This window comes from Gastrolobium bilobum, unplaced genomic scaffold, assembly GCF_033153095.1.
Source record: "Gastrolobium bilobum isolate Gb01-03AN ecotype WA unplaced genomic scaffold, APGP_CSIRO_Gbil_v1 utg5265, whole genome shotgun sequence".
NCBI lineage: Eukaryota > Viridiplantae > Streptophyta > Magnoliopsida > Fabales > Fabaceae > Gastrolobium > Gastrolobium bilobum.
This window is the reverse complement of record NW_026900063.1, coordinates 1-131,750: the sequence shown is the minus strand read 5'-3', so window position 1 is coordinate 131,750 and position 131,750 is coordinate 1. Positions and strand designations below refer to the sequence as shown.

The 131,750-nt window shown below is 36.6% G+C and overlaps 8 protein-coding genes and 1 pseudogene across 8 annotated transcripts; 3 read left to right on the top strand and 6 right to left on the bottom strand.

The window, feature by feature from the left end:
• Window positions 1–6,736: 6,736 nt before the first annotated feature.
• On the bottom strand, window positions 6,737–7,069 carry LOC133295174 (uncharacterized). Its single transcript, XM_061493970.1, has one exon. It carries the CDS (start codon window positions 7,067–7,069, stop codon window positions 6,737–6,739), a length of 333 nt encoding a protein of 110 aa, XP_061349954.1.
• Window positions 7,070–8,863: 1,794 nt separating this feature from the next.
• LOC133295173 (jasmonate ZIM domain-containing protein 1-like) lies at window positions 8,864–10,078 on the bottom strand (annotated as a pseudogene).
• A 2,371-nt stretch (window positions 10,079–12,449) lies between these two features.
• On the top strand, window positions 12,450–18,464 carry LOC133295168 (V-type proton ATPase subunit C-like). The gene is made up of 11 exons (XM_061493964.1): window positions 12,450–12,638; window positions 12,719–12,787; window positions 12,931–13,058; window positions 13,174–13,273; window positions 15,569–15,636; window positions 15,718–15,859; window positions 16,054–16,170; window positions 16,375–16,500; window positions 16,830–16,913; window positions 17,008–17,087; window positions 18,030–18,464. Exons 1-11 carry the CDS (start codon window positions 12,525–12,527, stop codon window positions 18,130–18,132), a joined length of 1,131 nt encoding a protein of 376 aa, XP_061349948.1. The 5' UTR covers window positions 12,450–12,524; the 3' UTR covers window positions 18,133–18,464.
• Window positions 18,465–39,024: 20,560 nt separating this feature from the next.
• On the bottom strand, window positions 39,025–42,543 carry LOC133295167 (mitochondrial phosphate carrier protein 3, mitochondrial-like). The gene is made up of 6 exons (XM_061493962.1): window positions 42,052–42,543; window positions 41,335–41,696; window positions 41,170–41,213; window positions 39,846–40,060; window positions 39,629–39,753; window positions 39,025–39,528 (listed from the first exon to the last, which is right to left on the bottom strand). Exons 1-6 carry the CDS (start codon window positions 42,364–42,366, stop codon window positions 39,459–39,461), a joined length of 1,131 nt encoding a protein of 376 aa, XP_061349946.1. The 5' UTR covers window positions 42,367–42,543; the 3' UTR covers window positions 39,025–39,458.
• Window positions 42,544–54,880: 12,337 nt separating this feature from the next.
• LOC133295175 (uncharacterized) lies at window positions 54,881–57,224 on the top strand. Its single transcript, XM_061493971.1, has 2 exons — window positions 54,881–55,256; window positions 56,084–57,224. The coding sequence occupies exons 1-2, from the start codon at window positions 55,181–55,183 to the stop codon at window positions 56,929–56,931; spliced, it is 924 nt and encodes a 307-aa protein (XP_061349955.1). The 5' UTR covers window positions 54,881–55,180; the 3' UTR covers window positions 56,932–57,224.
• A 193-nt stretch (window positions 57,225–57,417) lies between these two features.
• Window positions 57,418–59,546, bottom strand: LOC133295172 (pentatricopeptide repeat-containing protein At3g26782, mitochondrial). Its single transcript, XM_061493969.1, has 2 exons — window positions 58,572–59,546; window positions 57,418–58,461 (listed from the first exon to the last, which is right to left on the bottom strand). Exons 1-2 carry the CDS (start codon window positions 59,544–59,546, stop codon window positions 57,418–57,420), a joined length of 2,019 nt encoding a protein of 672 aa, XP_061349953.1.
• A 14,042-nt stretch (window positions 59,547–73,588) lies between these two features.
• Window positions 73,589–73,933, bottom strand: LOC133295171 (uncharacterized). The gene has a single exon (XM_061493968.1). The coding sequence runs from the start codon at window positions 73,931–73,933 to the stop codon at window positions 73,589–73,591; it is 345 nt and encodes a 114-aa protein (XP_061349952.1).
• A 7,617-nt stretch (window positions 73,934–81,550) lies between these two features.
• Window positions 81,551–82,246, top strand: LOC133295170 (uncharacterized). The gene has a single exon (XM_061493966.1). It carries the CDS (start codon window positions 81,551–81,553, stop codon window positions 82,244–82,246), a length of 696 nt encoding a protein of 231 aa, XP_061349950.1.
• Window positions 82,247–86,788: 4,542 nt separating this feature from the next.
• Window positions 86,789–111,663, bottom strand: LOC133295169 (nuclear cap-binding protein subunit 1). Its single transcript, XM_061493965.1, has 13 exons — window positions 111,518–111,663; window positions 110,057–110,123; window positions 101,910–102,109; window positions 100,301–100,371; window positions 99,673–99,757; window positions 97,911–97,979; window positions 97,654–97,772; window positions 90,227–90,365; window positions 89,446–89,943; window positions 88,853–89,152; window positions 87,566–87,744; window positions 87,336–87,447; window positions 86,789–87,190 (listed from the first exon to the last, which is right to left on the bottom strand). The coding sequence occupies exons 1-13, from the start codon at window positions 111,620–111,622 to the stop codon at window positions 87,080–87,082; spliced, it is 2,055 nt and encodes a 684-aa protein (XP_061349949.1). The 5' UTR covers window positions 111,623–111,663; the 3' UTR covers window positions 86,789–87,079.
• Between the last annotated feature and the right edge of the window lie 20,087 nt (window positions 111,664–131,750).

The window sequence follows — 131,750 nt, the reverse complement described above, 5'->3', positions numbered from 1 at the left end:
AGCAGAAGCAGAAGGCATTAAATCAGAATGAAAGAAATAAAGTTGCAAAAGAGGTGGAAATTTATGATCAACCCGAAGAACCTCAAATTGCTGGCACTGAGAGTACTGCTATAGCAAAACTACAGCAGGGTCAGACCATCAGCAAGACAATCATACCACCATCTCCTTTACGTCAAAGGCTACAAAAGCAACAAGATGACATGCAAAAAGAGCAAACCTTAAGTGATCTTGAGGCTAATGTGAAATTGATGCCTATGACTCTGCTAGAGAAAATGGGAATAAGGAGCATAAGGTCTGTAAAGATGACTCTACATTTTCCTAATCGCTCCAACAAAGCATCAATTGACATTGTTGAAAATATGAATGTCAAGATAGGCAAATTTGCACACCAAGTATATTTTGGGATGCTTGACCTAGAGGAGGACCCTACTATTTCTCAATTTCTTGAGGAATCATTCTTTGATACCCGAAAAGTTATGGTAGATATATGGAAAAGTGATTTAGTTTTAAAGATGGATGAAGATCAGGTGCATACCATTGAGTATACGAAAAATGGAATAACAAACCTCGATGATCCTCAATCATTAAAGGTTGAAGGCAAGCCCAAGGTCAAGTTTAAGGAATCTACATGCGAGAAGAGTTGGATCGAAGAATCAAAGTTGTTCTTCGCTCTTTGTTTCAAGCCACCTTGATCATCAATCCAAGTCAGGCTGAAGACTATAAAACAAGCGCTTTTGGGAGGCAGCCCAAAGTTCAATTAGAAAGTTTTTAAAATTTAATTTCAGTACTTTAATTTCTTGCAATTTTTAATTTTCGTATTTTCAATTATTAGGATTAGGATAAGTAAGTATTCATGTTTCTTTTTATTTTTATTTAAGATGTTTTGCAGGGAGAAAAGGGTACTGATGCCCAAAAGAGAAGAACTCAAGCCACAACAAAGGCTTGAGTTTGAAGTCCCCCAAACACTCAAGCCACAACAAAGGCTTGAGTTTGGAGTCCCCCAAACCTTAATCACTTTGAACCGAGGCAACCAAACTGAGTTTGGAGTGGCAACAATGGAGACACCAAGCACCCAAAGTGGAAAAATCAAGGCAAAGATGAAGAAATGAGAGAGGAGGTTGAGCAAAAAGATGAAAATATGAAAGATAATCCCTTAGAGCAAGAAGAAGACAAAGACCATGATTAGAACTTCCTTTGGTTCTGATTTAAAAATGAAGAAAAACCCATGTTGTCTTGTTCTTTTCTTTTTCTTCTCTTTTTGCTATATGTAATCGCTGCATCACTTAAGAAGTTAATGAAAAAGAAGAACATGTTTGCTAGTCAGTAGATTTTAAAGTCGGTAAATTTAAATTTCTGTTTGTGTGAATAAAGAAGTTAGGTATATGTTACAGCATGAAAATAAGAAAAAGAGTTGAAAAATAAAGAGTAACAAGAAGTTAGAAATTAATGTTGCATAAATAAGGTGAAACAAAGTGCATCTTTAGCTATGTTGTTATATTTTTTTTGCTGTAGCAGGACAACAATAGTTACGATGAGTGAGAGTAAATGTTTTTCAACTTGAACTTGCAAAGCAATGGAGGCGTGAATTGGAGGCTGATATGATCAAAGCAGAAAACAAATGGAGTGATTGAACATGAAGCATAAAGAATGAACTTGAAAGCAAGACAAGCCGAAAGAGTTTATTGCGGATGAGGACTTAGGATTCAAGGTTTGATGGATTTGAATCTTACCATATGAGTAAGTCTTGAAGGCTATAAGGGTGAAAGAAGCCGAGCTAAAGCAAGTGCAAAAGCACAAGTGAAAAGAAAGCCCCTCACAAAAGGCACAACACTCTCACGTGTACATTGTTGTTGGAATGCTACATCAGAACTGCTCATCTCAATAATAGTCATTGCTGCAATTATACTACTGAATTTATGCAGGCCAATTAATCATTTTCTTCTTTGTTAGTCGAGGACGAGCAACGTTTTACAAGTTTGGAGTGTGATAACTCTCCCAAATGAGAGTTAATTTAGTATTTTTATGATGAATTTGTTGCATAAAATCCATATAAGTTGACCTCTTTGCATGATAATTGAGCTAAATATTGTATATTTATGATTAAGTGCTTTGAGATGACTAAGTATGGAAAATAAGACAATATCCCTTGATTTTGTGTAAGAAAATATAACTTGTTGAATGTTTGTCTTTGCAGAAAAAATTGACGTAGGAATGCTGTAGCAGAGAAGCTGACGAAGTAATGATATAGCAAGCGCTACAGCATGACAGCGTGGACAAAGGAACAACCGAACTTTTGAAATTCAAAAGTTAGTTATTCTCGAACCATACACCAGCAAGCAAAGAAAGTTTATGAAGATTTAATCCAGAAATCACAAGGGTCAAAGACAAATTTCAAGACTGAATCTAATCTGAAAATCCCAAAGAACAAGGACAACAACCTTGGTTCGGTCAACAACATTGGCACAAGAAATCCAAGAAGATAAAGATCTTATCCAAATAAGTGCCAACAAATCCAAAAATCCCAAGGAACAAGGACAACAAACTCAGCTCCTATTTGGTCAACAACAACATTGGCACAAGGGTTCCAAGATGATCAAAATTTTATCCAACAAGTGCCAACAGCCCAAGAATTTAGGGATACGATAAGGCTGCAGCAACAAGATTCATGGATTTTCACTCCTAACCCTAAAGCCCAATTATCCAACCACTTTTCCTATTTAAAGAGGAGTTCGCCCACGGATTCAACAAGCGAGGGAGAGGTCAGAAAGGTAAGAAAGAAGGGATGGGAAGAATGTAGTACCCCTCCCACGTTTTAGATAGAGAAAGTAAGGTTCTTGGAGGAAGAAGAGCTGATGGAGCAGTGCTGGAGCAAAGCAGTGACGACGTTTTCCTACAGCATTCGTTTTATTCTTCTTTTCTGTTTTCCAATGAGTTCTTTCTTTCTTTTCTCTGTTTTATTTAATTCCATTATGAGCTAAATTGCTCCATATGTTAGGTGATAAAGTACCTATGTTGTAACATTGATATGTATGCCTAAACTTTGTTTATGTTAATGTTTAATTAGTTATTCAACGAGTTTGCTTAATCTTATTCATGTGTGCATGTCGAGAGATACATATGTGATATTGAGGAGGTTGGGGCCGAGAGTTTTCCGAATCCAGACCCTTGTTGAATTGTGTGGATTAATTAGGTTAATTTAACTTGATTAAGTTGTGGGTAGAGAGATCATTCACACCACATAGCCTAGACTTGAACTTGAATAATTCAGTGATTAGTTTGGCCATAGAGATGTGGGAATTAGTTATTGGGTATATATGTTAGGTTGGCCAAAAGCCCCAACATACTTTAGTGTTCGGTTACTAATTAAGCATTGATATAGCATCGTTAAAGCATCGTTTCAGTATTGTTGTATCAGGGAAATTGAATCTGACCTATATCTCATCCATCATCTTAATACCTATTAATTTAGTTTACTGTTTTCTTATTTTTAATTGTCTTTTATTTTATAAACCCCACCATAAAAATCAATCTTTTTATCATTTCTTTACTTAAATAATTATTGCTTTATAAATCATCTCCGTGGGAACGATACTTGGACTCACACATCCCTTTATTACTTGTGAGACGTGCACTTGCATATTTGTGTGATTGATTTAATTGATTGCAATTTGCACAACAGTAATGGTAAGCTTTTCTTTCAACACATTAAAAGATGTTAGACATTCATTATTAAAAATAAATTCTGCATCTTTTACTAATAGTTGAGATAACGGCTTTGCAATCTTGGAAAATCCTTAATAAATCTCCTGTAAAAACTGCATGTCTAAGAAAACTTTGCACACCATTAACGTTAACAGGAGGGAGAAGTTTTTCAATTAAAATCAATTTTGCTTTATCAACTTCAATCCCTTTTTCATAAATTTTATGGCCTAACACTATGCCATCTTTCATCATAAAATGGCATTTCTCCCTATTTAAAACCAAATTTATTTCTTGATAACGTTTCAAAGCTTTAGATAAATTAACTAAGCACGAATCAAAGCAAGAACCAAATACAGAGAAATCATCCATAAATACCTCTAAGCATTTTTCTACCATATCAAAAAAGATAGAAAGCATGCACCTTTTGAAAGTAACAGGTGCATTATAGAGGCTGAACAAAATTCTCCGGTAAGCAAAGACTCCAAATGGGCACGTGAAAGTTGTTTATTCCTAATCCTCTGGTGCCACAGGTATCTGATTATAGCCAGAGTATCCATCCAAGAAGTAGTATTAAGTATACCCGAACAATCTCTCTAACATATGATCAATGAAAGGAAGAGGAGAGTGATCCTTTCGTGTGACATCATTCATTCTTTTATAGTCCACACACATCCTCCATCCAGTTATAGTCCTGGTGTGAATTAGCTAATTGATTTCATTCTTTATTACTGGCACTCCACCTTTCTTGGGCACTGTCTGAATTGGACTTACTCAAACAGTATCAGAGATTGGGTAAATCATATCGGCATCAAGAAGTTTCACCACTTCTTTTCGGACTACTTCTTTCATAGTGGGGTTGAACCTTCTCTGAGGTTGTCTCACAGGTTTGATGTTATCTTCCATGAGGATATTGTGAGTACAAAAAGAGGGATTAATACCCTTCAAGTCAGAGATAGACCACCCTTTGGCTTTCTTATGATCCTTGAGTACCTTCATTAACTTTGTTTTTTCAGAGTTAGACAACTCTTTGATGATGATGACAGGGTAAGTTTCTCCATCCCCCAAGAATGCATACTTGAGAGTGGCAGGTAGTTCTTTTAGCTCTACTTTTGATGCTCTTACAATGATGTCTGACTCCTTTTTCTCTAACACCTCCAATGGAACTTCAGAATTTTCTTTTGGAGAGTTTTCATCTAAAACTTTCATATCCTCTTCCAGAGTCTGATCATCAGATATCTTCTGAATAAGAAACTCATCAAAAATATCCACCCGGAAGTAATCGCTTTTGTCTTTGGTATGCTTCATTGCATCAAATACATTGATGGTGACCTTTTCGTCATCCATCCTCAACTCTAACTTTCCTTGCTCAACATCTATCATGGCTCTGGTTGTGGCTAGGAAAGGTCTTCCCAAAAGAAGAGGCATGTCACCTTCTTCTTCCATATCAAGGACTATGAACTCAGCAGGGAATATGAACTTGTCAACTTTGACAACAACATCTTCAATGACTCATTTGGTCTTCTTAAAGATCTATCAACAAGCTGTAGAGAGACCACAGTGGGTTTTAATTTTGAAATTCCCAGAGACCATCACGGACAATGGCATGAGGTTGATGTTTGCTCCAAGATCACACAAGGCCCAGTCAACATTAATGTTTCCTATCGCAATCAGGATGTTAAAACTTCTTGGATCTCGAAGCTTTGGTGAAAACTTCTTCTGAATAATGGCACTACACTCCTCTGTGATAGCCATCGTCTCAAATTCCTGCAACTTACGCTTTCTAGACTACAAATCTTTCATGAATTTAGCATAGTTAGGCATGTTAGCTAAAGCTTCAGCAAAAAGAATATTAATTTGCAACTTTTAAATATATCTAAAAACTTGGCATACTGTTGCTTCTAAGCTTGTTGCTTGAGCTTCATGGGATATGGAGGTTTCTCAAAGCATGGGAAATCTCATTGCTTCTTTGGAGCTTCAGAAGATTGCTCCTTTGCTTCTTCATTGCCTTTTTGAAATGGCTTATCCTTATTTGTAGGAGTTTTCACTTCTTTTTCTTTCTCCTCTGCTTTATTGAGCTCATCATCAACCTTTTTGTAGACCACCTTTGGCTTCTATTGAGGGGAGATTACTTTTTCGCTCCTAGTAGTGATTACTTTGTAACGTTCTCGTGGATTTACCACAATATCACTAGGAAATTGACCTTGAGTCCTCTCAGCTAGTTGGAAGTTGCCTAATTTAACTCTCTAAATTTCTGAGTGAAGCATCTTGACTCTTGTGATGCGATCTTGTCTCATTGATGATTGCATCAGTGTTCTAAATATGATCATTTATGGCTTTGGTCAACTGCAGCAAGGCTTTTCCAACTCAGATGGTTGATTCTGTGGAATTGGTGGAGGTTGCAAATATTATGATGACTTGTAATCAAGACCTCCATGATTCTTCCACTTAGGATGGAATGTATTTCCCAGAGCATTGTTCTGATTCCTTGGAGGATTGTTCTGAGCTCTTTGATCATACCGGATTCCATTGACTTGAACTGGATCTGCTCCTATGAGTGCATTACACTCATTAGTTTCATGCTCCCTTTGCAATACTCACAAGCTTCTGGTTGAGCTTGAATTGCAGAAACTTGAAGCTTGTCAAGCTTGCTATTCAGGATAGCAATTTGCTGAGAGATGAGTTTATGCTCTGCTAACACAGCATCATTACCTTCCAGTTGAAGAAATCCTCTCCTAGGTTGTGTTGCAATGCTCTCATTTTCAAGTGCTGCCATGGATTCGAACAGCGCCAATTCTTGAGTTGGTGTTTTTTGTCTTATAAAACCTCCAGCTGCAGCATTGATAACCATCCTTGAGAAATGTGTAATCCCATTAAAGAATATATGGACTTTTTCCCCATGTTGTAACTCATACTGAGGATATCTTCTCAGTAGTTCGTTAAATCTCTTCCATGAAGCACAAAGAGTTTCTCCTTCAGGTTGCATAAAATTGGTGATCTCATTCACCAATTGATTGTATTTTGTCATTGAGAAGAACTAAGCTAAAAACTTGATAGCCAAGTCTTCCCAGGTACTGATGCTGTTTGCCGGCTGTTGTTCTAACCAGTTGAATGCTTCCCCTTTGAGAGAAAAAAGGAACAACTGCAATCGCAGTGCATCATCGGACACCTCATTCCATTTGACTGTGTCACAAATCATCAAGAACCTCTCCAGATGAGCATGTGGATTCTCCAAATCATCTTCTAAGAATTGGGATTGTTGGACTAAAGATACCAAAGCTGACTTGATCTGGAAGTTGTTAGCCTCAATTGTTGGCTTTGTTATACTTGAGTTTGGTCTCGTGAAGCTCGGCATGAGAAATGCGTCCATTAGAGCTTCTGGAGGAGGTTGTGGATTATTGCTAGCCTTCTCGACTGGTTCTGCTCTTGGCTGTGAACTGGAAGATTCTTATTGTTTCTTTTGTTTAGTAAGCTTCTTGTTCTTCTTTGCAGTTTTTTCATCTCGGGATCAAATAGCAGAGAAGCAAGATTTACTGTACCTCGCATAAAAAAAGGAAACTAGTAAAAAGAAAAATAACGTTCAATCTCAAAGATTGAAAGCTATAAATAATATTGGCTTAATTTAATCCCAACAACGGCGCCAAAAACTTGTTGCGATTTCGGAAAGTATATCGATCTTTTCAAGTAATAAAGTGTGAGTAGAGTATCGTCCCACAAAAATTAATGCACCAAATACTATTTTCATTATTCTCTTTAATTTGGAAAAATCAATTTATGTATAAAGAGTAATTTTGAAAAATAAAATAAAAATAATTATAAGTAATAATAAATTCATATTAAGAATAAAGATGGGTAAAGATGAATTAAGATTTTAATAACTAAACTGTACCTAAGAATTATTTCACCTCAAATCCTCCTAGAGTAGTTTAACTTAATTTCAATATTAATTTATCTCAGATATTTCAGATAATCCATCTTCTAAAAATAGTTGGTTAAATCCTAATGTCTTAGTGACTTTAACCCTTTACTCTAATTAGAATCCTAATGTCTTAGTGATTCCTCTTAGAATAAGCATTAGACACAATGAATTATGAAGTCTACAACTCAAGCAAGCCTATGTCTAGATCATACAAGAATTGATATTTTACCCCTGTCAGGATTAAAACTCCAATATGTCTATTGTGAGCCCTAACCCTCAAATCTATATAAGAGTGATCAATTCATATAAGAATATAGAATTTCACTCAAGGTAAAATACCAATAACTAAAATAATTTATTGAAGAAACTAAATTAAACCACAATTAGGATTCATGTCGAATCCATAACAAAAGCAAACTAGCAAGACATATCTAGTTTAAACAAAATAAAGAAGTAAATGAAACTAGAATTCATGAAGAAGAAGAAGAAAAAAGAAGAGAAAGAAAGTCTTTAATCTTCAATCTCTGAAATTTTGATCTCCAGCATTAATCTCCAAGAACGCTATCAATTTCTTGATCTCTCAAAGACTCTCCAGCCAAAGATAGCAAATAAAGGTTTATATTCCCTTTTTATAGCTTAATTTCAAATCTACCCAAATCTTCATCAAATCCTTGGTGTGAAATCCTCCTTAAAATGTAATTTGAAGTCCTTTAAAAAGGGTCACGTGCTTCTCGTGCTATTAGCGTCATTCTCGCGCTAACAGCGCGGAGAATATAGCAAGGGTATATGGACCTCGCACTACTAGTGCGGAACTCGTGCTTGTAGCGTGGCAACACTGTGTTTTGAGGATTTTCTAGCGCTACTAGCGCGGATTTCGCGCTTGTAGCGCGACATTTCTGTGTTGAAAAACTTTCTCGCGCTATTAGCACCCTTCTCGCGCTTGTAGCACGGAAACACTATCATTTGCTTTCTCTTGTGCTTATAAATGAGTTCTTTTCTAGTACTTTTACCTACAAAACACCATAAATTCAGTGAGAGGAGATCTGAGCATGGTTTATCAACTTTATAACAAATATAAGCCTTTTCCTTCAAAGTAGATTAAATCCTTGCTCTTTTTAACTTAGAAAACTATATATGCTAGAGGCATATCACTGCAAAAGGCGTACAATGATATAGTTAGGAGGAGCTTTTGGCTTGCAAAGAGCCTGTATACCCTAAATTCATGATGAACTAAACCGCTACAAGTTAATTAAGGTCAAAGTGTTCGGAACACTAATCTTCAGATTCACCTCCTGAACTGCTTCCCTCACGCTTGGGGTTGTTGTTGTTAATTTGGTAAGGTCCTCTAGCAATGACCCTGCAACAACAATTGAAGATTCAATTAATTAGCATTAACCAACCAAAAAGTTAACAACTAATTAAACAAAAAGAGTATATAAAAAATTGCTCTTTAATTAGCCCTTACCTTTCTTTTCTTTTCTCAAGGAATTTTAGAAGAGAAGCTCTCCTTGGATACCTTATATCTATTGTAACAAAAAGTTGTTGTAACCTTGAATTTGTGCATTAACTTATACTAATGTTTCTTATTTAGTTTCCTTAATTGTTCATATGTCAATTGGGGATAATTGAAACATTAAATACCTTAACCAACTTGGTTTCTTGGTCGAGGGGTTTCTGAGGCAATGTTTGTCTGAAGCACTTTGGATGAATTCAATTTTTTAGTAGAAATATGGAACATTTGGGGGACTTTCTTCGATGCTGGAATTGTCAGAGGCTAACTTGGAGGCTAATTCCGTGACATATGTTGTCTTCTCAGGTGGAAAGGCATCAAATACGAAGTCACAATTGCATGGTGAATATATAATAAAAGAAAAAAAGAAGCTGCAAAATCGAAAAACCAAAATAGGGTAACCCATATCTTCATCTTCCACCTAATTTACTCACAAACTGTTCTTCTTCTTTTTGACCCTAAATTCATTGATGATGTTGGTTTCGTGGGAGATTGTTTACTTTCACTGTTAGAAAGTTTCGATCTTTTCCTTTTCCACCATTATGTATTTTTCACATTTTCTCACTGATACCCCTGAAACATAAGCATAAAATGAGAAAAGATGTAGTATCTTTTTATGTGAGTGTTAAAAACAAAGTGGGGCCACCAATTTTTTTTCAAAAAGAAAAAGAAAAAAAAGGCATATATTTTTATATGAGTATTACGTGAGAGATGAATCTTATGCAATATGAGAGTATAATTTTTCAAAATTAAATACTGCAATCAATTACACAAATGATACAAATAAGTGACTTGTAGCAAACAATCTCATATCCTTGTGGGATTGAAATAGTGGAGCCATCTCTTGATTTTTGCAGTAACTCCTTGGTGTTGCAAAATAGCACTTCATCACCACAAACAAATGAAGTGAGAACACAACTTAATAGGCTTGGCCTTGCCAAATGCGTCATTGCTATTAAATTAGAAAACTATAAACACACAAATAATGGGTAAGACTATGTAGAAGAACAACTTGAGAAGATGAATAAGATAAACAGAAAAAAACAGAAGAAAAATGTGCACAGAAGGTGGATTACAAATGGAAAATATGCAGTAACACATATCGTCATATCCTATTTATACACAAACTAATGAGGTCTTTTGAACTTGTTGTGGAACTGACAAAGGCCCACATTCTACAAGGCCCAAAAGGGCTAACAACTAAGAAAGAATTAAGGAAATATTTTTTAATTATACTAATCCTATTACGACAGTAATGGATCAACAACTGGACCCTCAATATTTCTAAGAGGCCCAAAAAGGTTAACAGCTAAGATAGAATTAAGAAAATATTTTTTAATTATACTAATCCTACTACGACAACAATGGATCAACAACTGGACCCCCAATATTTCTAAGAGGCCCAAAAGTAGGTAATCCATATATAAAAAAAGGATTAAACCAACAAGGTACATAGACTTTAAACCCTAATTCTTTTAAATGTCACTGTGCACACACCCCATGCCTTGATTATGTCGTTATATTATAGTGCACAGTGTTTCGCTGATCTCTAAGATACCTCTCCTATAGGTACCTAAGAGAGGGCAAACAAATCCAATATTAAAATACCAATCTCTGATTGGACATCTCTGTCATTCAAACATAACAAAACTTATTTTTTGTATTAAAATAATCTTTGGTTCATTTGTAGACCTAAAAAATTAATTAATCCTAATTAGGGGTGTTAACGGACCTAGCCGAGCCGAGCCGAGCTTTGGTCTTAAAAGGCTAAACCTGTGTTTATATGTGTCAGCCTGACCAAGCCTGTTACCTGTTATGAATATAATTTCAGCCTGTGGCCTGTCTTATTTACAAAAAATAAAAGTCTGGTTTAGCCTGTTAGCCTGTTTAAAACAAAATAATACAACAAAAATTTATCCAAACAAAATATACAGTCAACAACACTAGTAATTCCATAAATATTCATAAATTTAATGTATATCCAAACAACATAATACAAAACAAAATCATTCAAAAAGTCTGTTTAATTAATAAAATGGGATGAAATGGATTGAGGAGAGAGAGAGACGGTTATCACAAGTAGTATAAAAAATATAAAATAAAAATATAAAATTAATATATTAGGCCAGCCTGAGAGGCTCTAAGGCCAAGCTTTTAAATTGGAGCCCAATGCCTTTTTATTAAACGAGCTTTTATACAAGTCCAAGCCTGGTTCCAACAATCAATTTTAGACATAAAAGCTCAGGCCTTCACGAGCCGAGCCAAAGGCCCCTGGCTCGTTTAGCACCCCTAATCCTAATAGACACAATAATAAATATTATTAATAAGCTTAACAATTTTCGATGCAGAAATTAATGGTATTATTAATAGGCTTAACCATTACCCATGCAAAAAGTAATAAGATATTAATACATTTGTTTGTCACTGAACAATGCTAAACTCTTTTTCCACCTATATCATATTTAAAATTCAAATTTTGAAAAATTAGTGGAATATTAATACAGATGTTTGCCATCAATTAATGGTGAACTTTTTTTTCCGCCTATATGAAGTTTAAATTTTGAATTTTTAAAAAGTTACTAAAAGATGAAACATTTTAAATGATTTTAAGTATGAACATAAAATAGATATTGAAGGAGAAAATGACACGTTAGCAAATATAGACATATAGACATAAATAGATAGATACAGATAACAAAAGAATATTTTGGAAGGGAATTTTTTTTCCAAAAATAAGTATTTTGAGATTTAAAAAAGAAATATCCACATAGAAAAGCCTTAGGGGGTGTTTGGTTGAAGGTTTTTGAGGAGAATGATAGGAAAATGTGAAGTGGGGAAATTGGGTGCACATGTTTGGTTGACAAGCTTTCAAATTTGCCTACCTAAATGAGTTTGCTAGGTATCCCATTTGCATGGCTATTTGGATCAAAATTGATGGACAAATATTCCCACTTTAGATGTGGTATTCCTCCCATTTGCATGGCTATTTGGGATTTTGTTGGTTGTTTTTTTTTTTTCCCATCTATATTTTACCTACAACCAAGCATAGACTTTATAAAAGTTACCTAATTTTCCCAGTTAAATTTTTTCCTACCAAACAACTTTTTTTTATATTTTCCTACCAAACTCACTTTCCTATCATTTCCTACCATTTTCCTATGAATATCATTTCCCAATCATTCATAAAAAATTTCCTCAACCAAACGCCCCCTTATAATGTACTCACGCTTTAAAGAAGAAAGAAATTGATTGGTAAAAAAATAAAAAACGATTTTTGATAATTGATGATTTGGTGTGGCAACATTGGCATTGAGCATTTGCTTAGCTTCCAATGTATTTTGGTGTGTGATCAGAACTGAGAAGTGAGAAGGAGTAACAAAAAGTAAGAAGAACACAATGGCGACTAGGTACTGCGTTGTGTCTCTTCCCGTTCAGAACTCTGCTTCTGCTCTTTGGAACCAATTGCAGGATCAAATCTCCAAGCATTCCTTCGACACTCCTCTTTACAGAGTCAGTAACTCTCTCTCTCTCTCTCTCTCTTCATTTCTTCTTCTTCTTCTTCTTCTTCTGATTTTCTTCTCAACTGGCAGTTCAACATCCCTAATCTCCGTGTCGGAACCCTAGATTCTCTCCTCTCTCTCAGCGATGACCTCGCCAAGGTGAATTCTCAATCCACTTTTCGTTTCTCGATTCTGATTTTAGGATGATCCGTGAAATCACGATTCTCTCTAATGCGAATCTCGCGTCTTGATTTATTTGCGGATATGTGTTATTGAAATGCGAAGCTGAAATATGTGTGCAGTCGAACAGTTTCATGGAAGGAGTGTCGCTCAAGATCAGGCGGCAGATTGAGGAACTGGAGAGAGTTTCCGGCGTAGAGAGCGGCGGGCTCACGGTGGACGGAGTGCCTGTTGATTCCTATTTGACCAGGTTTTTTTATTTTTTTTATTATTCAGTACTTGGAATCTGTGATCTCTGTGTATTCTTGCTTGAGTTGTGTTTTTTTTTTTTTTGGGCTGAAATTTAGTCTTTATGATGGATCCAGGTTTGTTTGGGACGAAGCCAAGTACCCGACTATGTCTCCTTTGAAGGAGATCGTGGATGGTATTCATGGTCAAGTGGCAAAGATTGAGGATGATCTCAAGGTTTTCATTTTCTTGCCACTCTTGTTGTTGCAGCTATCTGTTAGATTTAGAAGATGGACTATTGCAACACATAATAAGTTTTAACATTCACGGCCTCCTTATAGTGAGATAGCAGCTAGCAAGTTATGATGACTTTCTTGCTTACCATATGACTAACTGCTATTTGGGGATTCTATGCCTTTTCGTTTTTACGAAGGTTTTTGGTTAGTTAAGTGTCATGATTTCTAACCTCGTATATGTTAGTCAATAGTGTGTCTTCTGCGAGCTTGTAATTAAGTCATGTAGAGTTGATAACTCAGTTTGTGGAGCCATGTTCTTTTTATTGATTTATGAGTTTGGGAGGAGGGAAAGAGGGATGCTACATGCTTAACTTCTGAGTTGGTGTTGAAGGGGAACAAAATTGGTCCTTCTAAGCTGAATGGGTTCTCTTTTGAGGAAAAAGTGACCTATCTGAACCATTGATGAGAAATATTATGATAAAATATGTGTATTCATAACAAACAATGCATTTGTAAGAATCTACTCCCCTTATTTTCTCATCACTAGTTGAGATCCCCCACCTTTCCTTCTAAAGTGAACTTGTCACTTTAGAGAAGAGCCAAATCCAAGGGGAACATGCTATTGAATCAATTGACTCTTCAAGTTCTGTTGAGATAAATGTTAAAAAATTTCAACTTTGATCCACCTGCTTTAGGGCCCACATGACTTCGATTAAAAGTCATAGCTTGTGGGGTAACCTTTTCTACGATGCCACTATCAAATTGTCTACTGAGGTCAGTTTGGTACTAGTGTAACTCAAGATAGGGATGGGTTTCTAGTTGTATGCTTGTCTCCTAAGGCTGAGAAAAAGGAATAAGATCAGACCTGCCAATCCCACACTTGCGTTGGCAATTCATAATCATATAAACTACAGAAGATTCACCTTTCTCTCTCTGCTTTACCTTGCAAAGTTACAAATGGATAGATCTTGTTCTTGTGCTAGTGACATGGTCCTTGATGATCTCCATTAGAGTTATAGACCCTTTTCTATTTTGTGTGACTTCTAATCAGAGGACCTCAGTTTGTCCAAGATCATATAAAAGGCTCGCTGAGAAATTAATGCAGAAGAAGATAAGGGGGCCTGTTTGTTTTTGTGGTCCCCAATGACCCTGGGCCGCTTTATCCTATGGATTTTACTTTGGTAATGTTCTGGTCCTCGTGGTATTGGTTTCAGCTTGGTTTCTCACTTTTAAAAGAGTTCATTTTAGTTCCTTAAGACACATAACAATTTATAGTGATCCACCTTAATGAGAGACGCTGCTGATGTGATAATGATGTTGCATGCTGCTATCTTTAAGCAATATCATCACCCCCGGGAAATTGCAACTTAATAGTTAATAGGTAGACTATCTTGGAATGGTTATGTAAATTAAAACTATTACAAAGAGATGGGTCAAATTGAAATTAAAAAATAAAAATCAAAGTATAGAGTTAATACATTGTTTTTCACATTTTTCTTTCGGGTAATTTAATCTTTGTTTATCAGGATGTAGAGGTTGTCATTTTATTAGAAAAGCAATTACAAAATTTTAATAAAAGAACAGAGATTATAAGAATTAAGAATAAAAAATATTCCCTTACTAAATGAAATAAAAGTTAAAATCTAGCATATTAAATTGATCATGGTCAAATTTCACATTTTTAGTCATCTGCATGGCTCATAACTGTTGTCAATTAGTAGTATGAGTGCAACTATAATTGAGGCAGTTGATTGCTATATGTGAAAGTCCGGGTCATTCTTTGTGCCAGTGTAATGTTGAAGATGGAATCCATTCTGACCCTGAAACATTTTCTTTTGTGGTTTGCGGTGCCAGTTTATGGATCAGTATATCATTGTTTCTTAGCTGATTCTAATCAAAATATAGCATTATTGGGCTACATGAGTTCTGGTGATGGGTTCCATACACGCTTTGGCACTCAGCAACTGGGAAAGGGATAAGGAATGCTCACCACATACAACCTGGTTATTTCATGTCACTCTAAGCTTGTTGCAACTGAACATATAGCCTACAAACAAGCCAGTTTTGGCTTTTCACCTTATGATCCATATCTACAGGCTCCTGAGTTTTTTCAATACTTGATCAGGATGCATTTTGGATGATGTAGATTGAATTTATAGCTAAAATTGTTTTCCCTCTCCCCCAATAATAATTTTGTTCTATTATGAGGAATATAGTAAAGAAAAACATCTCTACTTATTTTGCATGGTGTAGATTGAATTTTCTGGTTTGCCCTTGAAACTGTCTTTCATGCCAGGTTCGTGTTTCTGAGTACAACAATACCCGCAGTCAGCTTAATGCTATCAACCGAAAGCAAACTGGAAGGTGTGGATGTTGTTTCACAACTGATAAAGTATTCAAATATATTGTATTCTATTTCTTAGCTGACCTGCTTGACTATGTCAGTTTAGCAGTCCGTGATCTTTCCAACTTGGTTAAACCTGAGGACATTATAACTTCAGAAAACTTAACTACCCTCCTTGCAATTGTTTCCAAGTATTCACAGAAGGATTGGCTCTCAAGCTATGAAACATTGACAAGCTATGTGGTAACTGATACCATATTCACTCACAAATTTGAATTTCTGTACTTCCTTGGTATTATTATAAATGGATCATAATTGAAAAATCCCTGTAATTAATCTAAAAATTCCATTAATGTTTTCACACCCTTGAATATTTCTGAGCAGGTTTTTATTTTTCCTTGTGTTATTCCATATTCTGATTAGGATAAATATTTTAGGTCCCCAGGTCTTCTAAGAAGTTGTATGAGGATAATGAATATGCTCTTTATACTGTTACACTCTTCAGTCGTGTTGCAGACAATTTTAGAACTAGTGCACGGGAAAAAGGATTCCAAGTAAGTATTTTTCTTAATTTGCATATATTGTCTTCAATCTGTTAATATTGGTAATATCCACATTCTTTCTAGGATTTTAATCCTGGAAATTTTTAGTTGTGCATGGAAGAATGAATGAGATGATAAACCTAATGCAAAGTGTTCTAGCATCAATTCATGAGTTGATGAGAGGTGTTTAATGGAATTTTATGTCATTGTATTCAGATTCGTGACTTTGAATACAGTCCAGAAACACACGAGAGTCGAAAGCAGGAGTTAGATAAATTGATGCAAGATCAGGAAAGTTTGAGGAGTTCTTTGTTGCAATGGTGCTATACCAGTTATGGAGAGGTATTATTCATTTATTTATTACTTCATTTAATTTGTAGAAACACTCTATAGGCCTAGATTATTACAAGGCAGAATTTCAGGTAGTGGTAGAAAGCAAGGAGATTATAGGAACAAGTATGTAAGTTAAATTGATGTGTCTGTTTCTGGACTAGCCTCTCAATCTGAGCATGGCATTATAGAACGGTCCTTAGTTTCTCTGTTCAACTTTAGTAGTGTTTATTGATCTGAAATATCTACTTTTCTGGCCTTATATCACTTATTATTGCCTTGTTATCCTAAAATCCTGTGGTTCTTTTAGCTCACCACTTTTACTTTATATTTTTCTGAAGGTTTTCAGCTCCTGGATGCACTTTTGTGCTGTCCGTTTATTTGCTGAGAGCATTCTGAGATATGGTCTGCCACCATCTTTCTTGGTATTACACTCTTCCAAAACTGAAGTTCAGTCTCACCCCCCTCCCCTCTTTTCAAATATTTATCACTGAGCATTGGATCTTGTGTTCATTCCAGGCATGCGTTTTAGCTCCATCTGTAAAAGCCGAGAAGAAAGTACGTTCTATTCTAGAAGGGTTGAGTGATAGCACAAACAGGCAAGAGCTTATTAATTTCTGTGCTGTCTGGTTTAAAATAGATGGCCTTAGTAATTTTACCCACTTCATCTGAGAATTTCATGCAACCTCTAGATATAATTCCTTAAAAGACTCAAACTCCAAACAGGTTTCACATTTTGACATTAAGGAAAATAGACTACATATGTGGTGTTTTTATTGAGGGATCATCACGATCCTTGACTAATTTAAACTCATTTGACATGTTGACACACTTTTAAGCTAGATGGAAGAGGAATGGAAGTAGATAAAAAAAAAGGCCGACCCAGTTCAAGACCCACTCCGTGAGTGTCTGGGGAAGGGAAATTTGAGTCAAGCCTCACCCCTGCTTTGCAGGGTGCCGAGTCGAACCCCTGACCTGGAACACCACGGTAAGTAAGCTTACCGCTGAGCCAGGCCGGCCCTTCAGGAATGGAAGTAGATAAAATAAAATAAAAAATTGTTTGTGCTTTGCGTAATATATACTTCTATACTAATTCAAAATGGAAAAACATGGTGCTGGTCTCTTTGCTGTCTCCAATATGCAGAACTTACTCTGAAACGTAAGAAGTTATAGTAAGCAGATAGTTACTTGAAACTTTGAAACTCCTATATTCTCTATCAAATCTCTAAATTACAGTTAAATAATTGATTGACATGCTAGAAAACCTTATCAGATTCCCTATAAATTCACGAAGAGAACAAGAATGACAGTTTTTCTTCATTTCGTGCATGTGTTTGTGTGTTGTCTGAGGGGCCGGGGAGGTGTGATTCTGGTGAGAAAGTCAATCTTATGTGAGAAATAAGAGGAGTGGATTTTGATCAACGTTGGTATAAATGGTTTAGATTAAAATATCAAGTAATGCGATTTTAAATTTGTCATATGATTTCATTAAAAGATCATGTGAAGTTCACTTGACATGACACTTCAATATTTGCGTGCAGTGCATACTGGAAGACCGAGGATGAAGTAGGTGGTGGGATGGCTGGCTTAGCAGGTGATGCTGATACCCACCCGTATGTTTCTTTCACTATCAATCTAGTTTGAGCACTCCCAAAAACTTTGGACAGCAATAATGCCAACGCCAGACAGGATTTGAAGACTTTGTACATTACGATCATATTTCATTCTTTGTTATTTATATATAATTGGAGCAATCAAAGTTTCAAGAGGGTCTTACGAATTTTATGGGCGTAGTCTGGTGCCAGTATTGGCCGTTAGCAACTTGTATGGTTTCATGTAAGTTTTCTTGTTTGCAATTATGATTATATGGGACTCGGAATAGTGATCCACTCTTGCTCATCATCCCTTTAGAGAATAATGCAATAATAGTCCTTTGGAGTATAATAATAAAACTTTGTTATTCGCAAGCCATACACTTTGTATCATTGTTGTACTCTACTATTGATCAATAGATTAAATAATGATCAATATTGTCAGTCGTTGGAAATAATAAAAAATTAATCAACATTGATTGGACTGGTTTGATTTTAAAAACATAATAAAAAATTAAACCAAACCAATCCAATCCAATCAAGTTGGGTTTGTTTGTTTTGATCTGCCGGGTTGAAAAAAAATTATTTTTTAAGGAGATGGTTATAGTGTCTACCTATATAATTTTTCTATCTTTATTATCTTTTTATTATCATTACATTAGATTTGAATCAACTGTTGAAAGAGAGAGAAATAAGAAGTGTAATTTTTTGACAAAAATAAGGGAGAGAGAAGCAAAAATCTAAGAAGTAGGAAGACTTTGGCGGGCGATTCATAATGGGTATCTGGAATATTTCTCTTGAGCGGTGAGCGCTGAATCGGTTATCTATAATAATGACTGTATGTTAATAAAATATGCGATTACCTTCTCTTTATCGTTATCGGTCAATTGGCTGTCCATCCATGTCATGCTATAAACCAATTAGATAATGGAAGGCTTTTTTTACATTTTTTAATAAAATTATTATATTTGAGAGCGTTGATTTAAATTTAATATAATAGTAATAAAAATATAATAAAGGTAGGAACAGTGGCGGACCTAGCTAATGCGCCAGGGACCGCAAGAGCTGTACTGACAGATAAACTGGTTCGAAGGAGGAGGTGTTGCAATAGGACTAAGTTGTAATCACATGCGTGCTGATCTAACTTGCGCAGCATCATTCTTCAAATCATGGGGACGGAGACTCAATGCCAGTACTTGCCCATTACACACCCTCCATTTTTTAGCACAACCACCATGCAAAAACGGGCCCTCTGAAGAACATGGCCACAGCCACTTTCAAGTTTTCCAATTTAGTCATGGATAAGTCAGTGCCTCTCTCCCATGTTCATGACTCGTGTTGCTCGCTTGAAGTGAAAGTAAAATGGCCTTGAAGATCGTAGCATGTGAGAAGAATTTTTTTTTTTTTTTCATATGCAGAATTACACATGCAATCAAGAATAATGTTTTATGGCATGTGATGTTACCTTTGTTTGTGAGTTCAAAACTCCAAGACGATCAGTGTTAGGTTTGAAGGGTTCAAACCCTCTACCGTTGATCCACACCACCCACTTCAAGATGCAAGAAAGCTTTCTTGAAAGCCACCAATTGACCACCACAGAGAGGCTTGCTATGCGCTCAATAGGTGAAGAAGGAAGCTAGGTATATATGTTTAGAAGAGTGAAGTCTCCAGCATGAAAACTTCACAAGAGTGGGAATGGTATAGAAGAATTGGCTAGGTTCTTTTGAAAATCCTTAAGGAGGAACTCACCAACTAGGCGCACAAGAGAGAGAGAATTACTGTATCAAATCAGAATTTTTACTTTACTCATAATGAAAAAGTGGCGCACAAGTGACTGAGACAAAGGTGGAGTTGTTGCAATTCAAAAATCCCAACAACCTCCCCTTCGAATCCTCATAAGACTAGGTCTTTATCTAGTCAAAATTCTGAACCAATGGTCATCATATGACCACCAATTCATGCGCCCCTATTCAGCCCAAAAAGGGTCCAGATACATTTGAGCTGTTGCATTCAAGTTTGAACCAACTAGCTCACTGATTCTCTCAACAACGAAATCTGATTGGAGCTTGTTGGTTTGACAAGATGACAATCATCTCCCACCAAAATGGCGCCCCAAATCAGCCCTTGGAGATCTCCATAGATCTTCTCTTATACAAGGGATTTGTTCCAACAAGATCTCATCTTATCCTTTTGTTATGAAACAACTTTTCATAGTCAATTCAAATTCGAATTCAAACATTTAAATTCAAACGTTCAAACATTTAACTTCTAAATTCAAATTCAAATTTCAATTTCAAATTCAAATTTCAAATTCAAATTTCAAAATTTAAAATTCAAAATTCAAATTTCAAAATTTAAAATTCAAATTCAAAATTCAAATTTCAAATTCAAATTTCAAAATTCAAATTCAAAATTCAAATTCAAAATTCAAATTTCAAAATTCAAATTCAAAATTCAAAATTTAAATATTTGATAATTAATTTAACTAATTAAATTAATTAGTAATGTCTTGGACCATCCAAGCCCATTAACAATACCATGCGCTCTCTCCCTCTTAGGTGGGCTTCCAAACTTCATCTTGGGCTAACAACCATTATTAGGCTCAATACCTTTAATGCTATATCATGATGACATTAAGGTGTTAGTGTGTGACCCATTAGGTCCAACATAGCCACTGACATAAATGGGCTCGGGCCCAACAAGCCCACAACCCATTTAATGACAACACAGAGCACTAGCAATGCTTTGTTGCCCCAGAGCTAGTTAGATTAATGACTTGATCATCCTATTACCCATATTTGGTTGCCGTATGTATTTCTTTTCGTCTCGGTTACCTTCCCATTAAACCTAGGGTAAGGAAATGTATCAACCCTTGCGGTTTAGGGTAAGCTTTATTCGAAATAGGGAATCTTCAATTTACTGACTCTAAAGACAGATCATCTCATGATCTCTTTTACTATGCATAGATTCCCGAGTCCCTGTAAATGTCATTCTGATTTCTCCGGTTTACAGATAACCTAATCTCTCACAGAGATTTGACGAATCCCTTCAGCTTATCTCCATGTTTCAGGCAGAGGAGGTATATAGTCAAAGCGTGCCTTCTAGAACACAGTCTAGATAATAACTTCTGGTCTAAGGAAAGACATACCCAAATATAAGAGACTACTCTAATGATACTCTCTGTGAGATTTCCTCATAGAGTCTCTTTGTGGTTCTGTTCAGTGCGAGCTATACCCTTATAGGTCCACCCACGACTTTAGCTAAGACATCTCCATTTCTGTTGCTCATGAGGTCTTTACCTTGCATCCGAATACAAGTAGAAAATTCGTGCTAGTCTTATCCGAGACTACTGATCCCCATTCTCAGTGTCTCTAGACTAGGAAAATAAAATTAGGAATAAACATCCGGTATCCTTAAATCCTCATGATCGTGATCTCATCACAGATACTTAATCGATACATATTTTATTTCAAGGGGTTTATCCACTTACTCATATAATATATTAACAATAATATTGAGACAAAACATGAAACAGGATAAAAAGTGCTTTTATTTATTTGTGACAATATAAAAGGTCCATATATGTCCTAATCTAATCAAAAGATTGTCTCTAGGACATCCATATACTAACAAGCTCCCACTTGGCCTAGAGCCAATCTGACTTAAATCGTATACCTAAAGTCTCACAATGACTATCATGTTTTCTCTGAGAAACAGCCTTTGTCAGAGAATCGGCTAGGTTATCATCTGTGGGAACATAATCCATCTTTACATCCATCCTATCAATGATTACTCTAATCAGGTGATATCTGCGGAACACGTGTTTAGATCTTTGATGAGACCTAAGTTCCTTTGACTGCGCAATGGCTCCAGTGCTTTCGTAAAGCTACTGTATGGGCTCATCTACGCTTGGAACCACCCTTAGTTCAGATATGAACTTCTTGATCCACACGGCCTCCTTAGCCGCTTCTGAAGCAGCTATGTATTCAGCTTCTGTCGTTGAATCTGCTGTTGTCTCCTGCTTGGAACTCTTCCAAGATACTGCCCCACCATTTAAGGTGAACACGAACACTGATTGTGACTTACAGTCATCTTTGTCACTCTGAAAGTTGGCATCAGTGAACCCTTTCACTGAAAGCTCATCAACCCCACCATAGACCAGAAACACATCCTTAGTTCTTCTTAAGTACTTATGGATGGTCTTGACTGCTGTCCAGTGACCCTCTCCAGGGTCAGACTGGTATCTGCTCGTAATGCTTAAAGCATATGAGACATCTGGTCTCGTACATATCATGGCATACATGATGGATCCAATAGCCAAAGCGTATGGAATTCCACTCATGCGCTCTTTCTCAGGCTGTGACTTAGGACACATAGCCTTAGAAAGATGTACCCCATGACTGAAGGGAAGAAAACCCCTTTTCGACCCTTCCATGCTAAACCTCTTTAGCATCTTGTCAACATACATGGATTGAGATAAACCCAGCAGCCTCTTGGATCTATCTCTATAGATCTTTATACCAAGTATAAAGACCGCTTCTCCCAAATCCTTCATGGTGAAGCTTTTTGAAAGCCACTCTTTCATTATTTGTAATGTGGGGATGTCATTTCCTATTAACAATATGTCATCTACATAAAGTACCAGGAAGAAGACATTACTCCCACTAACCTTCTTGTAAACACAAGGTTCATCCTAGTTCTTGATAAAACTGTTACTCTTAACGATTTCATCAAAACGAATATTCCAACTCCTTGATGCCTGCTACTATTGCAAGCATGATCCTAATAGATTTGGTCATGGCAACCGGTGAGAAAGTCTCATCATATTCAACTCCTTGTCTTTGACGATACCCTTTCGCCACCAACCTAGCTTTGTAGGTCTGAATGTTGCCATCTGCATCAGTCTTTCTTTTAAAGACTCATTTGTTACCGATAGGAACTATTCCTTGCGATTTAGGAACCAAGGTCCATACCTTGTTTTGATACATCGAATCCATTTCAGATTTCATGGCTTCAAGCCATCTAGAAGAGTCAACATCCTTGACTTCCTCTTCGTAGTTACTTGGTTCATCACCCTCGACGGTTTGCTAATTCTCAATCACAAACCCATACCTCTCAGGTGGATGGATGACCCTCGTACATCTACGGAGTTGTGTTTACTTCTCCATTGGAGAACGTCGCCTGCGGAGCAGACTCGGGTTCCTCAATATGTTCTTGTGGTTCTTGTACTTCTTCAAGATCAATCTTACTCACACTAACTCCTTGAGAGATCAGATCCTTCTCAAGGAACTCAGCATTCCTGGACACAAACACCTTGTGTTCATTCTTGGAGTAAAAGTAGTATCCCTTAGAACCTAGGGATACCCCACAAATAGACATTTAGTACTCTCAGCACTAAGCTTGTCTGATGCCAACGCTTTGACATAAGTCAGCGATCCCCATACCCTGAGGTAACTCAGGTTGGGTCTCTTACCGTTCCATATCTTATATGGTGTTGTCTGAACAGATTTAGACGGTACCCTATTTAGAAGGTATGCCTCTATGTCTTAGGCATATCCCCAAAACGATTTTGGAAGTTAAGTCTCACTCATCATAAACCTAACCATGTCTAACAAGGTCCTGTTTCTCCTTTCGGAGACACCATTTTGGTGTGGTGTGTAAAGTGCAGTAAACTGCGAGAGAATTCCATTTTCTCTTAGATAATCCTGAAACTCATGGCTCAGATTTTCACCACCATGATCTGATCGCAATGACTTAATCATCTTGTCACGCTGTTTCTCTACTTCATCAGTAAAGGTAATGAAATAGGAGTATCCTCCTCTAGCCTCAATAGAAATTAGGTCACATACATCAGAATGAATGAGTTCTAATAACTCACTAGCCCTATGAATCTCAAGCCCATTGGGCTTTTGACGAATCATTTTCCCAGCTAGACAAGATTCACATTGTCCACAGGATTCCAAATCCTTGGAATCTAGGTATCCATCTCTATGCATCCTAGACAATCTTGTTTTGTTTATGTGCCCTAGTCTATAGTGCCAAAGATAGGATTGATTATCTATCCTAGGTCGTTTCACATCTACATTGAGCACTTCAGTTCCCATTTCAAAAACATATAAGCCATTTATTAAAGAAGCAGTACCAAAAATAATATCATTCAAAATGATAGAAAATGTACCATCCCTAATAGTGAAAGCAAAACCATCTTGTTCTAAACAAGATAATGTTTCTAGAAATACTGGGAACATAAAGACAATTATTCAAATGCAATAAGAGTCCCGTAGGCTAATGAGGTCGGTATCTCCTCCAGCATTAGCAGCAACTATTGCTCCATCACCAACGCGGAGGTCCACCTCGTTCTTCTCCAATCTTCTAGGGCTCCCAAGCACCTGCAACACATTGCAGATTATAAGAACCACAACTGGTATCCAATACCCATGAAGTCGGATTAGCACAAGAATAATTTATCTCAATCATATGAATACCTGAGGTAGAAGCATCACCATGCTCCTTCACACTCTTCAGGTAGTCTGGATAATTCCTCTTCCAATGGCCATTCTTGCCATAATGGAAGCACACAACATCGCTTTTGTCCTTGGGTACACTCTTACCTTTCTCTTTGCCCTTTTTCTTATTGGATTTTCCTTTGGGCTTAAGGGAGTTGCCTTTTGCAGGCTCCTTGCCCATACCCTTGGCCCTTTTAGGCCCACCAATCAGAAGAGCTTGTGTCTCATCCTTCTTGATAGACATTTCAGCAGTTGTTAACATACTTAACAACTCTGGCAAGCTCACAAGCATCTCATGCATGTTGTAATTCATTATGAATTCACTGAAAGAAGAAGGAAGTGATGATAGAACTAAGTCATTAATTAATTCAGCATCCATTGTGAACCCTAGACCCTCTAGCTTCTCAATGAGCGCTATCATCCTCAGTACATGGCGGTTAAAACACATGCCTTCAGTCATCTTGCATAGGAACAATTCCTTAAAGGTCTCTTACCTCTCATGTCTGCCTTTAATATCATACAACTCCCTGAGATGCAGGACAATAGAGGGGGCATCCATATGCTCGTGCTGTTTACGCAGTTCAGACGACATGGATGCCAGCATGATGCAACAAGCCAACACATTATCATCCATGTGTTGCTTGTGGGCCTCAAAATCAAATTTTGTGAACCCATATTCCCCTTCCTTAGGCGCAATAGGTAAAGCAGTGTCAAGGACATAAGCAACCTTTTCGGCCCGCAGAACATTTCTGACGTTCCGATACCAGTCCATAAAATTAGGACCGGTCAGTTTGTTCGTATCGAGTATTGAGCACAGTGACAGTGGATTAGTCATACTAAAAACTGAAAATGTAAAGATAGATTAATTAATATATATTGTCGTGTAACAAATTTTAAAGACTTTAAATAATTTGCCCCTCTCACTATTTTATCTAAGTCAATGACCCTTATCATTTGACTTAGGGTTAATCTACATTTAGATTTTACCTTAGTGGGATTAAGAGTGCGATTATTTATTTTAACCCTCGTCTGAGACTGCAAGATTAATTTAAATAATGGGTTGATCCTTATCAACAGTATCTCATACTCTCTCTTAACATTAGGTTGACAACTCCTTGTCACTTAGTGGTGCGTCTCATGCAACCAACCTAGCATTATTACCCTAAGCACATAAGCCCGACTGAGCCTGCAACTTATACCTCAGTTAAGCATTAACCAGCACCCTAAGTGTCTAACACTTCTAATATTACTCTTACTCAACGACAGTGGGTCCCAACTGAGTTGTGGAGCACCACTATTTAGAGGAGGTTTGAGTAATATCGGTGGTGGGAGGTAATCATGCGCTTAATAATTTATTCCTTTTAAGGGTTCCTTTTATTTAGGGTTTACAAAGTCTCATCAAACGCATATGTATCATGCAAGTCGTAACCTATGTCAAACATCTATCGATTTACACTAGTCGCAATTGGACGTGCATAATAAGGCATACAAACGCGGTTTGTCCAATTCATGCATACTAGTCGTTCAAAACATAAAAGCATACATGCATATAAAAAAAATTTATTTGAGATGGTCATGGTGCTCGTGCATTTGTCCATCTTGCTTCTCAAGCATCGGCTCCTCGTCGTCTATACGCCACTAGCTTAATTCTCTAATTACATATAATTAAAGAAACTCCAAAACATCTTTGGAGGGACAAATCATAAAAATTCAAAATTTAAAATTCAAATTACAACTCTAATTAAAATAGAGCAAAATTACACATTAATTTAAAATTTGAAATTCAAATTTCGGGCACCATGACCATCCCCTTCTAAATCGCACCTGCAAATTTAAACAGTTTGCAAGCACATAATATCAAATATTATATAAATATTTCCTCACATATATTTTGATAATTTAAAAATTAAAATATCAAAACAAGAATCAAAATTCAAAAAATTTCTAATTTTCTCCCAATGGTCGAATTTTGCATCTTTATGCATAATTCAAATCTTTGTCAAATCTTTCTCAAAGATCACAAAAATTAAACCATTTATTCAACCATAACTCATATGGCCGAACCATACATCATCATATACAAAAATTTTATTAAATAAAATCATGGAGAAAATAATGCATTTGAATATTCACATCATGGCAGAATCATATTCCGTTTTCAAAAAAATGTTTCTTTTGAAAACTTTCACAAAGAATCAAAACAAACAAAACCATGAGGTCATGTAGATATATGAACACCATAATCATATTAAACATGTTCAAAAAAAAAATCCACATGCAAAGAATTAATCTTTAACAAAAAGACCTTTTGACCGTGAGAAAATTAATTTCACAAACAAAGTACCATCACCCGCCGATGGTAAAGCGACCGGGCTCTGATACCACTTGAAAGTAAAATGGCCTTGAAGGCCGTAGCATGTGAGAAGGAAAAATAAAATTTTTCATATGCGGAATTAGACATGCAATCAAGAATCATGCTTTATGGCATGTGATGTTACCTTTGTTTGTGAGTTCAAAACTCCAAGACGATCAGTGTTAGGTTTGAAGGGTTCAAACCCTCTAACGTTGATCAACACCACCCACGTCAAGATGCAAGAACGCTTTCTTGAAAGCCACTAATTGACCACCACAGAGAGGCTTGCTATGCGCTCAATAGGTGAAGAAGGAGGCTAGGTATATATGTTTAGAAGAGTGAAGTCTCCAGCATGAAAACTTCACAAGAGTGGGAATGGTATTGAAGAATTGGCTAGGTTCTTTTGAAAATCCTTAAGGAGGAACTCACCAACTAGGCGCACAAGAGAGGGAGAGAATTAGTGTATCAAATCAGAATTTTTACTTTACTTATAATGAATGAAAAAGTGGCGCACAAGTGAGTGAGACAAAGGTGGAGTTGTTGCAATTCAAAAATCCCAACAACCTCCCCTTTGAATCCTCATAAGACTAGGTCTTTATCTAGTCAAAATTCTGAACCAATGGTCATCATATGACCACCAATTCATGCGCCCCTATTCAGCCCAAAAAGGGTCCGGATACATTTGAGTTGTTGCATTCGAGATTGAACCAACTAGCTCACTGATTCTCTCAACAACGAAATCTGATTGGAGCTTGTTGGTTTGACAAGATGACAATCATCTCCCACCAAAATGGCGCCCCAAATCAGCCCTTGGAGATCTCCATAGATCTTCTCTTGATACAAGAGATTTGTTCCAACAAGATCTCATCTTATCCTTTTGTTATGAAACAACTTTTCATAGTCAATTCAAATTCGAATTCAAACATTTAAATTCAAACGTTCAAACATTTAAATTCTAATTTCAAATTCAAATTCAAATTTCAAATTCAAATTTCAAATTCAAATTTCAAAATTCAAATTCAAAATTCAAATTTCAAATTTCAAAATTCAAATTTCAAATTTCAAATTTCTAATTCCAAATTCAAAATTCGAATTTCAAAATTCAAATTCAAAATTCAAAATTCAAATTCAAAATTCAAAATTTAAATATTTGATAATTAATTTAACTAATTAAATTATTAGTAATGTCTTGGACCATCCAAGCCCATTAACAATACCATGCGCCCTCTCCCTCTTAGGTGGGCTTCCAAACTTCATCTTGGGCTAACAACCATTATTAGGCCCAATACCTTTAATGCTATATCATGATGACATTAAGGTGTTAGTGTGTGACCCATTAGGTCCAACGTAGCCACTGACATAAATGGGCTCGGGCCCAACAAGCCCACAACCCATTTAATGACAACACAGAGCACTAGCAATGCTTTGTTGTCCCAGAGCTAGTTAGATTAATGACTTGATCATCCTATTACCCATATTTGGTTGCCGTATGTATTTCTTTTTGTCTCGGTTACCTTCCCATTAAACCTAGGGTAAGGAAACGTATCAACCCTTGCGGTTTAGGGTAAGCTTTATTCGAAATAGGAAATCTTCAATTTACTGACTCTAAAGGCAGATCATCTCATGATCTCTTTTACTATGCATAGATTCCCGAGTCCCTGTAAATGTCATCCCGATTTCTCCGGTTTACAGATAACCTAATCTCTCACAGAGATTTGACGAATCCCTTCAGCTTATCTCCATGTTTCAGGCAGACGAGGTATATAGTCAAAGCGTGCCTTCTAGAACACAGTCTAGGTAATAACTTCTGGTCTAAGGAAAGACATACCCAAATATAAAGAGACTACTCTAATGATACTCTCTGTGAGATTTCCTCATAGAGTCTCTTTGTGGGTCTGTTCAGTACGAGCTATACCCTTATAGGTCCACCCACGACTTTAGCTAAGACATCTCCGAGGTCTTTACCTTGCATCCGAATACAAGTAGAAAAGTCGTGCTAGTCTTATCTGAGACTACTGATCCCCATTCTCAGTGTCTCTAGACTAGGAACATAAAATTAGGAATAAACATCTGGTGTCCTTAAATCCTCATGATCGTGATCTCATCACAGATACTTAATAGATACCTATTTTATTCCAAGGGGTTTATCCAGTTACTCATATAATATATTAACAATAATATTGAGACAAAATATGAAACAGGATAAAGAGTGCTTTTATTTATTTGCGACAATATAAAAGGTCCATATATGTCCTAATCTAATCAAAAGATTGTCTCTAAGACATCCATATACTAACATGAAGCCACCTGAAAACCATGACCAAACTCACTCTCTTTCAATCTGCACTGACTTTAGGAGGCTTCTTAGAACACCACTCCCTAAAGGGGCATTTTCAGTGCTTTTAAGTGAACGTGGAAGACATGGACAGTGGACAGTGGTGGTTTAGGAGGCATAGCTAGTGTAGTGCATAGACACTTGCGACTAAAAACTTTCCTTTCTATTTGTGACCGACACTGTCAAATGAAGATTTTGAGTGAAGTTATCAAATCTGATAATAAGGTTGAACTTGGCCTTGATGGGGCATTTTCTGCTTTGGTTCACCGAAGAGAAAGGAACTTACCTTTATTTTTTCTTTTATTAAGTTGATTTTTTTTTTCATGTTTATATTTAAAAAATAAAATTTTATGAGTAGGAAGAATAAATAAGCAAACAAGTTAATAGTGCCCTTTCCTAAGTTGTTATCTTTAATTATCTTCTTTTGCATCTATACTTTGAATTTTCTATCGCTATAAGCTGAAATATTAGCTTCTCGCTCCTCTTGTGATTCATATAGTATTTTTTTTTTTTTTGGTAAATGATTCATATAGTATTTAAATTAAGGTAAAGTTCGAAAACCCTCCTATGAATTTGCTTTGAATCACTTACTTTGTATTTTTTTTATCACTTATCTCTTATATATTTTTTCATTCAAACTCATCTTTAACATCAGTTAGAGACGTAATCAATCTGTCCATTTTATCCTTCTTAAAAGAGAATAGACAGATAACAAAAAATAAAAAGACAAAAAAAGTTAGAAACTTACAACACTTACAGAAATACAAAAAGTAAAAAAAAAAATAGTAATAGAAGAAAAAAAGATAAATTATGTTTACATCAAAAAGAAAAAAAAAATAGATTAAGGACAAAATAATATGTTGAAAACTTATAACAATGACATAAAAGATTAAAAGTAAAAAATAAATAAATAAAAATAGTCTAAATCAAAAAGAAGAAAATAAACTGAAGACAAGAAAAAAATAATAGCTTAAAAACTAAAGTTAAAAACTGTTTGATAATTGTATACAGTTATTCTTAGAATTTTGAAGGGACGGAGGTGAAATAATTTTTTATTAGGGTAAATGATAAAATTTATAAATTGAAGTTTAAAATAAGGGTATTGTTGAAAAATAAATGCGAGAATTCCAAAAGGCTGACATACATTTTAAAAAAAGGCTTCCTCTGAGAGCTTTTAGTTTTTTTTTCATTATTTTTTAAAAATCTTTTTATAATAAGAACTTTTGTAAAATTATATTTAGCTAAGTTTATGCTTACAAGAAGAAGAGAAACTAAATTGTGTTAAGTTTTTTTGTTTTTAAAACTGTTTTGTATAATAGTTATGAAAATGTGTGTTTTCTATGTTTCTTGTATTTTGAAAGTTAAAAGTCAAAACACAAAACAAAATCAACACAAACATATTCTCTAAATTTAAGTCTAAAAAAAAACTACAATTTTTAAAATATATTTTACAAAACAGCGAATGAGTTTTTTTGTTTTTTTTTCTTCTGAAAATCAAAAAATTATTTTTAGAAACAGTGTTCAAACACCCAAACAGAAACTAATTATGCCCGTTACTAAAATATGGTTTTTCTTAACTATATTATTATTGGAGGTTAAAACATATTATTCCTTATTATCTCAATCATTTCTCACATTTGCGACTTCTTTGTTAATTTTTCTTTATTTCACATTCAATTCGATTAGGATTTTAAAAGATATTTTTTAGATAAAAAATCTTATAGATTTTAAAAGACGATTCAGAATTGAAAAAAACTTTTTTAAAAGACTTTTTTCACAATCAAGATTTCATAAGATTGAATTGTAAAGGATTTTAATAGAATTTATATGATTTGAAAAGATAATATGGCATTATAAAATTTTAAAAAATCATATGAATTTTTAACAATCATTCAAATTTACAAGAGTCAATAAAAAAAGTTAACGAAGAAATGCAATGATATTAATAAAAAAAAGTAAAAAGTAATATAATTTTATCAATTAGTAAAATTCATGATAAATATTCGTTTGTAATTTTTTGCAATTGATCTTGTAAATCTTGGGATTTTTGTTCTACGTGATGAGAGCTTTCTAACCATATATCATATGCATGTTTTTATTGAGTATTCCAAGAAAATTTCGAATCTAAATTTTTCTGGGTTTTATTACATAAAAGTTTAGAAAATTTCTCAAATTGTTTTCAATCGTAAGATTTTTGAATACCACAATATTATTTTTACTTTGTTTAAAATCCTGATTGAATATCAACGGATTTGGACGGATTTTAAAATAATCTTTTAAAATCCTAATCGAATACCACATGACTTTTTTTAAATCTTTTAAAATCCTATTTGAATACCAATGGATTTTTTTGTCAAAAAAAAATTCATTAAAATCCTTCGAAATCCTAATCCAATACACCTCCGTTATTAACTTTCACCGGACAACAAAAACATATAACTTTATCCAAATGTTATTACAAACATAAAAATTGACAATAAATTTAAAAGAAGAGTCTTGGCATGTAATATGAGTGGTATAGGTAACCAACGTGAATATGAACCTAAATGTGTAAAAAATGCATGCTTGGACGTTAAAATGGGTTAAAAGTTGAATCTTGGGAGTGATATCTCGCGAAATGCAGAAACTGCATTCTATCGCGAAATATTCGGATATGATATCCAGATATTGATATCCGGATATGGGCTTGGAGATATCCGGATATGGCCCCGACAAATATCTGGATATTCTGGGAATTTGGAGACAGTGACTGTTCTGTTCATACAGAACTGTATTTGGGGTTTGTGGACCCTAGATTGGTTAAGTTGAACCTCTGTAATAAGTAACTAAGTCAGAATCAAAGTGATTAAGGGCTTATAACTTTGTGAGAAGCCTAAAGACATTAAAGGAAAAAGAAAACGTTGTTGTTATGTCTTGAACTATTAGATGATGAATGTTGATATCATTGCTGGTCTAAAACATATTGTGATTTTGTTGTTTGTGGACTTGAGCTAGTGTGGACTTCGGCTTGGATTGATTGCTTAAGAGGTAAGCTTTCGTGTCCTCGGTTTAGCCATCATTGGTTCCACCATACCCCATTGGGGAATGGTTTATATGCATGATGTGTTTTCATGTTTGAATATTTGAAATGTTGTTGAGCTGTTATGTGCAAGTGCCTTATGATATGCATGTGTTGTTCCCGGTAAGCCTGAGTATGTAGGAGACATACCATAAGGTGACTCTATGGGTGGGTGCAAGTGGTGTCTTGCACTGATTGTAGGTTATAGGCGTATGTAATTCCTGCATTTCTCTGGACAGTAGAATATTTTGACACACATGACATGATTATCTACTGCATTGCACTGATTTTAGAACTTATACTGTTTTAGAACTTATATTGCACATGTAAGTGAGCTTGGGGTGGAGAAATCCTTGAGGACCCCTTGTCTTACTGAGATTTCTGTTTAGAGATCTCACCCCACGTTTGGGGCACATTTTCAGGTCCAGGTAACTCGGGGGTTGATACCTTGGGCGGCAGGAGGCCGGAGATGAGTTGAGATATATGCTGTTATGATAATATGTTTGGATGCTGACATGTTCTTTATTATTATCACGTGTTTGATTGGAGACTCTGTTGGGCTTTGTTGCCTTATTTGGTGAGCATGAGGGTTGTCCATGCCACATTGACTTTACTTTGTTGATTTAGTTTCAAGTTGTATAATGTATCAGGATTATAATCCGGACTACGTGTTGTAGTTCCGTGATTTTAGATACACACTTATTTATATTATGAGGTTATTCAGTGTAGATAACTTTTATTACAATTTACATACAAGCATTATTTTGGAAAAGGATTAAGTAATCAACTTGGTAATTAATAATGACGTCATAATTGAAAAGAAAGTTATTTTCGCATTTTAATTAAGCGCTGTTTAATACGCTGATATAATAACAAACTGGGTATACACGGGATGTTACAGGTAGTACTTTGTAACGACATTAGAAAAAGGGTTTTTTAATTTGTCATTTTATAGAAATACTATTTATCATTCCTGATGATATATCAAAAATCTCACTTTCCTTTATTTATTTATTATTTTTATTTTTAAGTGGCCGACCATAATCTCTTCTATGCAGCATAACTATTCATTATTTCTATAACAAACTAAAAACCAAAAATCATGAAAACAAATTGAAAAAAATAAAACTAACTACAACGTATTATTGTTTTCAAATTTTAAAAATAAATTATGTGTAAAGTTTTCAAAACAATAATGCCTAAACAACATTGAATCATCTAATATGGACGGTGGCAGTTTAAAATCAAATATAAATTAGGGACCTACTAATAAAATGACACATTAAACTTCATGAAACTGTCTTGTATGATTCAACCTTTACAAATCATGTCAAATACAAAATATAAATATAAAGTCGTTTTACATAAAAAAATTTGTCCAAAGATCGAGTCTTGGTCAATATTGATGGTGCAACTCAAAACCAAATAACCAATAGGATATAAGTAGCGCGGAATTTGTTTACTTGTGTTGCACAATAAACTAACATAACATGCCGACCAACTTATGGTAAAGACAGGTAAACATAAGTGGATATAGAAAAGTTTGCCCTGTATGATGCACTTGAAGTAATACTATTTGACAAATTGTTTAACATATTTTCAAATTGGGTAATACTATTTGGACGGAAATAATTTGACAAAAATCAGTTAGGATTTGCTAAATTTAGAAGTAATTGTTAGATGAGTGAAATTTATAGATACCATTCATTTATTCATTGTGACAATAATTTTAATAAAAGTATTCTAGCTATTTAATATTTTTCTTTCAAATCGTAAAGTCTAACCCTCACGCCAAAATTAAAGAGCGCAGGCTGCGTTGTTTTGTTAGAATGAGTTTCTCTAATGCTGTAGGGTGTAGTCACGATTGATTGCCAAAGGCGTGGTGGTGAATTTTCAACAGCATCAAATTGACTTTTCTATGCTTGACATATGAGTATTTGGTATGGAACGATGAGAAAGTAAGATGGAAAATATTTATTTACCATATTTGATACGGGTATTGTAAACAAAATATCAGTAATTTTTTTTTTCCAATATTTTCCCTTTGAACTACACAAAGACAAAAAATTATCCCAGTTTTTAGTATTTCTTTTTTCCCCATAGTCTTGGATTCTGAAAAAGGAATGTTTGATTCACTTCTTCCTAAAAATGGAACATTTGATAATGACTCACTTTTCATATTCAAAAAAGTAAGGGTATTTTGGTAATTTCAATTCACATTCACATCAATATTTTGTCATCAACCAAACATAGCATCAGTAAAATTAATTCAACTTTTTTGGCAAAAGTTTGGCCAACCAAACATTTTTTCGTAACTTATTCAGGATAAAAAAATTTCTATCAAATCTCCAACAATCTTTTTTTCTCAGTAAAAAAAAAATATCTCTCGTTCCAAAAGCCACTTAGAATTGACCTGTCATTTTTCTTCTCTGGCTTTATGTGTATTCCTCATAAAGCAAACAAAGTTGCTCGCTCATCTACTTGTCAAAAGAACAGACTTCTTCCACCCTGAGGAGTGAGGAGTGAGGAGTGGTTGAAAGATGCCTTTGCTTTTCCTTGATGCTGTTTGGGCTTCTTTAGCATAATTTTAGGGTAAATTACACAAGACCACCTTGTACTTAGATGTTGTTTCAAAAAGCTACCTTAAACTTTCAATTGAATCAATTAACTCCCTTAAACTATCATATTAAAACAATTTAATAATATTTAGACAATAATACCTTTATTCTTAACCATAACCATTGCCACCCACCACCCACTAATTGCACCACTGCCCCGATCGCCACCCTGTCACCAGCCATTGTAGGAGAAATGTATCAGGCCTTCTATTAGGGAGTCGATGAAACAAGAGAAATGTAAGACTAGAAGTTATGTTTATACAAAAAAATCAGAATGGTTAATAATTCATTCACCAATTAGAGTTTTGAGTTTGAATTGAACGAATGGAATCTTCAAACACTTTTGAGGAAGAAGGTGGAGAAAGAAACACCGAAAAGTCACTAATAAAAAATCATTCAAGGTAAGAACTGAGGTAATTGATTGATTGATCATTTTTCATTATTATCATTGTTATTTTCCGATGAATTTGGTAGCAACAATTTCAATAGAATGATTTTGTACCAAAGGGAAAAGTTGAAAGAGGAAGAATTTGTGAAGAAGATACAAGAGATGGTAACTGAAGAAGAGAAGTAGAGAATATCTGTTGCATAGGGTCTTCCTTGAACTGCAGATGAACCAAGGTAAGGTGAAGTCATTTGTTTGAATACTGGTGATTATGTTGTGGTCAAAAGAACAAATATTTCATTAATTCAAAGACATATTTTGTTTCATCTTTGCAATTGCTGCAATATGGGTTTTACTTGGCATTCTTTGATGCTATTATCTGAGTGCTTGGTAAAACCTCCATAGTGAAAAAAAGCACTAGGCTCATTGACGGATTGCGAGCAATGGATTGTGTGATTTGTTTGACCATTAAGTATCTCTTTCATCTCTTCTTTTCTGATCAATTGCTTACTAAATTCATACTAGAAACTGCACTTGAAAATAAAGACACTAACTATGTCGGATGACAAGGTGGGGACCGTGAGGGCCGTGGAGCAAGAGCAGGAGCGGTGATAACGATTAACATGGATAGGTTAAAAATAAGGGTATTATTGTCTTAATTTTGTTAAATATGTTAAATTGTTTTAGAATTATAGTTTAAGGAGATTAATTGACACAATTGAAAGTTTATGGTGTTCTTTTGAAACAACCCATAAGTACAAGGTGTTTTTGTGTAATTTACACATAATTTTATGTCAGCTTAAAAAATAAATATTATTTTCTTTCATCATGGTCTTGAACATTAAGTAAAAGTAAATGTTTGGTGGTTGGTTAAATGCGCATTTGGCTCGTTCAAAATCTATTCTGATCAGTTATATTGTTTTTCTTGCAGAAGGGAAACGAGAATTTAGGGCTGAATACCCGTTTCAACGATAGATACTTATGACAAAATAAAAAATTAAAAATAATTTTTAAATAAAGATAAATCTTTTCACTTTAAATTCACTATCAAATGAAACAAATTTCAACTAAAATTGATTTTGCACAAACTTACAAACTTGTACATTTTCTTTCAGATTTAATTTCGTTAAGCTTAAGCTCGTAGATTTCCCGATTTCCATCCTTCCTAATCAAATTCTTTTTTGGGTCCTAATTAAATTCCTCTTAGCACGCACCTGATCGCCTCATCTCGCAATTTAAAATGCTCATATTGTTACATCAAATCGAAAAAAAAAAAAAAAAATCATATTGATTGATTATTTATAAGCCCCTTCAGTGGCCTAGAACCTTGGCATAACCATTCAAGTTTTCTATACCCAAAAATCAAATCGTCTATCACGGGTACACAAATACACCCACAAGTTACTTAACAGTAGTCTCTGCCTCCTGGCTTTTTGTGTGCATTTTTTATATACATTTCCATGCATAAAAGATGTACACGTAGGTGAAAATGGTAGCATCCCCTTCAAATTCATTTACTGTCACCCTCAAACGACACACCCGACATATAGGTAACTGGACTATGTTTAGCACTAACTGGAGGCCTGTAACACTTCAAAGCGAATCTGTAGGGAAGGAGAACAATGAGGAGCTTAGCAACTATAAGCAATCAAAACTCCAAAGACTGCATACTCATTGCCCAAAGCATTTTGTCACGAAGCTGCTGGACAGAGCCTCGAATCAATATATAATAAACATATAACAATGACAAAGTCATTTTCAATATTCTACCAAAAACATTCGGGTGACAGCTTCAAGTCAACTGGTTACCTGGCATACTGATAAGTCCATGAAATAATACTTACAATGTATGGTTTTTAATATGAAAATGTAAAAAAAGAATACACTTTGTGTTAATAGATACCCCAAATTGAATTAAGGTGGATGATTCTGATTTAAATGCTAATGGGTTTTTTTTCTTATTTGCATTTTTCAGGCCCAATTGTGATACAGCCCAAGGAAAGAAAGGAAAGAGAAAGGAAATAATAGAGAAATGAGAAAGCAAATCAGTGGCCCAAAATAAAAGAGAAGAAGAAGAGAGAAAGAAGTCAGAATCGTGCGTCTTCTGAAAGAGAAAGAAAAAAACCCTAACACCTTGTCTCTCGAACCGAACCCTAACCCTCATACAACCCATTTCCATCGTTTGCACCCTTTCTACCTGATTGACGCACCAAACCACACAATATCGCAAACAAACCAAAACCTAGCCACTATTTTGGATTCAGAAAAAGCCAAACAAAGATCCGTTACTTAGTGGATGCTGGAGTGATTGTGAGCACACGTCAGTGTACGGTTTGAAGGAACGACAATTCCATCCGATTTGTAAGAGCAGAGGAGTGGAGCACTGTGGGGACCACTCATTTGCAGCAGCGCGTCATATTGCTGAGCTGGAGAAAAAGAGGATAGTGTGCAAAGAGCCCTATAAAAGGGATATAGGAGTGAGTCATCGGGAGCTCTTCTCTGTTTTCTGATTTATGGTTTTTCTTAGTTTTTGTTTTCTGAACAATTTTGAGTTTCTTTTAATTTCTGTTTTGTAATGAGATTCTGGTTCATCTGATGAACTTGATACATGCATTTACAGCACTGAAATTGCTGGTTGTTAGGCTAGTGCTGTAAATTATTTTCTAGCATTTCTTGTTTGTAATTTCTTTATTTCTGTTACTGTGTGTAAGCCTCACCCATATGGATAGTGGCTAACTTTTTAGAGGTTGGGTTTTGGTGATACCCAAACCTCAGTGCTTGTTAGATCTTTGATTTTCTGGTTTTAATTGTTATATCTCAGTTGTTTAATGCTGTTTCTAATGTTTAAAATTATCTGCATTTTGGCCAAATGTCAGATGTTTGGTTAGGATTTAGTTGTTGAGAAACAATTAATTCTGGATTCTGCATTAGACACATGGACTTAGATGAGAAATCATCTAAGGGATCTCAATTCAGAAATGAATGAGTACTCATGTAATATTGGACCTGAATCTCAAGAGTCCTAATCTCACTTGGCATAGAGATATGGAAGTGGGCAACTTTGGGATAAAATAATTTTTAAGAGATTAAAAATTAACAATACAGCCCTGTTAACTGAGAATCTTAGAATGAGCTTTTTGTTAATCAAATTATTTTTCAAGCACTGTGGGGAAGGAGAAACAGAACTCAACCCACCTTTTTAAACCTCTTTATCAATTCAGATTTTCCAATTTCCTTTGTTATTTCATAGTTCAATCTGTATTCTGTTTTTCAAAAATTTTGTCACATCTGTCATTTAAGTTGCTTAATTCTTCATTCTTATTTTATAACTTAGGAAAGTAATTCAGAAAATTTTAAAAGAAAAATGAACAGTAGTGTTTTAGGTCCATTCTAAATTATCTTTACTTTACAATTTTATATCTTTTATTTTCAAATAGTAACTCAATTTTAAGCAATTACAAATTTTAGTCATTTCAAAACGCCAACGATCCTTGTGGGAACGATAACTGGGACTTATAACAGCCCTATATTGCTTGTTGTCGCGTATACTTGCGCGCATTACTTGCACAACTGTTAGCAAGGCAACACATACCTTACAAATTTGCATTTGCCACTGGAACAAGATAATCAGAGGATGAACGTATAATAGCTGGTAGTTAACTCGTGAATATCGAAGATGGTAACAGACATTGAAATACAGCAGATGATGGCAATACAAGAAACGTAATTTAACAAAAGGAACAAAAATAATTTTCTTAGGTTAGCTAGAAGTAAAAATGAACTCAATATAGGCACTGCATATGCGTCCAAGCTTATGCATGGACAAGAAAACATGTGTATTCCCGTTTGACAGAGGCATGTAGAGACCCTGACATGCAAAATTATATCATTCCTAACTACGAAGTTTTCAGCAACAAGAAGGATGCGAGCAAAACCATCCTCCCAAAAATTTAAAATACTCAAATACAAGAATGGAAACAATGTCTGAACTTGAAAAGAATATTATCCAAGTAAGCTTGAGTTCCACTCAAGCAACTTCAGCAGTCCTCTGTTTATTTATGGTTCCTATTCGCTGGCTTTCTAAGTTTCTTAAAAAAACAATCGAGTGTCATCATTAGACATTCTATGTCTTTGCAAGCTCAACAGCAGGAGCAGGGGCAGGAGCAGCAGGAGCAGGACCACCAGTGGTTGGCCTGGGAAGATAACAAAAATTTCATTAGCACGTCCTAATGAAGAACATACACAAATTAGAGTATGAAACTATATCATAGACTAGCAACTGTATAAACTTACAGTCCCACAAAGACTTTGAATGCATCGTATATTCCCCACTGGGCTCCAGTAAGTGTTCCAATCATAACAATACGGAGAGGAAGACCACGAGTAAAGAGACCCATCAAACCCATCTTATTCACCGCCTGCGTTATACGGGAGATAACATCAGAGAAACATGTCAAAAGCAGACAAAATACGAAACAATTAATCTAAATATACAAGTCTTGACACTCACATCACCAACTGTTGCTCCTTTGGCATTGTTCAGAAAAGAGACAAGATTATCAGCAGGATGAGACACAATTGCACAAAGTACACCGGCTATATATCCACCAGCAAAACTGACACCGAGTTGCAGACCTTTGCTGCACTCATTCTTTGGTCTGGGGATGGCATGCTTATAGATCATCTCAACGATGGTCTCAAAAGAAGCAAACTTCATCATAGTGTCTGCAAGAAAGGACATTCTTCACATTCTAGAGATCTTATATCAGGAATCAAGGCCCTTTGGCTCCATCATAAGTTATCTTCAAATTTATAAGATTTAAATGAAACAAGGTTCAAGCTTATACTGTAGAACACCAAATTTCACCACTAATGTTCTTAATGAAGAGTTTCATCATGTTCCAATAAACAACAATCACAATCATGATTTATTTAAATTCAATTAATAAATTAAAATCACAATCATTCTAGAGATCTTATTATCAGGTATCATGACCTTCGGCTCCATCAAAAGTTATCTTCAAATTTATAAGATATAAATGAAAAAAGGCTCAAAATTATATTGCAGAACACCAAACTTCACCGCCAATGTTCATAATGAAGAGTTTCATCATGTTCCAACAAACAACAATTACAATTATGATTTTTTTATTAAAAACAATTCGACTACAAAATAAAATTTCTAGAGATCTTATTATCAGGTATCAGGCCCTTTGGCTCCATCAAAAGTTATCTTCAAATTTATAAAATATAAATTAAACAAGGCTCAAACTTATATTGAGTAACACCAAAGTTCACAACCAATGTTTCATAATGAAGAGTTTCATCATGTTCCAACAAACAACAATCACAATCACGATTTTTTTCTAAATTCAACTAATAAATTAATCTATTGTCCTACTTGGTAAATAGAACCATGAAAAATACTAAACAATATATTTTACAACTTACAGACAAGAATATTTTATTTGTGTATTTTTATTTATTTATTAATTATTTGTTTATTTATTTTTTATTTTTTTATTTTTTTTGTTACTTTTTTTCAACCGTTTTGTATCTTTCATGTGGGTTCATCTACCACCGACCCCAATTAATTTGGGATAAAGGTGTTGTTGATGTTGATGTTACAGACAAGAATACTCAAATGTTCAAAATGTGACTTCAAGTGCAACAGGGTAGTGCTACACTAATTCAAGATGAGAAGTAATTGAAGTACAAACTGAAAACCTCAGTTGGCAACCCAAGAGATACTGAACAGCACACAAACAGCCAATTCACAAAGAAGGCACTTAAAATGTAATGCAAATTACAGACTATAAGACAGCCCAACTTACATGGAATCTGACGTCCCCACAGAGGCACTAATCCCTTGTAGAGCCTGAAATTAAAAGACACTTTATTAGATGCACACCCTAATTCCTAGCAAAGAGCAACATAATATAATCACACAATATCCTCCAGCAAACCATCGCAAGAGTTAACAGCATTTATAAGCATACCCTAAGGTTCCTTCAGATTTAACAAATTTTGGCATCCCGTCAGACAGACCTCTCGCAAAACCGGGCTGAGTTTGGACACGGACCTTCACAGCCTCAAAGGGGCAGAGTGCAACATCAGCAATAACCTCCGCAGATGCGGAACCAGCAAGGTAGATCAAGGTCTTGTACTTGCTTGCATACTCTGGACCAGCAATATCAGAATAATATTTCTTAAAGAACTCATAGAACCCAAACTTGCAAGCACCCTGTGCACTGTAACCGAGCAAGGTAGGCACCCAGCCGCGGAAGAAGCCCTTGAATCCCTGCTCCTTGAGCAAAACTCCAAACCCAGACGAGATGCTCTTGTACTTAGCAGGGTCAATCTGAAATCGATTATCAACTCGAGTATTAAAACACAAATCCTACTAGCAACCAAGTAAACAATTCCAATTCCAAGAGCATAAAAACTATGTCAAAAACGCTAGGTAGGTTAACAACTCATTACAAATTCTAGAGACTTAAAAAAAAAAAAAAAAAAAAAAAATCGAACAAGGAATCTCACAAAATACGATAGTCCAAACTTTGCAGATCTATTCAATCAAAGATATGAGTATCATAACCAAACATCCAAAGAGACCTCAAAGGAAATCGCAGATCTAAAACGTGACGAAGCGAAATGCTAATAAAAACAGCACAATCTGAGCATAGGAAGCAAGATCGAGAAAGAGAGAAAGAGACCTGCATGTTACACTTGACGAGATCAAGAGGAGTGACGGCCATGTGAGTGAGGCCACAGCTGAGGATTCCACCGACGGTGCAGGCGGCGTAGAACGCCGGCGAGTACATCTCGATCTTGCCAGGCTCGCTGGGAGCAGGAATCATGAAGCTACTCCCGCGCGATCCGCCGTCGATGCCGGAAGGCGGCGAGGCGGCTCCGGCGGCGCCGGAGCTGAGGATCTTGTGCAGAGGTAGGGTTTTCGGAGATGAAGAAGAGGAGGAATAAAGGAAGGTCGGGATCAGAGAGTTGCGACGAGAAGAGTCTGGGAACGCCATACTAAGAGAGAGAGAGAGTTAGGTCAATGAAGTTTAGAGAGAGAGAAGAAAATACAAAGACGAAGATTGCAAGGGAAATGGGTCGGAAGCGTCAAAGGAAAGCGAGAGAGGTTCTCTCTCTCTCTCTCTCTCTCTGCCAATTTTTGCTTGCAAATGGTTCGATCGCAGAGAGTTTCGGTTTTTATGCACCAATGCTTACAAATCGCGTGTTACTTTATATCATTATTGCCAGATGTGAAGCAGACAAATGCCCCCAACAACTTGTCTGAATTACCATCTTGACACTGCTCGTGTCTCTTGTGCTTGTTTGTGAAGGGTCGTAAACTGGTAACGTTTTACTCCGTATTTCCTGCGCATTTAAATTATTACAAGGTTGAGACTCTAGAACGTAACTTTTCAACGTGGCTAAGGTAATTATAATTATGTTCATGACCCCCAATAGCTCAGTTGGCAAAGCCGAGCGCTCAAGGAATTTTTTGAGAGTTTGAGGGAAAAAAGTCCTTGTTACGGAGGATTAGTATCGTTCTTCTTTTTCCGATGCACAAGTTAGACGTCGTATTTCAAAAACAAGACGGCGGAAGGAGATTAAATGAAAATAATTTCAAATTCTTACCCAAAAAAAGTAAAATAAATAATTATGTTCATATTTTGATTCCACGAATTATTTTAATGAGAATATAATTTTTGTTATACAAGAAGACAAAATTATTTGATGTACACATAAAAAAATAAATCGAGCACATTTATTTTCTTTCTCTCTTTATTTTTTTTTTATTTTTTTTGTAATATTCTCTCTTTATTTTTTAGTGTGTACGATCACGAGACAAAAATTATTTGATACATATGAAAAACTATATTCTTAATTGTAAATTGATATTATTCAAACAAAATAAATCATCTCACATAAAATCAGCTATCTTCAAAACAAATGATTTCAAGTATATTTTGGACATTAAATTAAAAAGAACAAAAATGCACATATTGCCTTACAATTATATTTCAAATTGATCAAACTTTAATGGGTAATGTTTTCTCTTTTCACATGACACAATCAATTTTCCTACAGACATATAAAAGTGGGTCCATCAATTCTTTTATTTTAAAAATAATGACCCTCACAATTGGTTGTCTATATGACATGACCTAAAAATTTTCCTACAACATAATATTTGTTTTTCTCAACTTTAATATACTTATTTTTATCTTACGAAAATTTTCCCTGTAATTCGATTATAATTCCACATTTAATATTATTTGATATTATTACAAAATTAGCTACCTAATTTTTAGAATTCAATATAATACTATATGGTACTTTTAGAAGGGGTTGACATTTTCTGTTATCGAGTACAAGTATCTCTATTTTATTAAACGACTGATAGCGGTTATGACCTCAATCTACCTGATGGTACCAAAATTCCAAATAAAACATTTAATTTTTACAAAAAAAACATTTAATTTTTAATTTTCTTTTAGCATAGAGATCTAGAATTTTCTTATAATAAAATTATATTTGATTTTTTTGGTAATGAAAATTTATCATAAAAAAGTATTTTTTTCGTACTTAATAAAATAATATCACGTGAATATAAAACTAATTATATTCAATTTCAAAATTTATAAAAGAAAGTATCAACCTTTCATTATTTATAAAATGTAACATTTATGCCTAGGTATTAATTTTAGAGATGCAGTTACCCATTTGTGAATAATGGATTAGCATTTACGTTTGTCAAACACCCATTCATCGCATTTTGATATATATATCGTCCGACATTTCAATTTAACTAGAGTCACCATATTTTTCTTGATGAATGTTTTTCCTTTTGAATATTTTTTATTTCAGTAAAATTATAATTCAATTTGTGGAGAATTTTGTTCCTTTGTTAAAAGAAAAATATTGCAATCAAAATTATATTTAACCATACCTATAGACATTAAAAAAAATTGTTCATATTTTATCTGCTAATAATACAAGGCAAATAACATGTTGGAGTCATGTGATATTAATAGTTTTTAGAAAATGTATGTCGCATGACTACTAACAGAGATCAACTGATAAGGAGTTATTCTGATTTATCCAATAATCTCGAATTCGAGTGTATAGGACCAATTCCGTATATAACTTTTGTATGCCCATTTGCATTAGCTTTGTGTTGACCCTTTATAATTGACTTATATTTTACCTCTTTTATTTATTGTAATGCATTCTTATTAGTTTTTATTTTTTAAATAAAAAATTGTGCTATTTCGATTAAGATTTTGACTTAGCATTTGTTAATATTTCTATCCATATTTAGTTGTTTGGTTTTATAAACTATTCAGTTATTTTTTAAAGAATCAAAATATAATAAGATTATATAAATATACAAGTTGAATTCTACAAATTTATTATTATAGAGTGTAATTATTTTTATTTTGTAGAGGCATACGTTGTTTGTGAAGAATGGTTTTTGTTGTCATAAAATTTCGAGAGAAAAAAAATGCTGTGAAGTATTCATTATTATAATTGGCCAATGAGAGAGATTGCGTATTCTCAAACCTTATTTATTTAGATAGGTTCTTACCTATCGAAATAAATTGGATTATGGTGCATGTCAAAATGTAAAAAGTTTAACATGGCTATTTGTTCGTAATATTTTTCAAGTTTAGGACATAGTTATACCTGAGGCTATTTGGATGGTGCATCATCATGGTTTGATTATTCAATAGGACACATATTGTGTTAGTGTCTTATATTTGATAGATTAGTAACATAAATTAGGTTTTTTTTTTTTTTGGTATCCAATTAGGTTATTAATCTGTCGGACTTCTTATGTTTTAGATTTTATTTTTTTTGAAATATTTCAATCGGCAAATCACTTCTTAATTAGCCTAATTCGAAACGGATTCTGAGATTAAGAATTTAAATACCTCTCAAAAATGATATTAGAAAGAATTAAATACATATTTTTATCTTCACCTGTTTAGTTCTCTGATATCAACTGAATTAACGTTATTTAATAACGTGCAAAGACTAAACTACCACCATTTAGACTTTTTTATATTTTGGTCTGCGTTGGTCCTAAAAGTTATCTTAATATTAATTTCACTTTTGTTATTGGGATTAAAGTTAGGGTTTTATTAGTGTTATGTAATATAATGTAAGTGTTGTTTCTAACTCTCACATCAAAAAAGAGAAAGAAAGTAGAATGATAAAAGAGAAAGAAAAACATGTGGACTCCACCTCTTTAATATGTATGTAAGAAAGTGAAGTTATATTATATTAAATGATAAACATAAAACCCTTAAAGTTATACCATTGTTATGAATCATTTTAGGGACTTCCTTGGGGAGTAATGTTCAATATTTTAATGAATTTTATTAATCTCATGCAATATAAGAGAAGCTTTTTTATGTCATAGAGATAGTCATGTGTGAGACCTACTTATTTATAAAAAAAGAAAAAAAAAATCAACACGAAAGTCGATATATATGTAAGAAAAAAAAATAGTCTCCTGTATAACGTAAGACTATATTTTTTCTATTTGAATTTGCTTTTGATGCTCAATTTAGTATTTCAAATTTTCAAGTGTGGTGTGTCCGTAATTAAAAGAGGGATGAATGGCAATTGTTGCACAATGCTGTAAAGAGGGACCCAGCGAACCGGGAGGGCGGGGGTATATTCTTTCGCCATCTTCTTGGATTTATCAATCAACGCCACCTTGCCTCCCTCTTTCAATTAGGCAAAATCTCTCTCTCTCTCTCTCTCTCAATTAGGTAATCTCTCTTCTTTTTTTTTTTTTTTTCGAGGTTACAAAGAATTGAACACAACACTCTACATTACACACATTTTTAACACACACACACCTCACACCACTGCGCTAACTCTAGTGGTGCATAATCTCTCTATCTCTCTCTCCATATATACTATATAAAACTAAAATAATATATGATCTAAATTAGGTTCCGTACATATGATGTTAGGGATATATTATGTTACTTTTTTTCTTAATTTTATCTACATTTTTTAATACTATTAAATTAAATATCAATTATTTTTTTGTTTATTAAGATTTTGATCTAATAATATTTGATAATAATAAATAAAAATAATAAAATAATAAAAGGCATAAGTTTAACAGAAAAGTATTTCTTCAGTTATTACAGATAAATTATCTGTATTTATTTTCAAGACGATGTCATTTTGATATTAAAATATTAAAAAAATTTAATTATAAAAATTATTATAAATCTGAAATAAATTAAAATTATAAAAATATTTTAATTTCTCTTTCAAAACGATATTGTTTTTAACCTAATAGAAATAACTTATTTGCCTGTGACAAAAACGAATACATCCCCCTCTGCATACATATGCATTAAAAGTCGCGTTGGTTTTATTTTAATTTTTTAAATTGGTGGGTCCCATCAGTTTATTCGTTAGTAGCACATTCGTTTCCCCTGTATATTTTCACATAGTAAGGGTTTTATTAATCTCATTAAAGGAGATAAATTATCTCATGTCATAATAGAGATAAACATATGAGATCTACCACCTGAAAAAAAAAAAAGATAGTACAGTTATCAAAGAACATATAAAAAAAAAATTTATCACATATAACATAAGAGTAATTTTTCCCTGTTAGTAATTAGAATGTGAAGTTGGATTTGTAAATTCAGAGTAATGGGAAAGCTAGGGGATTGACTTTGAGAAATGAACTTGCGCCTCCACAATTTGTGGGGCTTGGATGCTCTGGGGGCTGCCGCTCCATTTAAGAGTTCAATGTTGATTACAACTGTAACTTTGTTATCAAAAAAAACTTTGTTTTATTTACATGATTATGTCATTTTTAAAAACATAAATTTACATTAAATTTCACTCACCAACTTAAATAAAATCCTTTAATTTCCGGCATATTAATAGGATAAATGCGAATAATTACTCTTAAGATATTTGTTAACGATTTAAAAATTCATTTTTTTTAATTTCTAATATATAAACTTAGAGAAAAGGTATCTAATGTTACTTTAGACAACTTTGCTTAATATTTATCAAAATGATATCGTTTTGGATTGAAAAATTAAAAAAATAAAAACTATTATAACCTGAAATAAATTAAAATTACAAATAGACTATGATTTTCTCTTTAAAATAATATTTTAATAAACATTAGATAAAGTTGTCTAAAATAATTTAAAAAAATCGAACTCATAAATAACCTCACTTTACAAAATATCTTGAGCAATTTACTTGTAATAAACCGACTATTTGAATCGTTTTCCAATAGAAGATATACACCTGATTAGACCTGGATTTCGTGAGCTGGATCGATTTTCAGGTTTTAATCATAATATTGTTGATGAAGATGCTTTGTGGCTGTCTTGAAGCTGCTTTTTCATATATTTTTCATGCGACAAGGTGAGGGATATAACTAAGATATTCTGATGCTTAAGTTTGAATTTGTATAAATATAAGATAGAGAGGATGATTTACCTTGGGGCTTGGAAGCCCTTATTCATAATAAGGGGATAACGTGCTTTGAGGGGTCTTATGATTTTTTTTCATTAAATTGTTATGAAGGCAATGTCCTTTTGTTGGTTGTAAAGTGAGGTGGCATTACTGTTAAGTTACAAACGTATCAAAACATTTTGCAAGGACTATGTAATCCTCTTGAAGATGCTTTGTTCATGATGAGGAATGCGTTAATAGACTTGTTGGATCATTTTAATTACCAGGCTTAAAAACAAATTCATGCACACAAGCTTGGAGATGATTTATTATCTCAAACTATTAGAAGATAAGCAAAATAAACCAGAGTCAAGTGCACAGAGTTGTGCAGAAACGTGTAAAAAGAAGCTTGAACTAGAGTCACTTGAGCCACATCAGCAAGCAAAAACGTGTAAAAGGAAGCTTGAACTAAAGTCACCTGAGCCACATTAGCAAAACTACCAAAACTGAATTATGTTTATTTTATGCCTTTTGCTAAATTCACCCAGCTAGTTTTATGAGTTTTCTCGCCTTTGATCATTGTATAAATAGATGAACTATTGTATCAGTTATGTATCTTTCAATTAATGAAATTCACATTAGAGTTTTAGATGGTATCATAGCTTCTAATTGGAGCTCTGGTATCACAAGAGAGGTTGAGTCTTTGTTATAAGAAGCGTGTAAAAGAATTTCAATTCTGCCGTAGCAGAGCAAGATCCACCAGTTGCAATAGCAACACTTGTTACAACAACAGCTCTCCTAGACTTTCATACAAACCTGTCGCATCCATACTTTCTGCATCAGAATGAATCACCATCACAAGGGTTAGTCTCTCCATTGTTGAATGCTAATAACTATCATACTTGGTCTAGGGCGATCACAGTAGCCCTCATCTCAAAAAACAAACTCGGTTTTGTTAATGGCAGCATAGTTCCTATGTGTGAAGCTGATCCTTCCTATTCAGCTTGGCAGAGATGTAACAATATGGTGAGTGCATGGATACATAGATCCATTTCTGGATCTATAGTTCAATCTATAATATGGATTGAAATGGCTCGAGACGTTTGGCTTGATCTTCGTTAAAGATTTTCAAGATCTGATGTATTTTGCATTTCTGATCTCCAAGAAGAGATCTATCGTCTACAACAAGGAGACAAGACGGGTACAAAATACTTCACGCAGCTAAAGACTCTATGGGACGAGCTTGAAAACCTCAAGCCGCTCCCAGTATATAGTTGCACTATCTGTTGTTCATGTGGTGGATATGTAAAGATGAGATAGCAGCGCCAAAGTGACCATGTTATCAGATTTCTAAAGGGCCTAAATGAACAATACTCACAGGTCATATCTTAGATTATGTTGATTAATCCATTACCCGATGCTACTAATTCCTTTTCAATGGAAGTTCAACAAGAAAGGAAATTCCAAGGAGAAACTCAATCACTCAGTTCTTCTGATCATCAAGCTTTTGTAGCTGCAGTTGATGAAAAATCCTCTTGAAGGAATTATGGAGGTAGAGGATTCAGAGGATGTGGAAGAGGTCTTATAGTTGGACAAGGCCAGAACAATAACAAAGTGTGCACGTATTGTTGAAGGAGTAACCACATATTGAGACTTGTTTTCATCTCCATGGATTTCCTCATGGATTTAAATCAAAGAATGTTGTTCAACAAAGCGTACATAACGTGAGTCGAGAGCCCGAAAGTACTCCAACAATCTTTTTCTCCAATAATCAATATCAACGTATTTTGGATCTCTTTAAAAGGAATAATACAACCCCTGATCCAGCCGTTCATTCCACCAATTTCACACAGGTCTCCAATGTTCATACTGAGAACATGCCTAATTTAGGTATTCAAGAAACACAGTGGATTCTAGATACAGGTGCAACTGATCATGTTACCTATTCTAGAATTCATTTTACTTTTGTTCAAAAGATCAAGCCAGTTTCTTTCAACTTACCAAATGGTGCACATGTCACAACTTCATATTCAGGGACTATTCCTATCTCTTTTTAACTTACCCTATATAATGTTTTATACGTCCCAGACTTTAAAGTCAATTTGACATCAGTGACTAAACTATTAAGCAATAATTCTTGTTGCCTAACATTTTGTTCCTCTTCTTGCACTATTCAGGACCCATATACCCAAGTGACGATTAGTATAGCTGAACAAAGAAGTAAATTGTATGTGATGTCAAACAAGATAGCTACACAGAAGAGCAAGGAGTTTGCAGTACATTTGGGAAAGATTTGTGATAATACAAGAGTTGTAAAGAAAATTATGGTGATTCCACATTATGGCACCAAAGACTTGGTCATGTACCTGAGTCTATACTTCAAGAAATGTCAACTCGATTTTCTTTCATTCCATTTCATCATAATGATGTATGAGATGCATGTCATTTCGCTAAACAGAGAAGGATCCCATATAATACCAGCAAAACTACAATAACTAAAGTTTTGAACTCTTGCACGCAGACATTTGACAGATACTTCCTAACTCTTATTGATGGTTATTCGCGTTTCACTTGGATAATCCTTATGAAAAACAAGTCTCAGACTAGAACGCATTTGCTTCATTTCTTTACTTTCATTGAGAACCAATTCCACACATCCTTGAAGACACTTCATAGCGACAACAGTGCTGAATTTATGGTGATCGAGCTTTACAAAAAAAGAGGTATCATTCATCGACGCACCTACCTCAAATGCCCTCAACAAAATGGCATTGTAGATTGCAAACACCAACATATCCTTAATGTCGCTAGAGCTTTGTTGTTCCAGTCATGTCTTTCTATCAAGCTGTGGTCATATGCAATCACTCATTCAGTTCACCTTATAAATAGAACTTACACTCCACTTCTCATGAACAAATTACCATTTGAGCTCCTTTACTCTACACTCCCTTCTTTAGATAACCTCAAAGTCTTTGGTTGTCTCTGTTACTCCTCGACCCTCCAAAACTTTGAACCTCGAGCCCACAAAGCTATCTTTCTTGGCTACAAATTTGGAGTGAAAGGTTATCTTCTCTATGACCTTAACTCCCGTGAGCTCTTTATCTCTTAAAATGTGGTTTTTTATGAAGATAACTTTCCTTTTCAACAATTGACATCTGCCCCAAAACGCGCCTCACTTCCACTGCCCACAAACACTTTCACCTTGGATTTTGACACAATATTTTCTCATAATCCACCTGATAACCCAAATGCCTCCATACCAGAAGCCGCCATTAATGACAGTCTTAGACTTCCACACAGTTTGACAACTGCAATTGTACCAGCTTGTGATATTCCATCCACATTGCTTCCTACTCAAAACTCGCAATCCTTGCTGCGAAGATCTTCTCGTGTTCGTGTCCTTCCAAGCTATCTTGCTGATTATCACTGTAGACCACCTAATGTTCATCAGACCAATATTTACCAAGGTATGTCTTCATCTAAATATCCTCTAACTGATGTGTTATCTTACAGTCACTGTTCTCCCTCTTATCGTCATTTCTGTATGAACATCTCAACCTATGTGGAACCTAAAACCTACAATCAAGTTGTGAAATTTGATACTTGGTGACAAGCCATGGATTCTGAGTTGCAAGCCTTAGCCCAAAACAATACGTGGTGTTTGGTAGATCTTCCCTCTAGTAAACAACCCATTAGCTGTAAATGGGTGTACAAGATCAAACACAAATCAGATAGTTCCATTGAGCGTTTCAAAGCCCATCTTGTAGCTAAGGGCTTCGCTCAAATGGAAGGAATTGATTTCTTCGACACCTTTAGTCCAATAGCCAAGCTAGCTCCATTCGAATCTTTCTAGCACTTGTAGCCGCGAAAGGATGGTTTCTACACTAACTGGATGTCAATAACGCCTTCCTTCATGGAGATCTCCATGAGGAAGTTTATATGGAACCTCCACCAGGCTTGCAGCATGTAAAATGAAGTCAAGTTCGTAGGTTACAAAAATATTTGTATGGCTTACGTCAAGCCAGTAGGCAATGGCATACTAAACTCTCTTCATTTGTACTACTCTAATGGATTTAGCTGTCAGACTTAGTTCTTTACAGGGTTCACCTCTCTCTAACCCTTCCTCTTACAGACACCTAATTGGCAGATTACTCTATGTAACTACTACCCACCCTTATATATGCTATACAGTCCATCATCTCAGTAAATATGTGGCTCAACCCACTGATGTTCATCTCAGTGCTGCCAAGCGTATTCTTCATTACTTGAAGGCTGCACCTGGACACGAGCTTTGTTTTCCTTCAACCAATGATCTTTGAGTCCAAGCCTTTGCTAACTCTGATTAGGCCACTTGCCCAAATACGAGAAAATTTGTCACTGTCCTTTGCATCTTTATTGGATTTGCTTTAGTCACTTGGCATTCCAAGAAACAGTCCACCGTGAGTCGTTCTTCTTCAGAGGCTGGATATAGAGCCTTGGCCAACCTCTCTTGTGAGCTCCAATGGATAAAATTCTTTTTCCAGGACCTGCATATCCTATAGACAAGACTAGCAACATTTTTATGTGATAGCTGCTTCGCAATCTACCTAGCTCACAATCCCACATTCCATGACCGTTCCAAGCATATTGAGATTGATTGTCACGTTATTAGACAAATGATCAAATCTGGGCTTCTCTATCTCCTTCCCATTGACTCTGTTAATCAAGTTGCAGATGTATTCACTAAACCACTTTCGTCTTCACCATTTCGTTTGGCCATCTCCAAGTTAGGGATGTATGATATCCACCGCCTAACTTGTGGGTTGTATTGGAAGATAAGCAAAATAAACTAGAGTCACGTGCAGAAACGTGTAAAAGAAAGTTTGAACTAAAGTCACTTGAGCCACATCAGCAAGCACAAATGTGTAAAAGAAAGCTTTAACTAAAGTCACCTGAGCCACATCAGCAAAACTGCCAAAACTGAATTCTGTTTTTTTATGTCTTTTGCTAAATTCACCCAGCTAGTTTTATGAGTTTTCCCGCCTTTGATCATTGTATAAATAGATGAACTATTGTATCAGTTATGTATCTTTCAATTAATAAAATTCACATAAGAGTTTTAGACAAACAGCCATAATAAAAAAATTCACTCTTCCAAATTAAGTTGTATAATGAAAATTAAAAAAATTATTTCATTTAAAATTAAATATCCTTATAGACAATTAAAATATTTTACTTCATTACTTAATTCTACTATATCAAAATCTGCAAATTTAATTTCTAAAATATTAAATCTACTTGATTGTTAAATGAGTTGTTCTATGTAGGGGAAGCAATTAGCCCTACCTTTATTAAAAAAGGAAATATCAACAAGGTTTTCTCATTTGATAAACTTTTGTTCATAATGATAGTATAATTTGAGTTTAAATTTAAGATTTTTCATGGACAAAAAACTTGTAATTCTATTGTAACTCATTAATGATATTATTTGATTATTCATTAAAATAAGAACAACCACTCTTCATCCTAAATTTCTTATACTGAAAAAAGTATAAAAAGAAATATAAACAACTGAGAAAGAAACAAGCACTGACAACTAATATAAAAATATTTAATTTCTTTAACTATATATATATATATATATATATATATATATATATATATATATATATATATATTTCTCTTTTCTCATCTTACATGGGATAACATTTCTCATGCCATAAATACAACAAGTGGTGGGACCTTTTATTTGTTAAAGAAAAAATAGGATAATATGGAATTCGACATCTCAGAACATGAAAAATTTATCTCCTATTACATGAAAAAATGATTTTCATATATATATATATATATATATGTGTGAATTTGTATAAAAAGCTATGACGTCATACTACACAAATAAAATTGATTAGCATATGAAGACGTGTGTTATTTTATTTTATTATTTAAAAGCACTGTGTTGCATGTCCAAATGACATTACCTTATAAAATGTCGTATTTTTTTTTTTTTTTTAGCTTTTTGACAAAGCAATATTGTAAGATTAATCACTCAAACAATTGAACAATTTCTTTGTCAAAATCTGTTTATAAAACAGCTTAAGAGAGGACAGAGTTTGATAGAAAAAATTAAATAAAATCTATTTATACACCTAAAATTACAATTTTTGGTGTTATAATAAAATATTTTGGCTTTTGGGTTTCGTGTAAAAATCCTCTCCTCAGATCAGACAGATCTAAGCAAGATTAATTGCATTGATTTGTTTATATCATTAATAAAATGTTCCTTGGTATACTTTTTTTTTGTTTGGAAAAATTTTCTCGATAATTTTCATCTTCATTTTTTACTTTATTTTTTCTTATTTTCTCTTTTTGATTGAATGATAGAGGAAGGATTAATAAAACATATGAAGTTAAAAATTTAATTAAATACCTAAAGGATTCATTTTTATTTTTTTTTGCAATAAATGCAGATAAATTATCTCCATTGAACTCAAAATGATATTATTTTGAAACAAAAATCAATGTGTTTTTGTAATTATAATTTGTTCTAAGGTTATAATAATATTTATCATTATAATTTTTTAATCTTTCAACTCAAAACGACGTTGTTTTGTGAATGAATGTGAATATCTTATCTGCATTAAATGTAGAAACATTAAAGCCATAGTTAAATGATATAAAGATAAAATTTATATAACTACACCTAATATCTGTTTTTTAGTCTTATTCTTGTTCATAAACTTTTCTTGCTTTATCAAAAAAAAAAGTTCAAATTATTATTTAGCATGCTATGTTTTCATATTAAGATATTGGAAAATGATCGATGTACAAATTTTTTTTACAAATTTTTACAAATTACACTATGTATTCTTGGAAGTACATAGTGTAACCTAATATATTTCCGGAATACATGTAATTTGTAATAGTTTGTAAACAAAAAGTTCGTAAATATAATCTTCTCGTAACACATTTATTTACATAAAGGGTACGACTAATTACTTCACCAAAAAAAAAAAGTGAAGGGTACGACTAATTAAGACTACAGTCTACAGATTCCTCCATATCAATAATTGATTGTGTTGTGACCTATATACAGCAGCAGAGTCATCAAACTCATTAGTTAATACGTATATTTTACAGAAACCAAAATTAAAGTTAACGGAAAATCGATCCGCAGACTAATGAGTAATAATGAGGACATTTCATTAAAATAGTAAATTGGAACCAAAGTCACGGAGAGCAACAATAACTCTCCTTTAGAATGCGTTCAAATTTGACAAGGAATCTGCTTAACGTTATCCTGAGTTTTTCAAATTCTTTACTTGCTTCTTTACACTAAACCCCGTTGTCCCCACTTGGTCCTCTGATAAATTATGTTGCTCTGTGGTGATAACACATTTGTTCATGGAAAACAAAGATCATGAATCATGGAGTTCTGCTCATATCCATCGGTCTCAATGGCTTCAAACAACCATATCAGGTCTTTCTCTCTCCCTCTCTCTCTCTTTCTCTTGGGGTCATTCACACACATGCACATGCATGCACGCTGAGGTTTAACAGTTCTGCAGCATGTTGCACGCTAAATTTCTATATAACTCCTTTTTAAACAAGTTGTTAGCTTTGTTTGACTTTGCTTCGTGGATTGAAAAGATATAATAAAGTTGATTATGATAAAGTTGGCTACAGCATGGGGGTGGGTGTGGCCGTGTGGGTTTGAAGAAGGCTAGAAAAATATAGCCAAAATGTTTGAAGTCATTAGAAACTGTCCCTCCAGAAAAGTTCATCAAAGGTTTACTGCACCTACATATAAAATATATAAAGGGTAAACCGTATGCACAAAGTTTCTCAACTTGAGACATTAGGGATGAGGTGCACAAAGTTTCTCAACTTGAGACATTAGGGATGAGGGTTGACCTTCCATCACAAGGAGCAACTTTACAGCTACTCCAAGACTCTCGCCCGTATATATGCTCTACAATATTTGTTTAGTATTATATAGCCAGAGGTAGAGTAAAAGGCAGTAAGGGCATCCAAATAACAAAAATGCTGCAATCGACCCTTCATGTTCTGTTATATCCTGTTAATAAGGTCTCCTAATTAGGCATTTTGGCCCCTTAAAATCTGTTGACCTTCTATACTGGGAGACCTCTCCTATCCAAATTTCTGGGTTTAAATCTGGGACGTCCGGCTTATTTGTAGGAGTAGCTCAAAGTAAAGCAACACATGATTGGAATCTTCACAGGGTCTTTGACTAGTTATTCTTCTGTTTTCACTCACAACCTCCTGTACTTTTTGATTAATTTTTAGATTTGGATGAGAAATTGGAGGCCATGATGGCCATTTTAGAAGGTGGCAATTCTCCAAACCAAGGACACATGCATTGCAAATGGACAGAAGACCTCAAACAGATGCTTGAAGAATTTGGCCAATCTTACCGTGTTTTAGCCATAACATATAACCAGCTGAAGTCCAAAACATCTCATGGTACCTTTCATTCAATATCTTTATCATCTTCAAGTACATCAAAAACCATATGTGCTATCTGCAGCAAAAGAGAAACAGGTAACTTAGAGAATAAAGAACTCGAGGAGGGTTGTAATTGCCATCGAATATCTCTCATGGAGTGTTCTGATATCAAATTTGATTGTACTAACCTGGATTCTGAGCTATTACGCAAGCAAGAAGTTGAATGCCATGAACTGTTATCAGCTGACCCATGCAGCATAAAATTTAAACCAGAATTTGAATGCAGAGATACTCAAATGGAAGACAGAATGACAGAATTTTCCACCAACGAAAATGTTTTTATGAAGATTGAAGGTTCGGAATTAAATCAGAGAATTGAAGATCCATCATTGATCAATTTCAAATTGGACAACAAGTGGTCAACGCTGAAATATCAAATTACAGAACTTACAGAGGATAATCAGCAACAGTTGGTAGAGTTGGTCCAAAGAAATGAGGAAAAGAGAGAAACCATTAGAAGGCTTCAGTTAGAGGTGGAAGCTTTGAAGCATGAGAACAAGGCCCTCCAGATTTCTTTAAAGCACTCCAATGCTGATTCAAAATGCGACCAACCACAGATATCAAGACCAGGACCAGGAGGAATATTTATGGGCAAGCTCTTCGGAGGTTGCTCTCCATGTATGTTGTAGACTTTACTTTACATCCTCACGGTCTTGTGTTCCACACAAGATCGTTTAGTAATTCTGGAAGAACTTTGCTATGATATACTTTGAGGTTTAGTAAGCAAATGAGAACTTGTTGTACTGACGGAAATGTAGGTGCAGAAGAGTTTTATTTCACGCGTCCTTTAACAATTTACGATGCTTTCAAGTCAAAACAGCTACCTGTATGCTGTTCGCAGTTTGTTTTATGGTGCTCTAGTGGTAATGCAATAACATTATATATTTGAACTGGAAATAAGCCATCTAGAAGACCAGATGAAAATCTTTTCATTATTCTTAAGAGAACTAATTGATCCACCATTCATTCCAAAGCAAACTAAACAGCGAGATCAAAACAGATATGCACCTTCACAAAGGTAATATATAAGATACGTGCATCAATCAGGCTTTGATGATGGAGAAGTAGTGAACACCTAACACCATAGATTCTGACTCCCTTTATTTCAATTTTTGTCACCAGTATTCCCTACATGAACACAACCCATCCTTGAAATGATGAAATCGTTTTGAATCTCTGACAACAATTTCTCGATTCACTACCTTGGAAATTAATTTAATTGCAAGGTGGCAGTCACCACAAATTCTAAGATTTTTTATGATCTGGATTGTTGACCCAGGAACTGAATTCATGATTCCAAAGGCAACGGCTAGTTTCTCACTGTGAACTCTTAGAACCATTCCTTTCTCTTCCTCTTCAACATCATGAAGGACTGATGTTACATTTGGCATATAACCAAGTTCTTGCAGCTTGACATTTAATTTCTCCAAATACTCATAAATCTTCTCATGTTGAGGATGCTCTTTGTCTCCAACTAAAAATACATGTATCCTACCTTTAAGTTCAACTATACTAAATCCAGGAGTTTTAAGCAATCCGTGACTCTTCATCAATATTCTCATCCTCTCAACATCGTCCCATCTTCCAGCATCAGCATAAATATTAGAGAGTAGTACATGGTACCCACAATTACTTGGATCTAACTCAAATAGTTTTCTTGCAGAGATCTCCCCTAGTTCCACGTTCTTGTGAATCCTACAAGCCCCAAGAAGGGAGCCCCAGACTATAAAATCAGGTCTAACGTTCATTTCCTGGATCAAACCATAAGCTTCATCAAGATAGCCAGCACGCCCAAGGAGGTCAACCATGCACGAATAATGCTCAATCCCAGGTTCAACACTAAATTCACATTTCATTCTATTAAACCAATGCCAGCCTTCTTTCAATAGACCAGCATGGCTGCAAGCAGCTAAAACTGACACAAAAGTAATGTAATTCGGTTTGACTCCAGATCTTATCATCTTGTAGAAGACTTCCATAGCATCTTTTGCACGTCCATGCATTCCATAACCAGCAACCATAGCAGTCCATGACTTAACATTCTTCTCTTTCATGCGATCAAATGCCTTCCTAGCCATCTCAACTCTCCCACATTTGCAGTACATATCAACTATAGAAGTACCTACAAACACGTTATCCTCCAAATCCATCTTTATAACCTATAGTAAAAGAAAACAGCTAGTGAGTGAGACTGACCTAGGCCCTATCTAAATATGATAAATAATTAAAGCCAAAAAACTGGAACTGTGGTGTGGATCCAGTAATATACCTGATCATGTATGCACTTGCCTAGCTGGAGAGCTCCTGAATTCGCGCAGGCTAACAACACTGCAGATAATGTCACAGCATTATATCTGACCTTGCTTCTCTTCACCATATCACTGAAAACATGCAAAGCCTCTGATGATAATCCATTTTGTGCATATTCAGCAATCATAGAGTTCCAAGAATAAGCATCAAACTCATCCATCCCATCAAACACTTTCCTAGATACACCCATCTCACCACACTTTGCATAAGCATCCATCAAAGTATTCCCAACCCCCAAACACCCCTCAAACCCCCTCTTAATCACGAAACCATGAACCCCTTCAGTCACACTCTTCCAACACACCCGAGAACAAGCCGAAAGAACAGAACCCACTAGAACCGAATCCACAAAAACATCCTCATCCTCAGACCCCACATTCCCAGACCCACTTTCCTCAACCAACAACTCCTTAAAGAGGCAAATAGCTTCCCGGGCATAATCATTTTGGACATAGCCAGCAATCATGGACGTCCAAGAGACCACATTTCTTTTGGGAATTTCATCGAACAGGTTTCGTGCATCTTCCAAGTGACCACACTTGGAGTACATATCAACGAGCGCAGAAGAAACGAAGAGGTCCGATCCGAAACCAAAGACGAAAGCTTGCTGGTGGGTCTGCTTCCCCGCGCGGAGATCCGAGAGTGCAGAGCATGATTTGATGGCACAGGGGAAGGTGGAACGGTTGGGGTGCAGAGAGAGCTTGCGCATGGAAGAGAAGGCGCCAAGAGCCTCCACGGAGTCGCCACTTCGAGCGAGGTCGGCGATGACGGAGTTCCAACTAGAGACACTGTTTTTGTCCACGTATTTGTCGAACATGCTTGTGAGGTTTACGTTTTTGGTTGTGGAGTGTCGTCGTTTCTTAACACAACATGCTGCACGACCACGACCATGACCATGACCGGTTGAAATTAATCTCAACACAAATGAAATCATCATAAGCTGTTGTCGCCGTGGAGTGTATTCTCATTTCTTGTTCGTTTGTTCGTTCATCACGTAATAAATTATGCTATTTGCTAGTATGATTATTTTACTTAAAAGGGTGTATATACGTTTTTTACGCAAGATTTGAGAAGAGAAGAATGTGACGTGGCATGTTATTTAGATTTTTAAAAAAATATATCGATTTTGACATCTGCTTTTTTTTTTAAACAAATTTTTGACTTTTTTTTGGCTTTTACTTTTTATTTAAATCAGATATCCGAACAAACTTATTAATAAATGTGTTTTTTTTTTCTAAAAAAAAAAATAGTTTTTGGCTAAAAAAAAACTCATTCAAACGAAGTCTAGGATGTAATAGATGTGTGGTGTGTTTTTGAAGCTTCAAAAAAGAGCTGCTTTCAATGTTTTTAACAAAGTTATAAAAACCAATCCGATCTTGATTGGTTGACCCGTAAATTGGATCCCCAATCAGTTGGGTTTAGGTATTAAACGGCTTATATATTTGACCCAGTATGAAACCACTAAATCAGTCCTGAATCAGGTTCAACCGGCCCTGAATCGATTTTGTGAAATTTTGGACAAAATTCTTGAAAAATAACACTAATGAGATTCAAACCTAGAACCATATAAATTATAACTTATAACACTTACTATTAAATCAACTCTAGTTATTACTTATTAGTTAGAATGATTCTAATTTTACATTTGTTATGGACCAGTTAAATGGTCCTAACTTTCACTTCCCACTACATGACATGCACTTCATCACTCTCTCTTAACTTCTCTCCACTACATGTAACTACATACTAAACATTGCAGGACACCACTAAATCATATGCTAAACTATCCACAATGTGCATAATATCCTTAGTACACTTCATCTATATATGCCCCTATAGCTAATAAGGGGACTATCTCATAACTTATCTTATATGACGTTACATACTTGCATTCAAACCAAGCTATCACATCGATACCAAACGATATTTATCCCATGTTGATGTTCATACAGAACATTTGACACTGTCTATGGAGAATCGGTAAATTTTGATTCCCGCCCTACTAATGTGATGAACATAAAGAAGGCAGCCCCGTCAAAGCCATTATGATCGATGAACAACACTGTCCAATCCACCAATGCCACAGCCGAGCACAACCCTTTGCTGCCCTCCGGGTTTGGGTCTTGCTCTACAATCAAAATTATTTCATCGTACACGCATCAACAATAACAAAACTGTGTTGGGGGTTCGAGCACTCAAGAAAAACATATAAGTGACAACTTTCTTTTTCCTTATTTATAAATTAACTACTCTTTGCAAATATTTGAAAAATAAGCATGAAGGGGGAAACACGATAAGCAGTTACCCCCAAACAAGTACCATGTTCATAGCAAGACAACACCATACTTTCGAGGTGCACTTTTCACAAATAGTTCCATAAATTCTGGCTGCACGTTCTTAACATATTCCAGTAAAATTTCTCTCCTGTTCTTTGACTGGTGATTTCAAAACGTATAGTCACACATCAGAAACACAACAGATAAATACTTAAACAGTAAACACGATTAGATACTGGATACTTTTTCTGCAACAATTTATTGAGTATTCCTCGTTTAATTTTATATCTACCAAAATTATAAAAAATAACACTGAGGCACTGATCTCCAACCACAATAAGTAGTATGGAGGCAAACATGATTTCTAGTCATGCCCGATAACCACTCCGACATGTCCACTTTTTGATTCTATCTATACCCTATGCATATCCTCTCCACTACCCTATTCCATAGGCATTCCTTTCACGAGTTATAAATTAATTTTTATGTTGAAATAATAATATATAACATTAAAAATTAATACTTTTAAATTTTATTTCCTAAATAAAAATAAAAATGGGGAAGGGGTAAGATTAAAACAGGACCAGAGTGCTATTGGGGGTTTTGGAGTCGCCAGCAGGGTTAAAAGTGTCATTTTTGGAGGAATCATATGCTTTAACTCTTAAACATGATCATTTGTTGCTACGATTTTATGAATTTTTTTGTTAATACGTTTGTGGCTTTTTTATTTTATACGGGGGTTGTAACAGTTCTACATCTCATTTTTTGCATAAAGGACAAAGACGGAGATTCATCAGAAGTCGGGCAAGTAGTACAAACTCATAACAACTACGAGCAACGAATAATCTGGAAACTGGAAGCAATCACAAGCTGAATTTTCTCGGCATTTATATCCTTTTGCACAACATTAAACACTATTTGATAGGCATGGGGGTTTTACTTTCGTCCCGACATTTCGACTTCGCGCAATACCGAGCTTGGGGCTTATGTTATGGACAAGTTAAATGGTCTCGACACTCTCCACTACATGACATGCATTCTACCATTCTCTCTTAACTTCTTTCCACTACATATAACTACCTACTAAACATTGCATGACACCACTAAATCACCTGCTAAACTATCCCTAATGTACATAACCTCCTAGTGCACTTCATTTATATATGCCCTCAGTAGCTAACGAGGAGACTATCTCATAACTTATCTCAGATGACATTACGTACTTGCCTATCACACTGATACCAGAAGATATCCATAGTTCTGATACCAGTCCATAAAGTTTGAACCTGTCAGTTTGTTCGTATCGAGTATTGAGCGCAGTGACAATGGATTAGTCATACTAAAAACTGAAAAAGATGTAAAGATGGTTTTTACAACTCCTTGTCACTTAGTTGTGCATCTCATGCAACCAACCTAGCATTATTACCCTAAGCACATAAGCGTGGCTGAGCCTGCAACTTATGTCTCAGTTAAGTATTAACCAGCACCCTAAGTGTCTAACACTTCTAATACTACTCTTACTCAACGAAACAGTGGGTCCCAACTGAGCTGTGGAGCACCACTATGTAGAGGAGGTTCGAGTAATATTGGTGGTGGGAGGTAATCATATGCTTAATAATTTATTCCTTTAAGGGTTCTTTTTATTTGGGGTTTGTTAGGTCTCATCAAACGCATTTATATTATTATCATGCTAGTCGTTATCCTATGTCAAACATCTATCGGATTACACTAGTCGTAATTGGACATGCATAATAATACATACAAACACGATTTGTCCAATTCATGCATACTAGTCGTTCAAAACATAAAAGCATACATGCATATAAAACAGTTTTATTTGAGATGGTCATAGTGCTCGTGCATTTGTCCATCTTGCTTCTCAAGCATCAGCTCCTCGTCGTCTATAAGCCACTAGCCTAATTCTCTAATTACATATAATTAAAGAAACTCCAAAACATCTTTGGAGGGACAAATAATAAAAATTCAAAATTCAAATTACAACTCTAATTAAAATAGAGCAAAATTACACATTAATTTAAAATTTGAAATTCGAATTTCGGGCACCATGACCATCCCCTTCCAAATTGCACCTGAAAATTTAAACAACTTGCAAGCACATAATATCAAATATTATATAAATATTTCTTCACATATATTTTGATAATTTAACAATTAAAATATCAAAACAAGAATCAAAATTCAAAAAATTTCCAATTTTCTCCCAATGGTAGATCACAAAAATTAAACCATTTATTCAACCATAACTCATATGGCCGAACCATACATCATCATATACAAAAATTTTATTAAATAAAATCATGGAGAAAATAATGCATTTGAATATTCACATCATGGCAGAATCATATTCCCTTTTCAAAAAAATGTTTCTTTTGAAAACTTTCACAAAGAATCAAAACAAACAAAACCATGAGGTCATGTAGATATATGAACACCATAATCATATTAAACATGTTCATAAAAAAAAATCCACATGCAAAGAATTAATCTTTAACAAAAAGACCTTTTGACCGTGAGAAAATTAATTTCACAAACAAAGTACCATCACCCGCCGATGGTAAAGCGACCGGGCTCTGATACCACTTGAAAGTAAAATGGCCTTGAAGGCCGTAGCATGTGAGAGGGAAAAACAAAATTTTTCATATGCGGAATTACACATGCAATCAAGAATCATGTTTTATGACATGTGATGTTACCTTTGTTTGTGAGTTCAAAACTCCAAGACGATTAGTGTTAGGTTTGAAGGGTTCAAACCCTCTAACGTTGATCCACACCACCCACGTCAAGATGCAAGAACGCTTTCTTGAAAGCCACCAATTGACCACCACAGAGAGGCTTGCTATGCGCTCAATAGGTGAAGAAGGAGGCTAGGTATATGTGTTTAGAAGAGTGAAGTCTCCAGCATGAAAATTTCACAAGAGTGGGAATGGTATATAGAAGAATTGACTAGGTTCTTTTGAAAAACCTTAAGGAGGAACTTGTTGCAGATCTAGCAAGTGTACTAGTCGTACAAGTAATAAAATAATGAGTAACGATCGTTCCCACATAGATTTGTATTCAAACACCAATGAACCATAGAAAACTAATTTGAATTAAACAAAGGTTTGTAAAAATCATGAATGTTTTGTCACCAGAAAGTTAATTTGAAAGTAAATTAATCTAATACTAAAAATTTGAATTAAGATTTATAAAAACAAGTAGTTAGTAAACAACTTTCCTCAACAATAAACTCATGTAAACTGATCATATGTTGAACTCTTTTTCCTGTGATGTTAATCAACCTTTTACTTATCCTCAAGATGTAATCCCTTACTACCCTGATAGATACATTAATCAGAAACCCCAATCCCATGGTGATTCATTTCTTAATACATGCATGAAATACTAAGGTCTTAAGATTACATCAGAACTATAGTATCAATTCCTTGAGTACTATAATCCTGATGATGAGATTGTCAGATATAGGAGTAGTGTAAACATTCCTGTTCTACACTCCTCCCTTAGTAGAAAGAATTGAATCAGAAAATCTCATATCAACACATGAAAAACACTTCATCATATTAATCAAACATACATAAGAATATCATTGAGTTCCATTGAATTCAGACTACAATGACTCTACTCAGACATAACTAAGGAAGATATAAGAGAATAAAGATCAAACTCCATTTCCATGTAGTGAATCTTCAATCTCCAAGTGCAATTACAATAAAAAACTAACTAATACAAACACTAAGTACTAAAGAAATTTAGAGAGAAGTCAGATCAAAGAATCTGATGTAGGAGAGAGAGAGAGAGAGAAACTCCAGATCCTCTAAAATGTGAAGGCCTTTGCCTTATATAGTTTTACAATTTAAAACAAAAATTTAATATGGGCGCTAAAACGTTCAGAATGAGCGTTTTAGCGTCCATGCTTGACGGATGCCCAACTGCTTTCAACTAACCTGAACGCTAAAACGTTCATGAATGGCCGTTTTAGCGCCAACGCCTTGTGAATGCTCAACTGTCCTCAACTGACTCCACTGCTAAAACACTTGGTTTAGACGTTTTAGCGTTGGAGACCAGAGGCTTTTTCTAACATCAGGGCGCTAAAACGCTTGTTACAGGAAGTTTTAGCGCCCAAGACCAGCAACTTTTCATCCTCGGAATGCAGCTGCGCGCTAAAACGTTCTGTGTGGACGTTTTAGCGCTCAACATTAGGCATTTTTCTCCTCCTCAGAATCTTCTTCCTTCTCCAGTTGCCCTTTTAGCTTGCTTTTCCTACAAGAACAATACAAATTCTCAATAAAGCTTCTTGAACTTGTAGTTGAGGACATTCTAGGACATTAACCTCTTTTTCCATCATTTAATCACACAAATTGATACTAATTCATGCTGAAAAACCTGATGAACTTAGGGTTTATCACAATTCCCAGATTTGAATATTGCTGTCCTCAGCAATAACTTTAAAAACAGAGAAGGACTTGAAATTCCTACAAATGGAACTTATGAGGATGGATTTGAATCATGACAGATCAACATTCCATGATACCATCTTACAACCAAGCAATCTATTATTTCCCATGACTTGCCCAACCTCATCATATGACTTTCAACAGATCAGTAAAGATGAAATACAGATACTTTCAACACAAAACACCCCCTCACTAGGAACTTCTAAAAAATTGTGAGAATTAAACTCTTTTGCACTCTAGTGTTTAAGGATGTACTCATCACTCAATCTTCACTGTACTTAAACTACCATAAGCTTGCCCATCTTCTCACTTTCCACAGTGACACTGATCCATAAAGTAGATCAAAAGAGACTTTGGTGGTATGGCTTGGTTAGGAATAGGATTCTGTATAGGAGGAGGGAAGTGTCTTGGCATGAGGTTTGGCTAAAGGTAGGATTTAATGTTGCAGAAGGGTTCAGATTAGATGAATCAGATTCAGATAAGAGGAGAATCACAGTTCAATTTATCTATGTGCTCCTTAATCCTTCTCATTCTCTTCTTCCTTTTTATTCATTCTTTTCACCACATTTTCTACAACTTTTCTTTTTCTTAAACTTTCTTCCTCCTTTTCTTTCTAACACTTTGTGTTTTTAATTCCCACTTTTCCTTGTTTCCTTTTCTTTCCCTTTCCTCAACCAAGCACTTTGTGCCTTTACTTTCTTTTTCCTTTTTATTCTTCTTTTTCTTCAAATTTCCAACACTTTGCATTTTTATACATTACAGAAACACCTTTCTCCACACAGAGATTTCCCACTTTTCCTTGTTTCCTTTTCTTTCCCTTTCCTCAACCAAGCACTTTGTGCCTTTACTTTCTTTTTCCTTTTTATTCTTCTTTTCCTTCAAATTTCCAACACTTTGCATTTTTATACATTACAGAAACACCTTTCTCCACACAGAGATTTCATCCATTAACCCTTTATCTGAAACATGTAATCTGAAAACTGGGATAGATGCAGGCTCTTGATTTTATCAATAACAAACTCAGGCTCAAGGTTTTCATGCAATGGGAACATTTGGTTCAAAAGAGAATGCCTCAATCAACTCTACCTTATAAATCATGAACCATTTCAAGCGAGAAACAGAGCAAGTTCTAGAGTTAATCATACAATGAAGTGCTCTCTGAAAAAAAATTCTGTATAGGCTCAATTCCTCACAGTTCAGAATCCATGCTTGACTACCTCTATATACATCAAAAATGATCTCTCTACTCTTCACATAGAATGAGTCATGCAATCATGTCATTTAAGAACACATGCAAGGATTCAGGATTGTATCCTAGAATTTGATCAATCATGTAAGACTCTTAGGGCCGAAAAAATAGCTTATGTCATGGATGCTGCATTACCCGTAGCTCCTAGGGAAGGGGAAGATGGGTTCGCGAAATTTGATTTCGAGGCCCACAAACAGCACATGGATGACAATATGTTGACTGTCTGCATCATGTTGGCATCCATGTCACCTGAACTACAAAAGCAGCATGAGCATATGGATGCTCCCTCTATTGTCTTACATCTCAAGGAGTTGTATGACATTAAAGGCAGGCATGAGAGGTATGAGGCCTCTAGAGAATTGTTCTCATGCAGGATGTCTGAGAACGTGTCTGTGAGCAGTCATGTTCTTAAGATGATCGGGCTCATTGAGAAGCTAGGAAATCTAGGCTTCGTGATGGATGTCGAGCTAAGTAATGACTTAGTCCTGACCTCGCTTCCACCTTCCTTCAGTCAATTCATTATGAATTACAACATGCATGGGATGCTTGTGAGCTTGCCTGAATTGTTAAGCATGTTAACAACTGCTGAAGTGTCTATCAAGAAGGATAGAACACATGCTCTTCTGATTGGTGGGCCTAGCAAGGCAAAGGGTAAGGGAAATGAGCCTATGAAAGGAGACTCCCTTAAACCCAAAGGAAAACCCAAGAAGAAGAAAGGAAAAAAGAAGGGTAAGAGTGCATCCAAGGACAAAAACGATGCTGAGTGCTTCCATTGTGGCAAGAAAGGCCATTGGAAAAGGAATTGTACAGACTACCTGAAGAGTGTGAAGGACAAGAAGCATGATGATGCTTCTACCTCAGGTACTTTCATGATTGAGATAAATTATTCTTGTGCTAATCCTACCTTATGGGTATTGGATACCGGTTGTGGTTCTCATATCTGCAATATGTTGCAGGTGATTAGGAGCCCAAGGAGATTGGAGAGAAATGAGGTGGACCTCCGCGTTGGCAATGGAGCAAGGGTTGCTGCTCATTCTGTTGGAGATGCCGACCTTATTTTGCCTACGGGCCTTTTATTGCATTTGAATAATTGTCTTTATGTTCCAAACATTTCTAGAAACATTATTTCTATTTCTTGTTTAGAACAAGATGGTTTTACTTTTAGTATTAAGAATGTTACATTTTCTATCATTTCGAATGATATTGTTTATGGTACTGCTTCTTTAATAAATGGATTGTATGTTCTGGAAATGGGAACTGAAGTGCTCAATATAGCCGTGAAATGACCTAGGATAGATAATCAATCTTATCTTTGGCATTGTAGACTAGGGCACATAAACGAAACAAGATTGTCTAGGATGCATGCAAATTGATACCTAGATTCCATGGATTTGGAATCCTATGGACAATGTGAATCTTGTCTAGATGGGAAAATGACTTGTCACAAGCCCAAAGGGCTTGAGAGTCATAGGGCTAGTGAGTTATTAGAACTCATTCACACTGATGTTTATGGGTCAATGTCTATAGAGGCTAGAGGAGGATACTCCTATTTCATCACCTTTACTGATGACAAATCAAGATTTGGGTACGTGTACCTAATGACATATAAATCCGAAGCCTTTGAAAAGTTCAAGGAGTTTAGGAATGAAGTAGAGAAACATCGTGGCAAGATGATTAAGACATTACGATCAGATCGTGGTGGTGAATATCTGAGCCATGAGTTTCAAGATTATCTGAGAGAAAATGGAATTCTCTTGCAGTTTACTGCACCTTACACACCACACCAAAATGGTGTCTCCGAAAGGAGAAACAGGACCTTGTTAGACATGGTCAGGTCTATGATGAGTGAGACTCAACTTCCAAAATCGTTTTGGGGATATGCCTTAGACACAGCGGCATACCTTCTAAATAGGGTACCTTTTAAATCTTTTCAGACCACACCATGTGAGATATGGAATGGTAAGAGACCCAACCTGAGTTACCTCAGGGTATGGGGACCGCCAGCTTATGTCAAAGCGTTGGCATCAGACAAGCTTAGTGCTAAGAGTACTAAATGTCTATTTGTGGGGTATCCCAAAGGTACTAAGGGATACTACTTTTACTCCAAGGATGAACACAAGGTGTTTGTGTCAAAGAATGTTGAGTTCCTTGAGAAGGATTTGATCTCTCAAGGAGCCAGTGGGAGTAAGATTGATCTTGAAGAAGTTCAAGAACCACATGAACAGATTGAGGAACCCGAGTCTGCTCCGCAGGCGACTTTCTCCAATGGAGAAGTAAACACACAACTCCGTAGGTCAACGAGGGTCATCCATCCACCTGAGAGGTATGGGTTTGTGATTGAGAATCAACAAACCGTCGAGGATGATGAACCAAGTAACTACGAAGAGGCAGTCAAGGATGTTGACTCTTCTAGATGGCTTGAAGCCATGGAATTTGAAATGGATTCGATGTATCAAAACAAGGTATGGACCTTGGTTCCTAAACCGCAAGGAATAGTTCCTATCGCTAACAAATGGGTCTTTAAAAGAAAGACTGATGCATATGGCAACGTTCAGACCTACAAAGCTAGGTTGGTTGCGAATGGGTATCGTCAAAGACAAAGAGTTGACTATGAATAGACTTTCTCGCCTGTTGCCATGATCAAATCTCTTAGGATCATGCTTGCAATAGCGGCATATCACGACTATGAAATTTGGCAAATGGATGTCAAGACCGCCTTCTTGAATGGGTTCTTGAAGGAGGAAGTGTACATGACACAACCTGAGGGCTTTGAAATCAAAGATCAGGAGCATATGGTATGCAAACTTCAAAGGTCGATATATGGGCTAAAACAAACATCAAGGAGTTGGAATATTCGTTTTGATGAAGTCGTTAAGAGTAACGATTTTATCAAGAACGAGGATGAACCTTGTGTTTACAAGAAGGTTAGTGGGAGTAATGCCGTCTTCCAGGTACTTTATGTAGATGACATATTGTTAATAGGAAATGACATCCCCACATTACAAATAACGAAAGAGTGGCTTTCAAAAAGCTTCACCATGAAGGATTTGGGAGAAACGGCCTTTATACTTGGTATAAAGATCTATAGAGATAGATCCAAGAGGCTGTTGGGTTTATCTCAATCCACGTATGTTGACAAGATGCTAAAGAGGTTTAGCATGGAAGGGTCGAAAAGGGGTTTTCTTCCCGTCAGTCATGGGGTACATCTTTCAAAGGCTATGTGTCCTAAGTCACAGCCTGAGAAGGATTGCATGAGTGGAATTTCATACGCTTCGGCTATTGGATCCATCATGTATGCCATGATATGTACGAAACCAGATGTCTCATATGCTTTGAGCATTACGAGCAGATACCAGTCGGACCCTAGAGAGGGTCACTGGACAGCAGTCAAGACCATCCTTAAATACTTAAGAAGAACTAAGGATGCATTTATGGTCTTTGGTGGGGTTGATGAGCTAACAGTGAAAGAGTTCACTGACACCAGCTTTCAGAGGGACAAAGATGACTGCAAGTCACAGTCAGGGTTCGTATTCACATTAAATGGTGGGGCAGTATCTTGGAAGAGTTCCAAGCAGGAGACAACAGCAGATTCAACGACAGAAGCTGAATATATAGCTGCTTCAGAAGTAGCTAAAGAGGTCGTGTGGATCAAGAAGTTCATATCTGAACTTAGGGTGGTTCCAAGCGTGGATGAGCCTATACAGTTGCTTTGCGACAACACTGGAGCCATTGTGCAGTCAAAGAAACCTAGGTCTCATCAAAGATCTAAGCACGTGCTCCGCAGATATCACCTGATTAGAGAAATCATTGATAGGATGGATGTAAATATGGATTATATTCCTACAGATGATAACCTAGTCGATTCTCTGACAAAGGTTGTTTCTCAGAGAAAACATGATAGTTATTATGAGGCTTTGGGTATACAACTTAGGTCTGATTGGCTCTAAGCCAAGTGGGAGCTTGTTAGTATATGGATGTCCTAGAGACAATCTTTTAATTAGATTAGGACATATCTGGACCTTTGTATTGTCGCAAATAAATAAAAGCACTATTTATCCTGCTTTATATTTTGTCTCAATATTACTGTTAATATTTTATATGAGTAACTGGATAAACCCCTTGAAATAAAATAGGTATCTCTTGAGTATCTGTGATGAGATCACGATCATGAGGATTCAAGGATACTGGATATTTATTCCTAATTTTATATTCCTAGTCTAGAGACACTGAGAATGGGGATCAGTGATCTCGGGTAAGACTAGCACGACTTATCTACTTGTATTTGGATGCAAGGTAAAGACCTCATGAGCTACAGATATGGAGATGTCTTAGCTAAAGTCGTGGGTGGATCTATAAGGGTATAGCTCGCACTGAACAGACCCACAAAAGAGACTCTATGAGGAAATCTCACAGAGACTATCATTAGAGTAGTCTCTTTATATTTGGGTATGTCTTTCCTTAGACCAGAAGTTATTACCTAGACTGTGTTCTAGAAGGCATGCTTCGACTGTATACCTCGTCTGCCTGAAGCATGTAGACTCATAGGTATACTGTTGGGCTTGTCCTGAAAGAGCACAGGGCTAGGGTGATATTACTAATTAATGGGTTTGGATGGTCCAAGACATTACTAATTAATTTAATTAGGTAAATTAATTATCAAATATTTAAATTTTGAATTTTGAATTTTGAATTTTGAAATTTGAATTTGAATTTTGAAATTTGAATTTTGAATTTGAAATTTGAATTTGAAATTTGAATTTTGGATTTGAAATTTGAATTTTGAAATTTGAATTTTGAATTTGAAATTTGAATTTGAAATTTGAATTTGAATTTGAATTTAGAATTTAAATGTTTGAACGTTTGAATTCGAATTTGAATTGGCTATGAAAAGTTGTTTCATAACAAAAGGATAAGATGAGATCTTGTTGGAACAAATCCCTTGTATCAAGAGAAGATCTATGGAGATCTCCAAGGGCTGATTTGGGGCACCATTTTGGTGGGAGATGATTGTCATCTTGTCAAACCAACAAGCTCCAATCAGATTTGGTTGTTGAGAGAATCAGTGAGCTAGTTGGTTCAAACTTGAATGCAACAGCTCAAATGTATTTGGTCCCTTTTTGGGCTGAATAGGGGCACATGAATTGGTGGTCATATGATGACCATTGGTTCAGAATTTTGACTAGATAAAGACCTAGTCTTATGAGGATTCAAAGGGGGGGTTGTTGGGATTTTTGAATTGCAACAACTCCACCTGTGTCTCACTCACTTGTGCGCCACTTTCATTATAAGTAAAGTAAAAATTCTGATTCGATACACTAATTCTCTCCCTCTCTTGTGCGCCTAGTTGGTGAGTTCCTCCTTAAGGTTTTTCAAAAGAACCTAGCCAATTCTTCTATATACCATTCCCACTCTTGTGAAGTTTTCATGCTGGAGACTTCACTCTTCTAAACACATATACCTAGCCTCCTTCTTCACCTATTGAGCGCATAGCAAGCCTCTCTGTGGTGGTCAATTGGTGGCTTTCAAGAAAGCGTTCTTGCATCTTGACGTGGGTGGTGTGGATCAACGTTAGAGGGTTTGAACCCTTCAAACCTAACACTAATCGTCTTGGAGTTTTGAACTTACAAACAAAGGTAACATCACATGCCATAAAGCATGATTCTTGATTGCATGTGTAATTCCGCATATGAAAAATTTTGTTTTTCCCTCTCACATGCTACGGCCTTCAAGGCTATTTTACTTTCATTTGAGTCTCATCACATTCCTCTAATACCAAAGCCTCAAATCCATTAGGAAACATAGCATTGGATTACAAAACACTTATCCCATGTTGATGTTCATATTGAACAATATTTATTATATTTATTTAATTATGTGATTGAATCAGTAACCCACTAATTGAATCGATAATTCATTGACCTAGGAGCCGACCAAGTCAATAACTTGTTGGGTTTGAGACATGATTATATTATGTTAAAATGAGACATATGGAAAGATATATTTCATGATCACACTTTCAGGAACTACCACATGGGATCTTAAACTTTTACGAGAGAGAACCTTAGTTTCGATCTGTCATTGTACGCATACACCTCCACAACAACATTCTATATTTATTTCCCAGGTGAAGGCTTTTACTTTATCCAAATCGAAGCAACACTTAATAACAAAATTTTGAAAAAATAAAAAATGATTATTTAAATAAACCTATTAGCCTTTTGTTTTGTTGCATTACACTTTCACACCTCTTATCTTCCCTGAATCTACATTTTGTTACGATATTTCCAGTTTTCAAAATAAAACAATTAAATCCATTTGTCAGCTGGATGTACAAATAAATGGAAAAATTCATTGACAATGTACTTTCGCTAAAAGAAGTAGCTCATCATTTTCTTGATAAATATTACTCCTACTTTTTAATGAATTTTAATAGAATCTTCAACTGTTATAAAGTACTCAATGATTACAGCGTTTCAAAACAAATCTGATCTGAATTGTACAGTAAACAGATGTTTTCAATTTGCCATAGCCAGATTCATCGGTTCTATTTTTTTATATTGTTGGAAAAAAAGTTATCTGTAGCAACCTATTATAATTATATGCTACGGGTAATACATAGTTATAATGACAAAATTATTTTTTCTCTTTTCACAATGTCAGCTAACAATGTCTGAGGAGAGAAAAAAAAAACAATTTTAATATTCCAACTATGGCTCCAGTACGTAGTTATAATGGATTGGTGCATAGTTATAATGGATTGGTGCAGATAATTTTTCCTTGCATTTCCCTGACTTTTAAAGACTCAAATCCAACGAAATATGGAACAAAAATTATTAGAATTACAAATACAGAGGAGAATTGCTGAATTCAGCAAAACTTATATATTATGTATATTAAACAAGCAACAAAGCAAATTACTGAACATTGATTAATATAAAGGAACAACACTTGCTCTAGTGGGTGAAAATGACACATATGCTCAAACAATAACTATGCTACTTATCAAGAAACTAGAGAGCAGGATACCAACAAATATGGCAGCTGTAAAATCCAACCTAACTGAACTAGAAGACTTCTTCCCATCAAATTCACCTGAACTTGGTGCAGGTGCAGATGCTTCTGCCTCAGAAGGAGCTGCAGAATTCATTGGTCGGTTGTCACTTGGAGTGGGGAAGAATGATGAAATATCTGGTGCATTCACATAAGGTAATAAACCTGGGGAAGCTGAAATTGTTGGCTCAGTTGTTGAACTCATCAGAACATGTGAATTGCAAAGCAAGACAACCAGAAAGACAAAGGAAAATAACTTTGTGATAGTGGCCATGGATAACTCCTTGAACTATCTCTCTAAACAGAGAATGATGCAAATTGTTATCGGGTCTAGGAATGTGTGTGTTTTTAAGTAGGGGAAAGATAAAATCAGTAACTATACCAGTGTGTTTTCTTGTTGTTCTTCTGACAGTTTATGAGGTGCATTTCGTTAGCATCACGGGATAGGCAAGGGTAGCACTATATTCATTGTCTCTTTGCATCCATATTTATTAATACCTTTTGTTTCTCTTGATTTGTCAGCTATCCTTAGCAAGGGGACAATGCACAGTTCACATGCTACTGTTTTAGATTTTATTTTTTTTAATAGAAGGGGCCCCATTCCTTTGAGCCTTGTACTCCTTGCTACCCCAACTCCATGTGAGTACTATACATGGTACCCATGATGAGGATATTTTACCAATAGAGGCCTTATGCATATCTAATGCAAAATATATGGGAGCAAATCTTGTTACACCAAGCTTCCTAACTTGTGAAGATAGAGGTTAGGATCAATTGATTGTATGCAATCTTAACCTTATATTTTTACAAAGAGATATTTTCCAAACTTGAATATGTGATCTTCTAGTTATAAGGAGCAATTAGCTCCAAAGATAGCCTTCTTGTCGTAGAGATGGCAAAACGGACAATCCACCTCGCCTCTAACTCGCCTTAAAATGACCCGACCCAACCCAACCTAATCTGTCTACCTCCGTTTTTATAAGTGGGTTGAAAATTTCTACTTGCCACGCCAACATATTAAAAAAGTGAATTTTTTTCAAAAATTATACTCCATATAACTATAGAAGGTATTAAAGAAGGACAAAAGAGGTGTAAAAAAATGTCCTTAATTAATTTTTTCTTTTTAAAAATAAAAATCAACTCGACAGGTCAACTTACTCGCTGTGAGTTGAACCCGTTTTGACCTGTCCTGGTTCAAACGGGTTGGCGGATGAAAAATCTCAACCCAACTCTCCATTTGTGACTGGTTAAATGGCTCAACCTTATGGATCGGACCTGGACCTGTTTTGCCACCTCTGCTTCTAGGCTTCTATGTAACGTAAAATATATGATAGATAAAATTTGAAGATTCCCGCACATATCAAACTCTTCCGCACTAAGACCAAAATATGATTAAGAAGATGTCAACAATAAAAGGCGTTTTGCGATGTTGCATTTGTTAGCTTCACATATGGACCACTTGTAAAGGAGAAAATACACAAGGGGAGGACTAGAGTAGGAGATTTGAATCCTTGAGTCAATGATGACATGGTAATTGAAAAATCACGGGCAACATCACATGACAAAATGGATTGCAGCATTGTCACCACGGCATGATAACAAACGACAAATAAAAGACAGAGTATGGGGTAAACTCGGAGGTTTTCTGCTAATAATAAGTGATGACCTCAACGCACCTACGGTCCCATTCCTATTAAGATAGTGTTAGAACAATATATTATTTTTGAAATTCGAACCGATCTTAGATTGAGAATAAAATAATAATAATATTGTCGAAGCTCTTGAATTCCAAAGCAATTGTATTTTGAAGTACATGAAATACATGCCATATAGATGTATGGCAGCAACTTTGGTAAAGCTACAAATAAAAAAGAATTGATACGACAATCCCAACGGCAAAAAAATTGATATATTGTTTTTTAAATAAAAAATTACGAATTTATGAAAATTTTGAAAATAATTACATATTTATTGCACAATATCACGCTTAATTTGGGCGTCACCAATCACGCTTAAATTTGGACGTCACTCAAGAGGCAATCACGCTTAATTTAAGCGTCACTCATAAGGTGTTGACATGTGTCACATTTTTTTTTTTCCAAAAAAAAAAATTAACAATTTAATCGTAAAACTTCTGAAGGCCGTAACTTTTGACTCAGGTATTCAAATCAGGTAATTCTCTTTTTGATTTCACATAACTTTTCGAGATTTACGTAATGACATCCCATTTGACATATTTTACTTCTCACAAACACAATTTAAATTTGCAAGAATAGTATTATAAATGCGATTAAACCCAGAAGCCTCTGGGTTCTGAGTTTGTGATTTAATATAAAAAAATAAATAAAGATTTGGTTTATGATTTAAATTAAAAATAAAAATAAAAATTATTAATAATAAGGAAAACAAAAAAAGATTTGATTTATGCTTTAAATTTAAAAATCAATTTGAAAAATCTGTATTAATAAAGGAAATAATTAAATAAATATTCTAAATCTCTAAAGAAGAAAGATTCTAAATCTCTATTAAATTTTTATAAAAAAACACTTTTAAAATAAGAAATATTTGGCTTTTGGTTTTTGTTTTTTTCAGAAGTTAAAATTTTTAGCTTCTAAAAAAAATAAATTTTTGATTATTATTGTTTTGTGACTTTTGCCTTTTTTAAAAATAGATATCCAAACAAACTTAAAGTGAGAAGTACTTTTTTTTCTTAAAAGAAATAACTTTTGAAGGAAAAAAAAGCCGATCTAAATGGGCCTTTAGTTGTTCGGCCCAATTCCTTTTTGCTTCGTCAAAACTCCTTTTCAGTCCTTGAAGAATCACACTCTGTTCACTTCTTAAGTTTCCCCCTGATTCGTTGATTTTCGAATGAGGTAAAATAATATTTAATTTTCATCCTAGCTAATAAGCTTGGAAATCCTTGCTTGTGAAATGGTTTCCACTGCGTGTGACTATTGCTTCAGTATCCCAATCGAGTAAATTGGGCGTGTTTGGATGTGTTTTTATTTTTATTTTTTTAAATTTGTTTTAAACATAAATTTTGAAAACTGATTTTAAAAGAATAATAAAATTTGTTTGATAATAATTAGTTTTAAGAAAGGTTATCCTTATAATTATTTTTTTACAACCTCTTACAACCATATCTTAACACCGTTAATTTCCGTCAATCAACGGTTATCATTTATTGTGAATTAATAATTAATTAATGAGTTTAATTTGCGAAAATAATAACCGTTGATTGATAGAAATCAACGGTGTTAAGATATAATTGTAAGAAGTTGTAAAAAAAAAAGTTGTAACTATAACCCTCAAGTTATAAAAACTAAACAAGGTAGTTAATTACAAAAAAGTTGTAATTAATTACAAAAATACCATTAATGAAGTTTTATAATTACAAAATTATCATAGTAAAGTAATTTAAAATTAAAAAAATTAAATTTATTTATAAAAAATACTATTTATGAATCCTCATATTTACAAAATTATCACCGCAAAAATAAAATAAAAACAAAAAAATAACTTTTGAAAGCATCCTCCCCTGAGTTGTTTTGCTTTTTTAGTTTTTAAAACTAAAAAACAATTTTTGTTTTGGAATTCATTTTTCAAAACAACTCTTTTCAAACAAATTTTTTTATTTTAAAAACTAAAAAATTACTTTTGAGAATAGAAATCGAACATACGCAAATCAGTAGGTTAATTTTTGGGTTTTGGCTAACGTGGTAGTGCTTAAATTTACGGGAAAAACTACTCATCTATTATATGTGATAACTTTCTCTCCTTCACATTTTTTGATAATTGTGTCACCTTTTTTTCTTTCTTTTTTTTAGATGATGGAACTCACAAATTTATCTCTATGACATGAGATAACTTATCTCCTTTAACATGAGATTAATAAAACCCCAGTGAAATAATTGCCGCAACAATTTAAATTTTCAATTGTCCTGGTCTTTGTGGTAAAAGGCCTAGGATGTCCGTTTTCCAATGGCTTCAAAGAGAGCCGTTTCATATTCCATTTACCCTTTTCGCCAAACCACCTTAGTTTAACGATACTCTCTCAAAATCCATCGAAACATTTCAAAAATTCTGACGTATCGTATGTCCGACACTTCCCGATACTCCAATACTCATTGTAAAAACTCATAAAAGGTTCAAAAGTTACGTTGTATTACATTTTGAGTTTCAACTATTAGATTCATTAGATTACGATTATAATTTTATTGAGTTTAATATAAACATTTAGAATATCTTATGTTTCTTTGTAAAATTGATGGATATTATAATTTTAGCTTTATTTCTTTGTTAAATTATTAAATACTAAATATAATATACACTACATAAACTAAAAATATTATATAATATCAAAATGTGTCCTAACGTGTCAAAATTTAATATTTTTTAAAATTAACGTATCGAAGTATCATGTCATATATATCGTATCCCGTGTCCCGTGCCGATGCAACATAGACTCAATTGGCCTTCCCTCTCAAATTCTCAATCACTTTGAGTTTCAAATCCCCTAACTTTCGTGCTAGCATCAACAATATATTTTATTTTTACTAGTTGACATCTTACCCAGTGCACTACAATTAAAAAATGATATTGTTTCTCGTTAAGAAATAATTTTATATCCTACACACATAAAAATATGTCGAACCCATGTTTTCATTTCTCTCTCCCAGTGGCGGAGCCGGGCTCCAATTTGAGCCCGGGACCAAAAAATTATGTGTATTTATTTTTCTTAATTTTTGTTAGTTCATATCATAATATATTTAAATTATATTAAATACAGAACACCTGAGCAAACGACACTAAGAAGAGTTATCATTTTATTAAACATTTTTTAATTTGACTTAAAATAATTTATTTATTTTTATACAAGTGAAAATTAACCTAATACAACTTACCCAAATTTTTCACCAAAAATATTTTAAGTTTTACATATGGCCAAATTACAAATTGTAGCTCGAGCCAAATTATAATTTTAATCCACGCAAAATTAAAATTAATTATATAATTATATATAATAAGTGCAATTTGTTAAAATTTAGCTCGAGATGAGGCCACACCCACACTACATGTGCTCTCTCCTCTCTTCACATGACCCCACATACTTTTATATGTTTATAAGAGATAATCTCATATAAATAAGAAACATCAAACCCTTAAAAAGTTCCAAAAAAATGATAACGATTCAAGAAAAAAGCTTAAATTTAATATATTTTCAAGGGTTCATTTTTTCTAAAGTTACTTTAGATCATTTTGTTTAATGTTGACCGAAACGACGTCGTTTTAGGGCAAAAATTATAGTATGTTTGTAATTTTAATTTATTTCAGGGTCATAATAGTCTTTATTATTCTAATTTTTTAATTTTTCAACCCCAAAATGACATCATTTCAGTGAAATTAGACAAAGATGTCTAAAGTAACATTAGATGCCTTTTTTTCCTATTTTCCATGCAAAATATTTTTAGTATTTTTTAATAATATATATATTTTTATACAATGACAACACTGAAATTCAAATTTATAATCACATATAAAACTAGTCACAATAAATAATAATTGTGTTAGTCAACCTTTTTAATAATTTAAACGTTTAGATCCTAATATATACGTAATTTAATATGAATAATGCTTTATTTGGCCATGTTGATGATTAAAATTAAAGTAACTACGCCAATGGTTAGTTATTACAATTGATCATTATTTTTACGAAAAATAAGATAATTGAATACATAAAATTCAGTAAGACCAATAGAATACATAAAATAAGTAATATGATAGCTATTTTCTAAATTACATTTCAGGCTACCGACTCGTGATCGGAGCACCGCCAATAACGCAGATCTGCATGTGCATCACTGCTAGAGTATGAATCCGCCACCTTGCGTTCAAACAGCGATGAGTGATACGAAAGAATCTGGTAAGGAGACAACAGATCCTACAGCTGAGGAGGAAGATCTTCTTCATCGAAGCACAAAAAAACCTAAAGGTCCTGCTATGGAAGATCAGCCCATGGATGATCACCAGGTGGATATGACAAGCAATGAAGGGAAAAATCATTCGATCCCGGTGTTGACAGGCGAAATACCTAACAGAAAAGTGGTGTCATATAAAGACTCTCTTCTAGGTTTTAATGGAAGAGGAAGAAGAAGGGGAAGAGGTTTTTGTTACGGTAGATGGAGAGGATGATCCTCTTTGCCCAACATACTCTTTCCTGAAAGCATTGCATTTAGAAGGTTGCAGGCCATGGAGACAGGCAATCATTGTGAAACTTCTAGGGAAGAGAGTAGGTGTAAGATTTTTGCTCAATCGTTTACTGAAAATGTGGAATATATCAGGAGCATATGAGTTCATTGATCTGGAGAATGACTATTTTTTGTTCCGATTTTCTAACAAGAATGATCTCTCACGTTTTGGAGGATGGCCCTTGGATTATAGCAGATCACTATGTGGTAGTTCAGCGATGGCGTCCTTTCTTTAATCCTTATGATGATGAGATCAGAAAACTGACAGTTTGGATTCGTATACCTGGACTTCCTATTGAATTCTATACCACACATCATTTGTGGAATATTGGAAGTATTTTTTGTCGTACTTTGAAGATTGATAGGAACTCTATCAGAAAACAAAACTCTGGGGAAGGTGATATTACAAAAAGAGCGAAGTTTGCAAGAATTTGTGTTGAAGTTGATCTCAGGAAAGGATTTTTGTCTAAGTTTCGGATTGCTGATCGCATTTTTCATGTTGGTCAGGAGGGACTTCACCTAGTTTATTTTTGAAATATGGCCACAAAAAGGACCAGTGCTCACAGAGTAACCATCATCAGGGTTCTACAGCTCATGCTCAAGAGGTTTCTGATTCGGCGGTGCCCAATCAGTCGGAAAAAGAAGTTGTTCCGGCGAAGGAAGAACCGTTTGGGAATTGGATGCTGGTGCAACGAAATTGTCGATCAAGGAATATCGCGCAATCAAAGGAGGAATTACTGTCATCGGGCAGGAGACAAGCTAGCATGGGGAATAACCCAACGTTACGTAATAAAGTGGATTCAAATTTTGATTTAAATCAAAGCCAGGTCATCTAATCAGGATCGAGATACCAAGCTATTGCTGAGTTGGCTCAAAAGGATAATGACATTTTGATAGTTTTCGAATCTCCAGTGATTGATTCAATCAGTATCGTATCTGGTCAGACACAAATTAAACATGGAGAATTACTAGCTCATAGAGATAAACAGTTGGGTAGGAAGGACAATCAAATGGAAACAGTAGCTCCATCCGTTAACCTCTCTCTAGGTAAGGCGAGAAAATAAGTTCAACAACAAGGAGTGAGATTCAAGGAAAACCATCAACAAAAGAAAAAGTGACAATGTCATCTGCCAAAGTTCAACAGCTAGTTCAGAATGCTAATAGTAGCAAAGGTAGATCAAATGCTACTAAAGGTGTAGAATCTCAAAAAAGTAATCCAAAACTTGATCCTCAGAAAAATATGTTAGATGACATTAATGACAGACAAATAGTCTTACATCCCTCATTGTCAAAACCTCAGAGGATGACGTCTCATGTGATAAATGTGCAGCAAGAGACTACTTTCGCTACCTGTGTTTTGGACAAAGGTGGAAAACATGGAAGACCACCGAATGCTCTAACGCTGATGAGGAATTTTTACCAGATTCACAAGGATACTATCCCTTTGGATAATTTGGACGCTTTGGATGTGACATCTGTTTACACCAATGCTCTTTCTTAGGGCTTGTGATGAATCCTGAAGTTGTATGTTTCATTTTAAGTTGGTTTCCCATGAATATTTTAACCTGGAATTGTATAGGGCTGGGAAAAGGAGTTTTCCACCTCTGATTCGTGATCTGTCTCATAAATACAATATTAAAATAATGGCTTTATTGGAAACTAGACTGAGTGGTGAAAGGGCAGATAGAGCTATTCGTCGTCTTGGTTTCTCTGGTCACTATCATCAGGATGTTGTTGGCTACTCTGGTGGTATTTGGGTACTTTGGAACACTGATGAAGTTTCAGTGGAGGTTCTTTTTTCACACCATCAATTGGTGCACACAAAAATAACATGTGTTAAAGAAAATAAAGAGGAGTTCATGACTTTCATTTATGCTAGTCCGCGTAGACAGGAGCATATCCATCTTTGGGAGCTTCTGTCTTCTCTGTTCGATCAATCCATGAGGGATGTGACCTGGGGGATAGCTGGGGATTTCAATACTTATTTGTATGATTATGAGAAAATTGGTGGTAATGGGCATAACTGGAATAGCATGAGGGAGTTTCAAGATTGTTTAGATGAATGTCATCTGTCTGACATTGGAAACCAAGGTCCCACTTTCACTTGGCAAAGAAGGAATCTTCAGGAACGACTTGATAGGGTTTGTACTAATGACAAATGGAACATGGTTTTTCCTAACCGTGTGGCTTTCAACTTACCTTTTTTTGGATCAGATCACAGACCTGTGTTAATTTGGGAAGGTCAGCCTACTATTCATCCGAGAGGGGATCGTCCATTCTGTTTCCTTGCATCCTGGTTAACAGAAAATTCTTTCCATGATGTGGTCAATGGTTGTTAGACTAATAATGAAAACTGGATGCATGCTATGGAGAAGTTTAGGGTAGATGTGACAAATTGGCACAAAGATGTTTTTAGTGTCGTGCTGAAAAGAAAAAAAGAGCTGCATTCTAGGATTAAAGGTATTGACAAGTGTCTTACTCTTAGTAGCCAACCAAGTCATAGTTTAGAAATGTTGCAGAAGGATTTATGGCGGGAACTGGACAAGATTTATCTTCAAGAAGAGATTACCTGGTTTCAAATATCAAAGTTGAATTGGTTAGCTCTTGGAGATAGGAACTCACGTTTCTTTCATTCTGTGACCGATGCAAGACGTAGACGAAATCGTATAGATACGCTGAAGAATTCTGATGGGGTGTGGATTGGTGATCAATGAGTTTTAATGGAGATGGCTGTTAGTTTCTTTAAAGATCTATACTCTAAAGATCCGTTGCCCAAACCAGATTTTCCAATTCATGGTTTTTTCCCAGCTATTGAAGAGGATGCTTTAGAAAGTATGAGCATTATTCCAAACAATAAAGAGATCAGAGATGTGGTTTTCTCTTTTGGTCCATATAAGTCGCCTGGGAAGGATGGTCTTAATGTGCTTTTCTTTCAGACTCAGTGGGATAAGGTGGGAGACTCGGTTACTTCTTTTGAGAAGGATGTTTTCTTACATCCAGATAAAATCAAATATGTAAACCAAACTTTGATTTATCTGATTCCCAAGGTTGAGGTGCCTGAATCTTTTAAAGAGTTTAGACCTATAAGCCTTTGTAATGTTATTTACAAAACTATGACGAAGATTGTGGCTAATAAGTTAAAATCTCATATGGCTCATCTGGTTATGCCCAATCAATGTGGCTTTATCAAGGGTCGCCAAGGAGCAGATAATATCATTGTGGCACAGGAAATCATCCATTCCATGAATAAGAAGATAGGAGGTAAGGGTTAGATGGCTGTCAAAGTAGATTTAGAAAAGACTTATGACAAGATATCTTGGGAGTTCCTGAAAGATACTCTTGTGGACGTTGGTTTGCCTGAGAACATTATTTCCCTTATCATGGGTTGTTTCTCGTCTTGTACAATGAATTTGTTATGGAATGGTTCTACCTCGTCAGAATTTTCTCCCAATCAAGGTCTTCGACAGGGAAATCCTTTATCTCCTTATTTATTTATTCTTTGTATGGAAAGACTTGCTCATCTGATCAACGTAGCGGTTCAGGAGGATGCTTGGAAGCCAATCAGATAGAATAGAAGGGGGCCAAAGATTTCTCATCTGTTTTTTGCAGATGATCTTCTGCTCTTTGCGAAGGCTACGAAAGGACAAGCTAACATTATTAATAAAATTCTTGATTGTTTTTGTAGGTGTTCTGGTGAAAAAGTTAGTCAGGAAAGAATGAAAGTATTTTTTCCAGGAATGTTAATTACTCTCGTGTGCAGATTTTGAGCCAGTTAATGGGTTATTCTCATAGCCGAGTTACAAAGAGTACTTTTGGCTATATTCTAAATCGGATGCAAGCTCGTTTGAATTGCTGGAATCAACGTTCTCTTTCTTTGGCTGGAAGATCAACGCTGGCTAGGTCAGTGCTTACTGCGGTTCCTCAATATCCTATGCAAACTTGTATTATTCCTAGTGGAATTTGTGATCGTATTGAGAGTGTAAGAAGGAATTTTATTTGGGGATCAACTCCTGAACGAAGGAAAACCCATCTAGTATCTTGGGAGAAGACATGTTTGCCGAGGAATATGGTGGGTCTTGGAATTCGCAGAATTAAAGAGAATAATAAGGCTTTCATCATGAAACTGGGTCACCGAATCATGACTGACAGTAACTCATTATGGGTTCAGGTCCTGCGTAGCAAATATAAAGTTGATGAGAGGCTCATTCCAAACATTTCTGCTTCATCAAATGACTCTGGGTTATGGAAAGCTATTGTCAAGTGTTGGCCTCAGATTCTGGATAATTCCCGTATCATTTTAGGAGATGGGAATCAAACTTCTTTTTGGATGAATTCATGGGTTCGAGGGTGTCCTCAACTTTTCTCTTTGTCAGTTCAAGTTATTCCTCCTATTATGGTTCATTGGACTACGTCTCAATTTGTAACTTGTTATGGTAATTGGGGATGGCCTTTATTCCAACACTTACTTCCTTCTCCGGTGTTGGATAAGATTCGTTGTGTGCTTCCGCCTGGAGGGGATTCTACTTCAGACCGGGTTATCTGGACAGGTAGCCAAGACAGGGTTTTTTCAGTGAAATTAGCTTACAACTTTCTTATTGGAATTTCGCATTATCATCAGGATAGAGTTTGGAAAGGAATCTGGACTTGGCCTGGTCCAGAACGTATTAGACAATTCTTATGGCTGCTCTATGGTGATTTTCTTTTAACCAATTTTCGTAGAATGCATCGTCACATGACTACAGATGCATCTTGCCTAAGATGTCGCTATCATCATGAGGATGGCTTACATGCCATTAGGGATTGTCCTGGTGCTAGAGATTTATGGGAGCATTGGGTTCCTCCTGAACATCAAAATGATTTCTTCTCTATGGATCTTCATCAATTGGTCCAAAGAAATCTAGGAATGCAAGGTTCGATTCAAAGAGACAAATCTTGGCCATTGTATTTTGGGGTTATAGCTTGGAGTTTGTGGGGACAGCGAAATAAAGTGATTTTTGATCAAACTTGCACCTCCAAGTATGGTCTCATTAGACGGATTGTCTATACATGTGATAACATTCATTTGTCTTATGCAGCTCTTATCAAGATCAGGCATCATGAACCTAGAAGGGAAGAGCGCTTCATTCATTGGAAGTTTCCCCCTGACGGTTATGTTAAACTTAATGTAGATGGCTCCAACATAGACAGTGGTCAGAAGACAGCGTGTGGTGGTCCTGACGGTTATGTTAAACTTAATGTAGATGGCTAGAACATAGACAGTGGTCAGAAGATGACGTGTGGTGGTGTAATTAGGGATTCTGCAGGTAACTGGTTAACTGGTTTCACGAAATTCCTAGGAAGTGGCACATCTACCTCAACGAAAATTTGGAGATTCTTGACAGGTATGGAACTTGCTTGGCAGAAGGGTTTTAGAAAAGTCTTTATGGAAGGTGACTCAATGGTAGCATTGGAGTTTATAAGAAAGGGTGTGAGGAAAGTCATCGTTTTTCCTCTTTAATTATCAGAGCTCGTTGCATGCTTCAAAGAGACTGAATTATTCGACTTGATCATACCTATAGAGAAGGCAATTCTGTAGCTGATTGGCTTCCAACACATGCATCTTATCAAGATGGGCAACTGATTGTGCTTGATAGTCCTCCATTTGTTTGTTTGGAGTTGCTTCGTAATGATTTGAGGAGAGTTAGTCTCCCAAGGATGTGCCCATTATAGGTCTTTCTTTGTTTTTGTTTTTGTTTTCCTTATTATTTCCACACACAAAAAGTAAGACCAATAATTATCATTTACGTAAAATTAACTATGAACAAAAATAATTAATTTTAATTATGCAGATGATGGTAAAATCCCAATACCAAGGAAGCACGGACACTTGTAAAAAAAGGAAGAGTCGGATCTGACACGCTCTGACACGGCGACACGCTCCGACACGGTGTCGGACACGCTGTTGACTTTTTCCGACACGTTGACCATTCCGACACGCGAATTGGACCGTGTCCCACACGGTCAAATGGCATTTTCGTAATTTTTTTTTATTTTTTTTTTAATTTTTTTTTTAAAATTTATTTTTTTAAAAAGTTAAAATATATTAATAAAGCTTCCACCTGATCATATCAATTTTATCTTTTTGTCTTTTTTCCCTTAAGTAGATAAGAGATCATCTCAGCATCATTGTTGTCAATTCCTATCACGCTCTTGTTGTATCTTCTTCTCTCTGATCTCTCTCTAATATGATTTGATCTCTCTATCTAATATTATATATCTCTCTCTCATCTCAGTTCTTATTTTTTTTATTAAAGCTTCCATCTTTATAACGTGTTGATGGGTATTATTAATTTAGTTTCATTTTTTCTTAAATCATTAAATATTAAATGAAATATACACTATATAAATTAAAAATATTTAATATTAAAACGTGTCCCAACGTGTCGAAATCCATAATTTTTTAAGATTGACGTGTCGGAGTGTCGTGTCATGTCACGTGTCGTATCGGTGCTACATAGTCCAATACAATCTCTAGAAGAGGCACCTCTAGTCACGTAAATGTAATTTAAGGTAGAATCATTATTACATACTCCATTTCTAGTTATATACGAAATTGCCCTAAATACCAAACATGATGTAGATCTTCACTTCTGTAATTGTAGTAACCAGCAACGTTCTGAATTATCAAAGTTGTACTGGTTGATAATTTTTAGACATTCCAATATTTACAGGCATACATAACAATGCTCTACTACGGAGGATCATAAACAATAAAGAAATTATATATAGAAAGTCAGTTTTCTTTTAAGAGACGAAAAAGAGATCGTAAACGCAGCCATTTATCTACACCAATATAAACGAACATTTGAGTTAAACTATAATCACAATGCATTTTAAGGCTCAAATTTTTTGCAACCCACCCGGTAAGCACCACAGGTGGTGTGCAAACTTCAGTCTTTGTATTTAGGTCCAATTAGTAGCTAATGATCGAAATAGGTAATATACAGTGGCAATGGTCAAGTCCCATCAGAATCTAAACAGCGGAGATTCTTCTAATACCAACCTTGTCATTTACATTACAATAGCATACAGCTTTCCTATTTTGATCAACTAAAGGGAATGCTTAGCCATCAGACTCAAAGAATGGATTTATGTTAATTTAAAAAAAAAAGCCAGAAGAAATAATAAATTGATCAAGCCTCATTAATTGGTCTTCGAAGACCAGAATAAACAGCGGACCGAAAAAGAGGGGGTGCCTTTTCTGTCAATACCTCTGCATCCAACTTTTCAATATGGGGCCATATCTGCCAGCAACATTGCAGAACCATTAGATAAGATACGGAATTTTGCCAAAAAGAGAAGTTTTTGTACATAGTGTTGTTTATATGGCATTCCCAACATAAAAACTAAGATAGCATTCAAATGCAAGCACTGTGACTTGAACAATACCTCATCAGCGTACTGCCTAGAAAAGGCCTTCACATAACCTAAAGTGGTGATACACCACTGCTCCTTTTCACCTACATTATAAGCACCACTTTTCTTCCCACCATTTGACTGACTGCAGAAGAGATTAAGAAACCAAAGTTATTACGTTCTATGAATATGTAACTTCCACAAAGCAACGCAGTAATTTGGTTACTCTTTTTTTATCTAGGTCAGAAGGAAGGACTCAGAACCTGTTCTGAGGTCTCTGATTCTCATTGTCTAATTCCATTGATGATAGTTCTTCAGTGTCCACTGCCATCGCATCAACTTGTGCAGACTTCAATTCCCGCAATGTTCTAGTTCCAGATCCTTCAGGAAGTCGCTCGGTCAACACATTTGAGAAGCTTTTATACAACAAGAGAAATAATGCCTGTATGTGCCAATAGCCACCAATGCAAGGAAAATACTATTAGAAACAGAGCTTTAAATGCATGGAATTCAAATTAAGTGGGTCAAAAACCCACTTGAACCATTGACCAATACTCTGAAGCCTTAGCTGTTGAGCAAGCCAGAAAGGACCCAGGAATGGCTTTTATAACTCCATAAAAAGTAAATCCAAAGTGCTTCGACACAAGCCAAGAAACTAGATAAACTACAAATGGAAGTGAGAAGAAAATCTGTAAATTGTAGAGTATGTTGCGATATATAAAATCATTAATGTATCATCACCCAACAGCTTAAGTTTTTGGGTTGAATTGGTTTTTTATATGGTATTAGAGCCTCAGTGTACCGGGTTGATCCTCACCGCCCCCACTTTCTTTCTAGTGGAATTTGTTTCTTTGCACAGGTAGGTGGGCCTGTGCATTGTCCACCCTTCAAGCCCAGTGGGCTTTTGTGTGAGGGGGCGTGTTGAGATATATAAAACCATTAATGTATCCTCACCCAACAGCTTAAGCTTTTGGATTGAATCGGTTCTTTATAGAGTATAAGTATTAGAGTGCTATTTTATGTGTCTTAAACATGACAGCAATCAAAATATAAAAGTGGTTGGGTTAGCTACTCCAGTCCTTTTACCGTGCTGTACTCTCTCTTTCTGCGTAGGAGGATTCCTAATCGTCCTTTATTATGTACTTCCAAGTTCCAACCCATCCTTCTAATAATATTTCTCTTCTGTGCTTTTATTGCAATGTTGCACAAATAACCACCTTTCAGATATGGACATGTGTAAATTACTACACATAAACCTATGATCTATCGCTTCATTGAAATATCACCCTTCCACATTCGCCAAAAGCTCTTGCTACCTAACGCAGGTTATCTATGTACATGATATCATCTAAATCACTGAGGAAAAAAGAGAGAATGAATATTTCAAAAGTAAGAAACACTGTTGGCATATCCACTTTCCTTATAACACAGTTCATCACAACAGAAAAATGTTTCTGTTCAAAGACATTGTAGTGGAACATCAAATATCATGTTTAATAAGAAAAGCTGTCTGCAGACAAATTAACTAATAGCAGTTTTACATCAATTACCTCATTTTCATCAATTGCTCGGGCAAGAAGAACTTCCTTAGCTTCTAAAGATTCTTTAAGAGACACGACCTCTTCCTTTGCTTTTTCAGCGTGTAATTTCAATCTATTCAACCTAAGAGGATTTTCACCAAGAACCGGTTCACCATCCACTAGAGTGAGTTTTGACTCCGCAGCATCTAACTCTGCTTTTGCCTCCTTGGAAGCTTCTTCAGCTGATAAAATATTCTTTTTTAGAGATAATATCTCTTTCCTTAGATCAGAAATACGATTGTATGTCTTGCTTACTGCATTTCTAAGAACCTGTTGGATGGAAAACAGGATGGAAATTACTAAATGAAAAGACGAAGTTTATGTGATGAAGATCAAATAATTTAAAAATTGAATATCTGTTGTGATTTGTAAATCACGATCAAACCAAGAACAATAAGATGAAAAGTTTCCAGCACTAAAATGTAAAAAGCATTAGCTATCCAAAGCTGATCAAGTGAAAATACAATTGAAAGCATAAGATAGATGATTCCCCAATCTGTGTATTTTTTATCTGAGAAGGGAAGAGTTACGAATTAACCATCCATAAAACCAAAATTAAGTACCTCCCATGGACGATCCGATGTATGAAATTGCTCAATATTTTCCGCTGAGAAGACCCATATCACAATAGCAAGATTTGATACGAGTCGATAACCCATCATTCTGTCAATCGCTATTGCTGTCATTTGGGTGTTACTCTTCCAGAAAGAACTCACTTCAGCTATTAGCATGACTTGCTTATCCTGGTCAGGACATAATTTTGCAATGACTAGCCCATATCTCTCTAAGACAGTTATCAAATGAGTGAAACTCTTTGATCCAATATGGAGAAGAGTTTGTACGACCACTCTGAGGGTAACTTCTAGACCATTATTCGGAAACACACTTTCATCAATCCATGAGATTATTTCACGGACAGGTGCCTTCCCTTTAACCATGTTGTTGAGCTCTCCAGATATCACATGCTCATTGTTTTCTTTACCATCTTCTGCACCAAAAGTGAAGTTTGGTCCACCCTTGGGAGGAAGCAATTCTTCTAAACCAGGTGCATTTTCAATGCTCTACACAAAATATCATGAAATGTAACATGGAGACATTAATACTTCGACTATATGAAATGAAACTAAAGCCTACTCAATTAATGCAATTGCTGATAGAGAAGCATCCACTCCTCTCTGTCGAAAACAAAAACAGTTAAAGAAACTTAAACACATCCTTTTAGGATTTTCCTATGAGCCATATCCATAAAAAAATCATAATAGGCAATGCATTCAAGTACTGCAACACCTTGAGGTCATGTCCAGCAAAAGCAATCTTTACTATGGTTCTGCCATGGATAATTACCTGCTTAACTTTGTCCCAGTACGATAAACGAACTTCCCTCTCCAAAACCTCCTGAACAAAGACCCGTTGCGGGGCCCACTTTGGGAGGTCTAAGACATATGCCCACTCTTCCCACGGCCAGATGAACTGAAAGTTTGATCTGCATAGATAAACCATCAACCAAATCAAACAAGAACACACTAGAGGTACAACTTTGATCAACATGTCAACTTTGAAAGTAAAAAGAGAACCGATAAAAATAATTTATTGCAGCCTGAGCCATTAACACTAAAAAATGTTAAACCGGATTCCCAAACAAACCAAGAGGGCAGGAAGCAAGATTGTGAATATGGCAGGAAGAAGGTATAGCAATGAGTTAAACAAACAATACAGCACAATCTTCAAACAAGAGAGGAAACCAAATACAATAGGATATAGACACGGTATGTATATATGTCAACGGATTACTTATTTTTCATCTGCAAAACATAAATGATTGAAAGTTTGAAACAATTATTTGTTCATCATCACAGTGCATAGGATGCGAGAGCTATAAATTGTCCATTTCCCCACTAGTAGCAACTAATTCATTTAATACAACCATTAAACCAATTTTATGCATTTACATTATCATAAACTGTTGGAGATAGGTTCTTGATTACTCTATGTTGGAAATGACAAACATTATTTATTGGGAAGTGAAACTGTAATTGATATAGCATTGTAAATAGTAGTGCTTAATGTAGCATTGGAATCAATAGGATTTTAGGAAATACTTACAATTCTGTTCATGAATACAAGATGCATTTATTAGTTCATGTAAATAAATATTAGCATGCTGAGTGTAAATTACTCAAGCAATTCACTCAATATTTTCTATAAAAACCTTTGCCTCAGCATGCACCACCACTTTCTCTAATATTGCAGCCTATTTGTGTTCAGAGAGAAAAAGGTAGGAAATGAGAGAAAAGATAACAGAAAGAGAGAGTCATCATGTTGCTGAGGACAAGGACCAAAATACTGCGATTTTATGGCATACGTTGGAGGAGGAAGACTGGGTACAAAGTTTTCATCAAATCTATGCCAACATGATTGAATCACGTCCAAATTTATAGCAAAATTAGCACTAGATGTCAGCGCAATTCCCACGTCCTCTTCCTCAAGTGTTTCTATCAACAATTGTAACTAACTACTCAACCGTTTTTTACTTCTTCTAAACTTAACCTTGGTATATTCCTACGGGAATAAACCCTCCAAGTAGTTGGTTGACCCTCTTGATAAATACCACCTGTAACATCAAGGAGACTAGGGAAAAAGCATGCAAGCCAGCTAGAACCCCATAGATCCATACTTAAAGATTGGTCCAGCAGAAGAAGACGTTGTAGTGGGTAAAGAATTAGAAATGTATCAAAGATTGGTCTAGAAGCTCATTTACCTCTCACCCACAAGGCCTGATATTGTTTATGCAATCAGTACAATTAGCCATTTCATGCATAACCCTAAGGAAATTCATCTACAAGCAGCTTATCGCGTGCTACATAACCTCAAGGGAACACCAAGAAAAGGGATCAGATGAGTTGCTGAAATCCTACACAGATGCTAATTATGGTGGATCTTCAATTGACTGAAAATCCACCACCAGGTATTGCACATTCATTGGAGGAAACATTCTAACATGGAGAAGTAAAAAGCAAGGTGGCCAAATCTAGTGCAAAGCCACAATTTAGAGCGATGGCTCAATGTATATTTGAATTACTTTGGCTCAAAATCCTTCTTGACATTGTCCACAATCTAGTCCAAAGACCGCACCAAACATATTGAGATAGAGAGACACTTCATTAAGGAGAAACTGAATAGTGGACTAATTTGTACTCATTAAGTATCTTCGATCAACAACTCACAAATATCTTCACCAAAGGGCTTAATAGTTCGGCCTTCCAGAATACAGCGCCCAAGCTTGGAATGGAGAACACTTATTCTCAGCTAAGGGGGAGTGTCGGAACCAAACCAGCCATGTAATTGTTGGAAATAGTGTTAGTGAAGCACAAAGTATTAATGGCAGCACTAGCATAGGAAATAGAATATCTTGTAAATGAAAATTGTATTTATTTTTCACTTGAATATAGAGAATCAAAGTTTAAGGAAAATCATCCAAGCAATTAACCAAAACACATCTAAGTCTCTTTCTTTACATGATCCATGATTTGATTCCAAAACAAGTAGTTATCTCTAGTATGTTTTACGGAGATCTGATAGTTGAAAAGAGATGGAGCCTTGTTCTCCTTGGATGAACTGTTACAGTTGATTTGAGACGAAAAAATTGCGAAAGCCATGGAAAAGAACTGAAAAATGGCTCAGGCCCTCAAAATGAAGGCTCTGATACCATATTTGTGTTAAAGAGAAAGAGATAGAAAGGGAGATAAAATGTAACAAAAAGAGACAGTAATAGTGTTACTCAGAATCTAAATTATGAATGAAAAGATTTTACAACATATGAGTCAGCATTATATGAGTCAGCATCTAACTGAAACCTAACTACTCAACACAGATCTATACAGAAAGGAAATCATCTCATAAGTAAGGTACATAATAAACACAGTAGTCATCAAGTAAGAATGCAATGTTATTCTACTTCTACTCTAATACAGTGTAAAGAACCAATTCAACCCAAAAGCTTAAGTTGTTAGGTGAGAACCTCTTTAATGATTTATTTTATACTCTAACACGCCCCCTCACAAGAGAGTCCACTGGACTTGAAAGGTGGATGATGCATCAGGCGCAGCCTACCTGTGCTAAGAAATTCCACAAAGAAAATAGTGGGCAGCAAGGATTGAACCCGAGATATGAGGCTCTGATACCATGTAAAGAACCAATTCAACCCAAAAGCTTAAGTTGTTAGGTGAGGGTCTCTTTAATGATTTATTTTATACTCTAACATACAGCCACAACATATCCTGACTGCATACTGCATAGGGTTTACTCAAACATGACACAACCATTGATTCCAGTAATAGATGAACCCCATGCTCTTGAAACCTACTAAAACCAACATTCAAGCGCAATACATATTCCAATATAAACAGCAACCACCTCATCAACGATCGATCACCAGCTCAATTTCTCAATTTCTTACAAATCACTAATCTGCTTGGCTTAGAGCCACAAGATCTCGATTGCCTTTTAACCATAACAACTCTAATATTGCAGAGTCCATAAAAAGTACAAGGATCTTGATTTGAAGTCAATATACCCTTCTATAAGATCAACAGCTGGCCTTTAATAACGGATCATAGTTAATCCAAGAGCCTGCCAAAGAGATTCTGGTAATACTGCAGCATGGATCAGAGGCTAGAAATGTCAGAATTGCAGCTTGACTTTCCTAACTCCTGTTCTGTATACCCATCTCACAGCCAAAACTAGAAATTTTTTATTTTATTTTTATTTATTTAATTATTTTTTAGGAATGAGGGGAGGGGCAATTAACCACTCAACTAGTTAATTATGACTAAAGATGTTCAAAGAGTGAACCCGCATATTAACCTTTTTTTTTTTTGTAAACAACCCGCAAATTAACTTATTAATCCCTTGAATTGTCAATCATTCCTAAACTAGAAATACTTTTACCAAAACTTCATTACTTATAATTTCCCCCTTTTTATAATAAAATAAATTCATTAGAGACAAAGAAGTCCAGGTGCAGAGGCAATACAAAATATCAATGTATTAAAAATGAAATTAGAATTACAAAATAGAAAACAATATATTGTATCAACAATAGCCATGAGTTGGTCATCCTGTTATCAATCTACTAATGGTAAATACTTTAATCCATTTACTTGTACCATTTAGATTGATCGGATGTATTAATGGCTAATATTGAAGAGGGCAAGCCTGAAGCAGGGGTAAAGCTACTCCTTTATGGCTAATATTTGAATCCGGAAAATAGCCTCTTTACAAATATACAAAAGTAAGGCCGCGTACTAAGGATTGCCTTCACACCTACCCTCACTGGTTAGGGATTAGTGGGGAGTGGTTATTGAAGAAATTGTGATCGATAAGGGTTAAATCGCTAATGGTTAATGGCACTTTTGCAGTTAATAATCCAAGACTTAATGTTGTAAATAATTATATTTGTAAATAATTACTTTTATTCCTTTAGCTTATTCTAGAAGCTTCTTTGGACTTAGCCCATTAGGTCACTTAATCTCCTTAAATAGAGAACCTCTCGTACATGTTTAATACAATTAAATATACAATTCTTTTTTCCAAGTTGGTATCAGAACTCTTGACTCTGAGGGCCTTGCTTCTACGACAGCCGCCTTTAGTGTGGACCCTTGTTTCCGGTCTTCGTTGGAGCTGGGCTTTCTGGGCGGTGGTTCTCCATCTCAGACCATTGTCGTTTGATTCGCCTCTTCTTGCTATTTCCATATCTGTGCTTATTTTGTAGATCGGACGTTGTTTGATTTGTGTGTTGTTGTGTTTTTAACTAAAAGTTCAATTTTTTTGGCTTTTCGGATCTCCTTTGCTCATATCTAACCCTTCGTTTGTTGTTGGGATAGAGGTGGCAATATGGGTTGAACCCGACGGATCAACCCACTTATCCACCAAAACAGGGCGGGTTGGGTTACACATTTTAACCCGCCTCAACCCGCCCCGCTGGGTTGCGGGTAAAAACGGGTTGAGTGTGGGTCAGGATGGGTCGGCCGGGTCAGTTTTTTTTTTTTTTTGGTAATATTTTATTTGTCACTAAATCTTTGTGATATCTAATTTTTTATATCTTAGTACTCCACTAGAAAAAATAAAGAAAAAAAAACTTTATTATAACAAAGATTATCCATATATGAAGGCAAAAATAAGTTCCTAAACAATGTCTGACCAAATATTAGGATACATTTAGGCATGAGATGGAAAAAAAACTAAGGGAAGTGAGAAATGAAAATAAGTAATATTATAAAACTCATAAAATATAATTTTTTTAATTTTTTAGGCGGGTTGACCCGCCAACCCACCATAATACGGGGCGGGTGCCCATTTTTGACAGGTTGGCGGCGAGTCGGCCGACTCCACCCGTTTTGCCACCTCTATTTTGGGGGCTCTCTGAATACCATTGTGCACAATGACAGATGCTGATAGTAGCAGCTCCACCGTTTCGGTAGCTACACAGCCCATTACACAATCAGTTGCCCTTTTTGGTCACAATGACCTTCCTTCCTTACATCCTGGTTATCGTCGTGATGGGACTAATTATTTGCAGTGGTCTCAACTTGCTCGCACTATTTCATTAAAGGGAATCAGAAGGTTGCTCATCTTGATGGCCCTGCTACTGCCAAAACAGATCCCAAGTCTGTTGAGTGGGATGATGAGGACTCTCTTATTATGACAAGGTTATGGAACTCTATGACTCCTGATGTGGGTCGTCACTGCATGTTCTTATCTTCCGCTCAAGAAATTTGGGAAGTTATTCGATCAACATATCCTTTGAAACAAAATGTGGCCTCCTGCTATGAGTTGAGAAATAAGATCTTCTCTACCAAACAGGGTTCACTATCTGTGACAACCTATTATGGCATTATGAAGGAGTTGTGGACAGAGTTGGATCAATATCAGAGGTTGAAGATTAAATGTACTAAGGATGCTACCGCCTTAGCTGCGACAATATAAAAAGATCACATCTTTGATTTTCTTGTAGGGTTAAACCCTGAATACGACCTTAATCGAGTTTAAATACTTTGGCAAAGAGAAATTACCATCCTTTTCTACAGTTTTAACATCGTTAGGGGTGATGAGACTCGCAGGGGAGTTATGATGAATGCTAAAATATCTTATAGGTCTACTTTGTTATTGTCCTCTGATTCTAAAAACATTGATGGATCTACTATGATCTCGACAAAGAAAGAAGGTTCTTCTCAAGGAGGTTCCTCTAGCGAGCCTATTGATGGTTCTGACCTAATGGGAGATTGAAATATTTCCTAGAAATAGAGATAGCTCATTCAAAAGAAAGAATTTCTATCAGTTCAGAGGAAGTATGTCCTCGATCTTCTTAAAGAGGCAAGAAACTTGAGTGTAAATCCTCTAGTACTCCCATTGAGCAAAATCACAAATCCGACAATGAAGAAGAGAGCCCTCCTGTTCATAAAGGACAATATCAACGGCTAGTGGGGCGGTTAATATATCTAACCCATACTAGACATGATTTAGCTTATGCAGTTAGTATTGTCAGTCAATTCATGCATAATCCAAAGAAAAAACACATGCATGCAGTGAAAAGGATTCTTTAGTATCTTAAAGATACTCCGAATATAAGGCTATTATTCTGGCGTTGAGGAAATCTTTCCTTAGAAGTGTATACTAACACCGATTATTTGGGTCAGTACTTGATCACCGATCTACCACCGGCTATTGTATGTTTATTTGTGGCAACCTAGTGACATGCAGCAGCAAGAAATAGGGTGTGGTTGCTAGATCAAGTGCAAAGGCGGAGTTTCGAGCTATGACTCAAGGCATTTGTGAATTGTTGTGGCTAAAAATCATACTTGATGATCTCAAAATCAGATGTGAAGGACCCATGAAGTTGCTTTGTAACAATAAGTTTGTCATCTGTATAGCTCATAATCCAATCCAACATGATCGGACTAAGCATATTGAGGTTTAGGGTTTAGCGAGTTGATTTCCACTCCATACATTTCCTCGAGTCGCCAATTAGCTTATGTTTTGACAAAGGGGCTTCCCACGAATAGATTTCAAGATTTTACTAGCAAGCTGGGAATGATAAATTTTTGTTCCTCAGCTTGAGGGGGAGTATTGTAAATAATTATTCTTATTCCTTTAGGTTATTCTAGAAGCTTCTTTGGGCTTAGCGCATTAGTTCACTTAATCTCATTAAATAGAGAACCTCTTTGCACATATTTAATACAATTCAATATACAATTCCTTTTTCCAAGTGTTGCATAATTGCCCCAAACCTATATAGGCATAAATTTACAGTAATAACTTAAGCTGTATACCATAAGATGGCAACACAATTCTTTTTACCTATTTTTTTCCCAAAAAGTTAGGGAAATTATCTATAATTTACGGAAATATGAAGTTAACAACATTGTACCAAGAAATGTGACTGAGAAACCGCAATTCACTTCAACAATTGCATCACATTCAGAAGAAGACTTATATCTCACCCCTCAACATAACCAGTGCAGAGAATTTTAATGTGAGATTTATGAATACTAATAGTATCTTTCAATGTGTATATTGCAACTATAGCATATAGACACAACAGAAGCACGTGCAAGATTATTTTCTCTTTTAAAAGAAGAAATTGTATTAGAGAGGTGAAAGAAAAAGTACAACAAACAGAGGACGACAGGATATATTTCAAACAGAACATGCACAAGTATATATTAAATTAAATGATGCATCCTGAAATGCAATTGCTAAAATTCTGAACATACAAATGATGTGAGAACCAAAGGATTAGACGTGTCCGACACTCCATATCCAAATCAGCAATCTTCTCAAAGAGAGCACGAACTGCTCCAGCTACAACAGCAGGAAAAGCTCCAGGAAGAGCCTATTGTGTAGCCACATGATTAGAAAGCATTAGACATGAAATGAAATTTGAAATCCATATAAAACGTGTATCGGGGCAACAATAATTCCTCAGTGACGGAGAAAATAAGTCAGCCATCTTAAGTCCACTTGTAAGTACCTTACAAAGGTCAATAATGACCAGTGTGTAATATACGGGCCTGAAAGGTGGGTTTGGTAGCATCAGCAACTGCAAGAGAGATAGATATAGCATTACTAAATCTGCTAATATACTAAGGCATATTCAGTCATCCATATCAAAAGTACAAGCCAACAAACTTCAGCAATATCCATATAAAAAGTAAAATTAAACAGTTTAATGCATTTAATTTACATAACAAAGATTTTTTTGTTTAAAAAAAGACACTTTCATTTAAACGTACACTAAAAATAGCAGTTGGCAGATTCACTACATCATCCTCGAGTTATTTATTATTAAACTATTCCCTTCAAACTATAAACATAAAGGATATAACTTTTTTTGATAAAAATAGAAATAAATGACAAAGAAAATAAGAAAAGGAGTTAAATGAAGGACTTGAAGACCCAAACAATAAGGGGATAAGAACTAACAAATATACAAAAGCACCGTTATATCCCTTCAAACAACTCTCACGGAAACACTTGTAACATTCCCTATCAATTTAGAATTGATCATTGGACAAGACGATTTCCGAAAAAGGGAGATGAATGGGTTCTAACACATCCATAGTCCACTATCCACGTGCTTAAGTTTTATCACAATCTAAACCATTTAGTAAGGTGTAAGGACAAGCCCACACCTCATCAATACAATGCAAAAACCTCAACCTCCTCTCCAGGAACCTGATAGTGCAAAAACACATTGCTATCTGTTTTCTTAACTAAATTTTTTATGAAAATTTGGAACCCTATCACCTTATAGTAATTTGCACCACACTTTCGAATCTTGCTTGTCACCATGAGAAATATACAACATCCCTGGCTAGTTAAGAGATCAATATTAAGAGAACGGGGAAAGATGCTTTCTTTCTTTTACCCATTTCATTGACGAGCCAAAAGTGGCATAACTAATCTGTTAGAAGAAAGAGGTGGTGAAATCTGCTAGAATCTAATGAGTGGAATTCTGTTACGGGCTGTATCATGAAAATATGAGAGACTGGCATCACAGAAGGGTATCAAGGAATTTAGACTTGGGACTTGGGAGAGAATCAGAGCACTCTCCAATTTGCTCCGGCTTGGTTTCTGTTTCTTCTTTCATTTTTCTGTTTATTTACATTTCTGTATTTCTGTAATTTTCTTTTCTGCTTTTGATAGTAGAAAATGTTGGGTCAGGTCTAGATTTTATCAATATAGGGCCCGTTTGAAATCTGTTTTGAAAAATAGTTTTTTGATTTTCAAAAAAAAAAAAAAAAAAAAAAAAAAAAACTCGTTTGATAAGGCGTGTTTTGTAAAAAAAAGTTTTAAAAATTGTAACTGTTTTTTATTTTTAGAATCAAATTTAGAGAACATATATAAGTTGTTTTTATTTTGTGTTTTGACTTTTAACTTTCAAAACAAAAAAAAATAGAAAATACCTATTTCATTAACTATTCTACAAAACAATTTTAAGAATAAAAAAACCAGAACACAATCAAACACGCCCATAATTTCAATCTTTTCCATTATTTTCTGGGTTGAGTTTGTATCACATTCCTTAGACATTACCACATTAGATGTTACTTCACTCGTGATCAAAAAGTAATATCATTATTCTTAAGCTTATGATAGCAAGCTGCCCAACCCCATGTGGAGGCCCAAAGAAAGCTTCATTGAATAATCTCATAATGCTAAAGCTTTATAGTACCTAGGTCAGACTACAAACATAAGGAGGGAGGGGGAATGGCAATTTTACATGATAATACCTGAGAGAATATTGTCTCAGCCATTAGGTACTCATATCTGAAGGGCACTGGCAAGCCAACCATGAAAGAAGCACATTCCTTTCGACTAGCTTTGCATGAACCCAAAAATGAGAACAGTTAAAATTACATCAAAAACATTTTAATAGGAAAAGAGTAAAAAAGCAGAGAGATGGAGTATATAAAGGACCAGAGGTATTCCTAGCAAACTCCAAAAAAAATAAATGCATATATACCCTAAGTTTCCGATGATGTAACATAACAAAAATTGGAAAAATCCTAGGACACTCAAAGAGCAAACCCCGGTACACAAGGCTCCCCAACAGCCCGACATGCGAGGGTAGGGGTGAGGTTCAATTATTCACAGCCTTACCCTCACATTTTTTGCAAAGAGATTGTTTCTCAGACTTGAACCCGTTACTTTCCGGTAACAAGGAGCAACCTTACCGCTGCTCCAAAGCTCACCCTAAAAAATCCAAGGACACTCGGTAGAACCAAAACCAATTTAACAAGATCAAATTGGCATGCCATTATGTGTTTTAGTATATTTTTATTTTTTATTTCTTCACACTCAAATCACTGTGTCACTACAAAACTTCTAGTATAAAGAAAATGAACAGTGTATACAAACCAGCCATTGAAGAATAGAAGCACATCAAGGAGATACTCTTCCATAACAAATCGGTCGATAGGCTGTAGATCCTGCCATCCAAAAGATTTATTTCATTGAGTCGACAAATACGATTGGCAAGAATGGAATCCAAATTACTGAGAACCTAAAAACCTAGCTTAAGTAATACTATACCACCCAAACACTGATGGTCTTTACATGTTGAGAAAATAATCAGCACGCTCATCATGCAAAAAGTAATTTACTCACTAAAACAAAAACAAAAAACCATTCTATTTTGTGGGCTGTTAAGAGAAGGAGTTTAAATAGAGAAAAGCACAAAAGCAGACAATAAGATATCCTCCTAAAGAAACAGCAATATACAATAAACAAAAAAAACATCAATATGCAGTTCAACCTTGAAATAGCATCTTCTACTAAAAGATATTAGCAGGAACAAAATTGAAAAGAGGAATCACTGCATATCAAATAATTTATCCCCGAAACAGGTAAATGTAGATGACCAAACAAAGTTAAGAATAAAAAAAATAACCTACAACATATGTATTATACTTGAATTAGCCACTATGAAGTAACATTTTTTTATTCAAACTAGTAACTTCATAGTTGTAGAACAAATTTGTGATGAATGCTAATTGTAAAACACAACTATTTCTGTTCCAAATAAAAATATTGAACATAATAAAAAAAGGGCCTGACTTGGGAATGCTGTGGTTTTATGAAGGCTGTTATGTAATGGATGCCGAGATCTACTGTGGGAAGAACATTCAAAATATTGTTTGGTGAAAATGCCATAAAAGTTTCTGAGAATTGCACCACTGATTAATAAACTCTTTCATGAAATTATCATAAAAATGTTGTTACATGAGAATCTAAAAGCAAAAAGAACCAAGCCTTATCCAAAAACAGGTATTAGAAAGCTATATAAATAGATGTTTAAATTAAGAAAAATACGCTTACAATAAGGTTTCTAAGGAATTTCATATTCTTGACAGCAACAACAGCTTTTAAAACCATTCCCTAGGATACTTCTCAAAAGAACAAGCATCCTCAAATAATTCATCAAAAATATTTACTTTTTTCTGGAATCGAGCTGCAGAAACCCCAAACAGGGCCTAAATAATATAACTACTCGAAAAAAATAATACACAACTCTTATCGTTTTGTTCTTTTCAAGATATAAAAATCACTTAAATACTTAAAAGATAGCACTCAGTGATTGATTCCCTGTATTAAAGGCTGAGAAATAGCCTAAAGGGGGGGGGGGGGGGGGGGGAATTGACTGTCATTGTAATAAGATTTGGAAATTTTGCAAACACTGCCAAATAATGCAGACCAAAGCTTAATGCTTCAAGAATAATATGGACTAATTATTTCATCAAATGAAAAACAAGAGAAGCACTGTTGATTAGTGAGTAGGCATTCCTGAAAATTGAAACTCAATTTTTTAAAACAAAATCCCAAAATAAAAGGGGAAAACCGAGGGTCACATACTGATTAATATAATCCCAGTCAAATGGTATATAAAAACAATTTACCATAAAAAAGATTAAAAGAACGGAAATCAGTGCAAACACACCAAACCAATATCATATGGAAAGCCAATCACCTCAGTTTTACTGGAAGGAAATATGTCAAGCCGGTGTATCCTTTGAGGATATTTTAATTCTGCCTCATGCTTTTGTTTACCAATAGAAATGCCAGAAGGGACAGAAGGCGGGTTTGGTAAGTTGGGACAGCTTACTGGCAAAAAGTCATGGGACTTCCCAGCAACCAGCTGAGCTTCAAATGAAAGATGAGGTCTTGGAACTAACAAAGGAAACAATAAACATAATCAAGCAGGGAATAAAACACAAGGAAATAAAGGTAAACAAAAGTGATGCGTATTACATGAAAAAATATAACCAGAGAAGGAAAGGAAAAAGATAAGTCAAATGAATAAATTATCCACAATAATAAGGTTAGATTAGATATCATAAGCTTCCAGTTAATGTTTATTTCTAAGCAAACAATCCTTGAAGCTTACCACAATAAAGAACATGATTTTGTCATACTAGCCTCACATCACCCTAGAGTAAGAGTGTATTCGAAAGAGAAATCTTAAAGTAATGCAAGGCATTAAAAGTCAAAAGAAGGTACTAATTAAAAAGTAAAATGCCATTAAGATATTTGAGAACTGCAACATATACTTGCTTTCTCAGAAAACAACAGCACACACCCTCTTGCTATCTATTCTTTGATTGGGTACATAAGATGTATATCTATGTGAGTAAGATGTTCATCCATCATGCATCCAATTGACCTTTACCTCTGATACGTCCCCACCCCTCTAAAATTATTCTAGAAGGAAGCTTAGGGGCAATATAGGTAACCACTCAAATGCTGAATCAGCAGAAAAGTAATTAGAAGGCAACACTTTAGGATTTGTGCCAAACGGTTAGAGGAAATGCACACCATGCAATTAGGGGAAACGATGAGCAAGCGAAAGTCACACCACAAGAGGCATGCAAGAAGCTTAAATAGAGAGGAGGATCCCAGGAGGGAAGGCTGGGACTAGACTTGGACTTGGGAAAAATCAGAGCTTCACGAATTGCTCTGAATCTACTTGAGGTTTTGTGACAATCCAGTGTATTTCATACTGATTCTGTTTGATGTCAATAGAAATTAATATCAGTTGCAGTATTTGAATTCCTTATTTCTTCTTTTTATACCTGATACCTATCAACCTCTCCCAATGTCTCCAACCAAGCCACCCCAAAGATCAACAGATCAAGTCAAATCCTCCCTGTTCAAATTCAAACAAATAAAAATCACCGGCGAGGGCGTAATCTTCCCCTTGCACTATTAACCTCAAAAGCAGATTCACTCCTATAGCTATCTCCTAAACTAACCCCAAAGGAGGGCATAGGTGAAACCTTCGAGCCTAATTTCTGCACAAATCTATGGGCAATAAAAATCATGGCAGTTACATCTCTTACCAAAGCTCTGAATTTCATTGCCATGTGTTGTGTCATTCCCCCAGCTAAAAACAAGAACAAATCTAGCCACTGACAGGAAGTTTTTGGGAAGGCTTCTGTATCATCACATGCCTCTTGCTCTTGAATTTCTGGTACAGCAATCTCCCCATCACCATCCAAGCCTTCATCCTCTGTAAAAATTGTGACACTAATGCTCTTCTCTGGGCATTTATGAGAGGGGGGAAATGGTAGTCCACATTGAAAATGACGACCTTCCACCCTTCACTTGACATATTCGTGAGAAGGGACTTGCAAGTTCCCTTGTTTCTTGGTCCTGCATATCCAATCCCCTGCGATTTGGCTACAAAGCCTACAGATGAGGTCCAGCTGCTCCTTGCTGTAACCCATTCTGTTATGGTTCCCAAGCTAAAAAAACTGTTATGGTCCTAGAATGATTGCTGTCCAAAACTATAGGAAAGTAAGGAAAGAAGAGAAAAGGAGGGATTGAAAGAAGGGTATTCTGTTATTGAAAAGATAGGAAAACTAGAGGAGGAATCCACTTTCCAAGGGGAAACCCCTTTACAACCGAGAACGAGCTCGGTTTCACGTTACCCTCCAAGATGATCCTCAAAATTACAATTTCTCCTATTTTACTACACACCTAACCTTCTCACTTCTATTGAAACCCCTTGTAACTAATTAACCATTTACAATTTATTCCTTCTGGAATATACCCTTTTCTCCTTATTGAGAGTTGTCTCGAGCCAAAGTGCCTAACGCTATCTCTGGCTAAAGATTCCCAAATAACTAACTCGCAAGAAAACATAAGTTACATGATTTTGTTGGGAAGTTAACTGCACATGAATTATCTGCTCTACATGAGTTAAATGTAAGAGAATACGTTGTGTATTGATCTGTGTCAGGGAGTTACAATATATAGAGACCCTAATGGGCTTAAGTGTAAGGCCCAAACCTAATCCAAACCTAATCCTAATACAGTCAGAATACAGTCAGACTATTTACGGATAAGACAGAATCGAATCATATCTAATCAAATCTAATCATATCATATCTAATATTCTAACACTCCCCCTCAAGCTGGTGCGTATATATTATGAGCACCAAGCTTGTTACAAATGTATTCAACCCGAGGACCTCTAAGAGCTTTAGTGAAAACATTTGCTAGTTGATTAGACGAGTTGACAAAAGCTGTCTTGATTTCTCCTGACTGAATCTTTTCCCGAATGAAGTGACAATCAATCTCTATATGTTTGGTCCTCTCATGAAAAACAGGATTAGAGGATATATGTAGCGCAGCTTGATTATCACAGATGAGTGTCATGGGTTGTTTCTGTTCACAAAGATGAAGCTCCTGAATCAACTGCTTTAACCAAATCAACTCACAGGTAGTATTTGCCATTGCACGATACTCAGCTTCTGCACTAGATCGGGAAACAACAGGTTGTTTCTTGCTTTTCCATGAGATTAAGTTTCCTCCGAAGAAGACACAATAACCAGAAGTAGAGCGTCTGTCCGAGGGTGATCCTGCCCAATCGGCATCTGAGTAACCACAAATTTCTGTATTTCCCTGATCCGAATACAACAAACCTTTTCCTGGTGCTCCTTTGATATATCGGAGGATCCTCGCAGCAGCATCCCAATGTGAATCACAAGGGGAATCAAGGAACTGACTGGCCGTATTGACAGCGAAAGAAATATCTGGCCTAGTCACAGTAAGATAATTGAGCTTCCCAATCAGCCTTCGATGACGTCCAGGATCAGATAACGGCTCCCCCTGTCTGGGCAATAACTTAACATTAGGATCCATGGGTGTATCAACTGGTTTACACCCCAACATACCAGTCTCCTCTAGGATATCCAAGGCATACTTCCTTTGACAGATAGAAATGCCCTGTCTAGATTGCGCCACCTCAATTCCAAGGAAGTAACGCAGCTTCCCAAGGTCCTTTGTTTGAAATGCACTGAATAAATGTTGTTTTAACTGATGGATTCCGTCTTGATCACTTCCGGTGAGGATGATGTCATCAACATAGACTAACAAATAGATGCACTTGTTAGGAGATGTAATCCTATAGAATACAGAATGGTCAACTTTACTGCGAATTAGGCCAAACGCCTGTACAATAGAACTGAAGCGACTGAACCATGCTCGAGGAGACTGCTTGAGACCATATAAGGATTTTCGAAGACGACATACCTTCCCAGACTCCCCCTGAGCAACAAAACCAGGTGGTTGCTCCACGTAAACTTCTTCTTGTAAATCACCATGAAGAAAGGCATTTTTGATGTCAAGTTGAAGGAGTGGCCAGTGACGAACAGCAGCAAGGGCAAGAAATAGGCGGACGGACGCCATCTTAGCGACTGGAGAGAATGTATCGCTATAATCAAGGCCAAAGATTTGAGTAAAACCCTTGGCAACTAGGCGTGCCTTGATGAGATGATCAACATGGCCATCAGGTCCAACTTTCACAGTAAACACCCAGCGACAACCAACTATAGACTTCTCTGGAGGAGCAGAAACAAGGTCCCAAGTGCCATTGGTATGAAGTGCGGTCATCTCATCACGCATCGCTTGGCGCCATCCTGGATGGGAAAGTGCTTCTCATGTGGTCTTAGGAATAGAAATAGAAGAAAGACTAGAAACAAAGGTGAAATGAGGAGGAGAAAGGCGATCATAGCTCAAGAAGGTATAAAGAGGATAAGGGTTACGAGTAGTACGTGTACCTTTTCTTTGAGTAATGGGAAGAGCCTCTGGTGAAGGATCCGGAGGGGAAGAATCAACTGCAGAGGGCAATGAGTCAGCAGGGGTCGAGTCGACTGGAGGTACTGTCTTACGACGCTGATAAGTGAGAAGTGGACGGTCCTTAGGTACTGGAGCAATAGGTGATGGCTTATCTGGAGTAGAAGCACCTGCATCTGGCAAAGACAAGTCAAGAAAAGGAACAGGAAGAACATGATCAACCTGTGACAATGGAGATGGGATAGAATTAAAGGGTTGTTGATCAAAAAAGGTGACATCCGCGGAAACTAAGTAACGCTTGAGGTCAGGAGAGTAACAGCGATAACCCTTTTGAAGACGATAATAACCAAGAAAAATGCATTTAAAGGCTTTGGATGTTAACTTATCCTTACCAGGAGTGAGATCATGAACAAAACAGGTACAACCAAAAACATGTGGGGATAGAGGAAAGAGAGGAACATCTGGAAACAATAAGTTATGAGGAATATCATTATTAAGCACAGATGAAGGCATGCGGTTGATGAGAAAGCAAGAAGCAAGGACTGCATCAGCCCAGAAGTGAAGAGGAACATGCGTGTGAATAAGAAGAGTCCTGGCAATCTCAATGAGATGTCTATTCTTACGTTCAGCTACTCCATTTTGTTGTGGAGTGTGAGGACAAGTGGTTTGGTGTAAAGTACCCTGTGTGGCTAAGAAGTGAGAAAAGTCAACAGAAACATACTCCTTAGCATTATCACTACGTAAAATACGAATAGAAGCACCAAATTGAGTATGAATTTCAGCAGAAAACTTTTGATAAATAGAAAACAACTCAGAACGGTTTTTCATTAAATAAATCCAAGTACAACGGGAGAAATCATCAATAAAGGTGACAAAATACCGAAAACCTAAAATAGACACACTACGACTAGGACCCCAAACATCTGAATGAATAATTGAAAAAGGAGCATCAGCTCGTTTATTGACTCGATTAGCAAAGGAGGAGCGTATGTGCTTTCCTTGCTGACATGACTGACAATCTAAAGTTTGAAGACCGGATAAAAGAGGAACCATCTTCTGCAATTTCGCAAGACTAGGATGCCCGAGACGACTGTGGATGAGCTGTGGAGACTCTGTGAGAGAACAAGCAACTGAAGGACTCGGAACATCAAGGTAGAACAGACCCCGTGACTCACGGCCCACTCCAATCATCTTCCCCGTACCCGGGTCCTGCACAGAAACAGAATGGTTTGAGAATGTGACAATACAATTAAGAGAATTGATCAATTTACTAACCGATATTAAATTATAAGGGATGTGAGGAATGTAATAGACATATGTCAAGGTCAATGAGGAGGTTGGACAGATTTGTCCAATCCCATGAACGGGGGCCTTAGTTCCATCAGCAAGAGTAAAAGAGGGTAAATTATTAGAATATGTAAGGGAAGAAAAGAGTTCCTTATTACCACAGAGGTGATCAGTAGCACCTGAGTCAAATATCCAAGGACCAAGTGATGCAGAATGAGAAACACAAGCAACAGGATTACCAGTTTCTGAAGCAGAGGCCTGAGATTGAGGAGAGGACTTCCTGAGAAGGGCCTGGAATGCTGCATATTCTTCAGAGGAGAGAGAGACTGAACCATTTGAAGCAGTATCCGATTGAGCTACATTAGCAGCAAAAGAAGGTCGCATATGAGGATACTTGGTGTAGCAGCGTTCCTCATAATGACCAAGTTGCTGACAGTAATGACAACGAGGTCGCTGACCACGTCCGACTGGACCTCCTGGGCCTCCTGGGCCACGACCTCCTGGGCTACGTCCTCCTGGGCCCCGGCCTCCTGGGCCTCTACCACGACCACGTCCACCTCCAATATGCCCGCGAAAATCAGTACGGGAAACTAGAGCAGTAGAATCAACAGCAGAAGACGATGCAGGAGCAGATTTCTTATTCAAATTCAGAAGACGCTGATACGTCATGGATAGATCAGGCTCCCCACTAGTCAAGATAGTATCACGAACATTATCATATTCTTCGGGAAGGCCAGAAAGTGTGGCAACCATAAAGAGACGTTCCACCTGTTTCCGATATGCAGTAGCATCAGTAGGGTAAGGCAGCATATCCAAATATGCCTGCATCAAAGAGCGACTCTTGCCAATATATGTCTCCATCTGAATGTCGGATGATTTGCTCAATTCCATAAACTGAGAGATGATGAAATAGAGTTGCTGAACATCATTAGTGTAGAGGTTTTTTGCTTCCTCCCACACTTCAGTGCAGGTTTGAAATGAATAAAAGATATCCAAGACAATCGGATCAATGGATTGCCAGAGGATACTCAGAAGCTGGTTGTCAATCTTTTCCCAATCAGACTTGTCCTCCTTAGGGACATCAGTAGACTTAGTTGTGAGATGGTTCCCATATCCTTGTCCAAAGAACCAAACTCGAACAGAGGTGGCCCAGTTCTTGTAATTAACAGATCCCTTCAATTTTGAAGAGGTAATGGACCCAATATTGGTAGAGATGATATTTGGAGAATTTCTCAAAGGAGGAGATGGAGACTTGACCTCCGAATGAATTGGAGGGTTTGCTGCCATAGTATCAAATCACAAAGATACAAACCGAATAAAGAGAAACGAACCTGATCACCAATCAAGAAGAGGTGCGCACAAAAAGTCAGACCCACAAAGAACCAACCACAGATCCAGAAAGAGGAGGAGAAGACGAGCTTCTCTGTCCAAGACCGGCCGGAAAAAACCGCCGGAATAGTGCTCACGCGCCGGCAGAAGGTGGCGCGTGAAGCCCACGCGCAGAGAAGACTGGAGGCGCGTGAGAGCGCGTGACAACTCCGATGGTGGCCGGTATTCCACAGAGCAGGTCGCCGGGAGGAGAGGGTTCTGTTCGCGTTCGTTCCAGACTGAAAACTCGCCGGAAAAGTACTCCGGCAGCCTGAACAGTGGCTGACAGTGGCTGATGGTGCTCCGGTGACTGTTTGGGGATGTGGACACGTGCAGAAGATGCCTGGAGAGGACTTACAGCCTTTGATATCTTACCGGAAGGACGCACGGCAAAGAAAAGATGAATCCTAAGCAGTGGGCTTAGGTTTTAAAGCGAAGAACAAGATTTCTAAGCGGAAGCGAGGGTTCCCAGAACGAAATAGCTCTGATACCAAGTTAAATGTAAGAGAATACGTTGTGTATTGATCTGTGTCAGGGAGTTACAATATATAGAGACCCTAATGGGCTTAAGTGTAAGGCCCAAACCTAATCCAAACCTAATTCTAATACAGTCAGAATACAGTCAGACTATTTACGGATAAGACAGAATCGAATCATATCTAATCAAATCTAATCATATCATATCTAATATTCTAACAATATGTATAAAGGGCAAGGAAATCTTTATATTCCATGCATTGCATCGACGGAAACCAAGACAGTCTAACAATCAAGTAGGCGGAAAGTCACAAAAAGAGGGAAAAGAAATTCATGGCTTCAAGTTAGCCTAAAGATATTTGAAGAAAATGCAGTTGTCAGATTAGGTCAACCATATTTTTTTTTTTCTTTCTTAACCTGATACATATTATATAGTGACATAATTCATAAAACAATAATGCATCGGAAGAAGTATATTCCTATATAGTTGTGAATTTGATTAACCACACTAGCACACACTGGTAAAACTTGAAGATGCCAGACCAAAAACTATAATGGATGTAAAGACCGTCGGCAATGAGCTGCATCCAATTTCCCAAAAAATGACAAAAGTTTTATATATGAACAAACTTCAGCATAATAAATACACTAAGATGTAAATAGTTTGGCTCTGTCTTGACATTTTAATGTAGATATTAGCTAAACTGAAGATTTACTACATGACATTCGGTAAACTTAACAACATTAGGTATAATACACACAACATGAACACGTTATATAAGGATAAAATGCCCTGAAATCACAGGAAGACAAAGTGAAAAATGGTAAAGGATTTTATTTTTTGATAAAGGTATAGTAAGCATCCACTACACTACTATGTTTTCCAAGAAGAAAAGAGAAAATTACCACTTTCAACTTTCCAGCCATTGTTAGATAAAAGCTGTATTCTATCCCATAAGTCTTCCAAAAAATCCTGGAAAATAGCAGTCAAATGTTAGAAAAACAAACACTTTCACACACACACTAAAAAACTTTAAAAAGGGGGCATAAATAAAGATAAACACAAAATTTTACTTTAGTTACAAGAAAAAGGGATTTTAAGCTGCCAATGTTACACCATGGATCTTTTTCCAACTGTTTAAAGAAACAAGCCTTGATTGATTTAAGAATTTGAAAAAATGAAGCTCAAGTTAAACACTTCTGCTCTGAGCAGGGCAGACATGAGACACAAGACAAACACATTTGAAGTATTGTGTTCGACACAAGTGTCCATCATGTGTTTGACAGACACTGTTTATCTTTTGAAGCGTCCTAGCCTTTAGCTTTTGCTCCTTCAAAATGTAGCGTTTATTTGATATATGAGAGAGAGTTCATAAAGAGGAATGAGAAAATATACTGTGGAGATAGGGAGTCCATTAAAAAAAAGTTAAAAAACTACAACTAAATATGAATGAAAATATAAGGATTTATTTGGCCTGTAAACCACGGAAAAAGTATTCAGTTGAAGAAAAACGCTAATAGAAATTTAATCCAAGATCACTTCCCTTGGCCTCATTTGATGAATCAAACAGGATAGGATAAGATAGAATACTATAAGAATATAAGACAGGGCATTAAGGCCAGATACAATACGGAACTGAAGGCCTGCAACTCTTAACTATCCATTGCTTGGTGTGATAAACATATGATAGCATAAAGTTATTTCCATTTCGATTCTACCTCAGTTGAAACCCAAAAAGGCAGTAGCCGTGATAGTGGCTAAGAGGGCAGCAGAGGGTGGTGGGGCAAAGTGCTAATAGAGTTTTGCTTCTTATCCTATCTATACTTATCTGATCCCATGGGCTAAATAGATATACACAATAAATACATGATAAAAAATACTATTCAATAGTGTTCCTAAATGAAAATCTTTTAGGCCCAGCCTCAAGTCCACAATCGTCCTGTACTGTAAACTACCTAAGAGTGGGAGCTTTCATTTATAGTCCTCCCCCGTCTAGGCAGGTACATTCATAAATCTGAATGTGACGTAATTCAAACCCTAACCTTTACTTCCCATCTAAGATATTTGTTAGAGAATAGTATAAACAATTGAAAAAAGCCTTCACCCAACAACTTAAGCTTTTGAGTTGAATTGGTTCTTTACAATATTCTACAGAGGGTAGGTATAATATTCATAACCAAAGACAAAATTATATAAAAGTTCAATAAATTTCTGAATTACTGTTATGCCTTCACTAAATGCACAATAGCAAGTAAGACCTCGTTCATCAGAGGCGGAAAAAAGCTATATTCAGGAGAAACAATAATATGTTACTCAAAGGACAGACAGAGATCTTGTAATAAAGTATAAGCTAAACAGAAGCCAACCTTGTCACCAAGACCCCTCTCGTTTTCATCATCATTCTCAAAAAAGGATAAACCAGCATCAGAAGTATGCTTTCTGATGCTCAAGTAAGCTTCTACACCAACCATCACTCTTTCAATCTCTTCAGGAACTTGCTGTAAACAGTTGTTATATATCACAAAATAGAAAGGAAGATTCAGAGAGTAATGAAATGCATATCGTAACCTGAGGAAACATGCATACATAAAAATGTGCCCAGAACTGCTAGCAAGTTGTTCTATCATTTACTGCAAATTTTATAACTTCACAGCATAATGAAAGTTTATAGTATTTTATTTATCGAAGTCTTTATTCATGGTTACAAGTGGCTCACACATAACTGCCATATCACTGCAAGACATTAACCAATGCTACTGCCTTAGAAGTCACCCGCCCACAAAAAGGAAGACACAGAATTGAAAGAAATATTTTTGTATTATAAAATTATAAATTAACTGTACAAGAGTTCTCTATTTAATGAGAATAAAGAAACCTACTGGGCTAAGCCCAAATACTGACTATTACAAAAATACAAAATAATAAAACTAATTCTAGTATTCACAATACTCTCCCTCAAGCTGAGGAATGGATATTTATCATTCCCAGCATGCTAGTAAGCTCTTGAAACCTTTCATTGGGAAGACCCTTAGTCAAGACATCAGCCAATTGACAACTAGACGGAATATATGGAGTAGTGATTAGTCCACTATCCAGTTTCTCCTTGATGAAGTGGCGATCAATCTCAATATGTTTGGTGCAGTCATGTTGGACTGTATTGTGGGCTATACATATAGCTGACTTGTTATCACAGAGTAACTTCATAGGTCCTTCACACCTCACATTTAGATCATCTAGAATGATTTTCAGCCATAACAACTCACAGATACCTTGAGTCATGGCTCGAAATTCTGCTTCTGCACTCGACCTAGCAACCACATTTTGCTTTTTACTTCTCCATGTTATGAGATTTCCACGGAGAAACATACAATAGCCTGAGGTAGATCGTCGGTCTGTTACGGATCCAGCATAATCTGCGTCTGTATACACTTCTAAGGATAAGTTTCCTCCTCTCTGGAATAATAGTCCTCTGCCTGGTGTGCCTTTTAGATATTGGAGAAACCTATCCACATCCTGCAGATGTTTTTCCCTCGAATCATGCATGAATTGACTAACAATACTGACTGCATAAGCTAGATCAGGTCTAGTGTGAGCAAGGTATATCAATCTCCCCACTATACGTTGGTATTGTCCTTTGTTAACTGAAGGACTCTCATTCTCACTCCCTAGTTTGTGATTCTGCTCAATTGGAGTACTGGAAGGTTTACACCCAAGTTTTCCTGTTTCCTTAAGGAGATCAAGAACATACTTCCGTGGACAAATAAAGATACCTTGCTTTGAATGAGCAACTTCTATCCCAAGAAAATACCTCAGTTTTCCAAGGTCTTTAACTTCAAATTCAGCAGTCAATCTTTCTTGCAGAGCATGCTTCTCATCTAAATCATCCCCTGTTATAATAATGTCATCAACATAAACAAGAAGGATAGTGAGCTTACCTTCACAAGAAGGATAGTGAGCTTACCTTCTTGAGAATGTTTAAAGAAAAGTGTATGATCTCCTTGACTTTGTCTGTACCCCAATGAAAGCATAACTTTTGTAAATCTTCCAAACCAAGCACGTGGGGATTGCTTCAAGCCATACAATGCCTTCTTTAACCTGCAAACTTTGTTTTCTCCATTTGTGGAGTTAAATCCTAGCGGAATCTCCATGTAAACCTCTTCTTCTAATTTGCCATTGAGGAAGGCATTTTTTTCATCAAATTGTCTCAAATCCCAATTAGAATGAGCAGCAAGGGACAATAGAACTCTTACAGAGTTCATTTTGGCCACTGGGGCAAATGTTTCTTCGTAATCAATGCCATAGGTCTGTGTGTATCCCTTGGCAACCAGTCGAGCTTTATACCTTTCAAGAGTCCCATCAGAATTATATTTCGGAGTATATACCCATCTGCATCCTACTGCCCTTTTTCCATTTGGCCTGTCAACGACTTTCCATGTATTATTCTGATACAACTGGCTCAGAATATGACATTAAATGCAAGAACAACAGCAATTTGGTCCAGAAGCAACAACTTCTGGGTTTTCTTATATTGATTGAAGGAAATTACAATACTGGAAATGTAAATATCTAACTAAGAAAACACTAATAAGAAATATAATTCAACACAATTTGAGAGGTGTTGATTCTCTCCCAGTTTCCAATCTAATTTCCCCATGCTTTCTTCCCTTCACGCCATGCTTCAAATAACCAACTTCCCACTAGCCACGTCATGCTTCCTTTCTCTCTCTTGGCCTCCAATTCTAACAGAATTCCCTTCTAGAATCTCCTTTGCTGAGTCACTTACTCTTAATAATCCCCTGTGACACCTCCTAGAGTAAACTTTGGGACTCACCGTATCAATACTCCCCCCCAACACTCTCACCTTGTCCCCAAGGTGAAAATCTGGAAAGTTCTGGTTAAGTCTAGCGGAATCTTCCCAAGAATTTTCAAAGGCTGGCAATTGTGACCATTTGATTAAAACCTCCGTACGTCCAGCAGCATTCTGTCTCCACTCCAATACGGTCTCAGGCTGTACTAGTAATTCGAACTCCTCATTCAACATTGATGGCAAAGGTTGTACTAAAGTAGATGGTGAAACAGCCTTCTTGAGAAGAGAAACATGAAACACGGGATGCACTTTACTCTCAGGGGGTAATTGCAAGTGATAAGCCGTCATTCCCACGCGTTTTATTACGGAAAAAGGACCATTAAAGCGTGGGCTGAGTTTCTCATTGATTTTTCTAGCCAATGACTTCAACCTATAAGGTTGCAATTTCAAGTAAACCCAGTCTCCAACCAGAAATTCCACATCTCTCCTATGTTGGTCAGCTTGTTGTTTCATCCGATTCTGGGCCTCAAGCAAGTGTTGTCTTAAATCTTGTAAAATAACATCCCTGTCATTCAGCAACCTGGACACCTCATCATTAGGGGAGTTAGCAAAATAAGAGTGTAACCAAAATGGTGGATCACAGCCGTAGAGCACCTTAAAAGGGGTAGTGCCAGTAGAATCTTTATGAGTAGTATTGTACCAAAACTCAGCCCAATGTAACCAATGGGGCCAAGTTTTAGGCTTTGGGCAGCAGAAACATCTCAAGAAGTCTCCAAGCAGCGATTGACCACCTCCGTTTGGCCATTGGACTGTGGGTGATATGTCGTACTATACTTGAGCTTAGTGCCAGAACATTTAAAAAGTTCAGTCCAAAAAGAGCTTAAGAAAATCTTGTCCCTATCACTTACAATGGAAGCAGGGAACCCGTGAAGACGCACCACCTCTTTGATAAAAACCAAAGCCACCTCCTTAGCAGTAAAAGGGTGAGCCAAAGCTATAAAGTGAGCGTACTTGGACAAACGATCCACAACGAGCAAAATAGTGTCGACCCCATGAGCTTTGGGTAATCCTCCCACAAAATCCATCGAAATGTCAACCCAAACTTGTTGGGGAATAGGCAGGAGTTGTAACAAACCCGTGGGAGACAGGTTCTGACACTTATTTTGTTGGCAGCTTACACAAGATGCCACATAATCCTTAATTTGCTTCCTCATTCCTTCCCAATACACCACTGCAGCAATTCTTTTGTATGTGCGCAAAATCCTGAATGCCCGCCCACACAAGAGTTATTTATGAAGCTCTTCTAGAATATTAGGAATAAATCTGGAATGTTTAGACAAAACTAACCTTCCCTTAAAAAATAACCTGCCACAACTCATTGAGAAATCTGGGTGCTTGTTCTTGTCTGTCAATACTTCCATCATAACCGTGCGCAACTTTTCATCAGCTTGCAGTTCAGCCTCTAGTTCATCACAACCCACAGGGGCCACACAAATCAGAGCAGAAAATTGCAACTGGCGAGAGAGTGCATCCGCTACAACATTTTTCTTCCCGGGTTGATACTGAATTTCAAAATCATAACCAAGTAATTTGGTTACCCATTTTTGCTGTTCTTCGTTCAGTACCCGTTGCTCTGTCAAGAACTTAAGGCTCCTTTGATCAGATTTAATAATGAAATGCCGGCCCAACAAATAGGGCCGCCATTTTTGAACAGCGAACACTATAGCCATAAGCTCTTTTTCATAAATGGACTTTTCTTGAGCTCTCAAGGAAAAACCTTGACTCAGGAAACTGATGGGACGCCCTTCTTGCATCAACACCGCACCTACTCCACGTCCGGAAGCATCAGTTACTACTGTAAAGGGTTTGTCAAAATCCGGGGGTGCAAACACTAGTACAGTACACATAGCTGACTTGAGCTATTCAAAAGCCAATTGAGACTGCTCACTCCAAAGGAAGCTGTCCTTTTTCAACAAGTCCGTCAGTGGCTTGGCTATCTTGCCATAATCTTTTACGAACTTACGGTAATAACCGGTTAGCCCCAAAAATCCCCTCAGTCCTTTAACATCTTTTGGGAGTGGCCATTGCAACATCGCTTCCACCTTCTTTGGATCAGCACTCACACCCTCGGAGGATATGATATGGCCTAAGTACTCTACTTGATGTAAAGCAAAGCAGCATTTCTTGCAGTTGGCCACCAACTGGTGATTTCTTAATGCCTCAAATACTGATTTCAAGTGCCCCATATGCTCCTGTCTGCTGCAGCTATAAATGAGAATATCATCAAAAAAAACTAGCACAAATTTACGAAGGAACGGTTTCAGAATTTCATTCATCAATGAATTGAAAGTAGAGGGAGCATTGGTGAGCCCAAATGGCATCACCAAGTACTCATAATGACCTTCATGTGTTCTGAAAGCCGTCTTTGGGATGTCATCTTCTTTCATCCTGATCTGATGGAACCCTGATTTAAGGTCCAACTTGGAAAACACGCTTGCCCCTCCCAATTCATCTAGCAACTCCTCAATAACAGGAATAGGAAACCGGTCAGGCACAGTGATCTTATTTAAAGATCTATAGTCAACACAAGCTCTCCAACTCCCATCCTTTTTCCTTACCAGAATTAGGGGACAAGAATAAGGACTGATACTGGTTCTAATCAACCCAGAATTTAATAACTCAAAGACCAATTTCTCGATAATAGCCTTTTGGTAATAGGGGTACCTGTAAGGCCTCAGGTTGGGAATATCACAACCTGGTTTGAGAAGGATGGCATGATCGTGTCTCCTTTTTGGTGGCAACGTCGTGGGCTCTTGGAACAAGTCTTCGAACTCCAGCAACAAACATTGCAGTTCTAGCCACAAACTTTCAGGTGTAGTCTCTGTTGTGGGAGTCCAGTACTGGTCTACCACGAACCCTTGTCCTTCAGTTGACAAAGCCTTGACCATGGAGCGGAGAGAAGTAGTCGTCTTAGTACTGGATAATTTCGGGTCCCCCTTCAACTCTTTCTCCTTCCCTTTGATGCTGACCTTTAACGTTAATTTGTTAAAGTCAGCCTTTATCTCACCCCATTGTTTCAACCAGTTTAGCCCCAAGATTACTTCCGCTCCACCTAACTCAAAAAGGAACAGATCCTCTCGGGATTTAACACCCTGAAGATCAATTTCCACCTTACGACATACACCTTGGCACTCCACTTTATAACCATCACCTACCTCCACCTTATACTTGAGAGATTCATCTACTGGAAGACGTAAGCGCTCCACCACTGTTCTGGCCACGAAGTTGCGAGTCGCGCCACAGTCCACCATCATCACCAACCGTTCCCCGCGAATCGACCCCCAAAATTTCATGGTTTGGTTCGAAGAGAGCCCTATTAAGCTGTACATCGACAGTTGCAAGGTCAGGTCATCCTCCTTAGGTGGCTGAATCTCCTCAGTCGGGTCATCTTTCTGATCGAATAAACCCGCATCAGCTTCATCTCCTTCGTCCACCACCAAGAAGTGAAATTGGGGAAACTTGCAACGATGAGTGGGGCTCCATCGTTCCTCGCATTTGAAGCACAATCCTTTTCTGGATCTTTCTTGGAGCTCAGCTTGCGGTAACCGACGGCCATCTACCCTAGAAGATGAACTGCCCATGCTCTCATTGACACGCACACCCCCACTTGTGCCCTCCTGAGTATTGTGTGTGTTAGACGTTGCCCGTGTGTCTCCACTCGCAGCGTTGCCACTCGGACGCGTGTCCGATGATGAACCAGCTTGATTAAAACTAGTCATGTGCTTGGGGTTAGCTGAGGTCCATGAAGTCAGCGTGGGCTGTTGTATACGATTTGGCCCAGCCCACTTACTACCTGTTCCAAACCCGTCTTGGACCCAAGACTGGTTTCGCTTCTCCATCATGGACGTCTCCTTCATCAGCTCTCCAAGGTTAGCGATGTTCTTCTGTAACAGTTCTGTGCGCAACCCTTCCTTCATCAGCATAATGTAACGGACTAATGATCCGTTCAAATTCCGCTCGGAACACAGCGACGCTCCCGGTTTGCCGGAGGCTCATCAACGTCTGATACGGGCTCCCCATCGTCTCCATGGTGAACCTCTCCATTACATCAAATCTGAAATCTGCCCATGTACTATTTGGGTTGTTTCTCTCCCATACTTGGAACCAGTTAAGGGCCGCTCCATCCAACACCACCATTACAGCGTCTATCTTGTCTAGTTCACCAATTCGAGTCACCAAGAAATACCTCTCTACCTTGGTCAACCATGAATACACATCTTCTCCACTGAATCTGGGCATCTCCAAACGAGTCACTCGTCCTCCTACAGCCTGGGTTGCCCTTTCATCAACCCATTCTGATTCAACGAACGTTGGGCTCCTCCGTCGAGATCGCCCTCGTTGTCTTCGGCCCACCGGACTCGGAATGTTTCGATTCAGTCGTTCACCCTGTAGCAATTGAAGGATCTCTGTCAACCTTTGATCGGTCCTCTGATGTCGTTCCTCTGCCAACTCTTCATTCCGGCGGAAACGTCCGTCAATAGCTTCAATCCTTGCTTCCATGTTACGCGTTACAACCATTCAAAGCCCTCCCTGGATCAGAGTGCTCTGATACCAGTTGATACAACTGGCTCAGAATATGACATTAAATGCAAGAACAGCAATTTGGTCCAGAAGCAACAACTTCTGGGTTTTCTTATATTGATTGAAGGAAATTACAATACTGGAAATGTAAATATCTAACTAAGATAACAGTAATAAGAAATATAATTCAACATAATTTGAGAGGTGTTGATTCTCTCCCAGTTTCCAATCTAATTTCCCCATGCTTTCTTCCCTTCACGCCATGCTTCAAATAACCAACTTCCCACTAGCCACGTCATGCTTCCTTTCTCTCTTTTGGCCTCCAATTCTAACAGAATTCCCTTCTAGAATCTCTTTTGCTGAGTCACTTACTCTTAATAATCCCCTGTGACGCCTCCTAGAGTAAACTTTGGGACTCACCGTATCAAATCTTCTCTAATGCATTCATCTCATCATTCATGGCTTGAACCCAATTGTGATCCTTTAATGCTTCATGTACTGATTCTGGGATTGAAATGAAGTCAAGTGCTGTAATAAAGCTTCTATGCTGCATAGAGAGATTCTTAGAGGAGACAAAATGAGAAATAGGGTGTTGGCCTGTTGGGTACAAGACCTTTTCCCTTTTCTTACAGCAATGGGTAAGTTAACAGAATTAATATCATGCTCAGGAACAACAGAAGTAGTGTTTTCAGTACTTACCAGCGGTTCAGGCGACTGCAGTTGCTGATGGGGCAGTGTGGGTTGTCTCTTCCTTTGGTAAAATAGTTCAGGTGTCCTAGCTTTGCGTACTTTCTGTCGATCAATTGGAGGCAAGTCACAAGAGGAATCAAATGAACTTTTAACCTCATCAACTAAGTCTTCCTTCGCATTGTCATATGGTGTAACAATTGGGTTAGGACTCAAAGGTAACAGAAGGGAAGACTCAGACTCAAAGAAATTAGAAGGAGCTTCAATATTGTTCTCCCCCGGAAGCTGAGGAGGTAGAAAGTATGACTCAGATTCATGAAAGCTAACATCCATAGACACAAAGAATTTACGACTCGAAGGATGATAACACTTGTATCCTTTCTTGTTGGGAGCATAACCAAGGAAGACACACTTAAGGGCTCTAGGCTCTAATTTACTCCGAGGTTGTTTATGGTCATGAACAAAGACAACGCATCCAAAGACACGAGACTGGAGACTCTGCATAATTGGGACAGAAGGAAAAAAAGAGGTCATTAGATCAACAGGACTTACATGGCCAAGGATTCTGGAAGGTAAGCGGTTGATCAAATAGGCTGCAGTTAATACAGCTTCACCCCAGTAAGAGTTGGGCACAGATGTCTGAAACAATAATGCTCTGGTGACTTCAAGCAAATGTCTATTTTTCCATTTAGCAACCCCATTTTGTTGATGGGTATCCACGCATGTGAGTTCATGAACCATTCCTTTGTCTTTAATAAACTGAGAAAGATGTTGATTAACATATTCGGTACCATTCTCTGATCTCAAGCGTTTGATACGTTTACCAAACTGAGTTTCAATCATATAATAAAACTGGATAAACAACTGTGTTACTTCTCTCTTATCTTTCATCAGGAAGATCCATGTAGTTCGAGTATAATCGTCAATAAAAGAAACAAACCACTTGGCACCAGAAACATTAGGTACCTTGGAAGGTCCCCAAACATCAGTATGAATAATGGTCAAAGGTTCAACACTTTTTATTTCACTAGAAGGAAAAGATACCCGATGATGTTTTGCAAATTGACAGACTCAACAGACTGCGACACAAACAAAGACGGAAACATAGACTTAAGTGAACTAAAAGAAGGATGACCCAAGCGCCTATGATGAAGCCAAATAAGAGAATCTGATGTAGGCTGACGAGTCATCAAAGTCTGATCCCTGGTACCTTCTGCAGCAAAATCTGGAACCAGATGATACAACCCACCCTGCTCCTTAGCAACTCCAATCGTCTTCCCCGTGGCAAGATCCTGAAAAACACAATGAGTAGGAAAAACGGCATAACTCTATGACTCCAGAATCCAGTATCTTTGTGAAGAGCAGACTTGGCTAACCAATCTGCACAGGAATTAGCTTCTCTTGGAATATGAGAAAGCGTTACCTCCCAATCCTGACCGATGAGTGCTTGTATCTTAGCCACTATACGAGGCTGACAAGCTGCATTGCAATCAGCAAGCAAAAGAAAACTTCAAAAGCATCTCCTTCTAGTTCCACCTTAAATCCCAGTTGCCAAACCAATTCCAGACCTTTTAGAGTTCCCCAAAGCTCCGCCATTAAAGGAGTGCAAGCACCAATATGATACTCAAAGCCTCCCAACCAAGAGCCATCATCAGATCTGATAATCCCACCACAAGCAGCCACCTCAGTATTCCTTTCAACTGCCCCATCAATATTAATCTTCACCCAATTTAGCCTTGGAGGTTTCCATAAACTCATACGAGTTGGATGAATGCTAGTAGTAGCCATAGCCTTCCTACCCATGCAGTTACGAACTTCCTCTATATACATAGCAATTACGTGCGTTCCATGGGTTGGATGCTTGAAGTTAGTATCATGAACACTTTTGTTCCTCCATCCCCAAATGAACGAGCAAGAGATAAAAAAGACATCACGCCAATCATCTAAATTACTTTGATTCCAAGCTTTTGAGATATTATTTTCAACCCAATCTCTAAGATCCAAGCTATAGAATAAGCTTTGCCGATTAGCTGAAACCAGAGAATTCCAAACACTTCTAGCATGCTTACAATCACTTAGAACATGGAGATTTGTTTCCAACTCACCAGGACACATTTTACAATGACCAGATTCCCCACTCCATCTAGATGTGCGGTCTTTAGTAAGAAGGCGGCCATGCATTATGATCCACATACAAGATTTAACACGTTGAGGCCCATGCCATTTCCATATGGTAGTCCAAGAATTTTTCAACGACATGAGAGGGAAACCAAGCATGTTATAATACGCGGTTTTAACTAAAGAGCAGCCAACCTTTTGATTTCTCCAAATAATGCGGTCATTTCCATCCGATGCGCTAGGAATGAGAGCAGCTTGGATCCTTGCAACAGCTTGATCATTGAGATATTGACGAATATAGGGAAAGTTCTATTGACCAGTATTGCTGTTCACGAAGGCACTAACAGGGAGATTCAACTCCAAACCTGTTGGAGTACGAGTAGCCAGAGAGGCAAGACACTCAGTTAAACCCAACCAATTGTCTGTCCAAAGTAATGCATCATTATCGTCTTCAATCTCCCATTGCATTGCTTGAAGAAAAGATGGCCAAACACTACACAGATTTTTCCAGAAGTATGAGTCATATGCTTTATGATTTACTTCCCTCCGAAGATCCAAACCTCTCTTATATTTACTTGTTACAACTCGAACCCACAACGAATCGGGCGAAGTAAGTATCGTCCATGCAAGCTTGTGAAAGAAAGCCATATTTTGGACACGAAGGTTAATCACCCCTAAGCCACCCATGCTCTTAGGCCTGCAAATATTATCCCATGCAACCAGATGAGATCTCCTTTGACCATTTTTATCACCCCAAATAAAGGCACGCTGCAACTTCTCTATTTCATCACAAATGGCTACAGGAAGCAGACTGTGTTGCATTTGAAATATAGGAGTTGCTGAAATAACGGAGTTGGAAAGAGTAATTCGACCGGCAAAAGATAAGACCTGGTTACTCCAACCAGATAACTTGTGCCTAATTCTTGCAACAACATCAGCATAATGGTCTTTGGTTACTCGACCATGTTTCATCATGGACCCAAGATATCTCCCTATATTGTGAGTTTGCTTGAAGCCACGCACATTTGTGATATCATCTGCAATGTGAGCATCTGTATTTTTCGAGAAAAAAATACTAGATTTCGGAATACTAACCTTTAGGCCAGACATTGAACTAAAAGTCTCCAAGCAATCCACTATAACTTTGATTTGATCTAGAAAAGCTTCTGCAAACAGCATCAAATCATCAGCAAACATCAGATGGGCTATCTTAGGACCTTTTGATCCCACGGAGATTGGCTTCCATCTCTTATTGTCAACCGCATCTTGAATGAGATGAGACAATTTTTCCATGGGTAGAACAAAAATGTAGGGAGATAAAGGATCACCCTGACGAACTCCTCTTGAAGGAAGGAAGTCACCTGCAATGGCTCCATTCCAAAGCACTGAGACCTTATCAGAGTTGATACAATTCATGATAATATTTGTGAACCAGTGTGGGATTTGAATTTCATCCAAAACTTTACGAACAAACTCCCAATTTAACATATCATAAGCCTTTTCCAAGTCGATTTTAATTGCCATGAAACATTTTCTTCCTCTCATTCTACGCATTGAATGGATCAGCTCTTGGGTGATGATGTTGTCCTGGATATGTCGTTTAGGAACAAAACTAGCTTGGAAGAAAAACACCATCTCTTCCATTAGGGGCTTCATTCTGTTAACCAGAATTTTACTGAGGATTTTATAAATGACATTGCACAAAGAGATTGGTCTGAGCTGCTTAGCACTTTCAGGTCTCTTTACTTTTGGAATAAGGACCAGAAGAGTCGAGTTCACAAGGTGAATCAGATTGGGATTCTGAAACATCATGTTAACATCCTTAATAGCATTAGTCTTAATAAGACTCCAATTCTTATGAAAAAAGGCAGCCGGAAAACCATCTTCCCCTGGAGCTTTTGACCCATTGATACTAAAAACAGCTTTTGAAATTTCGTCATCCGAAAGATTACGAGTCAGATTAGATAGCAGATCATCGTGCAGAAGGGGCCAAGTAGTCCTTGTTTTCACCCAATCACGATTAAGGACTTCCTCACTAAACAAGTTGCTATAGAAATCTGTTACCAATTGATGAAGTTGTCTAAGGATCCTATTCGAACTTCTTCGAGTAGCTGTTTTTGATGAAATATAAGACTGAAATGTATTTTTCATATATTGATTGACACCCAAAGGGATCTTTATATACAGATTACAAGGTAGTTAAGGAGTTGAAGTAATAAATGAAATACACAGTAACCGAAGAGGCATCACACTACTCAAAGGGACAAGTAGCTAGAAACAAGTAGAAAACTCTAGAATATTCTACACTCCCCCTCAAGTTGGGAGATATATATTGATCATCCCCAACTTGCTAATTAAATCCTCAAATATGGGTTTGTGTAATCCTTTGGTGAGAATGTCGGTTGTTTGCTCCTTGGTAGGTATATATGACAAACATACACTACCCTCCTCCAATTTTTCTTTGATAAAATGACGATCAACCTCCACATGTTTGGTTCTGTCATGATGTACAGGATTTTGAGCAATACTGACTGCAGCCTTATTATCACAATAGAGTCTCACAGGTAGAGAATAAGATATCTTTAATTCTCCAAGGAGCCTTCTTAACCAGATTCCTTCACAAATGCCATGAGCTAGCGCCCGAAATTCTGCTTCTGCACTGCTTCTGGCAACAACAGTTTGTTTCTTACTTCTCCAGGTCACAAGATTTCCCCCGTCATAGGTACAATATCCTGAAGTGGATCGTCGGTCCATAGCAGAGCCAGCCCAATCAGCATCTGTATAGATTTCTATCATCCTCTTGTGTCCCCTTTTAAAGAGCATTCCTCGACCAAGGGTGTTTTTGAGGTACTTGAGGATTCTATAAACAGCACTAAGGTGTTTTTCCTTAGGAGAATGCATGAATTGGCTAACCATGCTAACCGCAAATGCAATATCAGGCCGAGTGTGAGATAAGTAGATCAGCTTCCCTACCAACCTTTGGTATTGCTCCCTGTCAACATCTTTTCCATCTTCAATTCCCAATTTAATATTGGGTTCAACTGGAGTTTCTGCAGGCTTGCACCCAAGCATACCTGTTTCTTGTAGCAGGTCTAGAATATATTTCTTCTGAGATAAGAAAATTCCCGCCTTGCTACGAGCAACTTCCATTCCAAGGAAATATTTGAGAGATCCAAGATCCTTTAGTTCAAACTGACTAGCTAAACCCCCTTTTAAAGATTTTATTTCTTCCCAGTCATCACCTGTGACAATTATGTCGTCAACATAAACAATGAGGATAGCAATTTTGCCACTATCGGAGTGTTTAAAAAATAAAGTGTGATCAGTCTGAGCTTGGATAAATCCTCTTTCTTTAACAACATGAGTAAACTTTTCAAACCACTCTCTAGGGGATTGTTTAAGTCCATAAAGAGATTTCTTCAACATGCATACTGAACCATCTCCCTGTTCAAAACCAGGTGGTGGATCCATGTAAACTTCCTCATGTAAGTCCCCATTTAAGAAAGCGTTCTTTACGTCCAATTGATGCAAGGGCCAATCAAGGTTGGCAGAAAGTGATAGTAAGACTCGGATAGAGTTAAGTTTGGCAACGGGAGCGAACGTCTCCTGATAGTCTATCCCATAAGTCTGAGTAAATCCTTTGGCAACCAATCTGGCCTTATATTTGTTGATGCTGTTATCTGCATTAAATTTTATTGTGAACACCCATTTGCAACCTACAGTTTTCTTTCCTCTGGGAAGTGCCACGGACTCCCAAGTTCCATTTTTTTTAAGAGCATCCATTTCTTCAAAGACTGCATCCCTCCATTTAGGGTCATTAAGTGCCTCTTGGATATTTTTTGGTATTTTTGTACCGTCTAATATAGTGTTGAAAGCACGAGTACCTGGAGATAACTTTTCATATGAAATGTGATGAGAAATAGGATGAGCAGTGCAAGATCTAGTACCTTTTCGAAGGGCAATGGGCACATCTAGGTCATCTGTACCAGTGTTCTCAAGTGAATTGCTGGAACTAGGACTCGGGTCAGAATCCTGGCAGTCTAGAGGATCTTGAGGAGATTTACGCCTGCTGTAGAATTTTCCCCATTTACCGGGAGGATCTCCAGTCTCTGGTACAATTGTTGTCCTTGTCTCATGTACATTAACTCCCCCTGACTCCAAAGGTAAAGAAACAACAGATGTTTCCAAGGGTAAAGGTAAGACAGTAGAATTATTTGGATTCCAAGACTTGTCTTCATTTATACCAATAGACTCCCCCTGAAGAGAAGTCGAGGGAAAAAATGATTGTGTTTCACAAAACGTAACATCCATAGAAACAAAGACCTTTCGAAGAGAAGGTGAGTAGCACTTGTAACCTTTTTGATTAGGAGGATATCCTATGAAGACACATTTAACAGACTTATGATCAAGTTTGGACCTTTCATGTGGAGGAATATGAACAAAAACCACGCAGCCAAACAACTTTGGAGGAAGGGAAGAGAGAGCCCGAAAGGAGGGAAAAGAGCGGGTAAGGCAAGATATGGGAGAATGAAAATTCAGGACGCGAGAGGGCATCCGATTGATGAGATATGAGGCAGTCAAGACAGCCTCCCCCCACAGGTATTTAGGGACGTGCATTGTAGACAAGAGGGCTCTAGCAACTTCAATGAGATGTCTATTTTTTCTTTCAGCCACCCGATTTTGTTGAGGGGTGTTAGGACAAGAACTTTGATGGATAATACCTTGCTTGGTTAGGTAATCACCAAGAACAGAATTAACATATTCAGTACCGTTGTCAGTTCGCAGGATTTGGATAGAGGTCTGGAATTGAGTTTGTACCATAGCATGAAAATTTTTAAAAGTGGCTGCAGCTTCAGACTTATCTTTTAGAAGATATACCCAGCATACTCTAGAATGATCATCAATGAAGGTGATAAACCAACGAGTTCCAGATATATTTTTTTCACGAGCTGGGCCCCAAATATCACTATGAATCAATGTAAATGGAGACGAAACATGATAATCTCTAGGGAAATAAGAAACACGAGTGTTTTGCAAACTGACAATCATCACAAAAAAAGGAACTTTTTGTTGATAAATAAGTTTGGAAGCAGCTTTTGAAGATAAAAGAAATTTGGGTGTCCTAAACGACGATGCCACAACAAAACATCATTACAATCGTCTGATAAACATAACGAGTGATTTGCAAAAAATCTCTTTTCATGAGAATCTTCTTCAAAATAGTAAAGCCCTTCTTCCTCTCTAGCACTGCCAATCATCAGCCCCGAATCCTGTTCCTGAAAAACACAGGTTTTGGCAGAGAATTTAGCAACACAATGCAATTCAGAGGAAAGTTTACTAATAGAGATAAGGTTACAAGTAAGAGAAGGGACATGAAGGACAGAATTCAGAGTAATATGTTCAGAGAGCTTAATGGATCCCTTTCCCGCAATATTAGAGAAACTACCATCAGCAGTCCTTATTCGTGACTGGTGATAATAAGGGGTATAAGAACAAAACAGGGATGCATTACCTGTCATATGATCAGAAGCTCCCGAATCAAGAATCCAACGACTACTATGATCAACATGGAATGCCATACCTTGTTGAGCAACATGACTAGTTTCCTCAGCAGATTGAGACATCACCTTCTGAAATTGCTCATAATTCTTACCGTTTAAACGGTGGTTAGTAATCTGTATAGTTGGGTTGTCTCCGGAAGACGAAGAACAGGGAAGAGGAAAGACACCGGAAACATTACCGGATGATTTTTCAGAATGCTGATTCTCAGCCTCAATATTTTCAACTTCCATTGTTCAAAATAAAATAAAAAAACAAAAAAGGAACTCCAATCGTTCAGAACCGAAAAGTCACGAAGAGGAACCAACTGGACCCAGCAAGAAGAGTGCTCCAATCGTGATTTAAACCCCCAGAACAGGAAGAGGAAGGCCAGGCGAGCCGTTCTGTGAAAGCCGCGTGACAAACGGAGGCCGGTAGGGCGGCGCGTGGCTCACACGCGCCGGAGAGGCAGTTCTGCAGTGGCGGCGCGTGGCTGACTTTCCGGCGACGGGGCTGACGTGGGTCGTCTCGAAAATGGCTTCTGAGACCAATGGTGGCCTTGGTTTCGTGATTGGAGGGGTCCAGATATGGTTTCTGAGTTATTTTAATAAACAGTGAAAAATGGAAAACGGAAGGAAACGTGGAGGTTTACAAGATGACCACAGGATAACCTGCTCTTGATACCATGATGAAATATAAGACTGAAATGTATTTTTCATATATTGATTGACACCCAAAGGGATCTTTATATACAGATTACGATTACAAGGTAGTTAAGGAGTTGAAGTAATAAATAAAATACACAGTAACCGAAGAGGCATCACACTACTCAAAGGGACAAGTAGCTAGAAACAAGTAGAAAACTCTAGAATATTCTACAGTTTTAATGTGATAGAATTTGGTGTTTCTATCCCCATCATTTATCCATTTCACCCTGGCTTTTTGAAACCATAAGATCTCCTCTTGTATGAGAATCGCATCAAGGTCCTTCCTAACCTCCTTTTCTCTAGATTGGAGAGATAAGTTGGTATGATAATCAACATGATTCTGAATTTCTGCAATACTATGCAATAGGTTAGCCTTCCTGTTGAAAATGTTGCCAAAGACTACCTTGAAACATCTTTTGTGTGACCTGGTCTTTTACAATAAGTGCACCAGCGCCCCTCTTTGTCGGGCTTAAAGGAAGAAGACCCCTGAGATGACTTAAAGAAAGTCGTCCATTGAGGTGGCTTAGCTGAGATCATAGCAGACTTGTCAAAAGCAGTTGGAGTAGTGACTTAGACGAGATCATGACAGATCCTTCAGACAACTTGGTGTCCATCATGACATTCCTACGACTTTCTTCCCCCCTGACAGTATGAAAAACTTCAGAAAGAGAAGGTAATTTTTCCTTACCAAGGATTTGAACCCGAATAGGGTCATATTCTGAATTGAGGCCACAAAGAAAGTCAAAGATTCGTTTTCGATCAACAGAGGAAGCTAGAGTAGTTGCATCCTTGCTGCACTCCACCTTCAAACTCTCATACTGATCTAACTCAGTCCATAAACCATTCAGATTTCCATAATACTCTGTTACAGATAAAGAACCCTGCTTGGTAGAAAAAATCTTATTCCTCAGATCATAGCAAGTGGCAGCATCTTGTTTCATTGAATAGGTCTGATGAAGAACATTCCAAATCTCAAGAGCAGTAGGTAAGAACATGCAATGTTGACTAACCTCAGGAGTCATAGAATTCCATAGCCATGTCACAATAAGAGAGTCTTCATCATCCAATCAGCAAATTTTGGATCTGTTTTGGCAATAACAGGTCCTTCAAGATGAGCAATCTTACGACGCCCTTTGAGAAATGTACGAACCAGCTGAGACCACTGTAAATAATTTTTTCCTTTGAGATGATAATTCTGATGAAGAGCAGGCAGATCGTTTGGGCTAAGAGAAGCCATAGAGGATGTAACAGGTGGCTGATTGGTCGATTTATCTTCAGCCTTAGACATAATTTTTTTTTTTAAACTGACAGATCAGGATTATAAAGGCCCAATGTCACCAAAGCTGGCCGGAACAGTAACACGGTGCAGGAACAGTAACAAAGGGATGAAGAATCACCTTGGGAAGGCTGCAACGGAGTCAAAACAAAAGGATAATCATAGATCCACACTCAGAAGGAGGAGGCGTCTGAATTGGCCGCACGTGAAGGGGACGTGCCACGCGCCTCCACGCGCCACTGCAGTTTTGGAAATGGCGCGTCTCTTCCACGCGCGTGAGGGAGCGTCGGACAGGATCTCAAGGTGGGTCCTGGACAGAGGTGTTCGCCTCGTTGTGGCGGTCACAGCCGTGGGTGGATCGCCGGAAAACTTCGTCGGAAAACTGCCTGAGACGGTGTTCAACGATGGTCAACGGCGGTGAACAGTAGAATCTCACGACGTCAGTGATTGGAACGTCGAACGGTGATCCTCTCGGTCCAAAAGGTCCCCCGGAAATATTTTCCGACGGCGGCTAATGGCGGCGAGAGGCAGAATATAAGGATTCTCTTTTTTTCTTTGAAAAGATGATAGATGCGGAAGCAGAGCCCTCAGAATCGAAAGCTCTGATACCAAATTGAAAGAAATATTTTTGTATTATAAAATTGTAAATTATCTGTACAAGAGTTCTCTATTTAAAGAGAATAAAGAAACCTACTGGGCTAAGCCCAAATACTGACTATTACAAAAATACAAAATAATAAAACTAATTCTAGTATTCACAATACACAGTGAATCTCTTTACTCAAAGACATTTACATTTTAACACATAGATAACTCCAACCATAGAATGGTAAAAAAGTGGCACTTATCTTTATTCAGAAATGTAATACAAAACCAATACATACTTACATACATACAGATGAGGAGGAATCAGTTTATACGAAAGGCAAATCTTGTGCACAAGGCTTCCCAACTTTGCGAGGGTAAAGGTAAAGATTGATTGTATGTAGCCTTACCCTTACATTTTTTGAAAAGAGGTTGTTTCCTAGATTCAAACTATGACCTTCAGGTCACAAAATAATAGAGTACACGTGTCAGCTTGTAGTCTGTTCAGTTTGTTATTCAGTTCAGTCAGGTTGTTAGTAGCTTCTAAAAGGTTGTAGGCTATATAAGACTTGTCTCTTTTGAGATCTGTAAGAATTGATTTAGTTGCAATATTAATCAGAGAAATGTTTAGATCTCGCTTCTCTTTCTCTCTGGTTCTTTCTCTTTGATGGTATCAGAGCCCTTCTCTGGGGCCTAATCCTTCTCTACGTTCACCAACATGGCTTCCGCTTCAGTGAACACTAGCGATTCCGCTTCTTCTGCCTCAAACGGATCCAGATCTCCGTCGCTCTTCACAACACAACTCTCTGTGAAACTAACCAGCAAAAATTTCTTGCTATGGAAACAGATCGTCGAGCCACCAATCATTGCTCATCAGCTCGAGAAATTTCTCGTTAATCCAAAGATTCCAGTGCGTTTCTTGTCAGAAGAGGATCACACTACTGGAACAGTGAATCCAGCATTCTCAGAATGGGAACGTGTTGATAAAAGGTTACTTACTTGGCTACAATCAACAATGTCAGAGGAAATAATCACAAGATCCTTGGAATTCGACAATGTAGAAAATCAGAATCCAAACATGTTTCCGTTTTTATTTCCTATTAATTAGGATTGATTATGATTGATTAGGATTGATTGTGATTGATTAGAATTGATTGTGATTAGGATTGATTAGTCATCGCTTAGTCATCGCTTTGTCATTCTTAGCGATTCTTTCTTGTATAAATACTCACTCATGTAAATTATTCAAAATCAATATACAGAAACTTCTTGTCAATATGGTATCAGAGAAGTTCGTTCCTACCCTAATTCAAATCTGAAATAACCATCCAAACACTTCCATCACCGTCAAACACCTCCTAAACACCTCCTTCAATCTGTCCAACACAGAAACCTAGTCTACTGACCTCCGATCAAGAAAGTGAGGTGACCATTCGACTCAGAAGGATCCGACGAGTCGACCGCCGCTGGACCCATCGCCGTCAACCGCCGCCACGCGTCGTCACACGCGCGGCCAGTTTCCGGCGCGTGAGCTCCACGCGCCGCCTTCCCAACGTCTTTTCCCGCCGCGACTTGCACAGACCTTCTCGCCGGCTTCTCCCCTTCCTGTTCCAGAGGTCAGATCAAAAATTTACAAAACTTGATTTTTCATCAACGGTCAACCCTTCTCTTTCTATTCATGGCTTCCTCAAAACACTCTTCCTCTAACTCTGATGGTGTCTTTCTTAGCAAGACTAAGTTTGAACAACTTCAGAGACTTTTGACTCAACCTCCTAAGGCCACTAGTCATGTGGTCCAGCAAGGTACAGCTTTCCATGTTGATAGTCAAAATCATTGGATCCTTGATTCTGGAGCCTCTGATCATATGACAGGTAATCTTGGCTTGTTTTGTTCATACACTCCATATTCTGAACCTTCTCGGGTCAAGATCGCCGATGGCAGTTTTTCCCAGATTGCGGGACACGGAACCATTAAACTTTCTGAGCTGATTACTTTGACATCAGTTCTTTATGTTCCTTCTCTGACTTGTAATCTCATTTCTATTAGCAAGCACACCTCTGAGTTGCATTGCTTTGCTAAATTCTTTCCACATTGTTGTGTTTTTCAGGAACAGGACTCGGAGAGGATGATTGGCAGTGCTAGAGAGGATGGTGGACTTTACTACTTTGAGGAGAATGTGACTCATGAAGCTGTTTTCGTAGAAAAAAACTCTATGTTTCCTTTTGATTCATGTAATGATGTTATGATGTGGCATCGTAGGCTAGGCCATCCAAATTTTATTTATCTTCAGAAGTTGTTGC

Excerpts from the sequence above, each read along its gene's own strand:
- LOC133295174 (XM_061493970.1), bottom strand. The coding sequence starts at position 7,069 with ATGGACGCATTTCTCATGCCGAGCTTCACGAGACCAAACTCAAGTATA.
- LOC133295168 (XM_061493964.1), top strand. The coding sequence starts at position 12,525 with ATGGCGACTAGGTACTGCGTTGTGTCTCTTCCCGTTCAGAACTCTGCT. Across the intron at positions 12,639-12,718 it reads TCGACACTCCTCTTTACAGA|TTCAACATCCCTAATCTCCG; the intron begins GTCAGTAACTCT and ends CTCAACTGGCAG. Across the intron at positions 13,059-13,173 it reads GTTGATTCCTATTTGACCAG|GTTTGTTTGGGACGAAGCCA; the intron begins GTTTTTTTATTT and ends TGATGGATCCAG.
- LOC133295167 (XM_061493962.1), bottom strand. The coding sequence starts at position 42,366 with ATGGCGTTCCCAGACTCTTCTCGTCGCAACTCTCTGATCCCGACCTTC. Across the intron at positions 40,061-41,169 it reads GTGGGGACGTCAGATTCCAT|ACACTATGATGAAGTTTGCT; the intron begins GTAAGTTGGGCT and ends CCTTTCTTGCAG. Across the intron at positions 39,529-39,628 it reads TTCAAAGTCTTTGTGGGACT|GCCAACCACTGGTGGTCCTG; the intron begins GTAAGTTTATAC and ends TTATCTTCCCAG.
- LOC133295175 (XM_061493971.1), top strand. The coding sequence starts at position 55,181 with ATGGAAAACAAAGATCATGAATCATGGAGTTCTGCTCATATCCATCGG. Across the intron at positions 55,257-56,083 it reads GCTTCAAACAACCATATCAG|ATTTGGATGAGAAATTGGAG; the intron begins GTCTTTCTCTCT and ends ATTAATTTTTAG.
- LOC133295172 (XM_061493969.1), bottom strand. The coding sequence starts at position 59,546 with ATGATTTCATTTGTGTTGAGATTAATTTCAACCGGTCATGGTCATGGT. Across the intron at positions 58,462-58,571 it reads GCAAGTGCATACATGATCAG|GTTATAAAGATGGATTTGGA; the intron begins GTATATTACTGG and ends CTTTTACTATAG.
- LOC133295171 (XM_061493968.1), bottom strand. The coding sequence starts at position 73,933 with ATGGCCACTATCACAAAGTTATTTTCCTTTGTCTTTCTGGTTGTCTTG.
- LOC133295170 (XM_061493966.1), top strand. The coding sequence starts at position 81,551 with ATGGCTTTATTGGAAACTAGACTGAGTGGTGAAAGGGCAGATAGAGCT.
- LOC133295169 (XM_061493965.1), bottom strand. The coding sequence starts at position 111,622 with ATGGTTGGTGTAGAAGCTTACTTGAGCATCAGAAAGCATACTTCTGAT. Across the intron at positions 100,372-101,909 it reads TTCCTTCCAGTAAAACTGAG|GATCTACAGCCTATCGACCG; the intron begins GTGATTGGCTTT and ends TTTGGATGGCAG. Across the intron at positions 90,366-97,653 it reads CTTTGGTTCTCACATCATTT|ATCAAACTTTCAGTTCATCT; the intron begins GTATGTTCAGAA and ends TTATCTATGCAG.